We start from the raw sequence: 115,000 nt of genomic DNA, 5'->3' as shown, positions 1-115,000 counted from the left end.
GATACTATTTTGTACAGCATCATGCATACTTGTTTATAGGGAGTGCACTTTTAAGAGAACATTACATCCTGAGGATTAAACTGTGATGAAACTTTGGTTCCCATCCCCTTTGAGTTATGTACAGTTAGAAAGTGATGCCAATCTTTTAACTGCATACTCTGATACATTATGCCACGGTGCCCATTCAGTTGATGTGAGTTTGAAACCAGCTTGTGACATTTTGCAATTCCATTATCCCCTATTCGTCCATCATTTCTAAATTCTCATCTCTCGCTGGCCCTACACTGAAAGTGGCAATAAATAAACGAGAAAGAAAACTATGATAATTCTACACACACAGAGAGTTGAGGTAAAGCACCTCCTCTTTGACTTTCTTATATTTATCCAGATACTAATTATATTTCTGCTTGATCAATCAAAACTCTGAGGACAACAACTCCTCCAGCGGCCTTGTGTGTGTGTGTGTGCGTGTGTGTGATTCTCATTAATGCTGGTGGGATGCAGCTGTTGATGTATGGTGTTTACACAGAGCTGATGATCGGAGTCTGGCTCGGTGGCATGGACTCACTCCAAACAACCCAGCAAACAATCTACTGTTAACAAACTGCAGCTCTGCCGCAGAAAAACTCAGACACAGTCCACAGCTCTATGAAGCCCAAAGAAACCCTCCAATTTCACAAAACAATAAACGCAGAATATTACATATTTAATACACTTTAATATTTATTTATCTATTTAAACACTTTAATACATTGATTTTGAATATATTAAATAAAAAATAATAATATATACACACACATATGATTTACACATGTTATATAAAGATTCAATATTATTTATAGCGTTTATATCATTAGATAGATGTGCAAGAAATAGTATTTAGATTTTGTCTTAAATATTAACTATTCATTTTTCTTCAAAATAAAATATTTTTTTCCTTCACATAAAAAAAAATAACGTTCAGAAAATGCATTAAAATAATTTTGACCACAAATGAATAAATTATATATAAATATTATAATATAATATATTTATATATTAAAAATATTATGGAAACATTAAATACTATTTTTTCAAAATTTAAATCAAAAGATTTTTATTAACAATAAATATTTTTAAATAATCTTTCCCAAATATGAAAATTCTTTACAGAAGTTCTTCACACTTCACATCAAAATATATAATAGATAATAAATTTGCCCACAAATGAAAATTCTACATATTATAGATGTACTGTATCTGTTTATATAACTGACATACAAATTGCATTTTATATATATATATATATAATGGAAATATTAAATATAATTTATAGCATTTATATCGATCAAGAGATTGAATTGTTTCTTCACAATAAAAGTTTTATAATAATGTATTCAAATAATTTTGCACAAAAAAGAAAATTCTCTTATAATTAATTAATTTATTTATTCTCCCTCATGTCACTCGAGAAGCCTTACACTGCTATTTTTGTAATTAACATTCCACAGCCCTTGCCATTCAACAGCATATACGGACTCATAGTAGTAGCTGAAATAAGTAGAAATGCAAAATGCTGTGCATGTTCACTCACAGCTTCGGTGTGAATGGGGTGAACAGAGAAAAGCAGTGCAGTGAGGAAAGAGAAGTTGCTGTCTTCAAACACACACTGTTCGCAGGTGTGCATGAGCAGCGCCGTCACCATGCAGTGCAGAAACACGTTCACCAGGTGGAAGTAGAATGGAGTCATGCCGCCCAGCAAAATGTTTAACCTGCAGCAAGAGTGAAAAAGAGAGAAACAGTCACGTTAAAAAGACCTAAGCATTTTCAACCAGGTGCAACACGATGAAGTGACAAATAGCAAAATCTCTTGTATGTAAATCTCAGGTTTTGCCGGATCGTTATATATTCAGCATCAGATATGTTCTGATGACTATGATTGTGTTCAGTCATGCAGCATGCTCTTTTTCACTATGAACAGACCGAGGATAGTTGAAGTTTCACTGCAAAATGTTGATTGCAGGTCTGACTCAGTTCAGCTAAATAAAAAGATGCAATGCGATAACACAGGAAGCACAGGAAGCCCTTAAAGTAAATAAGAGCAAGAGACCGAGAGAGATGAGAGAAGGGAACAATTAGCCTAAAGCAATGCAGCAAAAATGAGGTTCCATGGTCACCTTGACTTGCAGGAGAGATTGCATTCAAATTTAGCAAAAGAACCAGAGGCAGAACATGGCATGGATTATGATGAACATAAACTCATTTCATAATAAACAGAGATATAATATCACCCAAACCTGATATAAAATGAATAAAATTATAGTGTCCTCACCCACTAGTAAAAAATAAATATAAAAAATTATATCTGGTGTCTGAATAATCTGAAGTATTTAATTTAGTAAAGTCTGAGTTTTTAATTTAGATAAAATATAATTAGATTTATATTTTGTTATATTTTAATAATGCAATATTTTAGTGTGTGTGTGTATATATAAAATATTTGTATTTTATCATTTGTATTTTAAAAATTTTTATGTCATCATTTTTTAAAGAAATGTATATGCTAGATATAATCTTTTATTTTTTATTTTTTGTCAAGTCTTTTTCCAGTTTATACATTTTAGATATTTAGATAAATTGTCTTTTAATTTAGTTTTTCTTCACTTAAACATATAATATATTCTGAAAATGTATTAAAATACTTTCACCCCAATAAAAATTCTCTCATTATTTATTCTCTACTTTTATTGATTGATTTATTTTTGTTTATTCCACTTAACCTAAGCATAAACTACATTAATATTTATGGCACTTACTTAAATCCAATTAGTATCAAAATGTAATCATGAGAAGATGCTCAGCTTGCTGTACTCTAATTAAAGATGATTTTGGAGGGACTTTTGAGTTTCCCCCTAATTGGACTGTGAAAAGAACAAGACTTTGTCAAGACAAATGCCAGATCACAGTACTTGAAGACCTACTTGGACAGTGTACTTTGTTATTCAAGCATAAAAAGCTACATGAGTCACTAAAGGCACCTGCCACTTAATATTTAGCTCCGAGCTTGACGTTCAGCGCTCAGGGTAGAAAACAACCAGAGAATGAGAGGAAATTAAACGAGAGTGAAAAGGGTGACAGTTAATAAAATGATGGAGGGAAAACGATAATGACTGTGAAACAGTTTGTACATCTGCAGGCAATAACAATCCTGTGTTTGTTTAACAGCCACTGATTAATGTGACATGGAGATGGGAGTGTGTGCATTACAGTCTCTACAGGAGAACAAGAAAATGTCTTCAGGCCTCATCAGAGCTGAAAATAAAAATCCAGCCATCTATATTTAGTGTGCAGTCTTTAGTCAGCATCATTAGGCCATTCTGAAATCACAGAGCCATGAAAAACTCTTGGTCACCGCTAACGTCACATAATTGAAAAGCTCTCAGCGAGCAGAAAAGTGAGCCCAATTGATTTGAGGACAATATTACAAGTGGAAATTCTCTCATTATTTACCATCCCTTCGTGTCATTCTACAGCATGGAACACAAAAGTACAAATAAGAGGGGCTATGACACTCCAACAACTCCCAAAAAGCATCACAACTCTATCATAAAAGTGGTCCATATGATTCATAATGTGATATTCTAGGTGTTATAAAATCATATGATGACAGGGCTTTTCTGCTGGCGCAGTTGAGCCAGTTTTTATCCTTTTAAAATTATCTTCTAGCAGCGTTTTTTTTATGCTAGAAATATATATTCATTTCCTTTTCATTTTAATTTAGTTTAAATATTTTTCTGACATTTAAAAAAAATCTGATAATCTAGATCTATTTTTATTCTAGATTTTTTTTTTTTTTTTTTTTGTCTGCATTTTCAAAGCCATGGTCACTATAAACTCTTGCTGTAGCAATTCTATAAAACCATCTACTTGCGTGCTCCAGGGAAAAAATAACAGCATATGTGTTTGGAGCAACATGATGGTGAGTAAATAATGACAGAATTTTCATTTTTGTGTAAACTAATCCTTTAAATTTGGAGGCAGCTCTAGCGTTGTGTTAAAATCTCTCCTCTAAGCTCCAACTATCTGTGCATGTCTGAGAAAGACAGCTGAAGTTTTTCAAGAGACTGTGTCAAGCCGGCATCAAAGAGCAGATAAAAGACACGAGGATCAAGCTGAGATACAAGAGTGACTCTGCCTCCAAGCTCACAGCTCTCTCTTGCTCTCACACACACACACACGCCTGTGGGTCCAAGGGGTATTCGTTTTATGTCTTAACTCATACACACACACTGGGGGGAACGGCAGCACCCATTCACACTCTCATGACATGCACGGCACAACTGATACAGTTCAAGACTGACAAATCCCAAAATACAATGGTTACCTTGCTTGAAACCTCTAACTTTGGTCAGGGTAGGAATATGTAAGAACCTTTTCCCAGGCTATATAATATTGTGAGCCAGAAATAATATTTGATGTTGTTTAAATATAAAACTTTTTTTAATATAACATCTTTAAATAATAAAAAAATATTTAAAAAAAAAAATTTTCTTCCAAGTTAATTGCAAAGCCACCATTTTCACTGACACTGCCACAAAAGAAAAGGTTCCTTAAAATTAAAAAAGCTAAAAAAAAACATTTTTTTAATGTTAAAATAAACAATATTTCTAGCCATATTTGTGTGTTTTTTTATATTATATATATATATATATATATATATGTTAATTAATATCTACAATTTAAGTATACTTATTATAAGAAAAACAGTCACAACAAATTCTACTGCCATGGAGACTTTAGGGTTGGGAGAGTAAGTAACCACATGGCAATGACCTAGCAAACCGCATAGCAACACACTAACTATGAAACAGAACACTTCTCTAACTGCATAGCAACACCCTGGAAACCATTTATCACACCCTAGCGTCTGGCATAACTCACAATTTCTTAAATGTTTTTTGAAAATCTACTCTTTTCGATTACAAAAAAAACCTCATGTATTAGAAATACCCAAAGGTCTTAGAGTGCTGAAACAAGCCTGGGCCAAAATAACAACCTATACAGAATGAAAGATTTCTATGCCCTGAACACCCAGGCAGACTTGTAGAGAAGGAGAGAGCAGGAAGACTTGATGAAGTGTCTGGCTGCTCCAAAAATAAAGCAGATCAAATATGAGGCTCAAAGTAGGCTGATAATTGCCTTGCTATAAATACACGACGCCTCTTTTCAGACTATAAGGAACAAAGTCATCCACCTCGCTTCTCTTTGTGATCTCGCTGGAGTGAATGTGGATCAGTCGCGATGTTCCAGAGCTGTCAGATGCTCGCGCCAGATGGGCTATGACGTCATCAACGCGAAAGGATGGAGTCTGAAGCTGGAGTCAAAACACGCGCGCGGCTAGCTTATCTCGGATTGAAACTCCCACTCTCGTGCTAGTCCGTTTCATTACACGATTTACGAGCACTTTTTTGTAACGACCGTTTTGTGCTGGTGCACTTTGGGAGAAAAGTAACAACTCTATATAAACCGCAACACGTGTTTACTAACATTATTTAAGTGTGTCAGCAACAAAGAGTGGACATGAATGCGAAGATGATTTAAAAAATGGTTTAACAGAACACTTAATATATGTTAAGCAATCTCTCAACACATGATAAACAGTGCTAAATAAACAATAACCCGATTAAATCAATTTCACATGCAATTTACTCAATGGATTCAACCCGCACGCATGTTTTATTGCTAGTGGAAAACCAAAAGCATGCTCAGTTGGTTAGAAAATTGCAAACAATTTAAATATATATTTTTTTTCTAACACACAAATGATTTGGAATGGAACACTACGGATTTTAAAATATTTTTAGTTTTACTTTCATTTAATTTAGCCATGCTCTAAAATCTTTAACAAGTTAATCACTTGTGAAAATGGGTCTATTTTTAATATTCATGCTAAATACGGTATTGTGACACTTTATGACATGCACGGCTATCTTCTTTTAAATGAACTAAAACGCTCTCGTCATGTGACTCCAGCCAAGTAAAAATGTTCTCATGAAAGTTACTATAATTCATAACTCTGCGTAAAATGCGCCAAGCAATTCTTTTCTGACCTTTCAAACGTATAAGTAAATAGCGGAACATTGAAAAGTGCGCTGAAAAGCAACTCCAGGTCACATCTTTGACTTACTTGAAAGTGAGGATGCAGAGCGGACGGTAGGATTTGTGGCTGGTGTTATCAGCCATCCGTTTGCCCCAAAAGTCATTGGTGAAGATGCTCCGGAGGCTGGAGCCCGGTCTGACATCTGGATTGTTGGTGATGGCCCATATATCATCATGTACAAACTCCCCCCAGAGCGAGTTACTGTAGCAGAGCGCGCACACCACCACCAGCGCGGCGTACCGGAGCAGCCGGACTCCCGCTCTCGGCCTCGGTAGCGCGGACAGCCGCGGCTGCACGGGGGGAGGAGCGGCTCTGGTCCCTCGGCTGTTCGCTGTCATGTCTGTCCCCGTCTCGCATTCCACTCGTGGGAGTGAAAGAGAGGAGACTCGTCCCGTTCCATAGTCCGTGTGCTGCACTGAAGCCCAGACAGCGTATCAACCCTGCGAGTGTTAATGTGTACAAGGTGTTGAAATCCATGTAACCCGCCTACCGGCGCATGCGCAGAAGAGAGAGAGAAAAAGCGGAGAGAGAGAGATGCAAATTAGAAAGAATGAGCACGCGATCAAAGGGAAAAAAAATATTATAGTTTATTTTTTCCCACACATCTTTTATATTTACATTATTTATTTTTACACGTCATTTACTTTTTATGCTTTTGTTTGATTACCACATGAAAGCTTGTTTTCGCTACAGGGTAAAAAAAAAAAAGAAGAAGAGGTAATTGGGTCTTTTTAAATCTCGCCATTCTTGCTTTTTCCCCCTCACAATTCTAAGTTTATATCTCACAATTTTGTCTTTTTATCTTGCAATTCCGAGAATAAAAAAGTCAGACTAAGAATTGCAGGACTTAAACTCAGAATTACAAAATATTCTAAGAAAAAAAAAGACAATTGTGAGATAAAAGTTGTACTGTGTATTGTGCATTTTTTGTGCAGAAAAAAACATAACTTTTTTTATTTCGTGACAGAAACAGGTTTCTTTAGTTTATAAATGAGAATTACTGAAACCTGCAATAGCCACGAAATTTACTAGTAAAACTAGTTCACTTTAAGGAATGAAATATTAGTTGGTACTAATTGTTCATTATGTGCTTTGATAATAATGGATGTATTAGAAGAACTGGTTATTCTCTCATAATTTTGTCAAAATAGTGTACAAGTATTTTTGTATGACACAAGTTAGTTCAAAAGGTTATGCTACTGATTAGATTTTAGATTTTTGTAAATTGTGGTTATTAATAAAAGATAACACAATGCCAAACAGAACCTGAAAGTGTCTTACATTGTTTATACAAAATACCATAACATTTATAGTTATAGCAGTATATTTAGGCAGGACCTCTGGTTTCCTAACAAGGTGAAATTTTGGAGGAGAGAATGAGAACATGAAATGTAAATTATGGAGCGAATGAGATAGAGCGAGCGCAAGCAGGAAATCAATAAATTGCTGTGGGATATTTCACACAATGATTGCACTGCCTTGACCGTGACCTGTGCTTCCACACAGAGCCAGTCTTAAGCAAACTGCTTTGAATTTGAACTTGCTAATGGAACAGCAAGACAGGGATAATGAATCACGATGATAAACGCACTTTTAAAGATTCATTGATGGGTGAACATCTGGTTAAACATGATTTTATACAAGAAATGTTAGAATTACCCTGGGGGGGTGGGGGGGGGTTGCTTTTCTGCATTATGAAATAATTCTCATGACAATTAAGCACATTTAAACACCCTTTACCAACTCTCAGTAGCATATTATTTAAATTGTGCATAAATTTAAAAGTGCATAATTTGCAAACATAAATCATATTAATATCTGAAGTACTGAATATAAAAAAAATTCATGTACACTTATTCATTAAGCAGATTTGTGTTTTAAATTAATGTAGCTGGAACAAAAAATTATCTAGAATATATACATATATCAATACACACACACACACACACATATATACATATATACACACATTATATATAGAGTCACACCCACACACACACACATATAAAATAAAAAATGCCCTAAGGTGTTAAAAAAAAAAACTTCAAACAAAAAAAAACATGAAAAGTTCAATTTAAAATATAAATATTATAAATTATTATTATTATATATTTGTGTGTGTGACTCTATATATATATATATATATATATTTTTTTTTTTTTTTTTTTTTTTTTTTGCAAAATGTGCAAAATTTTCTGTCTGAAAATATATAATTTATATAATATATATAATTTATATAAGTTCTATTTTAAAATTGGGGTGAAATATGATTCAGCTAAATATGCTAAATAAAATGATACACAAATAGATGATCAAGCGACTGCATAACCACACACACACACATACAAAAAACCATGCAAATGCTTAGTGTTATATTAACATTTATGATTTGAGTTAGTTCTGAAAACTGACTGTTACAAAAACAAACTCTGAAACATATAAACATATGACAGCTATAAACATCGTCCTTCTGACATCTAGCCAGTGCACATGATCTGTTTGGGCAGAAAAATGCCTACGAATCTCTGAAGGCACTGACCAACACTACAAATCCCTCCATCTGTGCGGTGTCCGTCAGTCTCTCTCTGGCTTGCCTTGACATGCCTCACCTCACTGCCTTGGTCAAGTTTCTTAATCACTCACTGCAAACGGAGGAGAGACTGAGAGAAACAGAATATACAACATTCACTTACTTGTTCATACACACACCCATCAGCACACGTGCAAACACCCACAATTCTGTACAGATGTGCAGACACACACACACACACACACACACACACACACACACAGCTTCAGGGAAGGGGTGACCCAGAGTAACCTCTTCGACCTCACTGGAGCCTTTCTGACCAGTTTTGACAATGTTTCAGTGTTCCTGTTAAGAATCATGGACCTGAAGAGCTTCCTTTGGGTCTCCATCTTGACCGAGTTGTCTCTAGTATCCAAAGTTCAGGCTGTTTTCAGTGTCAGAATTCTGTACAGATCCAAATCCAAGGTGTCAGGTATCTCAAACCTGCCTCAGAACAACTGGAACATCTCTACAGGGAGATGATGAAACAATCTTGCATTATATCAAGTGTTTGAAGTAGCAACAGCAGTCATCAGAAAGATAAATAATGTAATGTGAATGTTAAATGTGCAAGATTGACGACAAATGTTCTGTGTCGCTGAGTCCTATCATAATGTTACTGTTTTTTATTTTAAATCATATACAGAGGCAGAACTTTTAGATGAGACTACAATGGTCTTGAAAAGGTCACACATACACACTTACTAGAGGCCTTTGAGTCCTGCGCTCCTCCTCTGCTGGGCAAGGTTATAGATCTCCTGCAGTTGTTTCCTCTGGTCTTCGCTTAGAGGAGATGTGAGCGACTGATACCAGCCTGCATCTGAACTCTGAACACCTGCAACAGGAAGTGGTTCCAATTACTGGTGCTATACTTGTGGAAAATTGCTGAACATCAATTTTTCGCAATGTTCAAATAAATTAATAATAATAATTATAAAAAAATTATCCAATAAACAATATTAAAAAAAAAATAGCTAAAGAATAAAAAAGAAAAAAAGAGGATATTTTATCTTGCAACATGCTATATTCAAAATGTATTTGTTAAATAAATAATGACTTATAAAATTATTATACATGCAATTTTAATGACCAAGTTAATTAACAAACTATGTGGAATATTTTTATTAGGACCATTTCAAATGAACCAAAACTGGTTGGAAAAACTGATGAAATGATAAGCAGGAAAAAAAGTGTTTTATTATTATTTTATCTTAACACCAAAATAAAAAGTATTTATTCCATGGATAGATAAATAAATAAACAATAAAATAATATTTAAATAAATATTCAATAATCAATATTGATTTTGAGCAAAGACAAACTTGAACTGAACATTTTTGACATTTGGGGAGTTGACATTTCCTGCTGTTTGACAGGATATACACAAATCGTTATTATTAATTAAATATTTATTATGACTGCAATTTCCTTTGATGAAGTTAAGAAACTACATAAAAAAATTAGGAATTCAAAAAAAAATGTTTACAACATTACATGACTATTTCAAATTAACTAGTGTTAAAAATGGTGAAAAACCTAATAAATTTTAACCTCAAATGTTGTTAAAATAAGTCTATGGACATATGCATAAACCACTCATTTATTTAATATCCATCTATATTGAGCAGGATTTTGGACAAATGAGATTTCACTGTGGGTGGGGCTGTTCTACGCAAAAAGTGTGACATATCTTATATCTGTAATAAGTGTATTATGTAAATGCACATGTCTGGTATATTACGGAGTTAAAAAATAAAATTGTGCATACGGAGCAGGGAGGCGGTGAAGAACTGATATTCATCCTCTCCATTGTCATAGTCCAGTGGTGTACTGTACTCCTCTAATGGGGTCCCCTCCAGACCTTCATCATCCCAATATTCATCATCATCATCATCATCATCATCTTCATCATCATTCCCAGTGGGAGCGCCGGACGACTGCAGGGCCACCCCTTTCTGACCGACCTCATCCTCGTCGCTAGGAATCTCCTCTGGAAAACAGACATGAAGTATTTCAAAACTCAGTGTTGTAAATTTCCTGAGTAGGAACAGGAGGGGTTTGGTGATGGGGTCTGAATCTTGTTGAAGTAAAGGTCATTTCTAAAAATAAAGATTTCCAGTGTTTGAATCTCACACTACCGCTCTACCGCTGGTATGAAGCTAAAAAAAAAAATTTTTTTTGGAATGGATATATTTTTGGTTTACAACAGCTGTGTACAAATTTGCTAATTATTTGTAGTATACAGTACACCAAATTAGGATTATTAGTGCATCACAAATCAAAATAAACACTGAAAAAACAACAACCTTGGTAATCAGTTTCATATTGTATAAATATTCCTATGAAAACCTGAACAAAATATAAAATATACTTTGAAGAATCTTTGTAATGTTCGTCTACATTGACTTCCTTATTTTAGAAAAAAAAATCAACGGGGACCAAAAACTGTTTAGTTACTCATTCTCATATTTTGTGATGGCAGAATAAAGAAATTCATATAGGTTTGGATGGTGAGTAAATTATGACAGAATTTTTGGGTGAACTTTCCCTTTAAGGCTCGTTTTCAGAGAATATATCTTAAATTAAGGTCATGATTTCTTGATTTAAGCATACACTTCTCACTAAATTTGGTTAGATTTATGCTTAAACGCAATACTGCATAGTTGTCTCTCCAAAAGCCCCAAACATTAAAGGCATACTGGAAACATGCAATCTGGCATGCAGCTGATGGCTGTGTCTCATTATAATATCAATAAATCCATAATTCCAACAGTATGATGCTGTCAGAATTCAGGTCAGGGGTGTAGGTTCGTGAAGATCTATTCAATTGGTTTGATTGCTTGATGCCTAAAGGTTCAGAATCATGTTAAACTAACACGCACAAGACGTTGCTCTATCTCCCATGTCTCCAGGGCCCTGTTAGTGATACAATCAGTTCTCAGTTTCCGTAAACCCTGATGACTAAAGACCAACCTGAAGCTATATATGCCAGAAATAGTACTTCCTGTGCAGGGATCAAGTTTACCTGGGGTGAAGCAAGATAAGGACTTGATGAAACTGTGAGATTAATATAACCATACAGGACACCAAAAACAGCAACAAGCATAGATCTCAACAGGTCACTGCGTAAAGACCTAATTGGCAATTTTATACATAATTAAGCATTTTTGGTTTCCCTAAAAGTAATTTATTGCACTACTCAAGGTTTCATGCATAAAACATCTTTCTGAAAGACAATTTTCTACTCTTCTGTGACCCTTCTTTAATTATAGCAATTTCTATGGTACCTCTAAGGGTTCTTTATGTAAATTAGGTCATGTACATATAGAAGTCTTAAAGGTACAGACACTAAACACTTTACAAGTGAAATGTTTGAGAGTTTCTCTCCTGTAATGTCACACACTATCTCACCATTCTCTTCCTCCTCTGAGCCTTGAGCTCTGGAGAGCTGCTCCGGTTTGTTGAGCACTCGGGAGGCGTAGATGTGCTTTAAACCCAGAAAGAGGAGGAGGATGGAGGGAACGATCTGCCCCGCAACTTCCTCCAGGACCGCAGGGCGGCTGGGCAGCTCCATCAGAACACTGAGCCCAATGATGCACATCTTACGATCATGAAGTCTGTGGACGACAACAATAAAGCAACAGCAAGCAATCATATATTAATAAAAAAAATCAAAGAGAGAACGAAAAAGATGGCAGTGACACTCTTTAACAATAACTGGGAAACAATAAAAATGGCTGTAAATCAGAATTGAATTGTAACATGAATTTGAATGTTCCATCTATTGAGTGTTAAAATGCTTATTTATAAGTCATCAGACGGCAGTTATTATTTAAAACTATATATCCAGTATCATTTAAATATCTTTGAATATCATTCTATTTTTTCACATTCAAAATTCTAATTCAGTTTACTAAACTTTGGAATTTAACAGAAATTTAAAACCATTCCAAACATGAGTTTTAAGCAGAGTACATCTCTGTCAGGAGCAGCTGCCACATCAGCATAAATCCAGATAAATGTGTTTAATCTAAACCAATCTCCGTTAATAAAGTGCAAGTGCCATTCTGAACCAAATAAAAGGTATTTCATGTACAAACAGCCTTACCCTAAGAAGAACTCTGTGTCGTTCATCCATTGGTTGATGAACTGCGCTGTGATTGGCTCGGGACTGTGTGGGAAGCGGATGTTCTCCAGTGTGTGTATGAGTTGGGTGGGGTTGTAGTACAGAGCTGCGATCACTACCTGTAGACACATGGTGCGGAGCTCGCTGGACTTCACACCTCGTGTTAACCGCTCCAACACCGCCTCCACAAACAGAGGGATACACTAAAAAACATCCACAGGCACCAAAATTAATCAACTGTCACTTATAAAGCATCATGACCAGGGTTTTTATCGTTCATTTAATTATCATTACTTACAAAACTGTATTATATATAGTATATATATATATATATATATATATATATATATATATATATAGTAAACATGAATAATAAATAATAGTATTTTTGACACAAACATTTTTAATAATATATATTACATGAAAAAGCAAAACAAAAAAAATGTTAATGTTGCCTTGGCAATAAACTGAAATTAATTTAAATTGCAATAAAAATAAAAATAAACATACTAAAACTGAATTAAAACTAAAATAAAAAATTCAAACGACAAAATAAATAACAGAATTGCAATAATAGAAGAGAAAGACTAATAAAAACTAATAAAATAAAAATAAACTACTAAAAATGAAAGTAAAATTTTTAATATCACTGAAAAGCTCATTTAAAATATTAATAAAAAAATAAATTGGTACATCAAAAAAATACAAAAATAACAGTGGTCCTTACACACAAAATGAATATGACAAAACACACCTTAACTTACACATTTATACCAACCCACACACAACTCACCTGGTCAATGCCGCGTCCACGACACTGTAATATAATGACCTCTAGAAGTTTGGCAGCATGGCATTCTGTGTCTTCCCCAGCATCACTCGTAAGGACCTGGGGGGTGAGAGGTCAAAAGGTCAAATGCATATGGAAGAATGACAGAAAATGCATTTTAAATGGAAACATTTAAATAAAGGAAATGCATATTAAGACCTTTTTGCACATGGTGTAAATGACCTCCAGGTATTTGGGGTCTGACAGCAGCATATTTGTGTCCACGGTAACATAATTGTGCAAGAGGGGCATCATATCTACATCAACAGGGTAATACATCACATCATTAACCAAGTACTCAATATTGCCACAATCATTTTTAAAAGACTCTCATAAACACGCTCATCCATCAACTTAACGACTCTTTCAACCTAGTTCAAACATGACATGATTTATAGTTTAAGGTGAAGCAGAGAGATCGAGTCTGAGCTTGGCTCTCGGCTGCGTTTCTGTTATCTGAGCTACATGCGTGTCTGAGACCTGTGAAATAGTCAAAGCAGTCATGCTGGAAGACGTTGTACAGGACCCCCAACAGCTGCCACATCTGAGGGGAGATGGAATAACAGGTGAGTCCAAACGCCAGCGACAAGATCTCCTCATAAAACTCTGAAAAAGACAGAGAGAACGTAAATAATGGCTTCTAAAACAGAGACGGGATGTTTTGTGGACAATCAAAAATCACTGAACGATATTTACATTACATATTTAAAAAGTATTGATATTGAAATTTTCATTCCAAGCTCCACCATGTGGTCAATTGTTGCAGTTATTTTGTATTGTATGTGTTCAAACTGACAGATTAAATCTCTGGAGTTTCTACTGTCTTCACTCCCATTGGTAGTTGAGTGGTAGAGCATCTCATTGCTATATTTGCATAAACTCACACTTAGTTCACATTTTCGCCAACTCTGATTGAAAGCTTTGCTTTGTTACTGCAAATTGCTATCAGTGTGAAAGCATCTTTATGGGGATGTCTTTAAACGTAACAATTATTACTGCAAAAATCCATGATAAATAATCTTGAACTGGAACATTGTGTCACACACACACCTGCCATACCTATGATGGGTTTCTGGAGGACGAGACCAATCACCTGCAGGCATATTACCTCCAGCTGTTGACTGATCTAAGATTGAGACAAACAGAGAAAGAGAGAGAGAGGGGGAAATATATCAACCTTATTTCTGTTTTCAGAAACATATTCAAACTAATCTTGATGCAATTAAAAGAGACTGTTCACCCAAACATGATCATTCTGATCAGCCCAGTTCAGACCAGTTTTGTGACCTGGATAATCATATTAATTTAAAAGATTTGAGTGAAAAGAACAGTTTGTTTATGAATCTGACATTTCAGTCCACTCCCCCCCAAAAAAAGGGCAAAAAATGCATAATTTTTTTTATAATTATGAAACATGTGCAACAATTTTACATACAATTTTCTCCACCAAAAATTAATCCAATGCAGAACTCTTTTTTTTTTTTTTTAAATGTCATTTATTTCTGTAAAGGTAAAGCTGAATTTTCAGCATCATAACTCCAGCCTTCAGTGCCACATGATCCTTCAGAATTCATCATTTTAATAACAGCATTTATTTGAAACAGTAATATTATAAATGTTATTAATGTCTTTGCTGTCACTTCCTACTTAAGAATGTGTGCAAACCTCTTTTCGGTCCCCCATGACTGTGAGGATGGTGTCTATGGTGCTGAGGATACCCAAAGCCATCACAGTCTTATCTTCACTTTCCTCGTATTCTTCACTCTGGAGAATCTTGCTGAAGATCTCTGCCTGTGCACGACAACCTCTTTTAGCATGAAAACCCAGTCATTACTTAATGCTAAACTGAGAAGACAGTTTAAGAGTGCAGTACCAGGTTCTGCGTCATATCCACCGCAATGCCGGCCACTTCCTCGCTGTATTCACAGATCATCTTCTGAATGACGCTGGTGAGGTCATCGTTCTCCGTTTCTTTGATGATGTGCAGCAGCTCCTGCATGACAGGCTTGATGAAGGGCCGGATGTAAACCTTAGCTGCACTCAAACAACACACAAAAGGTGGAAAGAGGGAAGAATTATGTAAGTACTGGACAGGCAGACATTCATTAAAATAGGTTAATCCGCTTGTCTCTTAAACCAATTACAGAAAGTAAATCAATTTAATTTAGTAAAACTAATCTGATGCTTAAGTAATAATATTTTCATTATGTTTTAGTTTTAACAAAACCTACATATTTTTTTTTTTTATTGAAGCTCCTTTTATTTTTTTTATTTTTGTGTGGCATCAGACCTTGTTCCTGGTTCCTGACCAGCATCTGCAGTGCAATGGCTGCCTCCACTTTGACCGGCATCTCCTTGTCATCCACCAGGTTCTGTTTGACCAGCTCCACAGCGTTCCTCAGGACCAGCTCGTTGTGGAACTTCAGAGGACTGAACGAGTGCAGCACCCAGCATGCCTGGACACACACCGCAGAAAGACCAGAATTAAGACTCCATGGAAACCAGTGTTGCTTTGAAGGACCCTTGACAGATGCAGTTTTGATAGCCAAAAGCACTGGGCAAAACATACTCTGAAATAGGGCTGTGCGATTAATCGAAATAAAATCACGATTTGAGTGTGCGCGATTTCTAAATCGCTTTATAGCACAATTTTCCGCAGCCCCGACCTCCCGCAGTATGTTATCTGAACCAATCAGGATGCAGCGCACCAAGGTGGAGCGCGAGAACAGAGCAGACTGGGCATATGCCAAACTCCAGGTTCACACACTCTGTCTGTGATGCGTAGCCTTTTTTATCGAGGCCATGTTAACGGAACAGAACGTTCACACTGCACGCTGTAAAAGATGAGAACAGAAAAGGTTATAAATAGAAAGGTGCGAAAAGATTTAATATCTTGCGCATGAGCACAGAGTAGTGTTAATTTTGTCACCTATTTTTAATTTAGTCTTAGTCTTAGTCTTGTGCTAAATGTCCTTGTTAGTTTTAGTCATATTTAGTCATTCACATATCTTTTTTTGTTAGTCAAGTTTTAGTCGACTAAGGCCTGGTTTCATAGACAGGGCTTAGCCTAAACCAGGATTAGGCCATAGTTCAATTAAGACATTTAAGTAATTTTTATAAACATGCCTTAGAAAAAACATTACTGGTGTGCATCTTGAGACAAAATGAAGGCACTGATATATTTTAAGATCAATCAGTACAAGTTTCTTTCATTTGAAACAACTCAGACTTGCATTTTAGTCTAGGACTAGGCTTAAGCCTTGTCTGTGAAACCGGGGGTAAAAGTCTTGTCATTTTAGTCTAGTTTTAGTCAAAAGAAAACTCAAGGTATCTTAGTCAAGTTTTAGTTGACTAAACGTCTTTTAATTTTAGTCTAGTTTTAGTCAAAAAGAACAATATATTTTAGTCTAGTTTTAGTAAGAAAAAAATGTAGTCTTTTTTTTTTTAATAACACATTACTGAGATTATTACTTATAAACATTTTAGTAAAAAAAGTTTCACATATCTTAAACATTGGTAAAATGTCATAATTACCTGATAAAATACACTTAAATGTGTCTGGTTTTCAATTTCTGATTTAAGAGACACATTCACAAATGATTAACCTGTTCTGATGAGTATTTTATTTTAACCAACACAATTCAAAAGCTGGGGCCCAACAGACTCCGACTGACAACTTAAGTTACAAAGGTTTTTAAAACTGTTTTGGTTGCCTTGTGTCTCATGTTTCTGTTCAAATCAGAAATAAAATAAAATCCTCAGAAAAACTGAAAAGAATAGGCCTACTTTACTGTGGGCCTAAAATACAACCTATTTACAGTCTAGGTTGATCTTGGGAAATAACAAATAAGATTTAACAAAGCTTTTTAACTAGGCTCAACAATTAACAGTTCTGTTGTTACTACTGCTGCTGATACTAAAGCTTACTACAGCTGCTGAAACTTCCACTTTAGGAATGAATTAAACAATCAAGTTCAAAGGCAAGATTTGCAACAGAAAGCAAAATCCAAACCATTGAGGGTTATTCAAAGTAAAAAAAAAAAACTAACCAAACTTTAACCAGAGCAGTATTGCAGTTATCACTCTAAACTTTAAGTTTTAGAAAAGCACTTCTTTCTAATGTAATTCTTGCTCTGTTGCGGCGGCCACTTGAAAGGTCTCCAGTTAAGCTAAAGACCCGCTCTGCAAACGCTTCGGAAGCTGGCATTGCCAGATTCAAATGCGACCAAATATCCAGCCTCTTTTCGACCTAGCATGTCGTCGTCGCTCGCTCATCACTCGTGTTCGCTTTGGGTGTTGTGCGTTCAGCAGTTTTGTGTTGCAGCCACAGGCTGGCAGCAACAGGAGTATAAGACCTGTAACTTGAGCAACAGCGCGAAGCCGCAAACTCGTTCTGAATTTTTAAAGGCGTAACAGTTGATGAAAAAGCAGAGACGATTGTATTCGAAAATGAAGAGAGATTTTATCTTAGTTTTTATTTTATGCAAAACATTTTCGTCTCGTCTTTTTCGTCAACAATAATGCATGTTAATTTAGTCTTAGTCAGCGTTTTTGGACAGTGGTGCAGTCTTGTCATCGTCTCGTCTTAGTCATGAAAAAAAAGGTTGTTGACGAACATATTTCGTCTCGTCTCGTCTGACGAAATTAACACTAGCACAGAGAGAGTTGTGAGTGCACAGGACACAGGTTGAGTGAGAGGAGACACATTTTAAGGCGGGGTATTCCACTCGCCATACAGCATGTATCTGAGCCTTATACAGTCTATGACCTGAATTTATGGACACATTTCTCTGAGATATCATATTTATCATACTGACACCTAGTCTAATAGTTAGTTATCATGCCATCAAGATCTTATTTTTTTAAATTCAATTAAAATTCAATTCAAATTAATTTGTATAGCGCTTTTCACAATACACATCATTTCAAAGCAGCTTTACAGAAAACGCATGTGTCTACATTACAATTTAGAGGGATCTGTTATCAGAAGTGAATGTATCCAAGTAATGTTCATTTAACAATTGAACAGTTCAAGGTAATAGAATCCTACAATTTTAATTAAGAAAACTTTAAATGTAAAGAAAAACTCAATAACTGACTAGTCATATGTTATATGTTACCCTTGGGAGATATCATCAGGAAACATGGTGTTAGCTTTCACTGTTATGCTGATGATACTCAGCTATATATTTCTTGCGGCCCGGTGAAACACACCAATTTGAAAAACTAATGGAATGCATAGTCGATATAAAAAAATGGATGGCGAGTAATTTCTTACTGCTAAATTCTGAAAAAACAGAGGTGTTAATTATAGGACCTAAAAACTCTGCATGTAATAACCTAGAACACTATCTTAGACTTGATGGTTGCTCTGTCAATTCTTCGTCATCAGTTAGGAACCTAGGTGTGCTATTTGATCGCAATCTTTCCTTAGAAAGCCACGTTTCTAGCATTTGTAAAACTGCATTTTTCCATCTCAAAAATATATCTAAATTACGGCCTATGCTCTCAATGTCAAATGCAGTAAAGTTAATCCATGCATTTATGACCTCAAGGTTAGATTATTGTAATGCTTTATTGGGTGGTTGTTCTGCACGCTTAATAAACAAACTACAGCTAGTCCAAAATGCAGCAATAAGAGTTCTTACTAGAACCAGGAAGTATGACCATATTAGCCCGGTCCTGTCAACACTGCACTGGCTCCCTATCAAACATCGTATAGATTTTAAAATATTGCTTATTACTTATAAAGCCCTGAATGGTTTAGCACCTCAGTATTTGAATGAGCTCCTTTTAAATTATAATCCTCTACGTCTGCTACGTTCTCAAAACTCAGGCAATTTGATAATACCTAGAATATCAAAATCAACTGCGGGCGGCAGATCCTATTTAGCACCTAAACTCTGGAATAACCTACCTAACATTGTTCGGGAGGCAGACACACTCTGTCAGTTTAAATCTAGATTAAAGACCCATCTCTTTAACCTGGCCTACACATAACATACTAATATGCTTATAGGATTTTTAGGATTTTATAAGGATTTTTAGGCTGCATTAATTAGGTAAACCGGAACCGGAAACACTTCCCATAACACCCTGTACTTGCTACATCATTAGAAGAATGGCATCTACGCTAATATTTGTCTGTTTCTCTCTTATTCCGAGGTCACCGTAACCACCAGATCCAGTGTGTATCCAGATCAGAGGGTCACTGCAGTCACCCGGATCCAGTACGTATCCAGACCAGATGCTGGATCAGCACCTAGAAAGGACCTCTACTGCCCTGAAAGACAGCAGAGACCAGGACAACTAGAGCCCCAGATACAGATCCCCTGTAAAGACCTTGTCTCAGAGGAGCACCAGGACAAGACCACAGGAAACAGATGATTCTTCTGCACAATCTGACTTTGCTGCAGCCTGGAATTGAACTACTGGTTTCGTCCGGTCAGGAGAACGGGCCCCCAACTGAGCCTGGTTTCTCCCAAGGTTTTTTTCTCCATTCTGTCACTGATGGAGTTTCTGTCCTTGCCGCTGTCGCCTCTGGCTTGCTTAGTTGGGGTCATTTCATCTACAGCGATATCGTTGAATTGATTGCAAATAAATACACTATTTAACTATTTAACTGAACAGAGATGACATCAATGAATTCAATGATGAACTGCCTTTAACTATCATTTTGCATTATTGACACACTGTTTTCCTAATGAATGTTGTTCAGTTGCTTTGACGCAATGTATTTTGTTTAAAGCGCTATGTAAAAGACCATTAAATCTCCCTATCTCTGAAGTGGGCCGTCATCTTTACCTCCAGCCATAGAGGGCAGTGTTGTCATGGACTACCTAATATCAAAAAAGGGAAGTTCAGCGGGCGTGCGCGCTGTGTGTATGTTGGCGCACTTTTCATTTGACGCACCATTAAATGCTACCAGTGAGTGAAGGGAGACGAATTTACGGTTGCAGACTGAATAATAGTTTTACAAACGAGTTGATTTCTACCTTTTACCTCCTGGCTGATGAAGGGCACAAGCTCTTACGGTGTTTTGGAAGGTGTTTTTGGAAAATAAATTCTTGTTTAACATCAGTTCTTGAGAGTGAATCGCATCTGTTCAGCCGGGAATGCTACAGTAAGAGCTTCACCCAGAAGATCAACAGCTTCTCCTTATCTGTCCCCCTGTAAAGAAAATGGACGCTTCTGAAAATAACGACCCAAACCAGCAGATGGATGCGCCTCATAACGGAATGGAAGAGGAGGAGCTTCACCGTTCTGGTCGACAACGCAACCCCACGGAGAAGATGCGTGCATATAAAAAGGAGGAGTCCCTGAAAAAGGAGAAAAGATTGATTCAGCTATACGAACAATGGAAGGACTGTGCTCGCAACACAAGGGAAAAGCTTAAAACAGACGTTAATGAGAGCCAACTGATAGCACTTATTAATGCACTTGAGAAGGGAAGAGATGATGTCATGCACGTCTACCTAGAAATTAGAGATTACATCGCTCCTTCCAGTGACACAAGACGCAGAATCGATACTTGTGAAGCTGTGACGAAAGATATTTCAAAGATCATCTTTGACAGAATAGCATGCCTTGAGGACTTTGATCAAGAAAATGTGAAACACAGCCTTCGTGAGTTACTCCGTCACGATTATGCTTGCTCTGTCTATGGATCCACAGTCTCACGCATCACATCATCAAGGTCTACAGCTATGTCAATTGCAGCCAAGCGGGCAGACGCAGCAGCTGAAGTAGCAGCCAAAGAAGCAGAGTACTCAATTATACCAGAAATTGAAGCTCGAAAGCGTGAATTAGAAAAACTAAAGGCAGAGAAGGATCTAAAAGCAGCTAGAGCGAGACTGCAGGCCTATGATCAAGAAATGGCACAGGAAGCCAGCATTCATAATTCAGACACGAATACAAGGGAAAAGCAGGATGTAAGCATAACAGCGCAGCAGCATATGGTTCCATTTCCCATCCAATGTCCTACTGACATCACCGCAACATCCTCACCTCCAAAATCTGATATATCGTATCTCGCTCAGGCTGTCCAAGATAGCATAGCCCTGAACAGACTGCCAACAACAGAACCACCTGTGTTCAGTGGTGATCCTATCCAGTTCATTGAGTGGAAGGCTGCATTTGTGTCACACATTGGTGGAAAGGCCATTTCTTCTGCTGACAAGCTGCACTATTTAAAAAGGTATGTTGCTGGGCCAGCTCGGAAGTCTCTTGATGGCATCTTCTATAGGAATGATGATGAGGCCTATAATGATGCATGGAACAAACTGAACCAACGGTATGGACAGCCATTTGTCATACAGAAGGCATTTAGAGAAAAACTAGCCAAATGGCCTAAGATTCAGCCCAAAGATTCTGAAGGTTTTAGAGAATTCTCAGATTTCTTAAATGCATGTCATCAAGCTATTCCTCATGTCAAGGGGCTTGAGTTACTAAATGACTGTGATGAAAATCAGAAATTAGTACTCAAATTACCAGATTGGGCAGCGGCACGGTGGAACCGTCAGGTCACGCAGACGCTGATTGAGACTCATGACTTTCCAAAGCTTATAGATTTTGTGAACTTCATGTCCATGGAAGCAGAGATTGCTTGTAATCCAGTCACTTCCTTCAGCGCTCTCCGTGCCTCTGACCCCACTTCAGAAAGGTGGAACCTCAAGGACAGCAAACAGAACAGAGCTAACGTCTTTCACATCCAAACAGCTACGGAAAACAAACAAAATGATGACAACAAACAAAGGCCACCTAAAGGAAGCTTCAAAATGTGTCTCTTCTGCAAAGACATCAAGCATATGATTCACAATTGTACTAAATTTGTGGCAAAGTCAGTAGAAGAGAAATAAAAATATGTGAAGGAGAACAATCTCTGCTATGGTTGCATGAAACCAGGCCACAGTGCAAAAGACTGCCGTCACCGTCTATCCTGTGACACCTGCAATGGTAGACATCCAACGTGTCTACATGATGAAAACTACAGAAGGAAAGCAAACTCTGCACTAGCCTCAAACCCAGATGACACGGAGACAACTACTACTACGTCTCACAAAGTAGATAATGGTGAGTCATTCACCAATACTTCAATGATTGTGCCAGTGTGGGTATCAACTGAGAGAAATCCAGCCTCTGAAAAACTTGTTTATGCACTGCTTGACACCCAGAGTGATACTGTGTTTGTCGATCGAGAGCTAAGCAACCAGCTACAAGCTGACTCCTGTCCTGTGAGATTGAAGTTGACAACAATGACTGCAAAGGATGTTGTCATGCCGAGTGAAAGAGTGTCAGGTCTCAAAGTAAGAGGCTATAGCTCCTCCGTTGTCCTCAACCTGCCAAATGCTTATACTAAGGACTCCATTCCATTGAACCGCACTCACATCCCTACTTGTGACACAGCACGACACTGGAAACATCTCTCTACAATAGTGGACAAAATTCCACCTCTGCAGGATTGTGAGGTTGGTCTCCTGATAGGCTACAGCTGCCCAAAGGCTTTGGCACCAAAACAGGTGATATTAGGTGGCGATGATGAACCCTATGCAGTTCATACAGACCTAGGATGGAGCATTGTTGGTCGCTTGTCTTCACACCATGAATCACAAAGCTTCAACACCATCTGTCATAGAGTCAGCATTAAAGAGCTTCCCCATGTGACTCCAGCGGATGTTATTAAGGTATTTTATGTAGATGACGGTGTCACCAGTGTAGCCAGCACAGAAGAAGCCGTCCAAGTAGCAAGAGAAGCTCGACAACTGTGTGCCTTAGGTGGTCTTAGACTACACAAGTTTATTTCAAATGACACAGTTGTCCTGGATAGCATTCCAATTTCTGAACGAGCCATTGATGTAAAGGCACTTGACCTCAACTTTGATGACACACCTGTAGAAAGAGCTTTAGGGATCCACTGGCACATTGATTCTGACAGATTCAGATTGCTCAGTGGAAAATTAGTACTACAGGAAATGTGCAGAAAAGGAACAGGCTGGGATGAACCCCTTATTAAAGAATTGCAGCCAAGGTGGGAACTATGGAAAGCTGATCTTGAGAACTTGGAAAAGATCAACATTTCCCGCTGCTATGTGCCTGCAAACTTTGGAAAAGTCATCAAAAGAGAACTTCATCACTTCTCTGATGCCAGCAACAGCGGATATGGCCAGTGTTCCTATTTGAGACTTACCAACGAAGAAGGAAACATTCATTGTGCACTTGTTGCAGGTAAATCTAGAGTTGCTCCCATTAAGGTTCAGACTATTCCCAGACTTGAACTCACAGCTGCTGTCATCTCAGTTGCCATGAGCAATATGCTTAATCAGGAGCTGGAATATCTAGACATAGAAGAGCACTTCTGGACCGACCACCGAAGTGGTTTTGGGATACATTAACAACGAAGCGCGCCGCTTTCACACGTTCGTAGCGAACAGAGTGCAGAAGATAAACCTCAGCACTACTTCTCAACAGTGGAGATATGTTCCCACCAATGAAAACCCTGCGGACCATGCGTCCAGAGGTTTAAATGCTGGTGAGATTCTTACTTCCAATTGGTTGACAGGGCCAAAATTCTTATGGAACAAGTATATACCTCCTGTTGCGGATATTGACACTGCACTAACAATTGGAGATCCTGAAGTAAGACGGGCTCAGACAATGAGTGCAGAAACAGCAGGACTCAAGCATCAGTGCCTCTCAGACCGCTTGGCAAAGCTATCTTCATTTTCTGGAGCTGTGCAAGCTCTAGCTCGCCTCGTCCGCCGAGCCAAAGGAGATAAGTCCAGAAATCACAGTACAGTAGCTGAACGACAAGATGCTGAACGCATCATCATTAAGGACTTGCAGAGAAACACCTATTCAGAGGAGATCAAGTTCTTGAGAAAGGGGGCCCAGCTGTCACCTCGTAGCAAGCTGTATCATCTTGACGCCTTTCTTGATCTAGGAGTAATCAAGGTGGGAGGAAGACTTTGCGATGCGCTCCTACCCAGTTCAGTCAAACACCCAGTTGTCATTCCTAAAGATCACCACATAACAAAGATGATAATCTCTCAATGTCATGAGAATGTCAAGCACCAAGGAAAGGGCCTCACAATAAATGAGATCAGATCACAAGGCTTCTGGATTCCAGGAATGAGCAGAGCAGTAGCATCCCATGTGCATCACTGTGTGACATGTCGTAAGCCCAGGAGACCAGCAGAAGAACAAAGAATGGCAGATCTCCCCTCAGAACGTATAAATCCATCCCCGCCATTTACATACTGCGGTATGGACTGCTTTGGTCCCTTTGCCACTAAACAGGGTCGGAAGGTACATAAAAGGTACGGCCTCATCTTCACATGCTTCAGCTCCAGAGCTATTCATATAGAAATGCTAAATGACATGTCTACAGATGCCTTCATCAATGGCCTGCGCTGTTTTGTTGCATTACGGGGAGCAGTGCGCCAAATCAAATGCGACCAAGGCACCAATTTTGTAGGAGCAAAGAATGAACTGAAAAATGCTCTAAAGGAAATTGACACTAATCGTCTGACAGTGTTCTTAGCGGAGAAGCAGTGTGACTTTGTCCTAAATGCACCCCATTCAAGTCATGCAGGTGGGGTATGGGAGAGACAAATCAGAACAGTAAGAAACGTTCTTCGCTCAACTCTCTCACAGTCCTCTGACAGACTGGACGATGCATCACTGGGGACATTCTTCTATGAAGCTATGGCGATCGTTAACAGTAGACCACTCTCAGTTGACAACTTAAGCGACCCCAAGAGCCTTGCACCTCTCACTCCAAATAACCTGCTCACTATGAAATCCATTCCAGCACTACCACCTCCAGGCAGGTTCGTCAGAGAAGACATTTATGCAAGGAAAAGGTGGCATCATGTTCAGTAGCTTGCAGAGCAGTTTTGGAGTCGTTGGCGTAAGGAGTATCTATCCAACATCGCCACCAGGCAGCGCTGGCACACAGCAAAAAGAAACCTGCAAGTGGGACATATTGTCATGGAAAAGGCTGAAGATCTGCCCAGAAATGAGTGGCGGCTGGCCAGAGTTAAAGAAACTACTACAGATAAAGACGGGCTTGTGAGACGAGTCAAGGTATGCCTTGGTGACCGGAATCTGGGGAAGGATGGTCGTCGACTCCACAAGCTGTCTGTCATTGAAAGCCCAGTTCAGAAGCTGATCCTGTTGCTAGAGACCATCTAGCTGCTTCTGAGAACCACCACGTGTATCCTTTTTATTATATTACTTGAATGCTGATATACATTTACCATAGTATGGACACTTTGTCCGTTTCTGAGTTAAAGGTAAAAAAAAAAATATATATTATTTTGAAAATTATTCATAATTTATAGTCCTTGACGTTATACAAATCACTCATGATTTGGTGGGAGTGTAAAAGACCATTAAATCTCCCTATCTCTGAAGTGGGCCGTCATCTTTACCTCCAGCCATAGAGGGCAGTGTTGTCATGGACTACCTAACATCAAAAAAGGGAAGTTCAGCGGGCGTGCGCGCTGTGTGTATGTTGGCGCACTTTTCATGTGACGCACCATTAAATGCTACCAGTGAGTGAAGGGAGACGAATTTACGGTTGCAGACTGAATAATAGTTTTACAAACGAGTTGATTTCTACCTTTTAGCTCCTGGCTGATGAAGGGCACAAGCTCTTACGGTGTTTTGGAAGGTGTTTTTGGAAAATAAATTCTTCTTTAACATCAGTTCTTGAGAGTGAGAGTGAATCGCATCTGTCCAGCCGGGAATGCTACACGCTATATAAATAAAGGTGACTTGACTTGACCAACCGACAAATCATTTTTCATCAACATTTTTGTTAAATGAAATAAAATACATACAATAATATATATATATATATATATATATATATTAATATATATATATATATATATATATTAAATAAAATAAATTAAAATTAGAAATGTTAACTGAAATAAGTTTAAGTACTAACATTACCAAATTAGCTAAAACTGAAATAAAAGCTAAAACCATTTAGATTACAAAAAAATATATATAAAAATGTTAAAAGCACATAATAAATTTACTAAAACAAAAAACTAAGATAAAACACTCACTCACCCGGGCCCTTAAGTAGCCAAGATTAGAGTTGAGCAGAGGAAACACGTAGTTTTGTAACATGAGCTCCATCTGGTCCCTGTACACCCGCTTCTGCAGGAAGACAAGGAAAAGCAGAAACACTAATGCAGAAAGCCTATAGTTAAATTGGGAACACAGAGAAGATCTTGCTTATTAAATGTAACCTTTTGCAAGGGTTGAGCCAAGGCACCGATCACATGCAGTGCCCCATCCTTCCTTCGGGGGTCAGTGTTGGGGTCCATGAGGATCTGATGGCAAAACTCCATCATATGAGGCAAGACCTGACAAAGACACGGAAAGGATGAGAGCACGAACCCACAGTCAATGGCAGAACCCATTTACCTCTAAAAATGTGAAATTAAATCATATGTGAATGTGGGACCTCTGTTCATTTTTGCAGAAAACAGCACCTGCAATGAAATACTTGAGGTTACTTCACACTGAATCCTTCCCTTGAAAACTGCTTCCTTTCGGTATCTCTAGCAAGTAACTCTGATCAGATCTAAAGGCGTTTTGTGGGAAGTCTGGAGGGCATCTTTGGAATGTAAATGTAAACAAGAGCTCTGGAGTTAAAGAGCGGTCTAAGGGTGGACTCACCTCCTTCCTCTTCCTGGCTGCTGTACATAACAGAGTCTGAGCGGCCGTGGCGGGGGACACATGATCGTCATACATATCTACAGCAGAACACACACACGAGGAACCACACAGATCAGCCAATCATGTCATTACGCAATCAAAAACCACAGGTCCTATTCCGGAATTCAATGACAGGAAATTAAACTGCTTGCAAGCAGGAATAAATTCAGCTATAAAAAAAAAAAAAAAAAAATAATAATAATAATAATTTTTTTTTATTACAAATTAGTTATTACAAAAAACAAATAAATTTTTGAATTTTAATAAAAAAAAGTAGAATATTGTAAATAACAATATATCCATTTAAAAATATTTTAAGACATTTTTCAATTAAAGGTACAGGTTGTAAGACCTGCCACTAGAGGGCGCACTATCAAAACAATAACAATTGCGTGGTTTGATGACGCTAAGAAGGAGCGTGGAATGATGGGATTTGTTATCTTCTACCCAACCGCTGACGGCAATCAATCAGACGGAAAGATAAATCATGGATTTAATGCAAGTTCAATGATTTGCGCGAGTAGATTACATACAAAGTCAATGCAAAGACGCGATCAGACTATGGAGTCCTCGCGCGGGTCAAGAGACGTGATGCCCCGCGTTTGGCGTGTATGCCCCATAATACTAATCTTGTTGATTGTTATAATTGCATACGTTTTCTGTAAAGATACAAATCAAAACAACTCATCTGTCGAGTAAAATACAAGCGAAATCAGCATGTCTTTCTAGTTGAAGTTTGTCGCGAAGCTACTTCCGCATTTGTCCACGACACTGTTGTCATGTGGTTTCTACGTCAGTAAAGGCGGTAACAAAGGGTTACTAACGTCATTGACAGGCGACTGCATTGCCCCGTGTCACTGTTTAGAATGGGAATTTTCTCATGATTTACAAGTAGTTGAAAACATTAGAGATATTGTTAGTAATCAGCTGGACAAAATATATAACACTAGCCTAGTGGATTTTGGATATTTTACTGCAAATATCTTACAAATTGTACCTTTAACTACTTTTTTATTTTGTACATTACTTTAATACATTAAAAACTTATGTAAGGGCATTTCTGAAGGATGAATTCTGATGAATGAGTTTTGAATCATTTCACTGATTCATTCAAATGAATCTATCTTACTGAATCAAACACTATTTTAGCTACCTAAGCATTAAAACATTTTTGTGTTTATGCTCAAATACTCACGCCTTGACGAGACATAGAGAATGCTGTCTCTGATAACTTAATGGCCAAAAAAGAGTGAAAATCTATTATTAAAATTATTATATTAAAATGCTAAATAAATTAATTAATTTAATAAATAAATAAATAAATAGATAATTCATTTAAAAAATAAATAAATTACAATTTATTTGTAGTTTTATAAGTCATTAATATCTGAAATCTTTTGAGCAAACTTCTGAACTGACCGTTTCCCCGTTTCAGCTGAATTTCTAAGCGGAAATGTAATAATGCTATTGAGGTTTTTAATCAGAAACACTATTAAAACATCTCTCTCATATTCATAAAATTGACAATATGTGAAATTAGTAAAATGACACGGTCAGAGAACTTAACGGCCAAAAAAACCACAATAAGGAAGCTTTACAAAGTGACAAGGAGAAAAAAAATATTAACCAAGCACACTGACTGAATTTCATGCGGATGTACTCATACGGATCTTCCTGCCATAGTCTTTCATCTTCATCTTTATAGCACATCAGAGGAAACACCACCTCCTGAGTTATAGTCTGCAGAGACAGAGATATTAAGCTGTATGAAAGTCATAATTTTCATGAAGTCATGTGATGCTGTGTCTCAGCTGCTTCCCACCTGCATGTGTGGTTTCATCTGTTTCCATGTGAGTGAGTGCGAGACGCCCTGAGTCATGTAGCTCAGAGCCTGCTGCAGGACACGAGGACTCACAAACTGTCTCTGTCTGTGCTGCTCGATCACTTTTAACAAGACCTGCAGGGAACAACAGGATCAGCAATCATGGTACATCACTGTAGCATGGTACCACAATAATATGATCATTTATTTATTTTTTTTACACTCCAAATGCTACTCATACCTGCTGGATTCCTACGGAATAAGTCTTCAAGAAAAAGTCAGCAAACTCAACATATTCTTTTGTTACATTTCCTGGACTGCCATATCTGTGAACAGAAAAATCAGCACAAATCAATTAATATTATAATATAATATAATAATTCCAAGTTATTGTAATCAAAATATACAAAATATAATATAGTAATTCCAAGATATTATGATCAAAATATACTAATGATAACATAATATATAAAAAAAATAATTATTTATTTATTTTTATTTCAAGTTATTGTGATCAAAATATAATACACCAAAACAACATTTGAAGTTATTGTGATAAAAACATTATGTAATCATATAAAAATATACAATTAATGTGCAAAATATAATATAATACTTTCAAGTTATTGTGATCAAAATATACCTCTAATATACAAAATATAATACACAAAAATATTCCAATGATGTAATTAATCATACAAAAATATACAATTAATGTACATAATATAATATAATATAATATTCCAAGTTATTGTGGTTTAAAAATGACTGTAAATAATCATAGAAAATATACAAATAATATATAAGAAATATAATCAAGTTATATTGAGATAAAAAAAAAATTGCTGGGTACTCCTCGGTTTTTAAGTCTGCCATTGTGAAAAGTGAATTTCCTATCAGGGGATCAATGAAGTTCTTTCTATTTTAAGTGACTAGAATTGATGCTTGTGGTCTGGCTTGATTAATCACCTCTCAAACATTCTCGTGATGATGTGCAGAGCCCATTTCTTGCATTTCCACCAGATCAGTTCTGGTCGATCATCCTCATCAGCTTCTAGAGTTTCCTGAAAATCATCCGGCAAAGAGTCATGAAATCATACTTACCAATTAGATCTTAAGTGTGAGGGAAAATGCTTCACGAACGTACTGCTGGGACGTCCCGATCCACAACTGTCCGCAGGATCTCCATCCAGTGGGTCATGACGGCGTTATTGATCAACTGTAGTGGAAGGGAATACTGCGGATACAAACAGTGACTCAGTACTGACCTGTTGGGAATAACCTGATAACCAAATGACACAAATGCTCACACACACCTGTACAAGTGCATGGAAAATCTTTAGGATTTGCTTCTGGATCAGAACTGAGATGAAGGTGGCATCAGACAGGAGTTGAGTGATGAGTTGCTGGATCCGTGGCAAGAAGATCTGCATTGCAGCCAACAGGGGGTCCCTCTCCTCAGCCTTCTTAAACCTGACCACCACAGAACCAACATGATCAACTTCCATACATATTTCAATTAACTCTCTCATAGACCTTTAAAAGAATAGTTCACTTGGAAATTAACATTTTTGGACAATTTCAGGCCAACCAAATGTGTTTGTTTCTTCATCCGAACAGATTTAGAGCATCATTTGCTCACCAGTGGATAATCTGCAGTGAATGGGTGCCATCAGAATAAGAGTCCAAAAAGCTGATAAAAACATCACAATAATCCACAAGTAATCTACATGACTCTAGTCCATCAAAGTCATGTGAAGTTAAAAACCTACGTATTTGTAATGAACAAATCCATCATTAAATCAAACTGTTGCTTCATGCTAAAATATGAGCCCTAGATCCATAATATTGCTTGGTGCAGTGAAAAAAGTGGTCTCATCTGAATCAGGGGAGAAATATGCACAGATCAAGCATCAAGAAAACGGTTCAAAACAAATATGTTGGTGGATTTTGAAGTTTAAGGACAACTGAGAATGGAGGAAGCATTAATATGGACTCATATTTTGACTATTCATTTTTTTTGTGAACTATTCCTTTAACCCAAATCTGATTGGAGGATGACAATTATTACACGACTAAACTGTGAAATATCCCAGGTAGGGAACTTTAAGAGAAACAAAAACCTTGTGGTTGACTCACTCATAGTTTTTGACGAGTTGGTAAAGAGCGAGCAGACTCCCGTACCAGCCCCCACTGTTCTGTGACTGCAGGTACAGATTAATTTTGTCCACTACGCCCGTCCACCGTCCAGGAAAGTCGTGTTTTATTATGGCACGCAAACATACTGTCAACTGAGCCCTGCCAACCAACAAAACAAGTCATTTTTTAAACAATAACACCTGCAAAAATGCAATACTTGCACAACTGACTCACCTCACGGACTCTGGACAGCGAATGATGGCCTCCACCATGTTTTCTCGGATCTGTCCGCGATCGTTTTCATGAATGTTGAAGGGAAACACCACCTCCCCCAGAGTGGGCTCTCGGTCCTGCCAGTACTGACTCACCATGTTCTTCAGGTAGATGGCAGCTAGAGGAAGAATATAATGACTAACAGTGAAGAGAAAGATCTCAATCCAGAATGATACACTAGGGTCATTCAGATTCAGAACCAGTCGTTTCTAAAGGTATAAAAAGCATCAAAAAACTGTTTGAAAAGCGAGAAGCTCTCACCTGCCTGTCGCACAGGAAACTCCACCTGGTCGGATACAATGATCTGCAGCAGAGTTGGGGCGAAGTTGATGATCTTGTAAGACTGAAAAAAAAAAAAAAAAAAAAAAAATATTATATATATATATATATATATATATATATATATATATATATATATATATATATATATATATAATTCAAGAGGCTGATGACTTGATTTTTTGTAAACATTAGCAATCTGTGATCCTAAATGGTTTATCTGAACTCAAGTGTCACTGTTCTCAGTGGTCATCAACTGGATTTTCTTCAGGAGTGAGATCAAGTGGCGACCCAATGTAGCTCTACAATTGTTACATTATCACACAAAATTGTTTGTTTCATGCTACTACCTGTATCCAATCATTCAGAATGACTGAAATAGCATATAATGAGAAAACATCATTAAATTCCCTTCATAACAACTGATTGGATGTAAAATGAAATGCAATTAATTGAAATAATGAATCTAATTCATTAAAAAGAAATTTGATGCTTTTGTATGCAGGCACATCAGCTCTCCCAAACACATATGAGTTTACCTAGAAGAGAAACTGGCTTTGTATCGAGTGCTTTGTGCAGATTGCACCGAATTGCATCAGTGGTCTGCAACGGTTATTTACATGAAGCAGAATCAGGACACAATGAAAAATGTTAAATCGCAGTATAACACCTGTTCTTATGTTGCTGCGGTTCATAATGAATATATAATCCTACATTGCTCTGTTCATAATGTACATATTATCCCTACATAACATTCCTATTTATATTCTGTATATACTCTGCTCAATACTGTATATAGCAACGCCACTGTACAGTACATTCTGTAAATCTTCACTTACTCTGTACTTATATGTATATAAAACACTATATTCCTGCACTTCTGGTTAGATTTCATTAGCTCTGTACTTGTCTTGTACTCTGCATAATGACAATAAAATTGAATCTAATCTAATTTAATCTAATCTAAATAAACTCTGTAGTAGTGCACATTCCACATCATTCATTGGGGTATTATGGTATTTTCTCTCTCTCTCTCTCTCTCTCTCTGGCATCAAGACTAAACCAGATCAGATCTTAAAATAAAGAACAGGACGCAAATATGATCTTAAATAGTTATTTGTTGCACACTGATGCTGCTTTGATACATATTAACTAGTTTACCTTATACATACAAAATCAACCATCTAAATAGTAAACAAAGATACCATTTTAACCGTTTAAACATTATCCTGCCTCATGCATTAAAAACAGGCCCTGATTTAGCATATTTATTCACTGAAACCATCTCTGCTCTTCTGGTGCTAGTGTTTCCTTGAGAAACATCAAACTTCTCTAACGTTAGATGGTTCACTGACCTGGTTGAGTTCATTCTCAGCCGCTAGCCGTAGATTCGGGTCTATGGTGCCCTTCAGAGCCTGTATGATTCGATTGGGATCCATTAGGCCCGATGAGATGGATTAATTTTAATAAATTTTGGACTATCGGACAGATGAGCGGACAATCAGACGTCTCGGATCTTGCAAGCAGCCCTACCCCAGTCTGCCAACAAGTGACTGTCAGCGTCGCAAAAAACAGAGCCCAAGCGAAACGTTTACGGCAGAGGCTGGCATGACAACTGACGCTCACGCGAAAAATTATAGGGACATTTATAAATACATCCATAGACATATAAATATATGTATGTAAATATATGTATTTATATGTCTATATAAATGTCTATGTCTATGAATATATCTATATGACTATGATGTAAACATTTAAACTGCATCTAAATGGCGGCCAATTTAGAATGAAAATAGACTTAAAAACGAAAAGTATATGCCACTATTAAGAATGAATTCATTTCTTACAGGTTTATAAATGTAAGTTTAGAAATTCTGAATAGTTTTAATTATTGAAGAAAACAAATTGTTTTGACAGATGTTTTTATTTTGCTACTGAGTCTGAGCAATATAATAAGGTGATTAATGAATAGATATAGCTATAACAAATAGTTTACATTTACAATAATTTTTGATCTATTTGCGGATTGTTTGTATAGGATGCGCGTTTCGTATATAGAAGTGTTTGTCTCCTTTGTCGTGCCGTAGTGTTGTTATTGAAAAGTGTCATGGTGGCGTTTAGCACCAAGAATGTGCGTTTTACCAACAGAAACTCGTTTAAATCGCTTAATTTCGATGGTGTGATTAGTTTTGGTGGTTTTCAGCGACCGCGACTGTCGGACACAACATAACAGTTTAATAACGCTGTCGGGTGAATGTGCGGCAGCTGCAAGTGTATCTGCGCTGATTCTCCTCCGTATCGTCATGTGTGACCCGCCGCGCGACGAGGATCTCCGGCCGGTTCCCAAAGAGCGAGCCGTGCTCGAGAGTTTCTTCACTCAGCTCGGAATGTTCTGGTTTGACCGGGCCAAAGATTATGTGGAGAAGGAGAAGGACTCTAGTAAGAGCGCGGGGGCCCTCTGGGCGTCACTGCTGGCCGCTCTCGCGCACCTGGCCGCCGCGGAGAAAGCCTACCACAACATGACTTTCCTCGGGCAGAAACTAGGTGTGAGAGAAGCATATCCAATACTGCATTCTTTCAGAAAGTACTGTGGTGCTACCGTGGAGGTATATTTGAAAGCCCATTTCCGCTACACAAGAAAAAAAAAAGTTTAGTAAATCAGATTATGACAAAGTCAAAATAATAAATATGTATTACAGATATCGACATTTTGACAGTAAAAAAAAAGTCATAATTATGAGATAAAAGTTAAGACAAGAAGTCCAAATTCTGACATAGAATTATGAGATATAAAAGGAAATTGTACCAAAGTTGAAATAATAAGATTATTATGAGATTAAGTTGACATTTATATTAAATAATACCGTTGAAATTGACAAAAACAAAAAAAGGTTGAGGTCACAATTATGAGATAAAAAGAAAATTTACTTATTAAAATATTATGAAAAATCGTAAAGTAAAAAAGTCATAATAATGAAATAGAAAGTAAAAATTATTAGATAAAAGGTAATAATTTAAATATAAAAACTGACATGTCAATTATGATGTCAGGTATTCAGTCAAAATTATGAGTTAATTACAGCATAGCTATAAATTTGATAAAACATTTGACATGTTAGAATTGACATTTTTCATAACACAATTGTAATTATATAATTATGATTTGGCTTAATTATGACTCTCAAACTTGATCGTTAATACATAATTCTATGATTATTTGTCATAATTATAACTTTTCACTTATCACTTATTTCTCCATTTATCTCAAATTCCACATTTTGTCATGATTATGACTCATAATATATCATTTTAAAATTTTATGTAATTTGACATAATTATGACATAGCATCTAATGGATCAGCTTCCACAGGTGTCAGGTGGTACAACCTTTGTGCTTGTAACATACCATGGTAAGATAATGTTTTTGGACATTTACCAGGGTAATACCATGCTTTTTGAAATGTGAAATAAAAAGCCATGGCTTTTTAGAGATATAATAGTATTACCCTAGTACATGTACCATGTTAATGTTGTTTTGAATGTGGCAAAAATGTGGTATTTTATGGTCCCAAGTCCAAAAAACACTAGATGGTAACTGTGCATGTACCAAGCCAATGTAACTTGTGTTATTTTGTGGATCCTGTGTTAAAGGGTAGTATAATTTAAGTACAGCAGATGGCGCCATGTGGTCATACATAATGCATCGCCATCTGTGTGATCTGTTACTGATTTAATATTCAAGCTCAAACAAGTGCCTCCTGCAGTGTATTGTTTCAGTGCCTTCATACTGAAGTATGTGTGTCATGCAGGTGGTCAGTCATTCTTCAGCCGCAAGGATTCCATCAGAACCATCTATACGTCCCTGAACAACGAACTGAAGAAGGTGGTCTCCATGGGCCGCCATACATCCGGAGGCTCCACTCCCAACCTGGAGGATCTCCTGCCCCATTTGTCCGAGCAGCTGTGTCACTTCACGCAGGCCAGGATGGAGATCGCTGACTTCTATGAGAAGATGCATTCTCTGGGCAGCCAGAAGACTGTGAACTCTGAGGAGCTCGTGAGCACACTGGAGAGCATTCTGCAGAAGTACAGTTCCAGGTGAGAAACAGAGGCATTATCACAGAGTCATTTTAGAATCATTAAATTACAATGGTGATTTTGTTTATTACTGAAATAGTCCAGATTATGGTGATCATTCTGTGTGTGTTGCGAGGATCTGTGTTGTTGTGTGTTTTCCATGCCAGCAGAGGGAGCTGTGTCACAGTTACCCTTTATTTAAGTAAAACAAATGAGTTTAACTTTTTTTTTTTACACCCGATGCAAGTGGAATAGAAAGGTATGAAAGTCTATGTCCACCTAAGAGTAAACTAAAATAAAAGTAATTTAAAATTAGAATTCTTTTAAAATCTTTACTCAGAAGTGGACTTAATTAAGTGCATTTAAATAAAATTTTTGATAAAAACATCTGAATATATATATATATATATATATATATATATATATATCATACGTTTTATTTAAAGGATACAGATTCACTATTATTAATTAAATTAATTATTAAATAAACTAAAAATAATAATTACCATGTATGAATTATTAAATATGTTTAATTAGGTTTTTAATTCTTAACTCAAAAATTAGCTTAAACCGTAATTTACCAATAATTTCCTTATAAACAAATGGAGCTGCTGAAGGAAAATGTGCTACATTTAAAGGTGCATATGGCAAATAATATATATATATATATATATATATAAATATATATTTAAGTTTTTTTTTTTTTTTACATTGTATTAATATAGTGACATATAAAATATAGTGATAGATACAAGATTGAAAAATATTGTTCAAGTCCTTCCCAAAAAAAATCTTTTAAAGCTCATTTGGATTTTGCAAAATTATCTTTAAAGTACAGTATCCTGAAAAAGGGACATAAGTGGAAAAACAACTTAAATTGACCTTTAAATGACAAACTTGTTCTAGCAGAAATCCTGTTATAGTGTGAGGACAAGTGATGTATGATAAAGCAGTATGTGAGCCCAGCACCTGGTTAATGAAGTCTGAAGCAGAGCGCTCCCACTGACTGCTCAAGGTCAGCTCTGCTCTTCACTAAAGGAAGAGAGAGAGAAAGAGAGATGGATGGAAGGATGCCAAATGTTGAGTCATCGGTGGAGTAGAAGATATAAGGTCAGCCAAGTGCTTAGCAGAGATTCGGCTCTTGCCAGCAGTGTGACGCTACAGATGATGACCTTGAGAAATCAGCTGTGAACTCTAGTAAATATCTGCTGTGAATTTTTGTGTTGCAAAAATTATTTCCAAACAGGTTTTCTCAAACACTCCTCATCTTCCATTGGCTGGTTAAACAGATAGTCCCGCCTGTAACTCTTACTATTGGTTGCTGTGGTGGGCTGGTCAGGATGTTCTCATAGTAACAAGATTTAGAATGGCTTATCCCAGAATTAAACTGTGATCGAAAGTACTCGTCTGCCAGCTTTTTTTTTTTTTGAAGAAGCTCACTTTTCTTTCTCTCTGTCATTTCCTCGTGCTCTTTCCGGCTGCCTGCTAAGACATGTAATTAATGATCAATCAGGGGTGAAGAATTTTCCTGCTGCTGCTGAATGCAGGAGATGTAATGAGCTCTATGCCGCCCTGCAGTATTCATGACTTTCTCCAGCACTAATGAGCAAAGAGAACAAGCTGGCACGGCGTCGCTCGCTCAGACACAAACGGGACACACAGATTGCAGGATTGCAGAGATGTTGACAATCATCCACCATCTTACATCGTCTTATATTAATATCCGAGCTCCATTTCACGTAGGGCTGCACGATATTGAAAACAAATTGCATTGCGATAGTTTTTTCAACAAGATGTATTGAAGAATATAATGATAAAAACACAAGAAAACAACAACATGATTTGAATAGCAGTTGGTTGTTTGCTGAGGAGTGCATCTGCATTTAAAATGATTTTAAAAAAAAAACTTATTTTTTTTTCTGCGTATGAAGTGAACCATCCTTTTAAGAGTTGAACAATTTGGAAATACACTTGGGTTACTTTTTACAAGAACCAACTTAAATCTGCTTCCACAACCATAAAGTGAACAGAATTAAAAAAAAAAAAAAAAAAAATCTACTATTTGTATTCATTAGCCTCATACCAATAGCTTTTTGAGAAACTTAGACTATAAAAAAAATATTTTTTATTGTGATTAAATATTAATTAAATATTGCAATAAATGACTACTGTAAAGTAACTATGTATTTGAAATTTGTAAAAAAAAAAAGATATTATTGTAGTGAATTTCACAAATAATGAAAGAAATAAGTAACACACTGAATCCTGAAATTTTGAAGTTGAAAGACTGAAACTATTTAAAAATGCACTCTAACATTTAAAATAATTATATACAAATCAATAATTCTGTACAGTGGGTAAATAAAAAAAATAAATTAATTGAAAAAAAATAAACGACCTGTGTGTAAAGGAACAGTAGAGCGCTTATCTTTGAATTTATTTTCCTTTTCATTTTGCCTATTGCATTAAACCATTTCAATACATTGTGCAGCTCTAATTTTGTGACATTTCGTTTCTTTTAGATTCCACCATCCAATCCTGAGCCGTCTTGAGAGCAGCTTCCAGGTGGAGGTGGACGTGTTGACGCAGCTGCTGCGATGCCAGGCGCAGATCTCCGAGTGGCATTTCCTGCCATCTCTGCTGAATCTGCATGGCGCCCATTCCAAACTTCAGGCATGGGGTCAGGTGTTCGAGCGGCAAAGAGAAACCAGGAAACACCTCTTCGGAGGCCAATCCCAGAAGGCCGTGCAGCCGCCGCACCTCTACCTGTGGCTGCAGCGACTTCAGGCGACGCTCCTAGCAAAGTTCAGCTTCTACTTCCACGAGGCTCTGAGCCGTCAAACATCACAGTCCGAAATGAAAACCCTGACAGCTCGCACCTCTCTAGATTACTTCGGCAAGATCTCAGGCTTCATTCGCAAGCACGACGCTTCGAACGTCTCCTTGGTCTTCGACAACCGTGGCTCCGAGAGCTTTCAGGGACACGGATACCATCATCCACACTCTTATCGTGAAGCTCCCAAAGGTGTGGACCAGTTTCCAGCCATAGTGTCGCTTCCCGGCGGAGAAAGGCCAGTCACACATTGGCCCAATGTCATCATGATCATGAGTGACCGCTCCACGGAGCTCAACTCTCTGGATAAGGTGGTCCACTTTTATGACGATAAAGTCCAGAGCACCTACTTCCTGGCACGGCCCGAGCCGCACTTCACTGTGGTGGTGATCTTCGACGGGAGGAAGTCAGAGAGGGACTCGAACATCGTGGCATTCCTGCAGGAGCTGACGGGATCGCTGAGGAACACCAAGCCCTTCACTACACTTAAACCGGGCTCCAAGAGCTGAACCCCTTCATATTTATCAATATATATATATATATACTATTTTTCACCTCTTTTAAAAGGACATTTATCTCGACATCAATTGCTGTTGCTCTTTTATTCACTGTGCTGCTAAAACTCTTGTTGAATATAATCCATTTTATTCTTTACCCTTTGAACAGCTACTAAAGAGGTCCAAAAGCTTCAGATTCAAACAATTTCAGACCAAAGACAAATATCACAGCCATGACAGTTTGTCTTGTTTTTTTTTAAAGTTATTTAAGCTTGCGTTCCTGCTTAGCAATTGGATTTGCTTTACAGAGTGTGAAAGGGACCCACTGCAAAGAATCTTTTTATTGTTCATTTGCTTTGCATTTTAATAGCCTTTGGTTTTAATGTTTTGTCTTTTTTTGACCTTTTGTGTACATTTTCACTTCTGAAATAAAGTTTGGAATTGTCCTTCATACTACAAATGTACAGACTTCTTTCTTTTAGGGAATAAAATTATAGTTCTGGATAAAAACCGTTGTGATTGCATTTCTTTGAGTTGTAGTGATTAACAAAATTGAATCTACTGAATTACTTCAGCATCAAATTCTTATCGGTTTTAAGAGCCTCTTCAGATATTTCAGTTGGCATTCTCACAAAGATTGCATATTTCATCAAAATCCAGTAAAACAGTAATATTTCTAAATTGCAAATTGTTAAAATAGTAATATATTAAAATAACATCTCTGTTGGCAAAACTGAATTTTCAGCATCATTGCTCCAGTCTTCAGTGTCACATGATCCTTCAGAAGTCTTAATATGCTGATAAGCTGCTCAAGAAACTTTTTCTTTTCAAGCATTCCTGGGTGCGTTTTAAAGTGTTTATGATCATTGTCCTACTGGAAATCCCAGGACCTTCGTGGTAATTCAGTGCATAATTTCAATAAAAAATAACTACCTATTCAAATGTGTATACGTTTTTGGATTTCAGTGTAATATATAAATGCCAATTGATTATTTTCTTGTTATGGTTCACTGCAACCTAATAAAACATATAGGTCATAGCTGTACAAATAAGAGTTAACATCTGACAGCAGAAAGGATGTCTAAGTTTGCATTTGAAAAATGGATGAAGGTTAATATAAATCAAAACATGAAAGATTGATAGCTTCATACCCATAACACAAGACAGTGAAAACAGGCTCACAAAACAGCAAATCTGAAACCAAAAAGGGCTCCAAAGGTCTGAGATCACATTCAAAATCTGGAATTAACCAAGAAATGATGTGATGTTAAATAAAGTTAGTTCACCCGGGAATGAAAATTCATCCATCTTCTGCTCACCCTCAAAGCATCCTTGGCGTATGTGGCTTTCTTCTTTCAGAATAATCCAATTGGAGTTATATTAAATATTGTCCTTGCTCTTTCAAGCCTTTCAGTGGGGATAGTGGGTGTCTGTTGTCAACAGTTCAGAAGACGTGAAATAGTGCACAAATCTGTAATAAAAGATTAGAGTCAGCAGAAGTCAGAAAAAATGTGTTTATTACATTTGAAATCTGGATATTTATCTACAAAAATGCATGGATTCACTAAAGGGGGACTTTATTCACCCCCGTAGCTGCATGAGGAACGTTTTATTACAGATGCTCACACTTTATTTCACATCTTCTGAACTGTTGACAACAAACACCCGCTTACCCCCACTGAAAGGCTTGGAAGAGCAAGGACAATATTTAATATAACTCTGACTGGATTATTCTGAAAGAAGGAAGTCACGTACAACTAGGATGCTTTGAGGGTTAGTATAGTATAGAAGATGGACGAATTTTCATTCTCGGGTGAACTAACCCTTTAAGGTGCATGATGGTAAATGATTCCTTGCTAAAAGACAGAAATTGTGACCTCCACTCCTGCATGAGCCATAAAAGCATCCTTGAATCTTTCTACATTTTTAACAGCAAGACTGAAATAAGAGCACAGGTTATTATTAGTATACATGTGTACAAAACATGGATTCAGGCAGATGGATTGTAATGTTTAAAGGAACGGTGCATTAAAATCCTTCACAATCATTCAGCTTATGTTCTATAGAGGAGTGGTTTGTATAAAATGGTAATAATGACGAAATGTTATTTTTGTGTGTACTGCCTCTTTAAATATTGTAGATCGCATATGCTTTTTACTCCCCATTTAGTTTCACTATTATATATAGTACCAACAAAAAAAGTACAATGCACCATTTTTGAGACATATTAACTTTCCTTTATTTCAAAGACATTCAGTTTCGACACATTTTAGAATGCACTGGAACATGATTTAATGCTACATGCCAATACAGTCCTATACATGAAAGTGCGACATCACAATGGATTAAATGTACATATTTATTATTTGTTCAGGATATTAAATATCTGGAAAGAGCTATGGCATTATTATTATTATTATTTAACTTGGGGAACGACTCTTCAGAGAGCGATGGGAGCACACACCCTTGGCAGACCAGGCTCCTGCATTCAACATGCATCCTGAAAGGCACTTTCATGTGAACACAGTTGTGTGTGTGTGTGTGTGTAGGAGGGTGGGGCGATAATCATAAATATTCACATTGCTTGGAAAAGGAGAAAAAGGTGGGCGTTGGATACTGCGAAAAGTGGTCGCAGTCATATGAAAGAGCACCAGTAAGAAATGAAGGTAATAAATAGAACAGGTAGAAAAAACGTAAGAGCAGCAGTCAAAAAAAAGAAGTGGAAAATCAATCATTAGTGTGTAAAAAAGTTAACCAAGGCTGTTCAGTTCAAGCAACTCACCTCACCTTCATGCATATTTACACACCCTCGTTCACAAACACATACACACACACACAATCCTGTCTACAAGTGCAGCACACTCTTTCTCTCTTTCACTCACACACACTCAAACACTTAAGTTGTCATGTACAAGCATGATTTATCCATCATCTAGTACTCTGAACTACTCTACTGTGTTTTATCATGCAAAAAACCCCACACAGACACACACAGAAGAGCCATGTATGGTTAGTGTGCTCCAAAGAGTCTGCTGTTGACAATATGGTACAAACACAAGTACACTGGAAGCACAGGAGACGTTGAAAATTGAGGATCGAACACCATGATCGTCCGACAGTGGAGCAGCAGTGGAAATTGTACTTGAAGGACCTGAGGGAGGGCGTGGCCTGTTTCCACAAACTTTCAGAATTTTCTTCGCAATCCTCCCCGGGAATGTGTTTTTTTGCGCCTTCAGTGTAATACGTTTTGATAAAGCTTAGTTTGTGTGTTTGCCCTTGGAATGTGTCCCTCCCACGTAGTCCAATCAGGCTTCAGGGTTTGGTTTCCACGGTAAAGGGGGAGGTTCATCTGGTGATCAAGGCTTAGTGTGGTATTTTTCGAGTGAAAAAAGTGGAACATTCATGGAATACATTCTGTGTTCTTCAGTCGCCTCGCGGGAAAGGCTAGATGAACCTACCAAAACAACTAAAATTACATTCCCCATCAACTTCCAACAAGTGAAATAACTATTTTCCCAAGAGGCACCAGGAGTCCTGTAACTCGAATCGAAGCATCAAAAAAAGCAGCAGCAACTTATAAAAATGGCATTTTCGATACATCCCTCTTGTGGTATTAAGGCCTAACAGATCAAAACACTCAAAATACATTGCGCCGACTCAAAGGAACATTTCCCCCAAAAAAGCAACAACGGTACTTCCTGTACAGGCAGTCTCTCTCCGCTGTGTCTGAATGTATTCCTCGCAAATTCATCTACACACACAGACACGGTAAAGTCCTACTCACTTTGAGAATACACACACACCACCCTGACAACACATTTATGGATATAATATCGTAGGCTAATGCTATCAGACCGTTCTGCGTGTAAACTAGCTATCGGCCGTACAATCATGTCATTATTAAGAGATTAACCCTGTTCTTCGAGCAGTCGTCAAGTCTTAAACCCTGTTTCCTTTGGTTGGACCCATTGGCTTACATAGTGCCCGATTTGTCGCCGGCAAAACTCGAGGGCGGATTCTGGGGCTGTTGGGAAGGCGGAGGGTTGGCTTTGGGTAGAATTGGTGGTTTGGGCCGCAAAGCAGGTGGTCGGAGCGTCACGCCCATGCGGGGTGAGGCGATGGGTTTGAAGGTGGCAACAGGGTCATTGGAGCGCCGGGATGAAGGGCCGGGCAATGGAGGGAGAGAAGGAAGGGGGCTAATAGGGCTGAGGGGGCTTGGGGAATCTGACGGGCTGGACAAGCTGGAGGGGGTGGAGCCGGACGGGCAGGACGGGCTGCTCTTCACCTGCTCCAGGGTGTCCAGCACCAGGTCAGGAGCTGCGGTTTTCCCATTCTGTCTTTCCAACTCACGCAGCTCATTCAATGCCAGACTCATAGTTTCCTCTAAATCCTGTAGAAAGAGAGCGTTAACTGTTATCAGACATTGAATGACAGAAATTTCACAACTTATGGATATTTCTGGGTTGTAATGCACAGCAAATTCAAAACAAGCGAGTACAAAATTTTATTTTGCATTAAGAAAAGAAATCCTAAATTTTTAGGGTCCCTAATTTTTTTTCTTCAATAAATACTATATAAATTGAATATATGAATTTTAATAAAAATCTAAATTATTTAACATTATTATATTTTTAATTCACGGATTACTCATTTTATTATTTAAACTTTTTTAAAAAGTAAACTCTTTTCAAAAATTTATAAAATATAAACTGATGATAAATTTGATATAAAAATCTAAACATTAAAAATTAAATATAGCCATTATAATATCAAACATAATATACGATATATACACAATAAACACATACATACAATACACAAAATAATTAAATCTAAATATAAAATAATACATAGATATTATAATACTTAATATATAATATAATTTACGAGCATTCATTTGTTAAATAATTCACCAATTATTAATGAAAAATGGAAATTAACATTTTCGCAAAATTATTATAATAATATGAAACGATTATACATTTATATACTTTTTATTTTATTAATTATATGAACATATAAGAAAAATATCTGTTAATTAAATTTTTTTTAAAACTCAAGGGTTTTCCCAAAATTAATATAAACTGACCATAAATTTATTTACATATTACTGAACAATTATATGAGAATCTGAGTGAAAAAATGTGCTTAACTATAAAAATGTCAATGCAAACAATCTTAATGGTCCTACAAAGAGGTCCCAATTTCTATATGCAAAATAACATCTTATTGTTTTTCCTTTTAATTTTGGGACTGAAATGTGATGAACATGTTTTTGTGAGATTTGCCTATTTGCATGTCTGTTCATAACAAACCTGTGCCATTGTGTGCGGGTTCAGCGTCTGAGACCGTTGAATCGGTAACCCACAATGCAGTGTGGATGGTGACTGGCGTATTGGAGGACTCTCTCGCTCTCTGTCCCTGCGCAGAGACTCGTGTCGGCTGATGTTGGCAGTGATGTTGCCGTTGGAGGTAGCATTGTGTCCCATGCGTCTGTGGTGCTCAGGACTGTCTACACAGCTATTCCCACGTAGCAGCTCCCGCGGGCTGAAATGCCCTGTTACAGTCACCGTTACGGGAGGCGAGCTACGTTCCAGCCCATTGCCGTGGCAGTGACCGTCATTTAGGCGACCGGGGACGCGGCGCAGGAGGGCTTCTGTTCGCTTCCGGTGTCTGAAGAAAGTAAAAAGGAATTAATAGAGCAAAATGCAAGGAGAGAAGTGACTAGGAGACTAAAGGCCGGAGTGTGCATGTGCTCACCGGCTGATGAAGGTCTCAGGGATTCTTGGTTCAGTAGGAGACGTCAGAGAGCGTCTGGAGCTCACTTCATCTGAAGGTGTGGTGCTGGACTCACTGTCTGCTTTCTGGCTCAGAGTGTCTGACATGGCCTCATCCCTGAAATATGTCATGCAGACGTTTATTCATTCATCCATTTAAACATAAAGCTTTTCATTTGATCAAAAGGTCTTAGATTGTTTAGAGGCAGCACCATAATATCTGTTTCATGGTTTTAAAACAGTAATATTAAGTGGAAATTAGTCACTGTAATGTAGATGAAGAGTCTACATTACGTGTGAACTCACTCCTGCAGTGTGACGTATTGGTGTGGTATGAGTCCATCAATGCCGTTGTGACGTCCCTCCCACCAGTCTTCAGACGCTCTCTGGAAGAGCAGCAGAGTGGCGCCTTTTTTAAATGTCAGCTCCCGTCCAGAACGTCCCACATAGTCAAACTTGGCTGTGGTCTCCACAGGCTCACCCTCTGAAAGACAGACAAACGAATTCAGCCTTCTGAATACAGTATTTTTACATGATAACATGCATGAATTTACCCTCCTCGCTCGTCTGTGTTTCCGTCCCTCCATCCTGCTCCCCCTCCTCAAACGCTCCAGGTTCACTGTACGGACTTTCACTTTAGGACACAAAGATTATCAACATACTGCAATACACTTTAAACCATATAAATTTGAATATGGTCACACTCACCAGTACTCAGTATTGCTCATGCATTTCTCATAAACGGGTCCCTCCAGCTCTTTGGTGTCAGGGAAGATGGTTTCATGGTGGATGATGATGGTTTTGATGATCTCATTGACATGCGTTTGACATGAGACCTGGTCCAGGAGGTCCGGGGTGGGCATCAAAGTCGGACCGAAGCATATAGCCAGGTTTCCAGGGTCCATCATGTTCTCGTCGCTGTACTGGGACAAGCTGTGATGGGAAACCAACACATGATGCATTATGTTGTCTTTTGAGTACACTGCTATAATTATGCATTCTCAATCAGAGCCTCAGTCTATTATGTGTATACATGAGTCATAAATTCCATATTGCACCTTTTCTTTTTGCACCTTTATCCAACACTTTCGCTCTCACCTTCCCTCTATCTTTCACCATCTCTCTCTCACGGCACAGAGGTGGGAGAGGATTTAATTTCCGGTGTGAAAACAGATGCTTAATTTAGCTGCATTTCTCCTATTCAGTGAGACGCTTCAGCTTTGCAGCTGAGTGAGTTGTGTTCTTTTGGAAGTACAAATATTGGTGAATAGTTCATAGTAAGTATTGACATGAAGGAGTGTGTATGTTGGTTTACTTAGATTTGTCCCTGAAATGTAGCTTTCAACATAAATCAGCTAAATATGGAAAAACATTCCTTTGAGAAAATCAAAAAACTTCCTAAGAAAATATTCAGAGATATGACGGTTTTATATATTGGTTTTATGGTAATATTTTTAGTAAATGAAATCAGACACTTCATAAAGTTATTACTTGTTAAAAAGTGACATTTGTGTTATTATTTAACAGGTACTGAGGTAATATATATGCACACACGATACATACACACTTTTAATAAATGAATAATATTTTAGTAAAATTTATACCAGGGGAATTGCCATTAACTAAAACCAATAACATACAAAGTGAATACGAGCGTTGTTATTGTTAGCTGAAATGGAATTGAACAACGTATTTCTAAGTTAAAGTACTAAAATAACTAAAACTGAAATAAAAAAAGAAAACTATACACTATAGAAAATATAGTGTAAAAATTCATAAAATTAATATGGAAAATAAAACATTTTAAAAGCAATCAAATATGAATAAAATCTATTATAATATATCAATGATACAAAAATAACACTGACTTATACAAAATAATTATACTATTTAATAATTATGTTTAGCTTTATATAAAAATAACAGTCTATATAGTATGTCTTCATTTTAATTTATATGTGTGTGTGTGTTTATGGGTGTGTGTGTGTGTGTGAATACTCACTGGTTGAGGAATGCAAACAGGTATCTCATGACCACTAGTGTTGGCCGTGGTGTTGTGGTCAAGATCTTGCGGATAGAAAGGGCACGCTCATACAAACTCTCCGTTCCTGTTGAAGGCACATGAACATGCACGTTCATGAACAAGGAAAATCAGACGTCCCATGTGCTCTTTTATATTCATATGAAAAGACAGCAGCTATCCAAACTCCCCAGGAAACCCAAGTACTTATCACCCTGTCATTTCCCGAATGCTTGTACCACCATTTCTCACACACACCTTTCCTTTCCTTCCTCCATCCTGCCTCATAAGCATACATGCACATATATGAACGCAGGGGAAAACATGCACTCACGGACGCAGGCGATGAGATCGTTGAATTTCTCCTTAGGGAAAAGCGCGTTGTCCAGGTTGCGGAAGTACATTTTCAGCACGCCTGCTACTGAGTTAATGTCATGGTTATTCTCCTCGTCAGTCAAGGGGTCGTTGCCTGGGAAACAGTCACTAAGATGAGAGTGTATCCATGGTGATGGATCTTTTTACATTGAAATTTGTGATTTTCACATTTGAATACAGCACTGAGCTTTCAAAAAAATGGTCATTGTCATTTATTATTAAATAATCACAATTGTAACTTTTAATTTAATGGAGACTGTTAATCTGTATAAAGTCAATTCTATGAGTTTATATTTCATTTAATAATTTTGCATTTTTCTAAAAATCATAAAAAATTAAAGGGTCAATGTCACCAATTTATTAATTTAACTGGTGACACAGAAAGGGCACAGCATATTTATTGTTCATATTACACAATAGCTTACCTGTGTTTAAAATTATTCAAAATCTTACAAATTATTTACTTTGATATTTTTTTAATAAAATAAAATACAACTAGTTTATTTTGCCAATTTAAAAAAAAGTGACTTCTTACATTATGTAGATTAAAATGGTTTGTACTTAGTGACATAAAAATTGTGCATAATATTTCTTCAGTGTATTACACCATAACTTCGATTTGTTTTAAAATTATTTCTTAAATGAATTTTGTTTTGTACAGCACTGTGGTCAGCCTTCTTGCTGTTTTTAAATGTGCTTTAGAAATAAAATGAACTGAACTGATGTATAGATATGATCTGATGACTGTGTCCACAAACCTCGTTCGAAAGAGTTCTTGATGTCATTGACTTCCACCTGTGACCCTGAAACCCTGAAAATACCCTGGTGTTGCAGGCCTAGAAGAATAAATTAATAAGAATACATCATACACCACAACTTGATGATGAATTAAATATTTTTATTATTCGTCAGATTTTATAATTTTCTCACCATATAGATTAATAAAGCGAATGCAGCTTTGTACAATTAGTGGGATGGCCTTCCCAGAATCCTGCGTGCAGATAAAAATATTGCAATAATTATGAAGCAGCACACAGAAGTTGTTAAAAAAACGTGAAATATGCATGCTGGTACAGGTGAAAACAAAACCAGCTGTTACCTGGTGCCTGCTGTGGGAATTTCGTCGACGGCTAAGTGAAAAAAGTTAGAGAAATACAACTGAAACAAGAGATTTAGCATTCAAAAAGGTCATGAGAACCTTTACAAATATCAAAATGACCTTGTGATGCAGAGCAATATATTTAAAAAGGGCATTAAAAGAAGGTTAGACATAGATGAGATATACCTGGTTGTCATGATGTCTGCTCTGTATCCTGTGGATATAGACATTATATTAGATGACATTTCACTGCTCTTCAATTATTATTATTAGTAGTAGTAGTAGTAACAATAAAAGTACTTGTAGCAGCAATATTAATATTAAAATGAATTTGAATGAATTAAAAAATGAGAGTTTTTCAAATGAAGAAAAAAAATATTTTATTTTTCCATTTCAAAACCTTTTTCACTTTCTCAATATTAGCAGCAGCAGCAGCAATATACAATACATATAATCATAATTATTTAACATTTAGAGAAGAGTGCAAGATCACCACCTTCAGCTATGCTCCTCTTCAGCATGTCGTGTTTGGCCTGTAGTTTAGCGATGAGATTACTGCCTTCCAGACACTCCTTCAGTTTCTGCAGCCACACAAAAACACACACTCAATAATAATCCAATTACTCTGGACATTAATGATCTAATTAGTGCCGGTCATCCGTCAGTAGCCTTAAACTAAGTTTAAAGATACTGACATTGCTTTCTGCTAAAACAAAACCCTTGATCCAGGGGTCTCAATGCTACAAAACTACTGCGTGATCAGATCATAGGCATATGTAAATATGCTGTGTCTGATTCAAGTAAATATCTTATTAAATGCTAGATTTCTGAAACTGTGTGTGGGCCAACATTTACTGTGAAATAGAAGAGCTCTGTTTCCTGCTGGTTGGCGCGTTTCTTGGCCAGGCTGGGTTTGCTGAGGTAAGTGTCTGATATGCTGGATTTGACCGACTCAGTGGAGCGACTGTGCTGGAAGCTCTCGGACACATCATAATCTTCCATGTTCACCATGTCCTGGATAGTGCTGAGGGTGGCCTCCGATGTCTTTTTCACCTTCAGAGGGAACATAGAGTGTTACAGAAGTGGTGACCTGACACCACTGTACTGAATGATTAGCTCATGGTCATTTTAATCCAAGAACAGCTTTTACTTGTATTTTCATATTTAAGTAGGCGATGCAAAATACAGGTGTAAATGGGGTCCAAAACATTTTGAGATCCAATATACTATGAAAATATACTATGGAAGTCAACATGAAGCAAAGAGTTTTTTTTTTCTGTTGAACACAAAATAAGTTATTTTGAACAACTTGAGGGTGAGTAACAATTAATTTACATTTTTGTGTACAGTATGCACTTGACTTATATAAAATATATACAATTGAATTAAATATTGCAGTGAAATAAAAAATGTGAAATTTATTTGGAAGCAATAATTTGTCCTCCGTGTTATTTCACACAGTGGCATGCTATTGAATATTGAACTTTTATTCTGAAAGGACACATTAATTGATCAATTGTTTAAGTTTTATTCATCAAAGAATCCTGAAAAAAGCATCACTTTCCACAAAAATATTAAGTAGCACAATTGTTTTTGACAATGATAATTAATAAGAAGAAATGTCTCTTGAGCATTAAATAAACATTAGAATGATGTCTGAAGGATCATGTGACACTGAAGACTGGAATAATAAATGCATTTTAAAAATAGGAAAACAGTTTAAATTATATGTGACCCTGGAGCACAAAACCAGTCTTATGTCGCTAGGTTAAATTTATAGCAATAGCCAAAAATACATTGTACTGATCAAAATGATAGATTTTTATTTTATGCCAAAAATCATTAGGATATTAAGTAAAGATCATGTTCCATGAAGATATTTTGTAAATTTCCTACCGTAAATATATCCAAACTTAATTTTGGATTAGTAATATGCATTGCTAAGAACTTCATTTGGACAACTTCAAAGGCGATTTTCTTAGTATTTTAATTTTTTTGCATCCTCAGATTCCAGATTTTCTAATAGTTGTATCTCAGGCCAAATACTGTCCTATCCTAACAAACCATATATCAATAGAAAGCTTATTTATTCAAGTGATGTTTAAATCTCAATTTCAAAAATTGACTAGAGTAGTGAGGATAGAGGAATATCCCACACACATATCCGTACACCCCTCGCTCTCTACAGTCTAAACTCACTGCAGTAATACAGTGTTCATCAGCACTTCTGCTCTGGCCTTCACATGCTGAGAGCTGCAGGAAACAGCTGGCCTGCCAACAACCAGTGATAAACAACCACACACTCCAACAGAGACTGAGAAGATGGAAACAATATGTATGAATGTGTCTGCAGCTGTGAAGGAGTGCACTGGTATGCATATAAAGAACCTGATGAGAAAGAGAGGAGGAACGAGAGAGGGGAAAGGAGAAATGGAGAAGGTGTGTATGCCTGTCATCTCATTCTTTATCCTCAGTGGGAGAAGCGCAGCTGTCGAGGTGCTCATTGGAGCGGAAGGGATTGCATGTGTGTGTGTATGTGTGTCTCACCTCTTCATTTTCGATCTTCAGTGTGGAGAGGCGCGACTGCAGCTGCTGGAATCGGAGGAGGAGCTCGGCTTGCACCTGCGGCAATGCTGTGATTTGACTCACCTGAAATATCAACATGCATAAATAAACATATTATAGAAACCGCTCAGCAGAACAAACAAATCATTGCATCTTTGCTATTCTTATAGTGGCCTTTTAGGCATATTCAAGGACGTAGAGCATAAAAAAAAAACAGGAAATGATATGGAGAAGATGACATTGCTTGTTTGAAAAAAAAAATAAATTGTTCCGAGCCAGACTTGAATTTGCATTGCCCATTTGAGCACCAAGGCTCAGAATATCAGAGCGTGCATGGTAATTAACAGGCCACAGCTGGATAATGTGTCAAATAACAGCTCAACCATATATATCCATGAATGTAGGTTTTTCCTCAAAATTTATAATTAATATTATTTGAATAAAAATGTGTGAATATATAGAGATGTGGGGTCAGCAATTTTAATAAATTAGTTTTTTATTTACAAATAATCCATGAGGGCTCTATTATTATGAGGTCAGGAACACTTTAGCTTATTTTTTGCTTATTAATGATGAAAATCTCTCTATTATGTGAAGGCACATCACACTGCAGGAATAAAAAAAACAAACAAACATGGAAATAGTTCCAGATAAATATTGTGAGTTCAATTAAAAGTATGAGGCGAAACTCTCCATCTTCTGAACTTAAAAGTGCCATAATTACTACTTCGGTTTTCTGAGGTCACGTTTAGAAAAGGGCTTTTCCATATTAGTTTAGATATTGGTTACAAATTATTATACTGTTTATAAAATATTATGCTATTTTTGACCAATTTCTGACTTCATTTAGATAATGCCAAAGTACACAATACAGGAAAGCACAGGACAAGTTCAAACTTTTAAAATAAATAATTGTATGTTTTTAGATAAAAATCATTTTCTTTTTTGCTGTCCAGCCAAATTATAAGGTGTAACAGTAAAAGTCTCTGCAATATCACAAATTCATTAATTACCTAAACGGAAGCCTACTGTATGTACTATAAAAACATGTATATATGCAGTTTGGACACTAGGTGGCATGTGACCTGGTCTGCCATGTGTGGCTGAAAGGTGAAGCGTGCAGGAGGAGTGAACGCCGTGGGGTGAGTCTCCATAAAGCGTTGCCGGTCACTACTGGGGTCCAGCCCCTCCACAGCCCCCTCCAAAATATCCAGGCCTTCATGCCGAGAGGTTTCCAGGCTGTATTCTGCTGACAAGTAGGTCCGCAACGCCCGGCTCAGGCCAGCATGGTAGCCGAGGTCACAACACTGTTAAAACACAAATACACACACCAGATTTTACTGGAGAAGAGAATTTGTGTGGAGCTGTCAGTCGAAACCAATTATGAGGGATGTACCATTACATTAAAGCGTTTATCTAGAAATGATCTCCAAGGGCTTGTGTTCTCAGGGTTGATTTGAAGGGTTTTTCATCCAGGCTTTTACTGCATCTCATTTCCCACCCCCACACAATCTCTGTCTCCCTCTTTTACCCACCCACATACACAAATTCTCCTGCTGTCTTTATCTCAGTGTGAGCAGGTTTGACCTCTGTGGAGGTCAAAGAGACGCAGCGCTCCGATCGGTCAGATACTGCTGACCACCATCAGCCCGCTGCAAACTCTAATGAGCAAAATAACAGACACAGCAAACCCAGGAGAAGGGCGGCCCATGTCCGAAATGGCTTCTCTCTTGGAGGAATCTCCTGGCCTCACCAGAAACTAGATTGTGCAGGATATTTAATAGGATGATCATTAATGGGATCAAAATAATCAGTATGCAACCATAGTATACTACACGGGACACTCTATCCCACAATGCAATGCACACACCTTCACCTTCCATTTTCACTGTGATGACAGACAGACAAACTGATAATAGACAGAGCGATAGATTGTATGATAGAAAGGTGATAGAAAGAAAGAACAACAGGATGGGCAATGCATAAAATGATATATAGACAGACAGAAGGGCATTAGATAGATAGATAGATAGATAGATAGATAGATAGATAGATAGATAGATAGATAGATAGATAGATAGATAGATAGATAGATAGATAGATAGATAGATAGATAGATAGATAGATAGATGTAATCTTGTGCAATAGGGAGTAACAAGTGTGTTAGTATTTCATTCTAAACATGGCCTGTTTCAGAATGTGCTAATGTGTGTTTGTAATTAAAGGCTTAATCTCCATCCCGTCCTGCCTGTTACAGGGTGCGTTTGTCTCTAATTAAAGGCAATGGAGGCTGCCTTAATTAGTGATTATTAATCAGGACTATAATTCATTACTGTGCTTGGTGAGAAAGCAAATAAACGCAACCATAGTACCATGCCCTTCATGCAGCGGCAATTTTCTGCTGTCGATTCACCGTCTGTGCATTACGGTACACAGCCCTAATCAGATACTCACGTCAATCAGATGTGACAGGTCGTGGATGTAATATTTAAACAGAGAAGCGTTTGTGGCCTCCAGAGTCAACAGATACTCATTCCGAGCTTTCATAACCTTCAGTTTGTTCTCTGAATACTTGGCTTGGCGCTGGAAAAAAAAAAGAGACAGAGAGGTTGAAGGAGACAGAGAAGGACAAAGTGTTGAGTAAGTGCTATATCTCCATCAAGCCAAGAAGATAAAATGTTTTTATTTGACGACCTATCGACTTGTTTGTAATGGTAGTGTGGTATATAGCACAGTGAGGCTTGGCTTATACGTCTTTAATCACAGTTCCTCGGCTGCTGGTAAAACCCAGAGATCTTTTAAAGCAACATTATCATTAAATCAAGCAAGCATCCTTAACATTCAAGTCCTTTATCCATGGGACAGTGATTTTTGTGTAATGATGTGTACTACATTTCAAAAGCCTGGGGTCTGTAATTATTTATTTTTTTTAAATGGTTCTAAAAGAAATTCTAACCAAGGCTGCATTTATTTGATCAAAAATACAGTAAACAGTAATACTGTGAAATAATATTACAATTTAAAGTAGCTATATTCAACTTTAACATATTTTAAAATGTAACTTATTCCTGTGATGCAAAGTTGAATTCTCAGCAGCCATTACTTCAGTCTGATCAATAGAAAGTTCAAAAGAGCATTTATTTCTAATAAAAATCTGTTTTACTCAATATTTGTCACTTTTGAGTAATTTAATGCATCTTTGTTGAATTAAAAACAGCAGTGCATATACATTTTACATACTTATATGTGTGAACCAAATGGTTTAAATGTTCATGCCTCAAAAAAAAAAAAAAAAACATTGCTCTGTCCATCGGGATATCCTGTCTGCCTATTCTGTCCAATACTGCAACAATTGCTAATTCTAACCTCTCCTCCCCCTTATGAAAGAGAGAAATGAATGCAGTGCCAAACCGTATACATGCAATATGTCATAAGGGTGTATGTACTGAAAATTTATGTTCTAAAAAGACACTACTGTATATATAAACTACTATATTTACTGCATAAACATTATAGTCTCCTGGGTCAGTTTATACTGTTGTAGGACCATACCATGCCCTATAAAAACATGGTTATCAATGGTTTTCGGTTACAGAATAGTTATATGCAAAATGGTTGCTCTTCTTTGCTTTTTTCCCCTAGACCCCCAGTGAACATTTTTATAAACACGCTCTGATCGCACATGCTGTAGCTGTACCAGGGTTTATTGGAATCATTTCAAAATTACATTTGGAAAGCATCAATGTTATAATGTATTTCAGCTCAATCGCATAAAGAATAATTAATTTATTAATATAGCGTTAAATCAACCTGGCATCCCAAAAAATTCTCAGTAAATCTTTATAACCATCATTATAATGAAGCATCAAATCATTTAAGCCAACCACAGCAACAAAATAGGCTCATTTTCAGGTTAGTTATGCACAAATCAGAAATGATTCCCTCATAATGTCCACCGAATTACTCCATAACTCAGTATTTCATCAAGACAAATGAACTTTGCACTATTTCTGGAAACACATCTGGCACGTTAAAATTCACAGAATGTAATTTGCATAGTGGATAATACACTCATAGATTGCAAACAACCAAACACATTAGGCATAACACATAAAGATTCCTCAAAAAACAACAACACAACAGAAAAACAAAGCAAAAGATGTGGAACTCACCTTCTCTTTCATCTTCTGGATTTTGCGAGCAGCGTTGCGCCGTTGGTGGCGATCTTCGGTGCGCAGACTGAAGACGGCCTCTCCACCTCGGCCCTGTCGTTCACCCTGCCTCTCTGCCTCCTTTAACTTATTCTCTGCACTTAGAGTCTCGGTGTGATACATGTGATACGTTTTCATCACCTGCAGGGGACAGAGCAGAGGGAAAACTACATTACCCACAAGCCCAAAAACTTTGAGCAGAATGCAACCTATCCAACTGAGCTAATCTGATTCATAAGGGTCTGCTGTGCATCTGTGTCCACATGGATGTGTGCGTAATGATTTTCATATGAAAATTTTTTAATCATATCACTTGTTCACCAATGGATCCTCTGCAGTGAATGGGTGCCGTCAGAATGAGAGTACAAAATGCTGATACAAACAAGAAAATATTATGTGTCCATAATATTGCTTTGTACAAATATAAAGTGGTCTAGTCTGAATCAAGAGAGAAATATGCACAAATCAAGAACTTTTTAGAAGCAAAAAAAAAAAAAAAATAGAACTAAAAATTATTAAACATATATGTCAGTGGATTTTGATGTGAGAGGACAACAGGAGACTGACTTTTCCATTGGAGGAACTGATATTATGGATTATGGTGCATATTTTGGCCAGAAACAAAGGTTTAAACACTTGATAGGTTTTTTTCATACAAAAACACAGCTTTTCGTTTCACAGGATGTTAATTGATGGACTGGATTTGTGTGGATTATTGTGATGTTTTTATAAGCTGTTTGGACTCTCATTCTGACGCCACCCATTCACTGCAGAGCATCCATTGGTGATCAGGTAATGTAATGCAACATTTCTCCAAATCAAACAAACTCATCTACATCTTGGATGGCCTGACACTCCTCGCTACAAGCTAAATAATAGAACATGCTTCCTGCTCTGCTCTCATACTCTGATGTAAATCCTTCTCAAAAGGGATACAAAACTGCTAACACAAGGGCTGCAGTGAGGTGGAAACTTCCTGAACTTTGAGTACTTTGGTTCAGAGAATTCATCTCATTTTTAGTGCGCATTCCTCATGTTAGAGCTAAGCTCAGTTGACAGACTTAATGTGCGCTGCTGGGTTTTTGTTTTATCAAGGTTTTTTATACAAGAGCTGCTGGCTTTTAAGACTTCAGTCCTGTCAGACTGGCTCAAATATTCAGAACTGCACAATAAAACAATTACAGATGAATAACATTTCTGTCAACAGGCAAAGTTCCCACCCAGCTTAAAGTCAGCATTAAAATGGAAATTCACCATATTTTCTTAATGCATTTTGTCTATTTTAATGTGAAAGACTCATCCGTGCATGCATTTCTTTCTTTTTTTTTCAACAGAGCTGTACAGGTAAATGTCATGTGAATGATTACTCTGAAGCTGTATGAAAAGATGTGGCATCACATCAAACACAGTTGGGAAAAAATTGCCAAGTCCATTTCATGCTGGTCTTTTCAGCAACTATAGAATTTTGTCACATAAACAGCTGCAGATGTTGCAGATAAAGGGAAAACTGCAATCAAAAAGCAATGCGGAAATGTTAGAACTAGTAAATATAAGATAGATGAAACCTATACAGTTGAGTTCTGGAAGAAGGGAAGTGAGAGACTGAGAGTGTCGGTGATGCCGGGGTGAATTACGTATTGATGGAAAGATAAAATGAGAGAGAGGGGAAAAAAAAGCACCAGCAAAGTGATAGGATGAAAAAGCAATCCAAAGAGAGATTGAACAGATGATGAGAGAGAATGAGACAAGCTCACCGTGTAGAGTTCGTTAAGAATCTTCATCAGGTCTTCTTGCAGCTGGAAAATGATCTCTTTGCTCTGAAGGCCAAAAAAACGCAAGGTTTGTTATAATGGATAGAGAGTAAGGGCAAGCTGGGTCAAACTCAAATATACAGGCAAGAATCGCTGTCCTCGCTTTGTCAATTCTGAACGCGAGAGATCAAAACAACTCAAATGTCCACTTATGTTGCTTTACTTCTCTTGGATCGATTATGTTACACAGTACCTTCTCGACTCAACCTTTTGGGCTCATCAGAAGTGCATTTTTCTTTTAGAGTGTCACTAGTGAGTTTTAGCAGAGCTTTTTTTGACTGATTCTTTTCATTTATTAAAAATGCATTAAATAAAATACTGAAATTAATGCAATTAATATATATATATATATAAATATATATATATATATATATATATTTTTTTTTTTGGATGTTGCAAAAATATCAGAATGATATTTTATGATTTAAAATTCATATAAAATATTAATATAAAACAAAACCCATACACACTTCTTTTTTTTTTTGTGGTGGGATAAAGTAAAAAAAAATTTTGGATGATACAACCATCCTGTCATGATATCTTGATGAAAAAAAAAAGTTGAAAACCTTAAATAGCTTGGTTTAAACTTTACTATTACTGTATTTATTGTTATTTCATAGCGGAAACAACTGTAAAGCTTTCTAAACTATTTATTCTGTATCTTGGACACTGTCATTGCCACTTCTACTATTGTTATTATATTAGTGCTGGTCTACTAAAGTGTTGTAGTGCAGAAAAAGACATTCACTTCCTATAAATAACCCACCACCGTGTTGGATCTACAGAGACAGCGCCTGAATAATAAATGGTGAATTCACATAAAATAAAACCACAGCCATGCACACAGTCTGAGAAAGCAATCTAAGTTAAAGAGTGATTATTATATTGAAAGAATGTAAATTAACTGCTAGGAACAAATTGTAACACCACTATTACTAGAGAGTAAAAAGTTGTTCACATTTTAATTATCCAAAGGAGAAATGTGGCATGTTTTTAACGAATGCACATTTTTTTCCAGCTTTCGTTTCGATTGAATTATACGTGCATCACATCACATTATAGTACCAACAGGAACGACCTTCCACGCTGACCCGTGTTTGACCTCACCTTCTTAAGCAGACGCATGTTGTCCTCGCTGACGTGCGTGAAGCGTGTGATGACGTTGTTGAGGTAAAGGTCGCTGAGGGTGGCGTGGTCCTTACTCTCCCTCCTCACCTGGTTCAGCAGCAGATACCAGCAGTTGACAGGAGAAAGCAGGTTCTGGTCCTTCCTGAAAGACATGGAAATGTGTGTTTAACATGTAGATGGAAAAAATGATACAAAATACAAATAAATCTTGAGATATAATATATCATTCAAACATTAGGTGATTTAAATGTGTCATTTTTTGCTGTCGTGGTATATATAAAATGTCAAGCTTAAAATCATAAATCCCGATCTCTTTGTGATATTCAAAGTGAACATCTTCATCTCTGCTCCAGGACTCTCTGGGTGGCCCTGGATTTGTTGTTCATGCTGTTTTCGTGAATGCTGCTCTGTGGCTTTTTCAGGTACTAGTCATCCAAATCCACTAATGGACCATTTCATATTTATCCTAAAGAAATGCTGAGGCTTTGCTGAAGATTTCAACTGCAGTTCACTGAACCGATTGGTTGAGGATGTTAAGGAAATGTGCCACAGCCTATAAAAACTCTATAGGTGGTTGTACTGAATAATATGTTTGTGGAAACAATGATACATTTTTACAGGGTTCTTTGATTGATCAAAAATTCAAAAGCACTTATTTGAAACTAAAATTTGCAACATTATAAAAAAATCTGTAAAATTAATCATGTCTTTACTTTCAATTTTGACCAATTTAATGCATCCTTGCTGAATAAAAGCATGAAAAAAGCATGACCCCAGATTGTTGTATAGCTACATTTTAAACTGATTACTGCTGAAAACTGCATTGCATTCCTCTCTGTGCAAACTGCTCATTTATTTTGGAGAGTGAAGGTGGTTTAACCACCTGCCGATGTGAAGGTAAGACGCCATTTTGTTTCACACACTTGATCTTCTAAATTAGCAATGGCTGTTGTGAAAAGACAAAGGGAAGCCATTTTGGACCAAAGAGGCAAATGCCTTCAGCAGCCAGTGACTAATCACAAAGCTCAGCAGGCATCCGATGGGACAGCCCCATGAGGACCAGCACACTAACAGTGCCCAGCACGAGAAAATAAAAAAAAATGCAACAGAAGAGAAACTGTGAAACTCTCTCTCTCTCTCTCATCCCCCATCTCTCTATTTTCCCAGCTGAATGTTATCTGCATTAATGAGACAGCAAATACACAGATGCCCATCCACACACACAAGAACAATAACTACAGCAGACACAGCAATCGCCTCTCCTCTACCATCTCTGATTTTTCAAGCATGAAGCTGCAGAGCATCGTGGGTAAAATATTCCAGACGTCGCCCTAATCCACCACAAACCACAGTCGAACAGAACAGGGCGGGAGAAATTATTTGGAGGTGAACGGAAGGAAAGGAAATGTGCATCTGAACCGAAACGATTCACCGCTGATTCGTTTCTAGTAAAATGACTCTTGAATCATTCCTGCACACACACGCACGCGCGCGCACACACACACACACACACACACAACCTCCACTCACTTGTATTGTTGGTGGTCCTTGGTGCTGCGGGTTTTGGCCATGAATCGTTCAGCGAGCTTCTCCAAGTTGCGTGAATATTCGCTCTCGATCTCAGCTTTCTTCCTGAAGAAATCCTGCAGGTCCTGGAGGAGCTGAACCCGCATGTCCGTCTGCTGCTCCATACATTTCTGCTGCTCAACTAACTGAGACCGTATCTCTGTTCAAACACACACACAAAGTTATGTTAGCTAATTAACAAATGACAGTGTTTCATTCTTAATGACAGCTGCAGTGTAACTGACATCACATGACACGCTCGGGAGCAACTTGAGCACAAAGTGGGCACTGAGGGGTGAAGTTGTGCTCCCTGAACCAGAGATTTTTCTCCTAACAAGCTGGGCTGGATTCTTCCTTAACAACACACTGGTTATCACACTCACTGCAGTTGCCAAGACAACAGGTAGTGGAGTGGAGCATCCCATGGGGTTTAGTGTGTGTGTGTGTGTGTTTAATGGGAGGAGGTGTTCTGGATTCTCCATGCTACTTCTCATCTCCACTGCTCCACAAACTCCACACTCCTTTTCCTTACAGGAATAGTGCAGTTAGAATTAAAATGTTGTCTTAATTTAGGTGACGTCATGCAATTCCAAACTCACTGAAGTTTCCATACTAAGACTTGCTTTCAGGTTTTTTTTTTTTTAAATGGGAACAAATGTACATTAAAAGTAGTGTAGACTCATGCATTTATAAACTAATTCTTAGGAATTAGACAAGAAAATAAGACCGCACAAATACACTTAAAAAAAAAATAACAATAATAATAATAATAATAAAACTATATGAAACTATAAAGACCAAATATATATATACAGTTTAAAATTAAGGAAGGAAATATAAATTGTATATACAATTTTAGGGACATTAAAATATTCTGTTTTTGAAAAACACTCACAAAGGCTGCATATAATTAAAAATATAGTAAAAACAATAATATTGAAATATTATTTTATGTGAAATATTATTTAATATATCTATTTTAGATTTTAATATATTTTTAAAGGTAATTTATTCCTGTTTTGAAAAACCTGAATTTTCAGAAGCCATTCTCCAATCAAACAAATGATAAATTATAATCGAAGCCGTGTTATTTTAGTATTATTTATATACAAACATTTTTTTTAGCTTTTATTTTCATTATAATTTAAATTAGATTTTTTTTTATTTGGATTTTTTATTATTATTACTATTTACGTTTTTTTTTTTTACCTTTTTTATCAGTTTTAGTTTTTTTTTTTCAGTTAGAAATTTTAGTCATTAACCCTGAATTTATTTCATTCAGTTGCCAAATTTTTCATTTACATTACATTTACATTTATTCATTTAGCTGACGCTTTTATTTTAAAGCGATTTACAATTGCTACATATGTCAGAGGTCGCACGCCTCTGGAGCAACTAGGGGTTAAGTGTCTTGCTCAGGGACACATTGGTGTCTCACAGTGGATTCGAACCCGGGTCTCTCACACCAAAGGCATGTGTCTTATCCACTGCGCTAACACCACCCCCATTGGTGGCATGGTGAGCACCAATTTTTCATTTAATATATTATTTTTAGCTTTTTCTCACACATTTTTAATAGTTTTAGTTAAATATTATAACCAAGATATACAAGTTAAATATAACAAGCCAAGACATTTGATATCTTTGCATGAAATTTAAGACATTATCCACTGATAATCTAAGTCTTGATAATCTACGGTCTGTTACTCACATAAAGCTATCATATAAGTGCATAAGTCATATGAACTAAAATATATTTCTACAGTGTTTTTGCATCCTTTTGGAAGCTTCAGAAAGATTCAGTGCCTATTATTTGTAATTGCATAGACATAAGCATGTAAAACAGCCATATGGTTTTGAAACTGAGCCATAAACACCCCAATAATCCCCCTAGGACACACCACCCCTCCACATCCCGTCCCACCAACATATTCACATTGATATAGCTTTTTATGGTGTAATGGTTGATTCTTACATTTTGCACCCCAATCCTGAATACAAGGCTCTGCCTTGGTTTTAAACACCATGAGAATACGCACTTTTCATTTTTGCCCAAATTTTTCCTTTAATAACTGCTTTTAATAATAACACTCCCTTGTTCCCCTTCACCAGCTCGCTCTCTCCCTCTCTCTCACACTTTTCCTCCTCTCCTTCTCTCTCAATAGACCAACTGTTTAATGTCAGACTGCCTCTCCGGCTCGAAATAACAGATGAGACAGCAGGCTTGGCATTAGCTACGTGTGTGTGAGTGTGAGTGTGTGTGATTGTGTAGGAGGGTGGGATGGACTGTGAGAAATGGAGACATGTAACACGTACTGTATGTGTGTGTGTGTGTGTGTGTGTGTGTTTGTGTTTGCATTGGTGGCATGGTGAGCAAGGTGACTCTTTCGATACAATATAAGAAACACCTGAAACACAGCAGAGAATCTTTTCAAAAATGTCAGCACTGCTTAAGTGGTGCATGTTACTTTTTTCAGAGTGTGATTTTTTTTAAACACTTTTGAAGTTTCATATGCAGTGACAACTATAGGTAAGCCATTCGTAGGGAAAATACAAAACTATTTTTTAAGGCCTGTCAAAGTTGATAATATTACTCTTTAATTCTAATTCGTAAATATATCCATATTTATAGAAAATAAACAGTAAAGAAAATAAAAACCAAATCTGCATTTAGTTGTAAAAAAAACAAAAAAAACAGTAAAAGTATATATTCAACCTTAGTAATAATTCAAAAATGAATAAAAATTTTACAAAATACAATGTATAATACAACTAATGTAATGTATTATAATTAAAAATACAACTAATAAAAAAATTAAATAAAATTACAAATAAAGGCTTATTAAAAATATAAATAAAACTATAACAGAATATAAATAATGCTAAATATTAATAAAATAATAACTACAAAAAAACTGCTCTAGAAGAATTTAATAAGTGTATGAGTCACATGGACTACTTATATGTACACATTGTCAATATATAACTTTTTGGAGGAGCAACTGGCAACCAGTCATGTGAGCCCATATCCTGGCTGATATCGATAATCTCAAAACTGCCAAATATTGGATAATTAATTGGCCTAGCCAATGCATCAATCTTTTAGCAGTGCAGCTGTTGCTGACAGAACTGTTCTCAAGAAAATCTCAAGAGAGAAAACATCCAACTGTAACGGAGCACATCCTCACATGGGCCGTTGTCCCCTGCCTCCACTCATGTTGATGCTTGAAACACGCTTATCTGTCATCTGGACAATGAGCACGTGGTTTCAAACCAGGCACAAACAGCTCACTGGCAAAAACCAGCTTGAAACAACTGCGGAACTGGAAGTGCATTGAAACTGCTTTCCAAACGACAAATAAACAGCCAGTGACTCATTTCCACAAGACTTTGAAGCACAAAACAGGCAGACAATGCTAATTAAAAGAATATAAAAGCATAGGAAACATGTTTGTTCATGTGAATGGATTTCATCTAGTGAAGAAATATAAAATCCCCATCATGCTGAGCCAAGCCAGTACCAAAATATGGACATTTACCATGAAGAAAAATAAAATTTGCCAGTTTACAAGCAAACAAAATGTGTATTGTGTATAAATAATACACTCCACTCACTACCATAAAATGATTGCCATTTATCATTTTTCAAATTGTTCATCTTCACAAGTCGCTGTCTATCTGGTGTTTGACCTTTGAACTTCTGACCGTGATGAGCATGTCTGATGCGGCATGCGCCCGACCCAGACTGTCTCCATGGCAACAAGGCTTCTGCTCGGCAACCTGAGAGTGTGAGGAGTGTGCAGGCATCCTGTACAGCAGCATTACACACACACACACACACACACTAGCGCAATACAACCACACACTCACATGATTTATAAAAATGGGAACTTCAAACCACAATGCACATACATAAAAATATCCCATTTATGTGAAAGAAAGAGGAAAATTTTTACCCTCCAAAAAAAAAAAAAAATAAATAAAAAATAAAACCCACATACGTCACCATGTTTTACGCTATTCCGCTACTTCCCATTTATTTCCCATATCTCCTCTTCTCTCGCTCTCATAAAGTGAATGTCTTTGCATAGTGTCAAGGAAAAGCCAGCATTAGCTGAGGCTTCATTCAGCACACAAGACACATCAAATGTAATCAAGCGCTTACAAATCCAAGGTCAGTAGATACGAACAGCTAAAGAGAACGTGTGAGGACTTCATTTAACTCAAACGTAAATGTGGCTGTTTGGAAGAGACAGTCGAAACATTCAAAATGCAAAAAGAAATGTCATCCACATGAATCAAAATATTGCTAAGCTCCATTAGCACATCTCCGTCGTTTCAAATCAAAATACAACTCGAGATAATATAAAAGAAACAGACTGGCACACTTTCTGTTTTAAATCCAAAAGTCCAGACAATCCTTAGTGTAATTTCTGCAGTGTATATGGCCCTCTGTGCTGTGATCTTAAATGGATTACCGGATCGATATCTATAATTGATTAATGAGACTTACAGGGTTCCTGTTATAAATACATGCAGTGGGGGGCTGGAAAATCTGTCTGATCTCGAGTCTGATACAAAAAAATCAGTTTTGACCAAATTAGCTATTTGTTCATTGTCTATTCTCGAAAAGAGGAAGTGAGGTCGTATGCTGTTTCCAATTATTATTTTGAAACATGACTATGGCTGAGATGCGTATGAGGATGGGAAAATATTACACACACAACTCACATTCACACACTCCTGCAAGCACACACACATTGTGGACATCTGAGCCCATCACCTGACTTGTGTTACAATACCACTTGTCCACAAATACACATTTATTTTTCTCCCTAAATGAGCCATTTAATAAGCTGAAATCACATATAACGTATGTACTGCATTTAATGAAGAATTCACTTTAGACTATTTATATACATATATGAATTTTGGTAGTATGAACATTTTAAACCATGTTTAAAACATTTGACAACATTCAGAAACAAGACAATTCCTCTCCTGTGGCTTAATGGGATAGTAAAGTGTCCATCAGATATGACTCCACCAGATATTACATAATGCTAATTATAATGCAAAACAAAAAAAAAGCCAACACTGAAACTAGAAAAAGTTTGTGATCTGATACCACAGTTTGTTCTTCTGATTAATTTGAACAGCCTTCCACACACACACAAAAAGAGAGAAAGAAAAATGTATATATATATTTTTAGAATGATTTTAAATATTATTATATTTTATATTTTAAATATTATTTAATTTTAATTATGTTAATTATATTTATGCTTAATATGAATTAAAATTTTATATAAAATGTAACAATATACATTTTACCCAATTATGAATGTCCCCAAATATCCCCAAAGGGAGAGGATTTTTTTCTCTGAAAATCTAAGTAATCACACACACACACACACACACGTTTGTTTTTGTGAAAAGTGGGGACATCCCATAGGCGTAATGGTTTTTATACTGTAGAAACTGTATATTCTATGGCCCTACACCTAACCCTAACAGGAAACTATGTGCATTTTTACTTTTTCTCAAAAAAACTCATTCTGAATGATTTATAAGCGTTTGGAAAATGGGGACATGGGTTATGTCCTCATAAGTCACCCTCTCCTTGTAATACCTGTGTCATACCCATGTAATTATACAGAGTTTTGTCCTGATACGTCACAAAAACAAGAGCGCACACACACACACACACACACACACACACACACACACACACACACACACACACACACACAATTCCCTGAGATATATATAATTTACAAGGTTTGCAGGTCCACATTACCTGTGCACTTTGTCTAGTGTTTAAACAGAGCTGTTACACATATAATCAAAGGAAACAAGAACAATCTGTAAGTTTTAAAGAAGCAGGACATTTCTTATTATTTAATATCAGAAAAAAACTAATTTCATCATTTAGTGTGACACAGCGACACGCACAAGAGGATGTGGGCAATCAAAACCAATTTGTCCCTTCCCCATGAACATTCCGTGAGTCAGTATAATAATTCTCAAACCTGCTAAAATTGCTCTTTTAATCTGTACAGCCTGTTTTTCGTCACTTTGCATTCACTCTGAACATTTATTGTGATATGTTTGGACTCTGACAGCTCCTTTCTCTGGGACTCTGAACAAAGAGATGAAATGTCTTGTAGCAGAGTGGATCCCCTGAGCTGCAATAAATCTGATTCATACAGTCACTCTAGGCAGAGGAAGTACACCAGTGAGTCAGTCTGCAGCCTTGGACGATGATGTGTATCTGTGTGATTGTGGCTTTGGACTGGTCGGCAGCCAGAAGTGCAACCCAGCATCAAATCTAACAGGATAAAACACAGTATTATGGCAATTTCATACTGGAAGACATCAATCATTTTCTCTCTTTTATTTTGTGCTTATAAGTGCACGCTGGAAAAGATTAAACCTTGCATGATAACATACTGTACACATAACTCTCACACACACTAGCTATCACTGGATGGCATGAGGGTGTGGTTTACAATTGTTTCTAGCTATAGCAAGCTCCCTACAGGACTGAAAAAGTCATCCGCTGATATGCCGTTTCTTGCTGATGACGCAAAAATATTTTGAGGAATGCGCGTGCACACACAAACATACACCCACGTTTTACACATTAAACTCACTAATATTAACTAAAATAAAAATATAGATGCATTGACAACACAACTACATTTCTAAACCTATATATATATATAAATACAATCTAATTCAAAATATTAACAAAAACTATACTGTGATACTAAAATAACACTGCTTTGAATTACCATAAATGTGTAGTTCAGTTTGTGTGTGTGTGCGCTTGCACACACACACTTGTGTAGTTGCAGGTACAGTCAAGGTCATGTGCCTCTCTTTCCTCCCAACTTCCTCCCTTAGAAAAATCCATTTCCTGTTCGGTCACTGACAAACTCAAGCAAGTTCCCGGGGACATTTTTTTTTTCACAGTACCTATTTTTCGAGTCTGATAAATATTCAAGCAATCACATTTACACATCTGCGCTCACAGAATGCATTTAACTGTGACATTATTAATCGATAAAAAGAAAATTAAGTATCCTTGAATAGCAAATGTGTGTGTGTCTATATTATCTGAGAATAACAAAGATGTCCCTTATAAACATAAATCAATCATCTGTCTCAATCCATCCTTAGTCACACTACTGTATGCCACACACACACGGTTGTACGTGCGGTCCATACTAAACAGCACTGCTGCGGCAGGAGGATTCCCTGATCTTGCTCTCTGACACACCCACACACACACACACACACACACACACAGGGCCAGATACCCATCGCTTCCCTATTGGACCTGGTGGTTGAGTATCCATGGAAACATGTACAATGCAGCAGGAGCCTGTAGTCTGTTGAAAGTGGAGTGTACCTTGGTGCACATGCACACAAACCTACATTTGACAATGTGAGCCTTCCATATGTTCATCCATCTTGGCTGCACGAGTGCTAACGCAGCGGCCTCAATACTACACCAGTCTATCAGCAAGTTGCCTAGAAACCTCCCTCACCCGGACTACCATTGGCCAATAGTAGCTGAGACAGCAACTCGGCTCCTTACATTTAAATATCAGCATTAGGGAAAGCAAACTGGTGCTTTTCCCTTCGCAGCATTTTTTCCAAAACATTTGTCCATTTTTGAGGTCTAAACAAGCCATACACCTTCACCTGACAACAGTTGGAGACAGGGGTTGCCATGGAGCCTGTGCGATGCTGCCCCCCCCCCCCCCCACGCTCTATTTCATCGATTACACACTGTTAAACGAGTATGCGCTCAAACGGCCGCCCTGCTGTAAGGGCAATCAAATGATGCAGAGTGTGTGGATTGTATGTTTTGATGCTAATGCATATATTGAATACAAAGAAGCATGCATTTTCATAATTTGCTCACTTAAGCATCTCACTTCCTGCTGGAAATCCAGCTTAAGATTGTTTTGAAACAGTAGCTTGTTTCTAGCTAGTCCAAGGTGTTTATCAACTGGTGAATCAGCCATATAAAGCTGGTATGTCCAGATCATAGCTGGTTTTTTGTTTGTAGATAGCTAGTCAAACACCTAACATGGTCCAAAAACCATCTTGATCTCCTTGAGGTTTCTAACCGGTTGACAAGTAACCAAATTACATACTCCATCTGGACCATCTTGAGCTTGTATGAGCCAATAGTGGCTTGTTATTATCTGGTCAACCAGCTACCGTGTCCCAAAACTCATATTAACCACCTTAAGCTGACTGACCAGCTGCCATGTTGCAAAATCCATTTTGACCAGCTAGTTATTAGCTGGTCAACCAGCAACCATGTTCCAAAACTCATCTTAACCACCTTAATATGGTAAGTTTCTAGCTAGTAATAAGCTGGTTGACCAGCTGCCATGTTGAAAAACCATTTTGATCAGCTGGTTATAAGCTGGTCAACCAGCAACTATGTACCAAAAACTCATCCTAACCACTCTAAAAAAGCATCTAGACTAACTGGCCGCTGATTTCCAGCTTGTAATTAACTGGTCAACCTATATTTCAAGATTCATAAACACTTTAAGCTGTTTGGTTTCTGGCTAGTAATACGCTGGATGATCAGCTTCCATGTTGCAAAAACCATTCTAGCTAATCCAAGCTGGTCAGCTGGTCATTAGCTGGTTGAACATTAACCATGTTCCAAAAACTATCTTGACCATTTTGAGTTACTTGGACAAAGATGGTTTACCAGCTTTAATAAGCAAAAAAATAAAAAATAAATAAATACAAGAAACCACTTAAAACCACCAACTTAATTCAATTTCAATTTAATCTTTGAGAATCAATTCACATAAAATAAGCAGCAATAATGAAATAAACTGAAATGCATTTTGAAATATTATTTGGCCAATATGTTGTAAATTTAACACATGCACAAGGTTCGTATTAGATGCATCAGACAAGACCGTCTCCAGGTACCCATCAGGTGCCAGTGTTCTTACCTTTCACTTGGCTCTCATACTCCGTGATGATTTCCTTTTCCTTTTTGCTCTTCGTCGTGTTAGACATGACGCCTGTGTAGTCCAGATCCGCTGGTCCCTTCTGTCTGAAACCTTTCTGCTTCTCCGAGACGCGTCCCTACTGTGCCCGATGCGTCATATCTAACCACAGGTTCGGTGCGTGATCCAGCAGCAGGAAACTGTGGTCCGTAAAGCAAAGCGATGACATTCAACCATGCACATCAGATTATTGGACCTGGACGGAAAAAAGACCCATAAAAATTGGCACGTGAACCACAGGGGCGCGTCGTTACAGCCGCATCGCCGGACGCGCAAGAACGATTGGAGATGCAAGCGGCCGCATCAATATTACGCACAGGTTGAGTGCGATCGTGATAAACATGAAAGAGGTGATGGACACCGTAACTCATCTAAACTCACTCTAAGGTCTGTGAGTATCTGATTGTGTATGCAAAAAAATAAAAAATTGTTAGGTGTGCGCTTTCCTCATGCGCGCGCTCTCACACTACTGTCAATTTGTGGGCGGGTTGGGGCGTGTGAGCGTGTGCAAGACTCATAAACTTGACAGTCACTCTATTTTAGGAAACCTCTAGTCCAGTTATTCCCACTCTTGGTCATTGAGAACCCAAGCTCTGAACATTTTGGATAGTTCTCTCATTTAACACACCTGATTTGTATCTTCGGCTTATTAGTAGAGACGACGGGACCTGAACTGGGTGTGTCACATAACGGAGAAATCCAAAATGATGGCGCTGGAGTACTTCGAGACCTGGACTGAGAACCACTGGACTAGATTTAACACTTACCAAAAGGGTTTATTGGTTAATCGGTGCCAGTTGGCGGTGGAAACACGAACAAAATATGATCCTATATATATATATATATATATATATATATATATATATATATATATATATATATATATATATATATATATATATATATATATATATGACCCATGCTCCTTATTTCCGTCGAGATATATAAAATAAGACTAGCTATATATATTTAAGACATTATGTGTGTAAAACATAAGTAATGTCAGCAAACGCCGCAATATAAATTTATGCAGTACAAATATAGGCTATTGTAAATAATATATAAAGTGTTTTTTTTTTTATTTAAACGTATTTAAGTGGTAACTCTTCGCTAAGGACGTTAGGGGCGCCAAACGACGACCCTCAACCGATTCCGCTTAAAAACACATTTTTTAAAAGTCGACCCCTCTGAAAGTCAACGAGCTTTTCGCACACTGTCTACATTGAATTTAACCTTTGAGATGAACGGAAGCACCCAGTAGCCTACCCTACAGCATCTGTAGAAAGCGCCAGTCTGACTTCTGCTGGTGCAACTGTGCAACTACAAAACTGAGTCATAAATTACAATGAAAGGCTCCTCAATGACTCCCCCATTCCTCACTTAGACATAAGTGGATGAATGGTGTAGGAGGCGCTTTATGGGTCACTTATATTCACCCTCACACGCGACAGCATTATACAGAGTCAGCAGGGGGAGACAGAGAATACAAAACCTGTGGGTGGAACAGATTCTGATGTCAGTTCACAGAGGGGGTCTACAGAGGGGCAAAGGAGTTCAATTAATACTTCACCTAAAAGGACATTATCCACACACACACACACACACACAAATTTATAATCTCATTGGTCTACATGGTATAAGGTCATATTTAAGGTCGTATTTTACTCCAAATTTAAACTAAATTATTGCTTTGTGACAAAACATTTTTTTTTTGCATTATTTTGATGACAAGTATTGAATGTCATTTATTTATTGAATACTTATTTTTAGAAATATAAACAACAAAGTTTAATAGAAAATGTATTTATCTAAATATCAGAAATATTAATATATTTTTAAAGTGTAAAATATTTATACATCATGGTACTATTTGTGCTGATTTTTTTTTTGTGTGTGTGTCTTGACGGGTGGTTCTCCTTACAGCATTTCATGCTGTTCAGAAATTATAATAAATTAAAAGTAAGAAAAAATACATAAACTCATTAATAAATAAATACATAAACTTATTATAACTAAATACATAAACTTATTATAACTAATTGTTATCAAAATAGTACAGAAAAAATGGCTGTACAATGATCTCTTTTTTTCCCCCTTTAAATTTCGGGAATATGGTCCAGACATATCTTGTATAATTTAATTACTAGAGTAAAAATGTGTTTTAATTCTTGTACGAGATAGAAGCATTTGAAATGTAAATTGACTGCTGAGACCTAATTTTTTTGTTCCCTTTCCCCCCAAAAAAGACATTCCTGCATAACAACAATCTCATTACCATTTCACATATCAAAAGGTCATGACATCGGTTACATAAGATGAAGTTGTGTGTGTGTCTAGGAATGTTTACGAGACTGAGGATATAATGTCTCTCATATGATAATGATGCAATGTTAATAATATCCTAAGATTACTGCATATACTCAATTATGAATTATTAAGCACTATTTGACATAACCAGAGTAGAGAACAAGCTAGTGACATAACATACTGTACTCACACACATATACTGTAAACCATGGCAGTTCAGGAAATGTATATCTGTTCCAATCACTGATCACGCCCTCACTCTAACGATGCGTTTATGGGCACTTAAATGTATTCTTGGACTTCTGAGGGTAATTTTAGATAATTTAATGGACTCTGTATTATGTTCCTAACTAATACTTCTAACAGTTTCTCTTGGGTATTATACAAAATGCTCAGTTATATAAACAAGACATAAAACTGTCCTATGGGCACTCCATTAACGCATGCTGAATTCATGTACGTTCTATACCACATGAGTGCTAGTCAAGCTCCTGGGTATGTTTAAAAGGGTTCTAGGTTGTGTTGAAGTGTGACATATGTGCTGTCAATCAAACACAGGCTTCAGGGTGGAGCAGCATGATCAGTATGTGCAATAAACACTTAAAATGTGCATTTGGACATAAAAATGCATGGATATCAGTGCATTAGATCAAACTTATTCAATCAAGTGGCATTCAGTGTAAAGAAACAGTAGTTTTTCGATTTTCAATCATAAAACAACAGATTATATCATCAAAATTAAGACATTCTTATGTTAAATGTAAGTGGAGCATGGCTATAATTCATTTGATGAACTATTCCACACAAGTTAAAGTGCTATTGTTTTTGCAGATGCCACTTTTATCTTAGATATTTTACAAGGGTTAGGGTTCATACATTTTACGCTAAACTTGAGTACGTCTCTGGGATGTTGGAAAACTCCACAAGGATGAGAACCTATAAAGAGAGCACATTGGATCAGTTATCTGTAAATCAAAAAGTTTCCTGCTAAAGCTAAATGATCTCAACCTAAACACTATATTTGGAAATGGGAAAAACATTTAAAGCATCCCGTCAGTAATTACACCGCTCTCATTTCAGACAAACAACGGGCATAAACGTTTCCTCAAGTACTAACTCTACAGCAGTTTGTTCTCCTCTTCTTTCTCTCCTCAACGCTCTGTTCTGTCAGAAAAGAGGCGCTTAAAATGATAACGTTGATGATGTGATGTCTTCTTTGGTGCTTTTATTTGGTCTCCAAAACGACCCGCACACTGCAAAGCTGACAACCGTGTGTTCCTGCTTTGTATAAGTGCCATCAAATCTCTGACATACAGTTCTGTGAACAAAAAACTGTGAAAGACTGACCTCATTTAATGGTTTTAAAATTGTACAAACTGTATTTTCGATTCCCTTACCCTAACATTACACCTAAACCTACCCCTCAAAGGAAACTTTCTGCATTTTTAGATTTTCAAAAAACTTCATTCTGTACGATTTATAAGCTTGTTTCCTCACTAGGACCAAAAAATGTCCCTACAAGCATTGTGGATATAACATCTTTGTATGGGTATACCTGAACCTCATAAACACACACACATTTTTTTTTCCTTATGAAATTCTGGGCCTTTCTAAAATCTTTTTCTCTTCAATTTCTTTCTCTCTTTCTTCTTTCTCTCTTTCTCTCAATTCAGGTTGATCAAACAGTGGATCTGATATTTCCTGTAGTTATTAAACACACATTAGGAGTCTAAAGCAGCAGCCCTGCATTGAGCTGCCAGTCACGGCTCTCTGTCTGTCATCCTCTGACCTCTGAAAGTCGTGAAAGGCTGCCCTACAGAAGAGTTTGGTAAAGGTCAGATTAACATCTTCAGCCCTGACTGGCAGTCGCTCCGTATCCCCTCTTTCGCCGATTTCCAGCTGTGTAACCTCATTAACAATACCCCCTTTCCTAGTGGGCTGACTACAATTAAAGCCTGCAGTCTTCAATCTCAGCTGCCATGACAACATGGGGCAAGAAATCCCATGTAGCTCAGCAGGAAGGGGCCACTCTTCACTGTGTCAAGGTATTGGCGACAGAGTTCACAGGAATGTTTAATGAACTACATAAGATACATTGCATGATGAAAAAAGAAACATGATGAAGCTCACAAAGTGCACTGAAAGTACTCTGTGTCATTTACCAGCAGAGGGTGCCAGGACATTTTCAGCATGATGAACCCACTGAAAGAAAGAAATAGACTATTAAATAATTGCATTAAATGAATGTGGAAAAAGGAAGGTCACTAACATAGACGAGTCTTGATTGTTGATTGTTGCGATTGTTTATCACGAAGAGGACTTTTTTTTAAAGCATCAGCTTTATTCAGTCATTCAGGACATTTAAGTCTGATAACTGTTTATAAAGCAAAAGGGATAAAACGTAGTAAAATATTACTATTACAAAAAGACAGTTCAATCAGTTAAAGAAACGATAACATAAATAGTATCAGTATCGACTGAAAATGTACATTTCATTTCAGTCTTGTCTCCTTTTACTGATTAATCCATAGGAAGGCGAAAGATTGTCTAAAGGTGAGAAAATAAACATAATCTTTCACCGAAAGAGTGGCTCAGCAGGAAATTAAAGTTGAAAAGAAGGATAAAGTTGAGGGCCGGGGTTAAGGTTGTTGGTTTAGTGTTAAAATAAATGAGCACAGCTCTATCTCACAGGTAGAAACTCAGAGGTACTCAAATCTCTTCTCAACAGGAAAGTCCGATTTACAACAGAAAATCTGTGCCCTATGACATTTAAAAAAAGACATTTTTGACTGGAGATAAAATATATATATAAAAGAAATGGATACTACTTTTGAAAAATGAGCTAAAATGATATACACTCAAGTCAATTCCATAAATGCTTTTTTAAAATAAAACAATCAGATTTATTCTATATAAAGCTGGTTACACGTCAACATCATTCACATGATTTTTATTATTATTGCATTATCAGAAACTTTTAATTTGGGAATTAAAGAAAAAGGTTGAATATATATTATATTGAATATTCCAGGTTCAATATAAAATCAGTCATCGGGTTTTGTAGAATATTGATTACAAAATGAAAAATAAAAATGTATTTTTTTATAAAATAAGGCTAAAGTGAGCCAACCATAATGGAAGTGAATAATTAAAATTTAATTTAATTTAATTTAATTTAATTTAATTTAATTTAATTTAATTTAATTTAATTTAATTTAATTTAATTTAATTTAATTTAATTTAATTTAATTTAATTTAATTTAATTTAATTTTACTTTATTTTATTTTATTTTATTTTATTTTATTTTATTTTAATTATTCACTTCCATTATGGTTGGCTCACTTTAGTCTTAATTTAATTGCACTTGATCTAATAAATTTAATTATTTAAACAGTTTTAATCAATAAATCAATATTTAAATGTTTAATAAATAATTTTTATAAATAATTTAAATTAAAAACTGTTTCTGCAGTTTATGATTTTAAGATTTATGACTACTGTTCTGTCCTCTCATTTGCATTTGAGTGTCTGGAGGGAGTCGTCTGTTGAGCAAGATTTGTGTCTGGAGTGTTTCAGGCTGTCTGTGAGCTGCTGGGGTCAAAATGCACAAGCATTAAAACTCATTCACATGCTGGCCTCTCTTTCTGACTTGGTCAAGAGACCCTCCTGCTTGTGTTCCAACCTGAACCCAATGACCACAGAGCCACTTGTTTTACTGCTTATTAATGGATGAATCTTTATTACACATATCAACTATTGTGTGGCCTTCAGATCAACACCAGTGATTGGTTTGAGTGCAGTGATTTCACATCAGTTATTCACTGAGCTAGTCGCAATGCATTCTTGTATTTTGTTCTACATTATTAATATAATGCTTCCTCAGAATTTGTCCAAACGAACATCATAGAATGATAGATTGAGAGCACATAAAATGCTGCCTATTGAGGCAAGCGTTTATTAAATGTCTTTGGCAGGTATTGTAGAGAAGGCGATGCAATGTTTTAAAAAAATGAACTGAAAACTCTTATTTGCATGTGAAATGTCTGCCTTATCATTAGCTCTCTCATGGTGCATCAACCACAGCACACAAACAAAACAGTGGATGGGCTTTCATGCTCAAACCCATAAGATCAAAACCAAATTAATTATGTACTGTCAAGCAAGCACCTGGTCTCAGTATCTCTCTGGTTTCCTCTCCGTTTCACAAACACACACACAAATTACATGTCATCTTAACATTGACAGAAGAATTTCAGGGCTGCTACTCAGAGGATTTTGAAAGCCCTCATTTAGGGCATCCCGTCGAGTGCTGCACATATTTGGGAAAAAAAAAATTTCATCAAAGGACATTCATCAAGTGTTATCTAGAGACACTGTTATCTAAACATACTGAGTTCAGAACCATATATATTTTTGTAAGTCATGCTGATAAATTGCATTCAAGCTTTAAAGGATATATGTTTTTTTGTGGATATTTTTATGTGTGTGTGACTCTGGCTTCAGGGTTAAAGATAACGAGCTATTTGCATAGGAGTGATCTTGACACATTGTATATGTGATGACAGGCCTGTCAGATAAATAAAAGTGTCACACAGTGTCTATGACACACACACACACACACACATACACATAAACTACTGTGGAAACAACAGGTAAAGAATCAGTCACATGTCAGAGCTCGTGACAGGATAGATAGAGTGCTGTCTACAACTGTTTCTGTCTGTGAAACGAGTCGCCTGAAGAGCGAGACCTAGATGAGGACTCTTACTTCTGTGATGGAGACAGAAGAGACGGAAAATGCAAGTAAAAGACGAGCCGGGACGGGTAGAGATGAGATGACATGAGATGAGAAGAAGAGAACGTAAAGGAATGAAGCTAGATGAGACGAGAAGAGAAAAGAAAAGAAACCATGTGAAGTACAAAGAGTTAAAAGGGACAATCAAGAGAGGCAAACACGCATGAGACAAGGTAAGAATAAAATGTAAAGAGAAAATTAAGTGACAAGTAGAGAGGAAATGTAAGGTGGAAGATAAGTAAAAGTAAAGTAAAGGATAGATAGATAGATAGATTCACTAATGGTTGCAAAAGATTTTCTAACTTGAACTTAAATAAGCACCTCTCTATACTGTCTGGAAATGATGGCACGGTTACATTTTTGCTTCTGTAACTCTCCTGACAGATCTGTCCTTAAAAAACCTCTTAACTTGAAGCTTTTTGAGACAGTGAGACACTCTCAGACATGTATATAGTCAGATGGAACCAGAAGCTATTAGCTATGTTTTTATGCATATTTCAAACAGTGGGACGAATGTTTTTTTCCTTTCATATTAGACGGGTGTTTTCTCAGCGATACAAGTTAAATAGCCTGAGAAATATTTTATTAGTGCAGGAGGTTAATTTATCATAATGATCAAAGTGCTCTAGAGCTTCTCAGATCCCAGAGATCTGTCCTTGTCACTTTTATTACTCTGTTGCACGCAAAAGTTTCAAAAACAACACGGATAACTGTTGCTGTGTGACGCAGCATCAGTGACAGACAGCATGATTCCTCCTGAAATACTCAGAACTCAACCCATTCTTGGTAGTAATCTAATATTTTGGGAACGCAAAAACAATAAAACTCCCCTCTCATCTCTTGTCGTCTTAGTTTTTTTGATCCAAGTCACCTCCTTGGTAAAAGAATCCTCTCGATTCCTACAGTATATAATGCAATGAAGTAATCAGATGGTTAAACTCAGCAAAATGTATCTTATTATACTAGAAATGTTCTGCAAATGCATGTTTTAAGTTCTCTATTTGATTTTCCTACTTATGATTTACCACAGGGGCATGCTATCAGGTAAATTATGCTTTTATTTTACAGCTTCTAATAGACTAACCTCTAATAGGAAATGATTTTCCAGTGTGTGGGTGTTTAAATGATGTGCAACAGTACTGCACTGATTACATGGACCACAGCAGTAGCTTTGAACTGGTGTTAATGTGGTTTGTGTTGTTGCAGGTGGAGGGGACTAGTCTGATCTCACTATAGTCTTTTAAATTACATCCACGTTTAAACACAGTGAGAGGGGAAACACGGAGACATGGAGAAGTTTTCCATTAGATTGCAAAATATTTAGTAGTTAGAATCACAGAGAATCTTTTTATATTTTTATTTCCCCTTTTTCTTCAATAAATCTTAACCAGACTGATCCTCAATTTTTTTTTACTGCTAGTCTGCTCCTTTAACTTGCAACTCAAAGAAATGAATAAAATAAATAAAATGAAAAAAAAAATTATGTTGTGTTTAAAGATATGGGACTAAGGAGATTGTTAAGCTCCAAAAAGGACATCATAACATGCATAGGAGTCAAATATTTAAATGTTTACCCCCCCCAAAAAAAATAATACAATTCTGAAATGATTTCTGTTATGTTTTACACACTTGTGTGAAAGTAGGGCAGTTATGTGCAATGTTCTGCTGCATGTTGTGATGTGTGTGAAATGTGGTACTTGAGAGTCTGGTCACAGCACTGTTGTGCCTTTCCCCATTGAGATAGGAAGCAATAACAAGTGAGCAGCTTCAGGCTAAAGGACACCGACGGAGCTCCACCAGCATAGCCACATCTCACAAGAACAACAAGCAACCTGCTCGAACAAAAAGAGCGGAAAATAAGCAACTGGCATCTCTACAATAAACCTATATACTGTACTGTACTGCAGGTGACCCTATTATAAAGACAGGACTATTAAAAAGCTTTAAAAAATATGGTCACTATTTTTCACAACAAGATCATTAATTCATACCTACAATGCACTTTAAGGTTGGTGAAGGGCTCAGGGAGTGTATGTGAGAGAAGGAGTGGTAAAGAGAAAGGTGGCAATCTTGGCTAAGTGCTGGTTTCAGAACATCTCTGAACATAAAGCCTGTGTAATAAAACGGAGATTAGAGAGCAGATTCAGCGGTAAAGCTGTGATGAGAGACGTACACACAAAAGCCCAGCAATCTTTCTAAACGCCTTTTAACAGAAGATTAGAGCCCACACACAGTACAACAACAACCTATAGTCTCCATTCTGATGTCTAGCTCCAAAAGTACTCTCATAGGATGCATTAGAGCATTGTGGATTGATGTTATGTGGCTATATACAGAACATTTAATAAACTGACAAACAGACCCGAAGGAGTCTTGGGATCAACTTCCATCATATAAACCAGAGGAAGCAGATTATTGTAAACAAACCTCAACACATCTTGTTTCGCAGCACTGCTGAATCCCATTATTTATGGAAACACACACACAGTGATGGTCACCAATAACTGGTCTCTGCATATCTGAGCTGTGTGTGTGTGTAAAAGCATGAGGAAGACTTTATACAGTTCTGTATAAAACTGGGCATATATTACTGAACTGCATGTGTAAATGAAATGTTATGGCTTTCATGATATTTTCAAAATATAGTTGAAGGCTTACTATATTAAATATTTAATAAGTATTGTTAATAAGTACATGCAAGCATTAAAATTACAGTGAGAACATCCGTGTGAAGTCTTCTCCTCATTTCAGGTCACCATGAACATCAAAATTCAAGAGAGAAACTTCTTGTAATGATTATCAATGTTGTTTGTAATCGTTTTATTTTATTTTGAAACTATGAAACATATTGTTCAGGATTTTATATATGTATTAAAATAATATTATAATTTAATAATCAACATTATAATCAATATAATATATAGATCAAAATAACAGTGTTTATTTGAAATGAAAGTCTTTTGTGTCTTTACTGTAACTTTTAATCAATTTAATCCTGGCTGAGTAAAAATGTCAGTTTCTTAAAAAATATAAATCTTACCGTCCTCAAAAATGTTCAAGAGCAATTTGGATCTTTTTGGTCATTGATATAATTCATAAATGAACTCTTTTTCAAATGTTATAGGATGCCTCCTATATGGATCTGTAGATTTAGCTTTGATATTAACCTATCTGAAGTACTCTATACTTTTGTTATCACAAAATCTGACATAACGCCCATATTCAAGCACGTTTATACAAATTCACTAGTATGCATGTTGTTTTTCTTCCCAGTAAGCATTAGAAAAATATAATGCATTCTTGAAACAATTCCCCTAATTCATAAATGCAAATAAATCTCACTGACGTCTTGGCGTCATGATCAGAATTATGCTTTGGCCTTATATGCTACATACACACATTCTACAACTCCAATTAAAAACATAAATCCATACACTTAGGTATGCATGTGGGTGCATTGATTCATTACAAGAGTCATGTATCATAAAAGTTAAATGACAGCAGCAGGCCTCTGTTATTTCTTTAATTAAAAACATTCTTAAAAATACACACTGTCCAGTTCCAGAAACAATTATTTTAGAGGATCTTATCAGGTTTGACACAATAAAACAACAAGCAATGAAAAACACTCTATTATTTTCGGTCACGGGCACAGGGCATGTCCAGGTTCAAAAGCATTAATCGAATTCTGACATTTTCCACTAATAAACACCCACAAGTCTATAGATTCTGGAGGCACTCAAACATCAAAGGCCTGAAAGCTGTGGGCAAACACAGACTGAGCTGCACATTTCACACTGATTTCACTTGCCGTTTTATACCAGTATGAACACTAACCACGTGCTTTGACAATCAGAAGACGACTTAGCAAAGGGATCAGGACATTACGGCCTCTGTTGGAACTCCCTACTGAGCGGATGATGAATGTGAGCGCTCATGATCCCCGGGCAGCTGACTCTCATTCCCCAAAGCCCAAATCAAACCCAAATGGTGTACACATCGAAATGTTTCTCATTCTCCCATCTGTCCATCTCTCTCTTTCATTTAATCTTTTTCCTTTGCTTCTGTCCCACATTTATGGCTGCTTCCTCCACAGTGTTTCCCACATCAACAGCTCGGTGATGCATTAACCCCTGCACTGGGAATGCTGGAATGTGTGAGAGTACAACAGGATCCCAGACCCTAGTTTTTGCACATGAGGATTCGCCTCGATGGTCGGGTGTACACGGGGACTGTGATGGAACGCTGTTTTAGAACAACATTCCTATCAGCCAACTCCTAAAAATAAAGTACACAAATGGGGGCTTTTATAACAGTGCCATAGGAAAGTTTTTATTTTGGGGTCCCCACAGAACCTTTCATGCAACATTCACACAGAACAAGTTTTTTGCTTTGAAAAACGCAAGATGCAGGTAGTGCACTCTCAAAAATAAATGTTTAAAAAATATGGTTTACTGCAATGCCATAGAACAAACATTTTTGGTTGCCCAAAGAACCTTTCAGATCTTCAAAGAACCATTTTTTGGACATTTCAATAATCTGAAGAACCTTCTTCCACCATAAAGAACCAGTGTGCATTCAAGGTTCCATGGATGTTAGAGATTCTTCATGGAACCACAAATTCCTGTAAAGAACCTTTATTTTTATAACTGTGGAATTGGTGAAAAAACACAGTTATGGAGCACGTAAGTTATGGAGCGCGTTTTTGTTTTTAAGTTTGAATTATTGTAACTTGTTAGCCATATTTTAGAATGACGTGTCATGCATGGGACACAACAAAAGATGTGAAACACATCTGTCTAACCTGCGTTTACATGGAAAAACAATGGGAAAGTAGCACAAAAGAATGGAAAAAAATGTTCTGCGTGAACAGCCCTTTGAAAGAACCATTTTAATAATCTAAAGAATTTATTTACACTCTTAAGAACCTCTTGTGCAAAGGTTCTACAAGGAACCGTAGATGCCAATAAAGAACCATTATTTTTAAGAATGTATAACTTCTGGTGTTGTTAATAGAAAAGGTTAGGTTCCTTAAATATGCTGTTTTGGATCCCAGTTTTGGTGCAAATACATTTCTCCTATTCTATCTGCTGAAATCTCTGGATGCCTCTGGGGCATGTTACTGCTTTTATGTACAATTATTATTTCCTTTGTGTCTGGTGCACTAACTTTGTTAAGCTGTTTGGATCCTTATACACTCCTAACCTTAAGAAAATATTGAAGAATACAAATGCATTGCGGTCTTTGGACAACAATTTAAAAGACAGACTTGAAGTGGTCTAAAATTTGATTTAGAGGTGATATACATATGTTTTAAGTCTCTCAGGCTGTCTGGAGCTGTACATTCATCTTCTAGACATGAGCAGAAGATGAGTAATTTGTCTGTCTGAAAGCAAAAATAACGCCAGACTATGCAATTACAACCAATCAGAACACATCTATATGGATTGGAATTCTGGACCAATTATGTTGCTATACATTTGCATATATCTGAATTCTGCTGCATAACTCCTGTTGGCTCGAACTATCAACATAATTAAAAACTTGCTAGTAATCGCTATTGATGTTAAAAGGGTAGCGCACCCAAAAATGTATTTAATCATCATTTACTTATCCTCAAGTAGCTCCAATCCTTAATGACTTTCTTTCTTTTTAGAAACATAAAAAGATTTCAATTTAATGAATGTTTCAGCTGCTCTTTCTTTTTTCCATATAATGACCACCAATGGGGTTCCAAAATAAAACAACACTGGACTTTATTTATTTTCATTAAAATGGACCTGTAATGAATTAAATCTTCATAATCTTCGGCAAGAAGGAGGCGGGAACCGGCGGACAAGCAAATGAAACTTTAATAATCAAAATAAAGTGCCTATGAAGAGTGCCTATTTGTGTGATCTTCTCACCTTGCTGTGAATCACAAGCTATTAATAAAAAGCTTACCTTGACTTAACTGAAAGGAAAGGACACAAAGAACTGAACTTCCAGCTCCCTAATCATATGACTCATTGCAGGCTGCCCACATGCAAATGCATGGCTAGGTGGGAGAAATTTTAAAAACGCTTTATACACGATCCGTCATGTTTATACAGATGAATGGATACTGAAGCTTGGACTTATCATCTTCTGGATATTGCACAATAAAAAAAAATAAAAAGAACCAGAGGTCAACCAGGTCAACACAGAGATGTTGCTGTTGCCATGACAACCAGATTGGCCAAATAAACAACAAACAAATAACTTAAGGGTGTGTGTTTGTTTCCTACATGTTAACCCTGAAATATATATATATATATATATATATATATATATATATATATATATATATATATATATATATATATTTCTCAACCCCAAAAATAAGCTGCTTTATGTTCAGAGAGGAGCTATTGCACAGATTTGCCCTTATTAAGAGTCAGTTCTGTTGTTGTACTTATGTTTAAGGCTTTGATGGCTTTTAAAAAGTGGTTCTGAACAGAAGTCAGTATCATTGAGTGTATTAGTGGAATGAAAGAAGATAGAGAAACTGTTGATTTTCAGCTTTTATAAAAGGATGGGTTAAATCAATGCCTGATAGACTTGTGATTGATCTCAGTGAAAGGCTGTCAACACAACATATTTGTCAAGCTGACATATTCTGACCAATTATGCAGTACGTGACTGAAAGAAATTCGTTGAAATTCTATTCACGGTCCAAACCTCCAGTAATTTGCACGCTTATTTAGATGCCTTGGTCACTGTGGCCATTGCAAAAATGCCTTGTATAATGAAAAATGGAGAAAAACTAGTGCTTCAAGAGTCTTGTGAGTAAGCCTTGCATGAGCTAAACTGATGAAGTCAATGCTGAGAATTGCAGTTAAATGCACATTTATAATGAAATTTGACTAATAATAACATAGTTAATTAAAGAGAGTGAAGTCACACACAGCCAAGTATGGTGACCCATACTCAGAAATCGTGCTCTGCATTTAACCCATCCAAAGTGCACACACACAGCAGTGAACACACACACACCGTGAACACACACATGGAGCAGTGGGCAGCCATTTATGTGGCGGCGCCCGGGGAGGAGCTGGGGTTTGGTGTCTTGCTCAAGGCCACCTCAGTCGTGGTATTGCCGGCCCCGAGACTCGAACCCACAACCTAAGGGTTGGGAGTCAAACTCTCTAACCACTTTGAAAAAGAGTTATGTATAATAATGTACAACCAGTCATACAAAGTATCTGATGCTCACCAAAACTGCAATTATTTGTTCAAAACTTACAAACATGAAAAAAAAAACTTTTCTGTTTTAACATTTTTTTTTAAATGTAATTTATTTCTCTAATTCTAATATGCTGATTTGATGTTCAACAAAAAAATTTTGTATTATTACCAGTGGTGCTTGCTGCAAGGCTGCAATGCCTCATTCAAAAGTTTGGGGATAGTACAAATAAAAATACAAACTTTTATTCAGCAAGTTTTATATTTTGAATACATGCTGTTCTTATATTAAGTCCTTTTTCTTTGATAACTGGACATGAGTGTGAATCAAAAATGGCATAAATTTAATTTTAGGATGTTCAAACTATCTTGGATGTGCCATGGATTCAAAAGCATCATTATTTCATTTCAGTATTTATTTTCTCTGCTATAATGTAACGGATTGCTACACAATCACAAGACTGTGAGACGTCTACTGTGGTCTAATTAGAGTAATTATTGGCTATATAACATAATAGCAGCAGTCCTGGGAGGGCAAGCCAATGATCATCGTAAAATCTCTGCCAGCTTTTATATTCATAAACAGGGCCTTCACAGTAACAATAACTTTGTCCCTATTTAAAAATACCATTTGTTTCTTATTAAGCACTGGATTTTTGATTTTATAAGAAATTAAATGAACATTTGTTTTTCATCCCATTTCTATCAGTGTGGATGCCAACACAGATATCATGATACATTTCAATACATTCACAGCATGGGCTGTCCAATATTCAGTTGGATTTGCATCAGCAGCGCATGCAAAAAATTAATTGTAAAACTGTGTTATTTGGCAGGCAAACCAACAGCTCCACTGAGATCTACAGGGTTTAACAGACAGGTAGATGCTGAAAGGAAGAAATACATATTTTCTACAACTAACAGACAAGCACATTTTTCTGACGCGTTAATTTCATTTGACAGCTGCACACACTGCAACGTATGGAGGTCACGTCGGATTGAGAGGGTTACAGTGTTTAGAGTTGACCATGCCTTTAAAGCTTAATCTAAGAAAGCACAAAACATGTGTTTCATGCTTTTATACAGCAATATAATGGTGTGAATGCATAAAGTGCTCTCTTGAAGAGAAAACCATCTTTTTTAGATTCAAAATGCAAAAAAAGGAGCACCTATTGCAGTATTTCCTAAAAGCAAACAAAATCCATCTGTAGACCTTAAACCGCAGTATGATTTTTTTCAACACTGTGCTCTATATATTCTCAACTGTTTCTCATGGTCTTGTAAGGTGGAACAAAAATAAGCTATGTTGTTAGAGCACATGAGATTGACCTATCCTACGAAATACAGCAGGCACATCACCATAGACTTAGATGAATGCTAGATTGATTAAATATAAGAGATATTAGATTCACTCAGAGAGGACAGTCTCTCTCTCTCACACACAAAAACACACACATACACATTCAAACCTTACAAAATACAGTGAGGTGGTTAGTGACCGAATAATCATATTCTATCTATTCTATTTTTTAACAAATGAGATCTGTTTCAGTTCTTCCTAGCTGACTGAATCGTTTAATAATAAGTGACTCCAGATGTAAAAGTATGCCTGTGGGAGAAACTGCTATTGTAGGATTTGAATTCAAAACAGCAAATCCATTATGAAGATCTTTAAGAGCTGTGGATCATTTATCATTTTCATAGTGAAGAATTTCTATACACAGACAAACCCCCAATGTAACATCCAAAGAAACTGATCATACTGCATATCCAAAACCTCTAACAGACCTTCATTAGAGCAATAAACACTGTCCTCAAACAACACTGGTGAATACTGCCAGAGATAAGTGTTTATGAAATATGATCACAGCACGTCCAACATACTGAATTACATGCTGCACTTGCGATGAGGTGAAGTGCACTACTTCATTATTGAAAACCATGAACAAGAAACAAAATTGGATGTGAATTTTTTTTATTCCTTTTTTTTATCTTGTATTTAATACCTCAAAGGAACACTCCACTATTTTTTAAAACAGTAAAATGTTCATTTTCCAACTCCCCTAGAGTTAAACAGTTGAGTTTTACCGTTTTCAAATCCATTCAGCCGATCTCCGGGTAGCACTTTTAGCTTAGCTTAGCATAGATCATTGAATCTGAATAGACCGCTCAAAAATGACCAAAGAGTTTCTATATTTGTAATATTTTAAACTTGACTTTTCTGTAGTTACATCATACACTAAGCCGAACGGAAAATGAAGATGGGTGCAGCAGGCACAGTGATATAATGCAGCACCTGAAATAGTCCTCAGCAAATCTGCTAATGCTGCAACTACACAAACTAGCTGAGACTATTTTCAGGTGCTGCATAATATTACTGTGCCTGCAGCACTCATGGTATGGAAGCAAAGTTCCTTGATTATTACGCCAGACTGAGAGTATAGTTCCTAGCTATATCAGCCTAGAAAATCACAACTTTTCATTTTCTGCCGGTCTTAGTACACGATGTAACTACAGAAGAGTCACGTTTTAAATAGGACAAATATAGAAAATCTTTGGTCATTTTTGAGCGAGATGCTAACAGTCTAATCAGATTCAATGATTTTACTAAGCTAAGCTAAAAGTGCTACCGCCAGACCCGGAGATCGGCTGAAAGGATTCGAAAACGGTAAAACTCAACTGTTTAACTCTAGGGGAGTTGGAAAATGAGCCTGTTTTCAAAAAACGTGGAGTGTTCCTTTAATATTTCTCAAAAGAAAATGATTTTTATATTGCTTTAAAAAGGTCACTTTTTAAAGGTCACAAGTGTACAACATTTATGAAAAAGGAGACGTCAGAGAAAAAACATCCTTCTATCCAGCTCAGTCATTACACGTACCTCCTCAACACTCACACAGAGAGACGTTCTTGATTCCAGAATAGTTCCAGCCTTCAATTTTGAACAAGATTGGATAATATATCAGAGAAAAAGGGAGGGAGAAAGAGAGAGAACAGGGAACCTGGCGACAGTATGCATTATACAATGAGCAAATTCACTCCATTTCATTAAAACTGACTGGCACAAAGCATATTGTTATAAAAATGGGTAATAAATAAATTGTGTTTTTAAAACGAAAGCCTCGAGGCTCGCTGTGATTCTCTGATCAGATTAATTCATTAATTTGAACAGGCAGTATACACAGACTTAATCTGAAACACACACACTCCACTTGCACATGCTTCGGCTCAGCAAGATGAAGAGAGGAAGGGACAGGTTGTGAAATGTGCAGCGAGTGTAAAGGCTTTGGGTTTAATTATACAGGTGTGTTGGCTTTCATTAATAAAAGATAAACAATCCAATACGAAATACTAAAGATATTCAGAACACACTTTTATGCCAGAAATTTCTAACACAAAAATAATTAATACCATAAAAATAAATACAATTAAGGTTGTATGATTAATTAAACAGGTATCAAGTGCTAAGTCAATCTTAAGGGAATAGTAAGCATTTAAGAGATTCATCCAAATTTTTGCATATTATTATATAAAAGATATTCTTTTGTATTGAGTAGAAATTTGTTTATTTATTTATTTATTTTCGTGAACTATGCCTTTAATAATTGTGCACTGTATTCCAAGTCTTCTGAAGTTTTGTGTGACGAAAAAGACCGAAAAGTCTCTCAAACTCAAAATTTCAAACTTGACCTGTACTTATTAAAAAAAAACAAAAAAAAAACAGCAGCGTGTCCCTGAAAAGTTCTTCTATTCTGTTCAAAGAAAGGCATAGTGGTTTGGAATTTCATGAGTAAATGACAAAAGAATTGCCATTTTTAGAGAACTATACCTTTAATTCCTGTAGGAAATCACAGCTTCTGAGACAAGCCAAGTGAAGCTCACAAAGCACCTCTGGTGATGTATTTGTGCTAAATGTCTTTCTGTCACTCAGCCAAGCACTGCTGATAAGAAAACCTCAAAGTGTGTGAGTGTACGTTCCTAAAATTAGTATCTCTTTATTGGCCTTTTCCTCTTATTTCCCTGGTGAATTACTCTCAAATGTTCTGAATCACAGTGAACCCGGTTCAACAATCCTGTTAGTCTCAGACACACTTGAAATGTCTCGTAAAAGTGTGCTTTGCCGACAAAAAATGGTCAGATGGAAAGAAAAATTATGGAAACAGAATAGAAAAAAAAGGACGAAGGTGTCTCTGTTGAGATGCAAAATAAAAACTTTAATCAAAGTGAACAATTTAATTTGATGTGAACTGAAAAAGGTTAAAACAGATAAATCCACAGTCTGAACTTGGGTCAATCATGTTAAGCTACATCACTAACAGCCAAATATTGAGTCTAGATTAAATGAAGTAAATCCTTTGAGCCATTTAGTCACTCTATAAGCAGACCTCATGTCAAATATTTTTTTTGCTTAGAGCTTGTTTGTGTCAAAGTGTATCAGAGTTTGCTCAGCTAACACCACAAACAGTTTTTTTTTTTTTGCTAATTGCTTAGTGCAAATGGTTCTGATGTGACTGCTGGCTTATCATCTACACTTGCTTGCCTACTTCCAGTGAAACAACCACTTTATGATGGACTGTGCAAAGCCTCGGTTATAAAAGTGCAACAATAAAACCGAAAAGCAAACTGGCAGACTAAAAAATATTTCATATCATTGCTGCTGAGTGAGAATTTAATGATGAAAACAACATAATTTTCTCTTTCAAGCGCTCATTCATCTATGGTAAGGTAGGAATTAGAGGTCAAAGATGGTCTTGTTTGATTGATGACTTTGGGGTCTCACTTAATTCATCATAAGAAGATGATCTCGCGGGCAGAATGACATAAAACAGACTGACCTGACAGAGAAAAACTCATATATACTATATACCAACATAAAGCTCACACAACTCACTGGGAATTAACATGTCATGATACAGAAACCTTTGGAACGGGATGAAACGTGACCGGACAGGATGATGCAAGATCAGTCAAGTGAAGAATAACCAGGTTCATCAAGAGAGAAGACATGTGCATTTGAAAGTACAGTGCTTTGCTTTTATTAAGTTTTCAAAACTCATATGACAGCTTTGTGGAACACAAAGTTAAGTTGAAATTTACAAATCTCATTATCTGCATATTAAAACGTTGAACATAATGGTAGATCACAATGCATTCAAATAAGATCGGATATTTAAAGGGGTCATATGATGTGATTTCAAGTTTTCCTTTCTCTTTGGAGTGTTACAAGCTGTTCGAGAATAGATAAGATCCCTAAAGTTCCAAAGACAAAAGTCTCAAACTCAAAGAGATATTCTTAATAAAAGTTAGGACTTGCCCACGCCCTTAAACACGCCTTCACATGCCTATGTCACAATGTGCGAAGATTTGCATAATGCCACCCAAATGGACATCACAGGATATTCCACCATGATTCCAGTTCGAAATGAACGTATACATTCCAGTCAAAGTGCACTGAAGTGTGCGAGACGTGAATTTAAGTTATATTTATTTACAGAGGTATATGATGTTGTCCGTGAATGAATGTGCCAAAGTGAGATAAACGTCAACAGATTCCCCCTGCTTAGGAAGTAGGGAGCAATAAACACTGTGTAGGGACCATATCAATGGGAACACAGTTCATGCACAGAGTTCACTTCTAACGAGCTGATTATCTGAATCAGGTGTGTTAACAAAGAGAGACATGCAAAATATGCAGAGCTGGGGCGCAAGGACTGGAACTGAGAACCGCTGGTGTAGAGAAGCACTTGTTGTTTGTCATTTCTCCTATCACAAATGCAGACATGGTTTTATGTTTATGCGGTGCACAGAACGATGAGCTTTGTAAAAAAAAAACGACACATTTCAGAAAGGCAGGGCATAGAGGAGAAACAATAATGTACAGTCTGTAGAAAATAATGATTTTTTTTACTTAAACTGCATAAACACATTTCATTACACAAAATAATGTTCTTTTTAGTAACATCATATGACCCCTTTAATATTGCCATGGCATTTCAGTTTTGAAGTTTGCATTTGGTTTCAGAAGAATTGGAATATAGCTTATAAGTCAAACTTCTGATTCATTTACAGTGATTTTATGTTGATTAAGGAGAAAAGATTAGGCTGAACATTGTATGAAAAAGATTAGGGTGCACATTGTTCAAAATAACTTTCAAAATCAGGTTTGTAATGACATGAGAGTGAGCATTTTTTTTTTTTAAATTTTTGGGTTAACTATCCCAAAAATTCTTTCAAGTTACTTTCTTGTCTACCTCATACAGATATGTCAATGAACACTCTGAGCTTTAAGGAAATGTGTGATATTGAATATATACTATGAAATTGAAATCTATCTTTACATCTGTCTGTTTCAAAGCAATCATGACCCACAGGGGGAAATACCAGAGATGTCTTTCAAAAGTGGCTCTTTGGCTCAAAATCAATCACCCTTCTAGCTCTCGGTCTCACTTTCTTCAATAAATGAATGACGGAAAGAGAGCCAGAGAGAGAGAAAGGCTAAGATAACTGCATGCTGTGATGTGGTCATTAGGATGACTGAAGCTTCCAGCTGATTAAGGGGCTTGTACTCATGTTCTCATGAAAATTACAATTCCTATTTATATTCATGTAAAACTGTTATGAATATGAAGACATAGACATCCTGTATAAAACTAGATTTTTACACTTAATGAAAGAAATATGACTGGAGCTTGCCCGTTTACTAGAGTGATTCATTTGTAAATATGACTTGGGTAACTTCCTGCAAGTTTATATATATATATATTTATTTTTATTTTATTTTTTTTCTGTTTTATTGGCCATCAGGTAATGAGATGAGAAAAACAAAGTTCAGCAGCCCTGTAAAAACTAAAACTATTAGTTTTTTTTCAAATAAAATAAGGATGAAAAATAAATTCTAACATTGGCTTAAAAAAAGCTCAAATACAAAAATTAGAAATGTTGCCTTGCCAGCAAACTGAAATAAAATAAGTTGACTTTTAAATTGCTAAAAATAAAATGGAAATAAAAATATAGCTAAATAGCTGAATTTTATACAAATAAAGCTAAATATAAATATAAAAAAAGCACATAAGACTAAACTAAAATGTCAATGAAAACTGAAATAAGCTAATTTAAAATATTAATATATAGTATACAAAAAGAACTGTTTGGTTATATTCTGCATGATTTGAGGTGTTTGAAACATAAATTGTGTAATTATGAGTTAAACTGAATTATTATGTTCATGGTGTTTATGGTGTTCATTAATCCTTGTAGTCTCATGTACCCAAACAAATGCATTACAGCTGTCAACTGTTAAAATACACCAACTATGCCATTAACCCCAAACTTGAACCAACTTCAGAAAAAGCTGAATTTCTAGACTGCAGCCTTATGCATATAAATTGGACATTAAAAAATGGTGAATCTGTAAAAGGAGACGGAAATTAGAATTCTCTTTCATTTACTTTCTCGCTCACATCTCTTTCCTTTCCTTCACATATCCCTCTGACATGGTTTCAACAGAGTAAACAGCAACTGGCTTGTGTCGACTTCACAGCTGCTGTTTTGTTGGAAGACGCAAGTTAAGCCATTGTTACAAGGTTAAAAGTTATGTGGGCTGCTGGGAGATACAGACAGAGATGGGGGACGTATGATCTCTAGATTTGTTCTTGCCTGAAGATTGCCCTCATGTTCTCTAATAAGGAGACACATTTTCTTTTTATCTGGTTCATGCTGCCCACATCCTCCCTGTCCAACACTAATAATAAATCCCTGAACAGCTATGAACTTACATCTGAATGTCCCACACTGTGAAAACACAAATGCAGTTTCTGCACCAAACCAAAGACCAGCTTGCTTCCAATATAATGATCTGTGCAGTCCAAATGCACTAAAGACATTACTAAAATTACAGCAAAAATAGCCTCAGCCTCTGAAAACATGCATGAGCTGCTCAAAGTTGATTCAATGACCACCTAATACACAAAATATCTAGAAACTGATTGTTTACACAACTTAAAAACTACTTTTCTAAAGTTTCAGGTAAGTGGAATTAAACCTTTGGGAAATAACGGACTAGCAATTAAATCTATGTGAAATAAAAAGTACTTATTTGTGTGTATATATATATGTGTGTATATATATATATATATATATATATATATATGTATATGTATCTGTATATATATATATATATATATGTCGTGTGTGTGTGGGGGGGGGGTAGATAGATAGATAGATAGATAGATAGATAGATAGATAGATAGATAGATAGATAGATAGATAGTGCATAAATATAGTTATATTATATTTAAAAATATCAAAACACATGGTATTTAAGGAAATATTGCAAGAACTGGCTGAAAACCCCCACTCCAATCTAATTTATTCTCAAACTTAAAAATAAATTAATTTTCAGATTTGGTGGAATTAAATCTTTGGAGAAAACTTTTCAATTTAATTAAATCTAGCAATTTACTAGATATTAATGAGTAGAAGGATATATTGCACATTTGTATTTTATTTTATGTGCAATGAGCAGTATTTATTTATTTTTTTTGGGTGGACAGTAATTCTGATTTCATTTGGTCACATTAAAAATGCATAAATTACATAACTGTATATAACAATATCAAAACAAAATAAAGTATCAAAATTAAATATAACATTTTATTTACTTTATATTAAAATATTTTCAATAAAGATTTTAAAATAACATTTTTGAATGTGTAACTCAAAATGTCCAAATATTTTTGTATTTGGACACTATATTATTTATGTATATATTTCATTACTTCTTCCACAATAGCCTGCAGTACTCCTCTAAACAATCTTGTATTTTCTATTATAAAATGATATATTTTGTATTTAAATCCATGAAATTCAGACATTTTGTGTGACTTGTGTCACAAAAGATTTTGTACTCAGACACTGTATATTAATTCTGTATATTTCACTATTTCTTACTTTCATCTTTATTCTAGCCTACTCCTTTGAACGGTCTTTGAACTTTTTACTACAGCAGTTCTCATGTTATTTCCACCTTAAGATGATATGCTCGGTTATATTCCTCATTTGCAGGATTCTTTGACTAAAAGCATCTGCCAAATGAAGAAATGTAAATGTGCCTCTTCTAATTGTGAACCCTGAGCGCACACCGAAGGTGATTGCAGTCAATGGATGCATCATGCAGCATTATTGATTACCTCCATCCATAATGAAGGCTCATCAGAGAGAGAGGGCAAAACAGCATCAGCATCCGAGACAGATGAGCATCCATTCCCACATGACTCCAATCCCTGTCCTAGCTGAAAAAGACCTTCTAAGTGTCACACTTTGTATTGCCGCCGTACTTCAAGAGCTCGAGACACTTACCCCAGGCCATAAATCAGCAGAAACCTTTCAGTCCATCCACCTCTTTATGTTCACAGTAAAAACCACTCTCTGAAGTCATTTAGAATTGCTTTCGAGTGTGCCCTATTTTTGCACCACACCTCCACAGCAGTGACCTGGAGAGAAAAAAAAAAAGAGGACAAAAAGTATTTCAGAATGTTTTTCATATCTATTTAGCACTGACCAATATAACCCATGAAATGGCTTAACGAATGTCTTCTTTTCTATTGAAACAGTAAGTCTGGACAGGACATATCAAATAGTTTTTTTTTAAACATACTTTGCTACTTGCTAGTTCATAGAAGAGACGATTTCAATCAATATTTTTGGTTTGTTTTCCCATATGAAAGAAAATCTGTACATTGTAAATGCTGTACATTGTATGTTTTTCAAAGTTTTACATAAAATAAAGATTATCGGAGCTCTTTGTAAAGAAAATACAAGTCTTTTTACTTGAAAATGTCATGTTTTATTCAATGTGTTACGTTCTGTTTCTTCGTTATGCTTATGGAATTTACTGGCAATTTTTGAGTTTCAAAGTTCTTAATGATATTTTCAATATATCTACTAATAGGTTAACATACACTAAACGCCACTTATGTTTTTAAATGCAATCATGTGCTAATTCATTTTACAAACGTAGATTCAACATCAGAGCCTCTCTCAACTCGTTTGTGCTTCAAGCAAACAACCTCCATAAGCGAAAGTGTAAAAGAGTGTGGATGTGAATCATGGGTATTGAGGCACCTGTTCCTCATTATCTGCACTCAGACATAAGTGGAGATGTTCTGACATCAGTGACATCGTTACGACTTACTTTCCGTAAGTGTTTAAATACGACAAGTGAGATTTAACCATTGTGTACAAACCTGACCACATCTGGCTAATTTATGCCTAATTGATAAAGTGCAATTAGGCATAAATTGTAAGCATTTTACACCAAAATCAGAGGGTATTATACAGTTTCAATACTCATCCCTTGCTCTTTATTTCTTTCTTCTCTATCTGTCATTAACATAAACACCATACATGCATAGGCAAAAGAAACTGCTCAGCTGTGACCCCAAAGGTCAGTGACAACTGAATAAGGTGAATTAAAAAACTAGGTAAGTGTTTAAGAATGATGTTTAATTATAAATCTATATCACAAGCTCAAAATACACACACACACACACACATATATATATATACAAGTGGTCAAGATAAAAGCCAAAGGCATAACCCTTTCAGCCACTTCAAGAGAAGTTGGTCATTCCAAATCTGTGATTTCTTGAATATTGCAGGCTCATAATGACACTAATTCATTCAAGTGCCCTGACAAATGCAGAAGACAGGATAATGCAGACACTCTCGAGTGGGGAACCGGTTCAACACTACAGCTGAAAATGCTCTACAGTTCAGCGCTGAATAGGGTCTGGTCCTGTCTTGGCACATTTAAGAGAAGACGGAGTGAAAGTGCTCTCTGCAGTGACCAAGCCTCTCATCAGCAGAAACAATCAAAAACCCAGGCTCACCTTTGCTGAAGAGCTGTGTGGAGAGAGAAGAACTGGTCCAAAGTTCACAAAGTTCATAAATCTGATTACAGATTGTAAGATTGCCAGCTGGGACTAGTTTATTAGACTGAGAGTGTGGCACAAGCTCAACACATTTTCCTTTAACTATATGGAATTGTTATTTTGAACATGATAGGACCTAATTTGAGAACTTAATTTTCCCTTTTCCGTTTACCAAATGGAAAACTACCATACTGTTTTATAGCATACGCTTAAAACCAAAATAATAAAAAGACTAGTTCACATCTGCCAAAGGCCTTTGCTAAATTAATATAGTTATGTTATTGTTCATTACTGTGAAGCTGCTTTGGAAAAAAATCTGACCTGTATAAACGTTATATAAATAAATGTGCCTTGACTTGTATATATGATTGAAGGATGAAATGCAAGGCGCTTGGTTGCGTCTATTGAGGGCGCGCGCCGAGCGCACTTACATTTACTTGTGAGGTTGTATTTCTTATCGGTTAGGGGCGTGTAGTCGAGGAGACAGAGGGCGGTTCTTGAGCTTGCCAGCCTCTTCAGTGGGGACTGGATTTATGGAATGCAACACTTGTCAGGCAATCTTCATGACGCCTCACCGCAATTGAGGCACACCGATGTGCACCATCAGAATATGACATGTGTCTCTGAAACTTAAATGCATCGGTCCTCTCCAGTCTAAGTGTGCTCACTTGAAGACTCTTTCGGGATTCCCGTCTGCTGCCTTTTACGCACGAGTATCCGTGCGCAATGAAGCTCTGGACAGCGCGCACCTCTCCACATACCTGAGAGAGCGCAAGCGATTTTACGCATGAACATCACAGTTCGTTTCCAAACCCAACCATGTGCAACGCATCGAACCAATCTACGGCGAACAACGACACCGACCCGTTCGGCAGGAACGAAGACGTGGCCAAAATGGAGATCACGGTGTTAAGCGTCACCTTTCTCGTGGCGGTGGTCGGAAATCTGTGCGTGCTGCTGGCCATGCACAACACCAAGAAGAAGAGTTCACGTATGCACCTGTTCATCAAGCATCTGAGCCTCGCGGACCTGGTGGTGGCTTTCTTCCAGGTTCTTCCACAGCTCTGCTGGGAGATCACCTTCAGGTTTTATGGACCTGACTTCCTTTGCCGGATTGTCAAGCATCTCCAGGTCCTAGGGATGTTCGCATCCACCTATATGATGGTGATGATGACACTGGACCGCTACATCGCCATATGTCACCCTCTGAAGACCCTCCAGCAGCCCACGAAGCGCGCCTACATCATGATCGGGTCCACTTGGCTCTGCAGCCTGTTGCTCAGCACCCCTCAATACTTCATCTTCTCTCTGAGTGAGATCCAGAACGGCTCGGATGTGTATGACTGCTGGGGACATTTCATCGAGCCGTGGGGCATCCGCGCCTACATCACCTGGATCACTGTGGGTATCTTCCTCCTCCCTGTCATCATCCTCATGATCTGCTACGGGTTCATATGCCACAGTATCTGGAAGAACTTCAAGTGCAAGACCAAAAGAGGCTCCCCGCACAGCTCTAAGAACGGGGTGATTGGAAAGGCGTCTGTCAACAGTGTCACCATCATCTCAAGAGCTAAACTAAGAACAGTGAAGATGACATTCGTGATTGTTTTGGCATACATTGTGTGCTGGGCTCCGTTCTTCATCGTACAAATGTGGTCAGTCTGGGATAAAAACTTCTCCTGGGATGGTAAGTTGTCACATGGTTAGGATACACAAGCAAATATATTATTAAATACAATATTAAGTTTAATAGGCAATACGTATAAAAAAATTAAAATAAACAAACATTACAAGGCACTCTATTCTCTTTCTTCGATTTAATTTCAAGCCTTAATTAAGGCAAGCATAATAATAAGCTAAGAAAATAGCATAATATATTCGCTAATTGTGGCAATATCACAATACTAACAAGGTACAATTGCAAGCATGTCCAAAAATAATTGCATACATGTTTTTAATTTTCTTTGCTTATAGGAATGCTGATGGAATTTCTATTATAATTAGGAACCATACCAGAGACTAACTAAGAAAGAACCCAATAAGACCATACTGGATTCCAGAGTCAAGCGTATTTTATAAATCAGAATTTCAGTTTATCCAGTAAGATCTTATCTGTCTATAGAGGATTCTTTTCTGAATTCCATTAGCATTCCTTTGAGATCACGGGATACAAGGAGTTGTACTGCTGTTTTTCCATAATTATCAGTATTTATATACTGTACCATTGTATAATGCTCATTATATAAAACTAATATTGCCTTATTGGAAGTTTGTCTTCTGATCTGGAGACATACTTGGACACCATGAAAGGAAAAAATCATTGATTACATAACCTAATTCTTGGTCAGTATATAAGTCTGAGAAGGCATATTGATCTATTTATAATTAATTTAAGCTTAAAAAACTGAAGAACTAACTGCTGTGCAAAGACTCAAGAGTACCAAAAAAAAAAAATTTGATTTTCAGAACGTAGAAAGCCAATCTACTATTATTCGATTATCAAAACAGATTTTAGGTCAAGTAGATGTTACTGATAGATGTAGTATAAGAAAATAAAAATAAAAACTCATTAATTCATTAGTTCATTAGTCTGACCAATTCACTTGGGCTGATTCTTCAACCTGCAAGCTTTCTGTTACCAGGCCAGATCATTAACCACAAGGCTAAATCACTCAATCTTCCTGTTTTTCAGATTCTGAAAATGCAGCGGTGAGCCTCTCTGCCCTGCTGGCGAGTCTCAACAGCTGCTGTAACCCATGGATCTACATGCTCTTCAGTGGGCACCTCATTTATGACTTCTTCGCCTGTTTCCCCTGCTGGAACAAACCCCAAAACACATTACACAAAGAGTACTCAGAAAGCAGCATCCGGAGGAACACCCTCCTGACCAAGCTGGGTGCCGTCCGGACCAAAGATGGGTCTGACTCATGGAAAGACCCATGCAACTCACGAAAGTCCAGTCATTCTTTAGGGCTAGACTGTTCACGCAAATCAAGCCAGAGCGTTCCAGTGGAGTCATAGGAGCCAGATGGGGATAAATAAAGAGACATGAAAATAAATGTATAAATAAAATACATCTTCTAATCTGTTTTATTATACATAATGAGAATTTATTAACAAAAGAGAAGATGTGTCATAGTCTAATCATTTTCTGCTTATATAAGTTCCTCACTCAAAATGATTTTGGAAATGTCGTACATTGAATGAGCTTTTGATTACCTACAAATGTGTTCATTCTTATAAATGATGCATTTTATTTTACAGCACATTATGTTGTGTTGCACTTTCCTTTACGACTAAAGTCTGTGACTTCAGGTTTGTATTTTACTGTTTAATATTGGTGAGAACTTCAGCTTCATTTCTTAGGCTGATGTGTGTCTTATATGTGTACACGATAACATGAAGCTCTTTTTGACTAGGTGGGAGTAAAAGAGTATATCGTGAGTTATGTGTCAGTGTTATGACTGACAAAAAAAAAAAAATAGTTTTTCCGCACTGGTGTATGACTTGAGCTTGTGATCGTGCCAAACTTTAACTGAGCAAAATAAAACTGAAACAGTTTGTTTGGAGTTTGGCAAACTGTTTATGCAAATATATATATATATATAAAATTGTGCATGAAATCATGATGTTTCAAAAAAAGAAAGAAAAAAAAACCTGTGAAGAGAATAAATATCAAGACATGTAAATATATAAAAATATATCAACAAGTGCAAATAAAACATGCCAGTTACAAACAATCTGAGTGTGTGTCCAGTTTGGTTAAAGCAATAGTTAATAATTTACTCACCTGCAGGCCATCCAAGATGTAAGATAAGTTTGTTTGGTTTGAAGAGATTTAGCATTACATCACTTGCTCACCAATGGAACCTTTGCAGTAAATGGGTGCCGTCAGAATGAGAGTCCAAACAGCTGATAAAAACATCACAATATTATAAAAGCAATCCAGTCCATCAAATAATGTTTTGTGAAAATCTGTTTGCAATAAACAAATTCTTCAGTAAGACATGTTGCTTTCAAAAAAAACTGTTGCTTTCAGTTAAAATATGAGTGCTATTCCATAATATTGCTTTCTCCATTAAAATTATTCATCATCCTTATAACACACAGGCTCAAAAAATGTTTGATTGACAGGTCTGTTCCAGATTCAGATACATTATATTAGTAATAATGGCACTGAGATCAAAGAAAGATTAAATATAAACTTAATAAAGTTATTTTTACTGGCAAGGTGAGCTGTTTTCTACTGTGCTGACCAGTGTCTGCAATCTAGCTTGCATAGAGTTTTTCTTGCACCATAAATGCCAATAATAAACCTTTATTTTTAAGAGTGTAGTGGAGTAACAGCTGTAGTTGATCCCATTTACTATGAACTTGTTCCACTAAAGTTTCACTAATCTATAGTTTTATTATAAAACTTTTTTTTCTAAAGAATACATAAATTGCTTTAAATGAAACCATCTGCTAAATGATTAAATGTAAATGAAAACTGCGCTTAGATTATCTTTATTTAAAATAAATACCACTTGGTTTAATATTGTGATCTATACAATTACATTTTAAGTGCGACTAAATATTTTAGGGGCCACTAATGTGTTTGTGTGTCTGTGTGTGTGTGTTAAGGGTGATCCTTTACATCTGCTTCAATCTCAGTGTGGGTTACATTTAAACTCTCTTCATCTCCCACAGCTTTCCCTTATCTGCTTAAAATGAAAACCCCAGTGGCTCCAATCTGCCCATACCAGTCTTATCAACTGGTACATTCTGGCTAAGCCAGGATTCGAACAAACCACATCACATGATGCCGGTTTCATCCCCGGGCCTGAACACCACTGGGAAAGCAATCAGCATTTTATTATACAATTGTAACCCATTTGACAGGTAATATCAGACTCATCATTTAAACTAAATGTTTCGGATGGGTAAAGTCTGGTTTGTCAATGAGTCAACCCAGAGAGATTCTTTGTTTTTAGGCAGCAAATCTAATAAAGTCAAGGGCCATGTAGACTTAAAAAGACATTGAAGATATAACAGAGAGCCAGGAGGGAGGTTCCACTAAAACATGTGCAGAAGACACATACAAACACAACAAACTGAACCTGGGTATCCTTCCACGAAGAACCTTCAACATTCATGGAATTTTCTTTATAACGGAAAAAAGTTCTTTAGAATATTTAAGTTCTTAGAAGGTTCTGTTACAAACCTTTGACTGAAAAATTCTTTCTCTATGCGATGCTGTGAGAACACCCTTCTGCATGTACCTGTCACCTTTAATTATAGAGTGAAGGAGGCCTTTCCTTTTTATGTGCTAAGTATTTCATTAATGCATCATTCTCTTCAAACATTCACTTTGTCAGCTTACTGGTGTAATTGGGATCGCAGCTGTTACCTTGTCCTCACATGCTCCTGAATAACAAAGAAAGGTAAGATAAGTTCAGGTGAAGGAAATGATAAAACTTTCTCACTTCAGATTTATTCTTGAATGTTCCATTCATAAACACACTTTGTCAGGGACTGGAGTCTTGGTTTAAAGGAATATTCTGGTTTAAGCATTTCTGACATGCTGTTAATTACTACAGAAAATATATAAAAGTACACAAAAACGTGTTCAGTACTTCATTTGTAATGGCGCACCATTGTCCCATAGACAAACACTAAATAAATGTTTCAAGGATATCAAAGAACATTACTTACTTTGAACACAAACAGTTTGAATAAATGCATTGTTGTTCTATAGCTTGGCTCGAACCATAACAATATGATAAATTATTTTGAAAGGTTGCCAGGAAGGATGGTGCATTGTTTAAGACAGGAAGTTTAGCTTGGGGTTAATGGGGGAGAAACCAAAACAGAACAACTTTCATCGTGCAGCTTGCCTACTGGAAGCTTTCCTGCTGAGCACAATGTCTAGATGATGAGAACAAACCCAGCTATACATATCCATAATACTCATAATGGCTTCCTATCCACCTTCCTTATTTACTATTCCTCTGAAATCCCCAAATCCTCATATAGACTTTTGCTGACCTCTAGGTTTCACATAAGATATTACAACTTAAACACAGTTGATGGACAGTAGATATACATTTTATCTTTAAATTAACTATTAAGGACACCACCACTCATAGCTACCATATTAGCATTTTCAAATTTTACAAAATCTACCTTACCTCTTGCACATACATAATAATTATGATTTCAAATAATACTTTTAAAATTATTGGTTTAATGTCAACAGCATTTGCTTTACTTAGAGAGAATATTTATGTTGTAAACTAAGTATCCTATAACCTATATGCTGTATTGTATTTAAATATTTAAACAACGGAATATTTTAAATAGGTCTATATGCCTACTACATTTGAAAAAAAAAAACAATATATTTTATAACTTTAAAATTTAAATTATATTAATATAGTTTTAATGATATATGTATAACACATCTTTTTTTTGCATATTATTAAAAATGTAGCATTTCTTTTTTATTTAAATTATTTTGCAAACTACAGTACTCGTGTAACTTACACAATAAAAAACTAATATTTGCCGTATTTGTCAAAATGGGAGGAGCCTTAAAACCTCGAGAGCGCTAAACGTTGAGCAAAAGCACATTCACGCTTTCACGCACGGGGAAGAGCTACGAACTGTTTGCATGTGTAGTCCGCCTTCAAAATCAAACGATAATATGAGTAATAAGGGTCCCATATGGAAAAGAGTGCGGTCTTACGCTGGACCTGTTCCGAGGGCGAGGCATGGGCACCGGCCCGTAGCCATACGAGAGCTGCTGGTAGTTTTTGGAGGTGGAAACGAAGGAATAGCGACCAATCTGCACGTTTATAACTCAGGTAGGGCACTAAATATACTACATAAGTTACCTAGTACAGTGGATGGATAATTTATAAAACATATAGAGACGTGACTCCAGATTGCACGTAGTTCTCAGCAATTTATTCCCTTAATTATTGTAACAAATCATTGGTTAATATACATTAAAAAAGTTAGGAATGCTTCTAAACTCTATCATGATGTTTTCATATTCATTCATGCTGACTGGCTTATGTACATTAAAATAGACATTCCATGACACTTTTTTTAAATTCACATGTACACAATAATGCACAATAATTAACGAAAGTTATAAACTACATATTTCAGTGAGCAAGCGGTGGTAGATGATATCCCTTCCCAAGCAGTGAGAGGCGTCATTTGTGAAGGCACACGGATCCTGGTGTTTGGTGGGATGGTTGAGTTTGGCCAGTATACCAACAGCCTCTATGAACTGCAGGTGATCCCTTACTGTATTTCAGTTGATACCTAAATTAAAACATTAATAGTTCATGATGGTAGTACACAGCTTTAGGAGGGCCCTGATTTCTAACTGTTCTTTCATGCCAGTCGATGGCTGTGGAAGAAACTAAAGGCCCCGTCCACCAAGGAACACATCACCTCCATGCCCACGGATTGGCCACAGCTTCACTCTTCATGCTAATAAGTGTTACCTTTTAGGCAGATTGGCCAATGACAGTGAAGACCCAAATGGCAATGTTCCAAGGTGTGCACGTTTATATGCATTTATTCATGTCAAATTCAAAAAGGCATGATGCATGTTTGTGTTTTTATGCAGATATTTAGATGACTTCTATGAGCTAGAGCTGCAGGTCCAGTCTGGCGTTAAAGGCTGGAACATTCCTGAAACCAAAGGTGGAGGCCTGTCAGCCAGGGAATCCCATAGTTCGGTGGTGTACTGTGTCAAGGGTGGAAGTGCCCCCAAACTCTAAATATTTGGGGGAATGTGTGGGCACAGACTAAATGATTTGTGGCAACTAGACATCGGTAAGGCCTTGTTCATACTGATAAAAATAAGAGAGCTGTGTGACATCTATCGCTTTTTTATAGTTTGTTTAATTTAAGCTGATGTCCTAATTATTTCAGAGACTATGACTTGGTCATTGCCTTCAACCAGAGGTCAACTGCCACTACCCAGGAGTCTGCACACCTCCAGTGTGATTGGAAGCAAGTAATGCCACAGTAATGTTTCTTTTGATTTGATTTACTGTAGAGACCTATTCAGTCTCTGGTCCTAAAAACAGGAAAATAAAGTTGTGCATTTTAAAGAAGAATAAAAAAATGATGATGTAGATTAAAAAAAAATATCAATAGAAACTTTCAATGCAGTCAAATATCAAGTTGAAATAACAAAAATATAAAAAATATATAGTTTAACTTACAATCTGCAAAGGAGTAAAGAAATATGTTCAAATAATCCATTTCCATTACTCTTTGTGTAATCAAATAACTTTACATAAAGTTAATGCCTAATAAAATTTAAATCTATAATTTTCCATCACTGTTTGGATTCTGTCGCCTCAGGATTAAGCATAAAATAAATCTTTAGAATAATTTATACATGTGGAAATCAGATTTTAACAAATAATTGTAACCTGACCTGAAATAGGAATCATGTCTTTGTGGCAGTTCTTCTGCTGATTAAGGGATAATACAAGACTTCTTCAACTTTCAAATTGTTGTTGAAATCAAAAAATGCAAAAAAGTTTTTTAAACCAGCGCAGCAAGATTCGTAAGAAACAAGTATTGGATTTCATTCAGCAAATATGATGCAGAGCAGTGCAATTAACAGTTTCATGTCAAGTCACAACGGCTTCAAAATTCCCATTTGAGAAATGATTGAGGCTCTTCGTTTAATGTTAACAAAACTGCTATTCAGAAAACCCATTAGAAATCCATTAGGGATGAATTAGCCTCTTGACGTCAGGACTGAACAACTCCATTGTCCATTTCATCTCTCAATTTCACTTTTCAATAAAGTCAAGATGTTCAGAGATGGTTCTACAGTCAGAACGGTTATTATTCCATTATTTTGTATATAATTTTACCTCTTACTGTCTCATTTTTTCCACAATTTCTCGTCTTCTTTATCTTCCTGTTGTAGGTTATGTGTTTGGAGGCTGGGTTCCTGTTGGAGAGGCAGAGGACGCACTTGCCGCGGATGGAGTCAAGTGGGTTTGCACCAACTCTCTATGCTAAACCTTGGTACGATCAAAAATATTACATTATTCCTGCAGCTAGATAATCTCAGAAATTGCTTTATTAACATTCAGTGTTTTATCTTGGTATGGTTTGCTTACTGTAGACACAATGACATGGCATGACTTGACACCGGAAGAAGACCAGCAGCGATCGGCTTCAGGCGAACAGTTAGTTGAACAGGAAGAGGGTAATGCACACTGGCCGAAAGCATGAGCTGGACACTGCGCAGTAACTGTCGACACTCGACTTTATGTATGGAGTGGGCTAGATGGATACCAAATGTACAATAACTACCAGGTTTGCTGCAAAGATCTGTGGTACCTGGAAACAGGTGAGTGATAAAGGACGACAGTCGATACATCAACAAAGTTTACATCTGAACTTTGAAAGCAACAGTTTGTCATCTGTCGTGTGTAGAAAGACCTTCCACTCCCTTCCACAGCGAGTTTAAAACCTGCCAGCCTGGATTTCCTGGAGCCCCATCTGCTGTAAAAATCACAAAGGTACAATCATTCTTCTCAGTGATGACAAACAGTTTGCAAACAAACACTTTAGATGCTATGTCATGATTTCAGGATAAAGATTCAGTGCATATCACCTGATCACTGAATATTCCATGTACTTGGCAGTGAGAAAAAGTCGAGGGAATAGCATGGAGCAACCTGGAGAGCTAGCCTTTATCCAAATCTACCACAGTACCAAGACATCATGCACAGTCAGCGAAAGCCAGCTGAGCAACGCACACATCAGCTGCTATGCACGACCTGCCGTCATCTTCCGAATCGCTGCCAAGAGTAAGCAGGGCTACGGTCCAGCGACTCGGATCCGCTGGCTGCAAGGTGTGCAAGAACTTCTAAAGCTTTGACTCATGAGCGTATCTTTATCAAATCCTCATTTTCCTTGTGTTGATGTATGTCCTATTGAACAGGAAGTTGGGGGTGGGTCTCATATTCAAATAGTCTTTGGTTTTTATGTCAAAGCCATGAAACACATATATATATATATATATATATATATATATATATATATATATATATATATATATATATATGCAAAGTGAATTCAGTTTCATGAGTCTTTAAGAAGAGTTGCTTGTAGAAGAACAGCAATTATGGCATTTAAACTTCACAAACCAATCATAATTTAAATTAATTAAAAAAATATTTAAGAGCCAACTTACCTTTATTATGGCACTCTTCATGCTGTTGATGTTTACTGGCCAAATATTTGACCAAAAATACAGTAAAACTATATTGAGAAATATTATTATAATTTTAAATAGCAGTTTTAATATATTTTAAAATGTAATGTATTCTTGTGGTGGCAAAGTTGTACTTTCAGCATCATTACTCCAGTCTTCAGTGTCACATGATCCTTTAGAAATCATTCTAATATGCTTATTTGCTGCTCAAGAATAATTTCTTATCATCAATAGTGAAAAGTTTTGCTGATTAATATTTTTTTGGAATCTATGATACTTTTTTTCAGGTTTATTTGATTAATATAAAGTTCAAAAGAACAGTATATTTAAAATAGAAATCTTTTGTAATAGTATTGTCACTTTTTTTATCAATTTCATGCCAAATAAAATAACTTTAGTTAATTTCCCAAATGTCTGAGCAGTAGTGTACACTACAATATAATCTAAAGTGCAACACACAGTCCAGTCCTAACAGCTGAACGCATCATCCTACAGATGCGAGTACCGGTAAGCTGAAATCGTCAGTGACGCAGACAGACATCAGTCCTCCACCTGCAGATGAACTCTCACCCCTTATGGTCGGCCAGCTGCTGTACTGACTGCTTTAATACTTCAGGACTGCATTTCATTCTCTTTATTATTCCACAAAGCCTTTTGCCATTTTAATTTAACTCCTCTGATGACTGATCCCAGTCCAGTTAAAAAAAAAAAAATCTTGATAGCCTTTTAATGTCATGCTATTGTTTATACTGTGGCTTTAGGTTTATCAGTATCAGTAAAATAGGTCATTATCACTATAAAATGTACATTTTACTTCAACACTTTTTTTTATATCGAGTATATAAATGTATTTTTATTATGAACTTATAGCCAGACAACACTTTTTTTTTTAAATATCTCCAAATCCATACTATAGTTTTTGTGAGCAAAATTCATAAACCACTTTGCCAAGTCTTAAACTGCATGTATGTTTCTAAAAAGAGGCTCCTGTATTTTTAAGAACTGCATAATTGCCAGTAGTTTGAACAAACAGCTCTACCAGAGCTCTTTTCATTTCCGAAAAGCCATCCAGGTCTTACTCTTAACAGACTTTTAACTGGAAACTTATATTTTTAGTTGTTTTGCCTTTACAAAAACATTAAAAGCTGAAATTCTGCAATTTGGGTTAAATATTCAGTGCACTAAACATTATAATACATCTACTTTAACATTTACCCTGCACAATTAGTATAATCTGTCTACTGGGGGATTTTTAATATCCCATTTGTAAAATTGCTTCTGCAGTTGTACATAAGAGATTATATCTGTATTATGTTCTATTAGCATGCCACTAACCTAGAGAGCTTCAGAGAGTATTAATGACACACATTGTGCGATTTCAAACATAGCTCTTAAAAACATTGTCAGGAATGTGATGCACCACAACCCTTTATTGAACGCAAAATCTTGGAATTTCTTTTTGTGACCACTCTGGTTTTTTTTTTTTTTTTTTTTACATCTGTCCCATAACATTTAAGTCAAATATAGAGCATTTTGGCATACACTCCCATAATGGTCTTCTCGTGTAGACTAAAATTGACTAAAAATGTATTCCAATAAAATTCAGTTTGAAACCTCTGTTATTGACAAATTAATTATTGGCAAAGCACACATTTGTTCCAATTAATTTTGATCTTGACCATTTTTATCGGTTAATTTTTTTAAGATCTTAAACAAGATTCAAAGAAGACAGTTCACTTTTATTTATTCAAAGAATCAGCATAATGTCAGTTCAATATGTTAATTAAGATCAAATATCATATGAAATGAGAACTCCCTCAATTCTGAGAATGTAAATTGTTAATATGGCCTTTCCGTCTGCCCACTGCCCCATCCCAAAAATTGTAAATTATTAAATACAAGGAAACCCCCCTCCCTCCTCCCAAACTGGCCTAAATATAATACTGAATGAATTACAAGACATAACTTTAGATCTAATCAGCCTCCTGGCAACAGGCACTTTTGTTCCTGCTCTGGTAACCGGGCATCTCTTGGTCTTCCAGCACGGACCTGAAAACTTTGCAAGGCAAGAGATAAGTCTGTCTGGACACTGGACAGGCTATTAGATATACTCGTGCCGGTCTTCAGTCATGAGAACTGTATCTGCTGCACGCCAGGGATCTAAAGGAGGAGAAAAGGTTTAAACACGGAGCAGAACTAAAATTTACTAGAGAAAATGGTTCAGTGTCAGATCTTTTTATTCAAACATTAAGAATTTTAAGTCATATCAGTATTTTAACATGGGTTGGTTTACAAACTAACCTGCTGGTACGAAGTGGTGTATACCATCACGTTCTGTTGCTGGCCGTCTGCAGTGATCAGTCCTGCAGGCAACTGACCGGCTGGAAGTTAAACACAACATTAATTCAGTACGGAAACCTTTTAAAACACTAATAACTGTAAATATGCAAGAAAATAGTGCCATATGTTTTGATTTTGCATTACATTTTTTGAACATGGAACTTGCTAAGGAGGGAAGGGAAATACACATGCATGAATCAAGCTATATATATATAAGCTTTATACATGAAAGAGTTTGCACTTACTGAAACTGTCATCTGTAAGCTCTTCTCCAAGGCCTTCGCTCACTGTAACCGGAGTGACTCCTTTCTCACCCTTCATTGCCTTGGAAACATAAATGTTACTTCACTTCTAACCACAATTTGTGCTTTAAAAATTATATTTATGATAACACATGCAGGTATTGCTTTTCTACAAATTACATTCAGCAATATTCTACATCATAAGTGCAAGCGATGTATCTTTATTCAAACTATAAAGTCCTTTATATTCAACTTCAACTTGTATTGATGTTATTGATATTGGTGTTTTTAAACCATGATCTTCAATTTACTGTTAATTTTGCAGATTGAGTAATACCTCTCTGAACTTCTGCAGGTAGACTTTAAGTGGCTCCACGTACATGTCAAAACCCAGAGTGGACATAGCAAACAGGATGTCCTCTCCGTTTATGGTTTTGCGTTTCTCTTGATGGCATCTCTCACTGGCCTCAGATGTCATGAAGCTGATGAACTCACTCACACACTCCTGAACACACTCTTTTGCATCCTTTGCTATCTGTAATTTAAAAAGAGAGAAGACAGAAGCAATCAAGGTTACTTATACACAAGATTAGGATTTGAAATAGATTGCAGTTAAAAAGCTAATAAAATATTGAAAACAGTTTATTATTATTATTATTATTATTATGAGTTCTCCGAACTGGGAAACAATTTTAAAATTCCCTGATATTACCTTTCCAGTCTGTGGGATGGCATTCTTCATGATGCGGGCAACATTTGCGATGGGAAGGTAGATGTCCTGTTCTCGGAAATAGTCTTTGCTGCCATTGCCATCCTCGTGGTCATTGAAACTTTCATCCCCATCATCTGCACAAAAGAAGAAAAAAAAAAACATGACAATGGACAATCAAACTTACTTCATAATAATCATGTTCTTCATTATCGCTAACAAAGATTAATTATTTATGGTGACTTCATGTCCATACCATCCTGGGTCTGTAAGACATATGTCCCTCCGGTCATATACTCTCCAGTTATTCCTAACTGAGTGGTATCTGTGGTGCTGCTGTCTCCGTCCATCTGAAAACAAACGGGACAATGATGGTTAAAACATTTATTCCAATTACAGCTTTATGATGGGCAAAAATATACACTCATGATCCAAGACTACTAAAATAACTACCGGAGTACAAAAAGGTTTAAAAATAATACTGAAAACTCATATTAAATAATAACCACATATATATATATATATATATATATATAACATTTATAAAACATTTACACATTTAGTAGACGCTTTCATTCAAAGAGAAACAAAAAGAACACTTACAAAAGAGGAACAAAATGTAATTCGTCAAACAACAAAGACACTACAATAAAGAAACTAGATTTAGAATCTTGAGATGCTTTTTTCAACAAATGTTTACAAAATATAACTCAAATAATAAAATAAATAGGCAAAAATATGTACGTGGCTCTGGATGTGTTATTCAAAGAGTTTACAATTGGTCATATTATGATTTGTATGTATTTCTGGCAGCCTTTGTTAATAGCTACGTTAGCAGGTTAGCATCGTAACAGCTCACGCTTACAAATTACAAACGTTTAACATAACAAAATAGCTTATTTATGAACAATCTGGATACTTTAACTAGAAATTAGCGGTCTTCTTTTTAATTAAACTTGTTGTTTGTTAAATGTGGTCAAATGTGGCATCGGGGCCTCGTCTGCATTTAGCCTCCATCTCTCAAATTATCCCTTACCCATCCTCAAACATTGATTCTTTTAAGACTTCCTGCATTTAACGGCTGCCTCGGCCTGGTAAAACCCGTAAAAACCTGCCGATATTGGCCTTTTCTATCCGTTAAACACGAGAATTACCGCTGAAGTAGATCATTTGACCGGAGCCACAAATACAAACCTCACTCGCGCTCGCGCTGCTACTTGATTGGACGGAAACGGGGCTGCGCGCGACAGTTTGTGCACACACTTGTGCACGCGCGGATATCGGTCACCAGGGGGCGTGCTGGAAACGAGAATGTGAATTAAAACCAACTACAGAAGAGGTTGCATTTATCGAGATATATATCTTCCTTTTACCTAGCAAATCGATTTTATTGACCTTAATCATTAAAACGTTTTTTTTTCCATCATGTTCACCTTAATTTGATTTGATAGCATGATTAGACCCATACTCTGTAGGCCTACATACAACCCCAATTCCGGAAAAGTTGGGACGTTTTTTAAATTTTAATAAAATGAAAACTAAAGGATTTTCAAATCACATGAGCCAATATTTTATTCACAATAGAACATAGATAACGTAGCAAATGTTTAAACTGATCAATTTTACACTTTTATCCACTTAATTAGCTCATTTAAAATTTAATGCCTGCTACAGGTCTCAAAAAAGTTGGCACGGGGGCAACAAATGGCTAAAAAAGCAAGCAGTTTTGAAAAGATTCAGCTGGGAGAACATCTAGTGATTAATTAAGTTAATTGATATTAGGTCTGTAACATGATTAGCTATAAAAGCTTTGTCTTAGAGAAGCAGAGTCTCTCAGAAGTAAAGATGGGCAGAGGCTCTCCAATCTGTGAAAGACTACGTAAAAAAAATTGTGGAAAACTTTAAAAACAATGTTCCTCAACGTCAAATTGCAAAGGCTTTGCAAATCTCATCATCTACAGTGCATAACATCATCAAAAGATTCAGAGAAACTGGAGAAATCTCTGTGCGTAAGGGACAAGGCCGGAGACCTTTATTGGATGCCCGTGGTCTTCGGGCTCTCAGACGACACTGCATCACTCATCGGCATGATTGTGTCAATGACATTCCTAAATGGGCCCAGGAATACTTTCAGAAACCACTGTCGGTAAACACAATCCGCCGTGCCATCAGCAGATGCCAACTAAAGCTCTATCATGCAAAAAGGAAGCCATATGTGAACATGGTCCAGAAGCGCCGTCGTGTCCTGTGGGCCAAGGCTCATTTAAAATGGACTATTTCAAAGTGGAATAATGTTTTATGGTCAGACGAGTCCAAATTTGACATTCTTGTTGGAAATCACGGACGCCGTGTCCTCCGGGCTAAAGAGGAGGGAGACCTTCCAGCATGTTATCAGCGTTCAGTTCAAAAGCCAGCATCTCTGATGGTATGGGGGTGCATAAGTGCATACGGTATGGGCAGCTTGCATGTTTTGGAAGGCTCTGTGAATGCTGAAAGGTATATAAAGGTTTTAGAGCAACATATGCTTCCCTCCAAACAACGTCTATTTCAGGGAAGGCCTTGTTTATTTCAGCAGGACAATGCAAAACCACATACTGCAGCTATAACAACAGCTAGCTTCGTCGTAGAAGAGTCCGGGTGCTAACCTGGCCTGCCTGCAGTCCAGATCTTTCACCTATAGAGAACATTTGGCGCATCATTAAACGAAAAATACGTCAAAGACGACCACGAACTCTTCAGCAGCTGGAAATCTATATAAGGCAAGAATGGGACCAAATTCCAACAGCAAAACTCCAGCAACTCATAGCCTCAATGCCCAGACGTCTTCAAACTGTTTTGAAAAGAAAAGGAGATGCTACACCATGGTAAACATGCCCCGTCCCAACTATTTTGAGACCTGTAGCAGAAATCAAAATTGAAATGAGCTCATTTTGTGCATAAAATTTTAAACTTTCTCAGTTTAAACATTTGCTATGCTATCTATGTTCTATTGTGAATAAAATATTGGCTCATGTGATTTGAAAGTCTTTTAGTTTTCATTTTATTAAAATTAAAAAATCGTCCCAACTTTTCCGGAATTCGGGTTGTATATGGGTAATTATCATATAAAATAATTTTATGAAAATAGGTGGAAATCCTATACACACTTCCCTCTAATTTCCCTTTCCTTCCTGTTTTCATGTCTCTGGTAAAGATGAATGGTGCTGGAGCTCAATTTGACAACTGAACTGAATGAGGTGAATTTCAAATTTAAAATGCAGTCTTTGTTTATCACTACCAACTGTGACACCTTTATTATTTGCTTCATATTTTCACTTCATTTTTCTTCATGAGTGAATAACGCACCTATAGGTGATGCTTCATTAAAATGCCATATGCTCAAAGTGATGGCAATGTTGTACAGTCTAGCAGGGGAAAAACTGCATTTACCAAGAGTTTCCCAGCATACTTTTTATGCTGTAATTTCTCGCTGTACAGTAAAAACTCTCTTCTCTTCTGCTCACAGGGTCTCAGAGGACATCAACACCATGACCTTGTAATTCTGGCCTAATTCCCTGAGTGCTTCCTCTTGGGAATGGACACCTCAGAAAATACCTCTAATCAGCAGGTCCAATGCAGAATCACTCATGTATTTTAAACATTTCTGCTTCACTCAGCACTAAATGCTGTGGGCCGTGAATGCATAATTATATTAGCAGCTGCTTATTGAGGAGGAAATGTTGTGGAAATTCATTTAAATTAAGACTTAATTTTAAATTTTCAATTGCTACAAATTCTTCAGCACTCACCCAAGAAACTTGGTGAAGATTATGCTGAGCCATTTGTGACTGTGATAAACTTGTTAATATGCAATTAACATTATTTTTGACTTTCAGTTTTTACTGTTGATTAGTATCTTTTCTATGTCTATGTATATGTCAGAAATGCATCTCTGCCATTGTGATTGGCTTTGTGTTGTAAATGCACACTTTACCACAAGGGGACATCGGCTGACACTGTTTGCAAAGAGCTGGATAAGCACACTGGTGTAGCAGGTTGTAACTAAATTCGTTTTCTATATTTAAAGGCTTCCAATTTATTTATCTAAACAGTGTGTTGATTTATGGCTTTTCGTCTGGAATAAAACTGATTTCAAATTACATTAATAACTTCTGGTGGCAATATATTTAATGGTCTAGTTTTTTTTCTGGTCTTTCCAGTGTCTGCATAATTTACCAGCACATACCCAAACATTTTCCACCAACCTGACCACAGTCTCTTAATGTAGATTGGGATTTTTAGGCCAGTACTCCATGCTCTGATGAACTTGCTCTTGTAAATGCATGATGAATGCATGAGCACAGTGAGTTCAGTATTACCGTACAGCAGCAGTTCATCATCTAAGAAATCAAATGACTTGGTTATAAAACATTATAAATTATACATTTATTCATGTATCTACTATGCCTTTTGAATTGATAAGGTTTAACTTAAGGATTTAACAAAAATATATATATTTTTATTTTTTTATAATTTTATTACAATTTTATTTTATTTATACTTTGATATCTTTTATTAGTTGTAATAATATTACACATTTTAGTGGAAATGCAGTTTTATTAAATGAATAAATAAATAAGGAACTGAAATACACTTCTATCCTTATTACACTGTTATTTTATTTATGCATGTGCATGTAGTTTCCAAGCTATTCATATTAATAATAATATTTTGTTTATATGTGCATGTAGTTTCTACCATAAAAAAGTACAATGCATTAACTCAATTATTGGTGTATATGTAAATGCATGTAGTTTATATTAAACAATGTACAATGTATAATGTTTCAGCTAAAATAAAATTTTATTAAACACATAAATGAATAACAAACAAACCTTATATTGTTTGAATCAGATTTACAAAATAAAAACAATAGCTACAATAATTAACTGTGGTTACTATATGGGACATTTTATAAGTTTTTTTTTTTACGCATTCAGTGGCAGACTTTGATTTGAAATACTGTGTCATATGGATATATAAAAATGTCAAACCACTAACTAAAAACCTTTAGTTTGATTGCAATGCTGGCGTTGCATATTTTTTAAAGAAACTTAAAATGCACTGTTTGATCTGCAGATGTAAAAATTATACTTGTGACTTTTAAAACTCGTAAAAAGCGAATAGAAAGCGAAAAAAAGTGTTAGGACAAGTCAAATGGAAACATAGTTGCTGTTATGAGATAGAGATAAAAGCAGTTTTACAGTGTGGGCGCGCTCATTCGCCGCGCGGCGAGAGGGGGCGGAGTCTCGCTCGCCGCTGTAGTCTAGTGTGCGGAGGAAGGTAGTGCACTCCAGGGAGCTGCGCGGAGATCTTTCAGGCACGGACGCAGGCGGCAGCAGCGAGAGCATCAGCATCAAACACAAACCCGCTGTACGGGGCTCGGCAGCCTCCCTCCGTCCCTGTCTCTCCGTGCCCAGCCATGAAGCAGATGTTACTGGACCTCATGAGGATGAGTAGGATCTGCCGGATGGTGCTGGCCACTTGTTTAGGATCTTTTATTCTGGTCATCTTCTATTTCCAAAGTATGTTCCAACCAGGTAGGACTACGTGACGGTTTCACCCTAAAGGCTTTTAATCGATTTAAGATGGACTTTTGTAGACCGTGACATGCTGATTTAGTGTGGAAGAATGTTATGAATAATCAATGAGCTGTTTGAAGGAGCGCATATCGATCAACAGCAGCGAGTGAATGATGTACTTGACTCACATCAGAGCTCCAGCTGTCTGTAGCCTGTTTAGTCTATGTATTTTTACTCCTTTACTTATATGAAACAGAATAGAGTGTTTCGTGTTGTGGAGGGACGGTCATTGTCTCCGGGGGCCGGTATACAGTAGAGTCACTGTACTGAATCACAGAGCTGACACGCTGTACAAACATAGGCTACATAAATCATTACTGACACACAGTTGACATACAATCGCCCTGCTGCTTCTGTTCATAACAGTTACTTATATTGTTGTTAGATTGAATACTATGTGAAGTGGACGAACATAAATAAGCTAATTCAATAACCGAGGAAAATATAGCTGAAAATACCGCAATATTCGTGCATTGTGTAGATTGTGCTTTACTGGTTGAGCAATTTACTTTAGTCCACATACGTTGTGCATAGAACACATTTGGAAAATGTATTGATTAATGATGTAGGATTGATAATTACGCCTGTCTGTTAGACTTTTCAGTTGTCAAACTCACCAGTTTGGTTCATCCTGACCAGAGCATGTAGCATGTCATCTGTTTTTTGGGGGTTTTCACATTTGCTGTGGATGGAAGATCCAGATAAGGATAATGAAACCTGTTTAGTAGTGCAGTGGAGAGTGATGTGTCTGGAACGGCGAGTCATCAGCATCACCGACATGTGAAGGTTCTCAGAAGTCCGCTGGAATGCCCATGTCATCATTGTCTCACTCAAAGGGGATGCTGAAACCAGACAGAGGAACTGATGAGCTCAGGCACACTCATCCAGATCTGCACTTGATGTTTCACAGATGCACATTAGGACACATGGCTTCCTGTGTTTTATTTATTTAAAGATATAGTTCAGCTGAAAAATGAAAATATACTCACCCTCAGGCCATCCAAGATGTAGATGAGTTTGTTTCTTCATCGGAACAGATTTGCAGAAATTCAGCGTTACATTACATGCTCCCCAATGGATCTTCTGCAGTGAATGGGTGCCGTCAGAATGAGTCCAAACAGTTGATAAAAACATCATAATAATCCAAAAGAAATCGACACAAGATTCATCAGTAAGAAATTTAAAATCTTTGCTTCTGGCTAAAATATGAGTCTTCTATCTATTATATTCCTTTTTCCAGTGAAAAAGTCGTGTATGAATCAGGAGATAAATGTGGACAGATCAAGGACTGTTTACAAGCGAAGACAGTCCAAAACATCAACAACAAGAAACAATGGCAAGAAACAATGGTTTAAGGTTAAAACACCATAAGGATGGATTTGTTTCTTACCAACACGCATATTTTTGCTTCTCAAGACTTAAAGTGATGGACTGAATATGTGTGAATTACTTGTGAATTACTTTACTCTCATTCTCAAAGCACCCATTCACTGCAGAGGATCTATTGATGAGCAAGTGATGTAGTGCTAAATCAAATCTCCAAATCTGTTCCAATGAAGAAACAAACTCATGTACATTAACCTACTCATGTCAATTTTGAGCAAATTTTAATTTTTGGGTGGTCTAGTCCTTTTTTTTCCCCAAAGCATCACTGGGGTGCAATGGCATCCCATG

General features: G+C 36.7%; 7 protein-coding genes and 1 pseudogene across 10 annotated transcripts in view; 4 read left to right on the top strand and 4 right to left on the bottom strand.

Moving 5' to 3' along the window:
- Positions 1-6,618, bottom strand: part of LOC132098777 (protein O-mannosyl-transferase TMTC1-like) — a 32,197-nt gene extending 25,579 nt beyond the window's left edge. The window contains exons 1-2 of the mRNA XM_059504950.1: positions 6,167-6,618; positions 1,574-1,751 (exon numbers count right to left, since the gene is read on the bottom strand). Of these exons, the coding sequence (XP_059360933.1) occupies positions 1,574-1,751; positions 6,167-6,477 (489 nt within the window). The 5' untranslated portion in view covers positions 6,478-6,618. The remainder of the gene's footprint in view (positions 1-1,573; positions 1,752-6,166) is intronic.
- A 1,885-nt stretch (positions 6,619-8,503) lies between these two features.
- ipo8 (importin 8) lies at positions 8,504-33,476 on the bottom strand. Of its 2 annotated transcripts, none has more exons than XM_059504948.1 (25): positions 33,269-33,476; positions 31,896-31,977; positions 31,596-31,752; positions 31,362-31,520; positions 30,539-30,695; positions 30,370-30,459; positions 30,192-30,286; positions 29,464-29,548; positions 29,223-29,357; positions 29,041-29,140; positions 27,362-27,438; positions 26,929-27,045; positions 26,747-26,836; positions 15,954-16,119; positions 15,537-15,697; positions 15,329-15,454; positions 14,714-14,789; positions 14,144-14,269; positions 13,823-13,920; positions 13,628-13,723; positions 12,817-13,037; positions 12,120-12,325; positions 10,477-10,698; positions 9,414-9,543; positions 8,504-9,177 (listed from the first exon to the last, which is right to left on the bottom strand). In XM_059504948.1, coding segments are annotated over exons 1-25 (3,057 nt in total). In that variant the 5' UTR covers positions 33,353-33,476; the 3' UTR covers positions 8,504-9,176. The 2 variants fall into 2 exon arrangements, with proteins under 2 accessions (XP_059360931.1, XP_059360932.1); XM_059504949.1 differs by having other exon boundaries at positions 14,723-14,789.
- Positions 33,477-34,000: 524 nt separating this feature from the next.
- Positions 34,001-39,776, top strand: LOC132098774 (KICSTOR subunit 2). Its single transcript, XM_059504947.1, has 3 exons — positions 34,001-34,460; positions 35,726-36,014; positions 38,516-39,776. Exons 1-3 carry the CDS (start codon positions 34,220-34,222, stop codon positions 39,333-39,335), a joined length of 1,350 nt encoding a protein of 449 aa, XP_059360930.1. The 5' UTR covers positions 34,001-34,219; the 3' UTR covers positions 39,336-39,776.
- Positions 39,777-42,075: 2,299 nt separating this feature from the next.
- On the bottom strand, positions 42,076-69,477 carry LOC132098773 (SLIT-ROBO Rho GTPase-activating protein 1-like). Of its 2 annotated transcripts, XM_059504945.1 has the most exons (22): positions 68,875-69,477; positions 59,840-60,035; positions 58,289-58,451; positions 57,125-57,187; positions 55,332-55,511; positions 53,614-53,742; positions 52,245-52,466; positions 51,142-51,243; positions 49,450-49,647; positions 49,091-49,175; positions 48,781-48,808; positions 48,595-48,625; positions 48,426-48,486; positions 48,254-48,331; positions 47,455-47,589; positions 47,103-47,208; positions 45,809-46,033; positions 45,655-45,734; positions 45,407-45,584; positions 45,084-45,218; positions 44,639-44,996; positions 42,076-43,713 (listed from the first exon to the last, which is right to left on the bottom strand). In XM_059504945.1, the coding sequence occupies exons 1-22, from the start codon at positions 68,939-68,941 to the stop codon at positions 43,297-43,299; spliced, it is 3,237 nt and encodes a 1,078-aa protein (XP_059360928.1). In that variant the 5' UTR covers positions 68,942-69,477; the 3' UTR covers positions 42,076-43,296. The 2 variants fall into 2 exon arrangements, with proteins under 2 accessions (XP_059360928.1, XP_059360929.1); XM_059504946.1 differs by lacking the exons at positions 59,840-60,035; positions 68,875-69,477 and adding an exon at positions 59,436-59,631 and having other exon boundaries at positions 58,289-58,447.
- A 25,226-nt stretch (positions 69,478-94,703) lies between these two features.
- LOC132098344 (arg8-vasotocin receptor-like) lies at positions 94,704-97,708 on the top strand. Its single transcript, XM_059504482.1, has 2 exons — positions 94,704-95,852; positions 96,858-97,708. Exons 1-2 carry the CDS (start codon positions 94,985-94,987, stop codon positions 97,184-97,186), a joined length of 1,197 nt encoding a protein of 398 aa, XP_059360465.1. The 5' UTR covers positions 94,704-94,984; the 3' UTR covers positions 97,187-97,708.
- A 3,142-nt stretch (positions 97,709-100,850) lies between these two features.
- On the top strand, positions 100,851-105,013 carry LOC132098546 (host cell factor 2-like; annotated as a pseudogene).
- A 1,320-nt stretch (positions 105,014-106,333) lies between these two features.
- Positions 106,334-108,962, bottom strand: LOC132098772 (nuclear transcription factor Y subunit beta-like). Its single transcript, XM_059504944.1, has 7 exons — positions 108,900-108,962; positions 107,962-108,055; positions 107,709-107,842; positions 107,334-107,531; positions 107,000-107,078; positions 106,716-106,795; positions 106,334-106,574 (listed from the first exon to the last, which is right to left on the bottom strand). The coding sequence occupies exons 2-7, from the start codon at positions 108,053-108,055 to the stop codon at positions 106,542-106,544; spliced, it is 618 nt and encodes a 205-aa protein (XP_059360927.1). The 5' UTR covers positions 108,900-108,962; the 3' UTR covers positions 106,334-106,541.
- A 4,074-nt stretch (positions 108,963-113,036) lies between these two features.
- chst11 (carbohydrate (chondroitin 4) sulfotransferase 11) overlaps positions 113,037-115,000 on the top strand; it is a 36,350-nt gene continuing 34,386 nt past the window's right edge. The window contains exon 1 of one of the 2 annotated variants that reach the window (XM_059504943.1): positions 113,037-113,269. In XM_059504943.1, coding sequence (XP_059360926.1) covers positions 113,167-113,269 — 103 coding nt within the window. In that variant the 5' untranslated portion in view covers positions 113,037-113,166. Of the gene's footprint in view, positions 113,285-115,000 lie in introns of both variants that reach the window. The other variant, XM_059504942.1, reaches the window with a different exon arrangement.

The sequence above is a fragment of the Carassius carassius genome, chromosome 22 (genome assembly GCF_963082965.1).
Source record: "Carassius carassius chromosome 22, fCarCar2.1, whole genome shotgun sequence".
NCBI classification, from domain to species: Eukaryota; Metazoa; Chordata; class Actinopteri; order Cypriniformes; family Cyprinidae; genus Carassius; species Carassius carassius.
Note: the sequence above shows the minus strand (reverse complement) of the source record. Positions and strands in the feature narration are given on the sequence as shown.

What these genes read in the sequence shown, in the direction of transcription:
- LOC132098773 (XM_059504945.1), bottom strand. Translation starts at nt 68,941, where the DNA reads ATGTCTAACACGACGAAGAGCAAAAAGGAAAAGGAAATCATCACGGAG. An exon ending in ACCTGTCACATCTGATTGAC is followed by an intron (nt 52,467 to 53,613) that starts GTGAGTATCTGA and finishes GTGTTTTAACAG; the next exon opens with TGTTGTGACCTCGGCTACCA. An exon ending in CTGTTTGCATTCCTCAACCA is followed by an intron (nt 46,034 to 47,102) that starts GTGAGTATTCAC and finishes TTCCCATCACAG; the next exon opens with CTTGTCCCAGTACAGCGACG.
- LOC132098344 (XM_059504482.1), top strand. Translation starts at nt 94,985, where the DNA reads ATGTGCAACGCATCGAACCAATCTACGGCGAACAACGACACCGACCCG. An exon ending in TAAAAACTTCTCCTGGGATG is followed by an intron (nt 95,853 to 96,857) that starts GTAAGTTGTCAC and finishes CCTGTTTTTCAG; the next exon opens with ATTCTGAAAATGCAGCGGTG.
- LOC132098774 (XM_059504947.1), top strand. Translation starts at nt 34,220, where the DNA reads ATGTGTGACCCGCCGCGCGACGAGGATCTCCGGCCGGTTCCCAAAGAG. An exon ending in TTTCCTCGGGCAGAAACTAG is followed by an intron (nt 34,461 to 35,725) that starts GTGTGAGAGAAG and finishes TGTGTCATGCAG; the next exon opens with GTGGTCAGTCATTCTTCAGC. An exon ending in CTGCAGAAGTACAGTTCCAG is followed by an intron (nt 36,015 to 38,515) that starts GTGAGAAACAGA and finishes CGTTTCTTTTAG; the next exon opens with ATTCCACCATCCAATCCTGA.
- ipo8 (XM_059504948.1), bottom strand. Translation starts at nt 33,352, where the DNA reads ATGGATCCCAATCGAATCATACAGGCTCTGAAGGGCACCATAGACCCG. An exon ending in CAACTCGTCAAAAACTATGA is followed by an intron (nt 30,696 to 31,361) that starts GTGAGTCAACCA and finishes TGTGGTGGTCAG; the next exon opens with GTTTAAGAAGGCTGAGGAGA. An exon ending in GTACATCCGCATGAAATTCA is followed by an intron (nt 27,439 to 29,040) that starts GTCAGTGTGCTT and finishes GTTCTGCTGTAG; the next exon opens with ATATGTATGACGATCATGTG.
- LOC132098772 (XM_059504944.1), bottom strand. Translation starts at nt 108,055, where the DNA reads ATGGACGGAGACAGCAGCACCACAGATACCACTCAGTTAGGAATAACT. An exon ending in ACCTGCAGAAGTTCAGAGAG is followed by an intron (nt 107,079 to 107,333) that starts GTATTACTCAAT and finishes TATGTTTCCAAG; the next exon opens with GCAATGAAGGGTGAGAAAGG. An exon ending in GCTTACAGATGACAGTTTCA is followed by an intron (nt 106,796 to 106,999) that starts GTAAGTGCAAAC and finishes TTTAACTTCCAG; the next exon opens with CCGGTCAGTTGCCTGCAGGA.